The sequence below is a fragment of the Quercus lobata genome, chromosome 9 (genome assembly GCF_001633185.2).
Source record: "Quercus lobata isolate SW786 chromosome 9, ValleyOak3.0 Primary Assembly, whole genome shotgun sequence".
NCBI classification, from domain to species: Eukaryota; Viridiplantae; Streptophyta; class Magnoliopsida; order Fagales; family Fagaceae; genus Quercus; species Quercus lobata.
Genome location: NC_044912.1, coordinates 35,757,151 through 35,901,329, shown reverse-complemented (window position 1 = coordinate 35,901,329; position 144,179 = coordinate 35,757,151). Strand labels below are relative to the sequence as shown.

General features: G+C 37.5%; 4 protein-coding genes across 7 annotated transcripts; 3 read left to right on the top strand and 1 right to left on the bottom strand.

Annotated features, from left to right (window-relative positions):
* The first annotated feature begins 4,697 nt into the window (after positions 1-4,697).
* On the top strand, positions 4,698-18,239 carry LOC115960411 (biotin--protein ligase 2-like). Its single transcript, XM_031079297.1, has 10 exons — positions 4,698-4,819; positions 4,936-5,191; positions 5,343-5,404; positions 6,898-7,046; positions 7,514-7,634; positions 7,790-7,945; positions 10,972-11,017; positions 14,235-14,301; positions 15,566-15,642; positions 17,626-18,239. Exons 1-10 carry the CDS (start codon positions 4,705-4,707, stop codon positions 17,666-17,668), a joined length of 1,092 nt encoding a protein of 363 aa, XP_030935157.1. The 5' UTR covers positions 4,698-4,704; the 3' UTR covers positions 17,669-18,239.
* A 63,708-nt stretch (positions 18,240-81,947) lies between these two features.
* LOC115959650 (oxysterol-binding protein-related protein 1C-like) lies at positions 81,948-93,505 on the top strand. Of its 4 annotated transcripts, none has more exons than XM_031078128.1 (11): positions 81,948-82,856; positions 83,590-83,946; positions 86,588-86,690; positions 87,626-88,071; positions 88,884-89,039; positions 89,995-90,162; positions 90,236-90,376; positions 91,206-91,436; positions 91,727-91,840; positions 92,723-92,886; positions 93,077-93,505. In XM_031078128.1, the coding sequence occupies exons 1-11, from the start codon at positions 82,356-82,358 to the stop codon at positions 93,123-93,125; spliced, it is 2,430 nt and encodes an 809-aa protein (XP_030933988.1). In that variant the 5' UTR covers positions 81,948-82,355; the 3' UTR covers positions 93,126-93,505. The 4 variants fall into 4 exon arrangements, with proteins under 4 accessions (XP_030933988.1, XP_030933990.1, XP_030933987.1 ...); XM_031078127.1 differs by having other exon boundaries at positions 81,950-82,856; positions 87,623-88,071; positions 93,077-93,502; XM_031078130.1 differs by lacking the exon at positions 93,077-93,505 and having other exon boundaries at positions 81,949-82,856; positions 92,723-93,057.
* Positions 93,506-106,478: 12,973 nt separating this feature from the next.
* On the top strand, positions 106,479-110,045 carry LOC115960068 (methionine aminotransferase). The gene is made up of 2 exons (XM_031078764.1): positions 106,479-106,769; positions 108,666-110,045. The coding sequence occupies exons 1-2, from the start codon at positions 106,563-106,565 to the stop codon at positions 109,815-109,817; spliced, it is 1,359 nt and encodes a 452-aa protein (XP_030934624.1). The 5' UTR covers positions 106,479-106,562; the 3' UTR covers positions 109,818-110,045.
* Positions 110,046-124,371: 14,326 nt separating this feature from the next.
* On the bottom strand, positions 124,372-124,893 carry LOC115961661 (uncharacterized mitochondrial protein AtMg00310-like). The gene has a single exon (XM_031080598.1). It carries the CDS (start codon positions 124,891-124,893, stop codon positions 124,372-124,374), a length of 522 nt encoding a protein of 173 aa, XP_030936458.1.
* Positions 124,894-144,179: the final 19,286 nt, after the last annotated feature.

Genomic DNA, 144,179 nt, shown 5'->3' with positions numbered 1-144,179 from the left:
AAACCAACTACTTATCAATATCTATCTAGTTTTGGACAGAACTAAGGTATTGTATGGTCCTCGGACTCAAACCTATCGGGAAACCAACTACTTGTCAATATCTATCAAGTTTTGGACATAACCAAGGTATTGTATGGTCCTCGGACTCAAACCTATGGGGAAACCAACTACTTATCAATATCTATCAGGTTTTGGACAGAACCAAGGTATTGCATGGTCCTCGGACTCAAACCTATGGGGAAACCAACTACTTATCAAAATCAAGTTTTAGACAGAACCAAGGTATTGCATGGTCCTCGGACTCAAGCCTATGGGGAAACCAACTACTTTAAAGAAACCTGGGCACTAAGCAGGACTTAGCGGCTACACGTGACATCTAAAATGATGCCTATATCTTCGTTGAATGAGGGTTAGAAATGAGTCTAAGGCTCTGCGGATGCAGGTAAGTTAGGGTTTTGAAACATGATGTTAAATGTATCGCATGCACAAATATTCATACATGTTAAGATGAATTAGTGCATAATTCATAAACAATAGTAAGTATCAACAAGGGCAACTAACAAGTAACCAAAAGGAAAAAGGAAGAAAAAGATTTCATATATACATGTTCAACAGGTTCAAACTACTAACAGATCACAAAGTTTTCAAAATGAAAAGAAACAAGTTAATCGTTAAACTAAAAACAAATACAAAGCCTAGCCAGGATTTCTACTTTTTTAGTTTTGCGTCGGCCACGTCCTGGGAAGAAGGAACGGGATCAGTTTCGACGCCCTGGAGGATAGTCCCTTCTGGGGGAGGCAGAACAGGGTCAGTATCAGTACTCTTGGGGACCGTAGTAAGGGGAATTGCCTGTAGGGGCTGGGCAAGTATGGCTCGCTTCTTAGCATTAGGCATCTGAGTGCCAACCACGAGCTCAGTAACCTCTTTGGGTACCTCAGGATCCATATGCTGAGATATTTCTGTCACATCCTGAGGTTCTCCCTCTTTAAGTGTCTTGCTAGGAGAGCCGCCGACCTGGAAGTTTTCCGACTGGGTGACCCCTTCCTCGGGTTGGTCGCTCATAGCCACGGAGCTGGAGGAGGTGGCCTCACGGATGGCTGTAGGGTAAAATATGTTCTCCGCTTTCCACAAGTCGGATGAAGCATTCACCCTAGCTCGCTTCAATGCCTCTTCCCAAACCTGGGAGCAAAAAAGCTTGCATACCCTTGGAATCTGGGCTTTAAGGATGGCTTGGGTTTCAGTTACCCCCGCATTATAACCATCATCCTCAGCCGTTTCCTTGGCAACCTCAGCCTCATTTCTGGCAAACTCGGCCTCCCGCTTGGCCCTTACGGCTTATTCACGGGCATACTCCGCCACACATTTGTCGTGCTCTGCTGCGGCCAGTTTTTTACTTAAATCCTTGATCTGCTCTTTAGCTATTTGCAACTGATCCTCGGCTTCAAGTAGACGTTTGGTTTGGTCATCGACCTGTTTTTGGGCACTAGCTAGGCCCGCCGAGGCGCTATCCCTTTCACGGATAGCAACTATTAGGTCAGCCTTGGCCTTGGTGAGTTCATCCTCAGAGGCTTGGAGAGTCTTCGCGGCCGTTATGCGCTTGGTGCGTTCATTCTCGGCCGCCTTACTCTTATTATTCACCTCTTCCTCCATCCTATAGGTGGCCTGGAGAGCCTGGCAAGGGAGATAAATGCATAGTTAATGACAAACCAAGAGCGAGAGTTAATAAAGTTTTAGGTTTCAAGAAACCTTACCATGCCCAAGTACCTCTTAGTACTGAGGAAGACCTCCTGCATCCTCATTTTCCTCAGACCATCCATGTCATTGGGAAGTAGCATGGTTCTCCTTAGTGCGTCTGCTATGTAGCCACCCTCACCATCTCTAGGGTCCCTCATGGATGCAGTTTCCAACAGTGGACCCCCGTGAAGCATTCGGGCAGGAAGCCAGGCGCTCGGCGAGGACTAGGCCTCGATCTCCTTCCCCTTGCCTTGAGAGGATTGGACTTCAGTCTCTTTACCCTTGCTTTGGTGCCCAATCTTCAGTTGTTTTGTGCGCGGAGCCTCCTCCTTCTCCTTCGAAGGTTGGGATTTTCCCCCGTCCATGGTTTCCTTGCCCTTGGGGCTCCTCTTTCTCTTTGAATCAGTGTCTTCCGGCCGAGGAGGCAGAGCTGGTTGGGAGGAAGCAGGAAGTTTGGGGCGGGGGGATTGTGGCTGTGACTTGGTGGAAGATGACCTAGTCTAGACAATCTGGGGCTGAGGTGGTGGGGAAGGAGCATTGAGTTGTGGCGTTCCCTGCGTATCCTTCCCAGGTTGACCCTCGAGGAGTTCGAGTAGGGGGGTCGGGGGCTTTCTCTTGAGTCCCATCTCGGCTTGAGAAGAAGTGTCTATTGACGTCAATTCCGCCTCGGACAAGGCTGGGTCACCTATATCACCAGGGGGGTCCTCGGATTGGTGGGCTAGGTCAAATACCCCAAAACCTTCCTCGGGCCGATCTAGCTCGCCTTCGTCCTCTGCTACTTGATGAGATGAGGAGGGGCCCACCGGTGGGATGTTTTCGGGGACAGATGGTTCCTGGGAGATTAAAAATCCTGTCTAGACCACGGTAATTTTTGGAAACCAAGGACGGCTGGCGCTGATCACGTGCCTTGCGTCCGCAAATAACTTCTGAACAGGAGGGTACCCTAGTATTTTGTGAGCTGCTCGGACTTGATCATCTTTGTCGTTTACAAAAACTGCCGCTTGTAAGACAATCTCCAAGTCCGCCCGGTTGACTAAGTGAAAATGCCGTTGGTAGGCGTGTGGATCTACAAAAAGAAAAACACGTATGCATGGTTAGTTACCAAACAACATCAGATTAGAATGGTGCAAAGGTTCATCGCCCTTCCATTCCCAGTACCCCACCTGGTTGTCCTTCTACTATGGGGCATGGATCGCCATCGTGCCATTCACCAGAGACGATGAGAAAATCCTTGTTTAATCCCTTGTTAGAGTTAGTGAGGCACTGGATTAATCGAACCCTTTCGTCCCTCGTCTTCATGTAGAAGGTTTTCCCCTTCAATTTTTGGAGATTATAGCACCAGTTCACATCATGGTGGGTCAGTCTTAACCCCATCTTCTCGTTTAAAGCATCCACGCAACCCAGAATCCTAAAAACGTTGCCGGCGCATTGGGTAAGGGCTAATCGGAAGTGCCTGAGATAACCCCTCGATACCGGCCCCATAGGGATTCTCATAGTGCCATTCCCCCATCTTACAATGCCTCATACTTACGTTGGGAGGAATCCTATAATCGACGATGAACTTATTCATCGCCTTTTCAGTATCGACTAATTTCCTCAGTCTCAATTTAGCCATCTCTATGATTTACTAAACAAACCTAACCCGCGACGGGAGAAGAAAGGGAACCAAAGAAAAATAAACCCAGAAAAGAAAAAACACGAGTTAATGGAGGTAGGGAACTTACATAAAAGAGGAAATGCGCTTCGGATAGGCTTTTTGTGCTGGAGATAAACTTGAATTTGGACGAAAATTCAGATGAATCCAGAATATACGCATTAGAACTCTCAAGTGCAAAACTGAAGAGACAGATCCGTTCCAAAAAATCTCTTATACTTTCTAGGGTAACTGCACAAATTTTCCCGCCCATAAAGACCAAGGGATCACCACCGTTCGATCTTCATCATGCCATAGAACGTGGGAAACACAAAACCGCCCGTATTTAATGAGGCCACGTTTCGCCTTCCAAGGGCTCTAGGAACGTGTCTCGGGCAGATAAAAAGTCTCGGGAACTGATAGGTGACAAGGATGGACAGACATTGGCAGATATCTGATGTCATCAAAACCCTCCTATCCGTCCGAGGAGTCGGATAGCAGGATTTTGAGGGGTTATTGTAGGGCCGGGGAGCTTATGATCCGGCTCACGCTCTATCCGGGCTTAGGGCCCGTGCCGAGGAGGTAGTGTGCCGAGGACGAGTAATTAAAGGCCAAGGTGTTAAGGGGAACAACTGAGGACGATCCTATTCTCGGCACTCCTGGACTTCGATGAGAAGAGTAACGTCTTAGTGAAAACTATCCCCCAAACCGCCCCCTGAAGGGGATGTGAGTGGAATAGGGCCCACATGGAGGTACGGTGGAAAGTTGGTTCAAGGAAAATACGTCCCCTCCGCATTAAATGCACCCGCCAGCGTCCTGATCATGTTAATGAGAAAAGACACTTGGGCGGTGTAACTTCGATCATTGCAACTAACAGAAAGTAAGAGGGGACGGTTGATGGGATGGGTACAGAAGTAAGCACCTGCCAGACCAACAAGTGGAGGGCTAAGATCGACCAAGAAGGATTATATAATGTAAAGGTTAGTGCACTAAAAGGGGGGCTGAGAAAAATGACCAAAAACCAGAGCCTCCCAGCCTGCCTCCAGGAGAAAGACTCCCAAGACGAACACGATTTAAACTATGTATGAACACCACGAAAGACCCGCCGTCTGGTGACTAAGACCTAGCCTTTCAAACTCACGCTTTACAAATAATATTATTTGGACCTTTTTACGTGTGAACCCAACACTGTTACGGTTCGTTACAAATCGAGTCCTTACACACATATTTTGATACATTTTTCTACCTACAGATACTTCCAAAATAATTTTAAGCAATAATTTTCAGTTTTTAAACGTATATACCAAACTGCCTTGTCTCCTATTTTTTTTACTTACATGTCCTTGAAGGACTCACTGCGATTTCTTACTCTACGAAACTCCATCCACTCTCTGATTCTCTCTCCGCGCAAGCTCACTTTCCCATACAAACTCTCTTTCTCTCCTCTTTCAGGTTTCAATGATTTATCAAAACTTCCTGTTTGGTCACTGAGAAAAAAAACCATACTACTTTTACTTAGAATTGTTTATTTTTATTTTTCTTTTGTTGTTGTTGTTGTTGATGTGCAGCTATGGATTCCAATTCATCTTCTACCCTGGTTTTATGTGGAAAATCGACGGCTGAGAATGAAATCGCAGTCTCTCTAAAGAGCAATAAGACTCTGAAGCTCCCAGGTGATAGCGAAGTTTCTGTTCTTTTGAAATCGGAGCTCGAAGAAAACTCTTTTCGCATCGATTCCTACATGGCTTCTCTTTCAACCAGTCAGTTTGGTAGGTTTCTCATTTGGTCTCCGAGGTTGCCTTCCACGCACGACGTCGTTTCTCAGTAAGTTTCTTATAAACTATCTTTTTTTCGTATATAAATTTTAGTTTAGGGACGGAAATATTTTCGCTAAACTTTTATTTTCCGCTATGTTGGAAATTTATTTTGATATATAATTTTGGGTTAGTAATTGTGTGTTTTTTGGTTTCATCAGCAATTTTGGTGAGCTTCCAATTGGAACGGTTTGTGTTGCCGATGTTCAGTTTAAAGGACGAGGTGTGAAACACTACTTGATTAACTTTTTGTGCTTGTTGCTTGCTTACAATTTGGAAATTATTATTATTATTATTATTATTATTATTATTGAGCAAACACCACATTTATTTCTTAAAGTTTGCCCAATATTCTAATTTCACTCCTGAAATTTGAAAAATGGTGGTTTGGTCATTAAAGAATGTAAGATGATCCCAATTGCTCTGTATGCTAACATGAATGAATCATAAGGTGTGATCTGATCAGCTAATTTATAACAAAACAATAATAATAATAAGGTAAAATACAAAAGCTACCTCTAAGACTTGGGCTGGTGTTTGATACTACCAAAACTTTTCAAAATTAACCAATTTACTCCCTAATCACAAATATCACTTAACACCGTTTGAAAATTCCCTTTCTCCTCCTGCTTCATTTTCCATCCTTGGTTGCTGTTTATCTGCCATGGGCTATACAGACCTCCCTCACACATTAATTGCCATAATGCAGTCACTGTGAGACCTGTGCAATCAAGACAAGGTGTTGGAAGTAAGTAGAGGACTTATAGAGGAGCAGGAACTTTCAAAATGGTGTTAAGTGTTTTTTGTGCTTAGGGAGAAAATTGGATATTTTTTAAAAATCTTTGTTATATCTTTTATTAGCCCAAACCTCAAGGGTGGTATTTTGTATTTTACCCTAATAATTATCTAGGTAGCTTATCCTTGATTCCTTACAATTTACACGGTGTTTGGAAAAAACTAGCGGAGAGAAAAGAAAGAAAAGGGGAGAGGGAAGAGGGAAGAGAAAAGGGGAGCTCAAATTGGTTACCTTAAATAATGCTCATGAGAATTAGTTTAGGGGTAAAAGAGAAAAAGAGTTGTTGTCAAGAGATACTTCCAGAGAGAGAGTGAAAAAAAAAGAAAAAAAGCTTTCATTTTTAGTGACATTGACCACTTTTCCAAACAAAAAAAGTCAATGCATATCATATATATTCTACTTTAAGTTACTTTAAGTATGGTATTATAATAGGTCCAAATGTTTTTTGATAGATCTATTATAGGACCAAAATTATGGTGTCTCCTTTCACTTGGGTAAATAGCATAATGGTTGAGCTGGCTTCAAGGTGGCTTAAAAAGTATATGCGAGCAGTCCAAGTGTCCAAGTGGAATAAAACTGCCACATGGATAGCATCAATTTTTGCCAACATTAATGTGGCAATAGTGAACCTTCATGGTAGCTACAAGCCACTTTTAGTCCATTGGACTCTCGCATGTAATTTTTAAGCCACCTGTACTTCTTTTTTATTACTTCTTTATTTTTTGTAAATGTGCCCAATCAAATGATACACACCATTCAAATTAGCATATGGGCCAAATTGGATCATTTTAAATTATTTGAGGATTAAACTGCAACCTCTGAAACTCTAGGGACGATTCTGGAAAATTGTGGAAACTTTAAGGACTAAATGTAATATTGCCGTTATGTTTTATAATTACTTATGATAAGGAATTTTGCAGGTCGTTCAAAGAATGTGTGGGAATCTCCAATGGGTTGCCTTATGTTTTCTTTTACAACGCAAATGGAGGATGGGCGAGTCGTGCCTCTGGTGCAATACGTCGTGTCTCTTGCTATTACTGAGGCAATAAAGGATGTTTGTGACAAAAATGTGAGTTGCCAGTTTGTGTATATTGTGTTGTTACACTGACCATTTTTCCAATTGAATTAAGCTGAGCATTTATTCTTCTGATTATTGTCATCTCTAGTATGGATCTGGTAAATATTATGAATTAAAAAAAAAAAAAATTAGCATTGGAGAAAAATTAATAAAATTGGAAGCCTTAAATTTAAGGACTTTTAGATTGACTTGATTTGGCGTTTGAAGTGTCACAGCGTTAAAGATTAATTTCACTCTTACTTTCTTACATGATATACAGATTGTAGTATACATAAGAGTGATCATTGATGTTGTCAACTTTTTGACGTATGCAATAGTTCAGACCGTCTATATTTTTTTATCTTTGGCTCAGTTGGACTATGCACAGCAGCCACGATTGCAATCTAGCAAACTGAGCAATGAGCAGCGTGGAAGGGTACATAGGGTATGCTAATTTTTGGTTGCATTGTTCTCTTCAGGGCTTACCATGTATTGATGTTAAGATAAAGTGGCCAAATGATCTTTACTTAAATGGCCTTAAAGTTGGAGGCATTTTGTGCACCTCAACATATAGATCGAAGAAGTTCAATGTCAGTGCCGGTAATGGAATTGTCCTTGGGCTAAATATGAATGTATTGCAGCCAACCATGCTTCTGTTATGTAACTGAATGAGCTGTTTTCTTTCAAAGCTAAAATAATGGCATATTAAATGTTTGTGCATGATCTATATATTAAATCATTCCATGTTCTTGCAGGTATAGGTTTGAATGTTGATAATGAGAAACCAACAACATGCTTGAATGCAGCTCTCAAAGAACTTTCTGTTGTGGCTTACCAATTAAGTAGAGAAGAAATACTTGCGGCCTTCTTTGAAAAATTTGAGAAATTTAATGATCTTTTCATAAATCAAGGTAAATCTATGATCTAATCATTTTTATACCATTTTCATTCTAAATAGTATGACCTTGCAATGATCAATTTGACGTTTCCTTTGTCATGTTGAATTTGATCTTTTCTGTTAAATGTCAGCTTAACTATGCACTTTGCTGCTTTCTTTGACTTTCATATCTCTCAGGCTATAAGAATTCCCATTTACTTTTAGCAAGTCAACTTAATTTATAGAGAAAGGATAAAACGTGAATTATAGGTACAGATCATCAACCAGTTAAATGAAAAGGGGAGTTTGGAATTGGAATGCACTTTTTTGCCTCAATATCTACTGAAACCTATAAAAACACATCAAATCCATTACATGTATATTTTAGAAATAGAGAACACTGGACTAAGAATACTGTTTCCAAACAAATCTTTTATATTGGTGAATATACATTGCTGTCACCCACTTTTCATATATGATCAGTTGGATTTAGCTACAGTAAGCTACTGGTATGTCACTGCACAAAAGCCTAATATGTTTTTCATGTGATTTTGAAACCTTTTTCATGATTTGTTGATGATGACACCAATCTACCAATTTTTGGGCAAGTACTTGTTGTGCATCAAGGTTTTGTTAGTTTGACAATAAGAAAAGATTTTGTTATGCTTTTAGCAGTGCTTAATAAGCTAGCCTTTAATACTACCCTAATAGAGAGGGTTGACAGTGAGGTAATCGTTCAATCCTGCATGAGTATGTGAGTTATATGTGAAGCACAGACACGCCATAATGGGCACTGGGTCAGTGTCGGACATGGGAAAGTCACCGACAAGGCTGCCTGCATGTCCCACCATGTCAGTGAAGAAATAAAAAAATTATGTGGCTCGGATAGGACATGGCCAGGACACGATCGCAACATGGGCATGCAAAAAATAAAAAATAAAAAGATAGATCTGCTTACACATGGCACAATCTCCATTGCTTATCTAGTGTTTTCGCCCTTATACTCTTCAGTCTTCAAGCCCTAGAGTTGAGTTCTCTTTCTCTTTCTCTCTATCTCTCTCTCTCTCTCTCTCTCGTGACTCACAGCTGCCAGGAAGTGCCAGATCAGTGGCCGGCAATGCTAGTTCATCCATCGCCACCCATTGATATTGGAGATCACACCACCCACTGATTTTTTTTTACTCTCTCTCTCTCTCTCTCTCTCTCTAAAAAAATGATGGCTCCCGGTTGGTAGTGGAACTATTTGAGTTGTTTGTTTTGGTTTGGTTAAGTGTTAGTTTTATTATTATTATTATTTTAATAACGACTAGTTATCTTTACTTATCAAAAAAAAAAAATTATTAGGCTAATTACACTTTACCCCCTATGATTTGGGTCACTTTAACATTGCAGTGTTTTGAAAAGTGTCACTTTATCCACCCAAAGTCGCCTCCGTTAACCTTCGTTACTGATCACCATTAAAAAAGGGGTAAATATGTCCTTTTGATCCTCTTTTATGCCTCTCTCCTCAAACTAGGCCAAAAGACCCCTAATCCCCAATCTCCACCACCAACCTTCATCCACACTGCCAACCAAATCAACCACCGAGATGCTTAGCTACCTCCACAAAAATGACCATTATAGAGAGGCCAACACAGCACAAACTGTGTCTAGCCAATCCCCTAGAGCACACAGCAGTGGGAGGAAAAGGCCTCTAAACATTGAAGGGAGATCACTCCTTATAAGCACATCTCCATGTGCTTCCCCAGGCGATGGGGGACTCCAAGATTGCTTCTCCCTTTGGTCCTTCACACTTTGCATCTATGCTATTCCATCATCTCTCTCTTTAGCTCTTTTGAAAATATATGAATCTTCATTCCAAATCCTAGCAATCAGATCGGATATTTGGGGGAACAATTAGAAGAAACAAATCTGCAAAGAGGTTAAACAGTCGGATCAAATCTCCCTGTCCACTGCATTCTTCTCTGCCATGTGTTTTGCTCTAAAGAGGTACACGTTGATGGCCACTCCAAGAGGTTAAACAAACTTGCTCTGCAGAAGTTCTGGTTTGACCGGCCTTAGCACAAGCTTCTAATTTGAGAATGCTAATTCAAGGTTCGGATACAAATCCACCACCATCTGATGTTGATAATTAGTTGTGCAAGCTATCCACCACTATCTGATGATGATAATTAGTTGTGTCTTCGGATGGGTAATCCTTTAACTAGTTTATGATTTCTCATCAGCTCTATTATTTTTTCCCATATCTCTTGGAGTTTCGCCTAACTTTTAATGGATTTGCTACGATTTCAAGTTTAAGGTTTGTTGCTCAGCTTATGACTAGTGGTATCACTTCATAAAAAAATCAAGATCTAAAAGTAATATTTGTTTTTTTTCGTGTTCTTAGCCAAAGTATAAAAACTTCCACAATTTTTATAAAACGCTTACTTTTATATCTTGATTTCTATGTTTGTTTTATGTTTTTCTTGTTTTTGACGGTGAAAATGATGAGGTGGGTAATGGCTGCTTAATGGAGGCAGCCTCGGGTGGGTAAAATGACTTTTTTCAAAACACAGGTAAGCAACATTAAAATGGTGCAAACCATAGGTGGGCAAAGTATAATTATCTCTTATTATTAAATTTGGGGGGCATGACCAGGGTTAGTATTTGTATGTAAGCTCAGCTCATTTGGTTTGTTTGTTTATTATTTTTATCCATTATTGTTTTTTTTTTTTAATTTGATTTTAGATACATTTTCAAATATTTTATATGTGTTACATATTTTTAAAACCTAAAATAAGCATAAATTATACCTAAAAATATATAAAATATACCTAAAAATTATTTTTAATTAAATTATTAATTGCCATATCACCCACATGTTGTGTCCTCATTTTCAAAAAATGCTAGTGTCCCATGTAGTGCCGTTTCCTGTGTTGTGTCTGTATCATTGCTTCCTAAAAAAGGTATGTTTGATGAAATGCTGTGTCATTCAGTGACTGCCATAGTTTATGTAATAAACTAGATATAATATGTAGAATCATGCCAAATTATTAAATTATTCTTCTGTGCATTTTGCAGGATTTCAGACTCTTGAGGAGCTATATTATAAGACATGGCTGCACAGGTGACGTGTCAATCTTAATTCTGTCTTTCAGTGGTTGACAATGGCAGCCTTTTTTGTACAAGTTTTCAGTTATATTCTTGCAAATAATGCATATTCTTCTGCTTGTATGCATTAGTGGCTATTCGTGAAAGAATTAAAGGTTCAGCATTATGGATTGTGTGACCATGCATCTGTAAGGCAGAGAAAATGTCTACTCCCATGTCCAAATTATTCCTTTCTCCTCACTTTATTCTTGTAATAAAAAACCATTGAAGTCAATTTTTGTAATAAAAAAAAAAAAATTGTCCTTACTCACAATTCAGAGGTTAAATAAAAGAATAGTAATTACATCAGCTGTCCAACTTGACTCAGTACTAAACCCTCCTCCTGGCGTTTTTTGTTGTCTTCCTGTGACACTAAAGTCAAAGAGATCAAGGGCTAATAGAGACAGTCGAATTGACTCAAGTTAAAATCCCTTTACCAACTATTGGGATGGCAAAGTGAATTTCATTTACAAATTTTACATCCTATGATGTCTTATTAATTGTTGAAATCATAGGCGATCAATATTTTCCCACAGCCAAAATCCCCTCCCCTCCCCCATTTTTTTCCTTCTTGGAATTGGCCTCACTATTGCTTCAATGTAAACCTTGCTACTCATTAACTAATCCTTATGAATGCAACAATTGGTCTTGAATGCACATGACTGAAGCATTTTGGCTTTCTCTCTCATCATATCCCCTATTGGTGCTACCTCCATCTTCTTAAGAGTGTCACGATTTCTTTTCCCTTTATTTTTGTGTGTTTATAATTATCACCATTCATCCATCCGAACTTCATTATTCCCTCATTCCATCACTTTAGGATATTGGGTTTGTTGAAGGGCTATGAATAACATATATTATTTCAAATCTATGGTGTCCACTCTATAATGATTGCTCTTTATTATTAGGCCGAGATACCAATTGGTTTTTGATGTAGACGTGGATTGAACTACAAATGTCTTATTTGACTATAAATAACATATTATCTCAGAATTCTTTTGTTGGAGGGAGGCAAATTCATGATTCCATTCACATTGCTAATGAATGCTTGGATAGTAGAATGAAGAGTAGAATTCCAGGTGTGATTGTCAAATTGGATATTGAGAAAATTTATGACCATGTGAATTGGGATGCCTTGTTTTATCTCATGGGGAGGATGGGTTTTGGAGAGAAGTGGAGGAGGTGGATGAAGTTTTGTGTTTCTACTGTCCGTTTTTTAGTTCTTGTTAATGGCGCTCTCCAGTGGGATTTTTTGGTAGTACTTGAGGCCTTCGCCAAGGGGACTCCTTGTCTCCTCTTCTCTTCCTGTTGGTGATGGAAGTTTTGAGCAGGTTGTTGAACAAAGAACAGAAGAGGGAGGCTTTCTTAGGGGTTTCCAAGCAAATTCCCATTCTCAAGGAGGTTTGTGTATTTCTCATCTTCTTTTTGTTGATGACACTATCATTTTTTGTGATGCAACCGGGGAACAACTCTTATATATTCGGATGGTGATGATTTTCTTTAAGGTTATCACAGGCTTGAAAGTTAATATTGGTAAGAGTGAGATTGTTCCAATGGGGGTGATAGGGAGTTTGAATACATTATCTAGTGTCTTAAGTTGCAATGTTGGTAAGCTAACCATGACGTAACCATGACGTACTTGGAAATGCCTGTTGGAGCTCATTTTAAGGATCCATCAATTTGGAATCCTATTATAGAAAAAATGGAGAAGAAGCTTTCTAGTTGGAAACGTTTATATTTGTCAAAAGGGGAAGATTAACTTTACTGAAAAGTAACCTTTCAAGCCTTCCCACCTATTTCTTATCCTTGTTTTCTATCCCTCAAGTTGTGGTGGATAGATTAGGAAGGATCTAGAGAAATTTCCTACGGGGGAGTTCTGAGGAAGCTTTCAAATATCCACTTGTTGCTTGGAATAAGGTGTGTTGGCCAATGGAGAATGAAGGTTTGGGGATTCGGAGGATTGGTTTGTTTAATCAAGCCCTGCTTGGAAAATGGTTATGGTGGTTTGGAAGTGAAACCAATCATTTATGGCATCCAGTAATAGCTACCAAGTATGGAATGTCTAGTGGAGGTTGGTGCACTAGAGTTAGTAGAGGTGCTCAGGGATGTGGAATGTGGAAGAATATTAGGAAAGGTGTTGAGAGTTTCTTTGGTCATGTGTTACAATGTGGTGGGAGAGGGTTTTCATATTCGATTCTGGTATGATCTTTGGTGTGGGCAAATTCCTTTAAAGGATCTTTACCCTGATCTTTTCTCTCGTGCTATGGGAAAAGAAGCTTCAATTTTTGAGTTGATTACTATTTCATCAAATGGTGGTAGTAGGAGTTGGAATATTCAATTCCACAAGGGTCTTGATGATTGGGAGGAGGAGAGAGTGTTTTCTTTTTACGAGCATGTTTATTCCAAAATGCCTAGGGGTGAGGGAATTGATAGTTTGTTTTGGAAGTCAACCCCGAATGGTGTTTTTGATGTGCACTCTTTCTATAATTCCTTATCTACTCCTCCTACCTTTCCTTTCCCTTGGAAGTGTATTTGGAGTATTATGGTACCTAGAAAAGTGTCTTTCTTTTTATGGACCTCAACTCGGGATGGTATTCTTACTATTGACAACCTTATAAAAAGAAACCTGTCTTTGGTTAATTGGTGTTGCTTGTGCCATTGTGATGAAGAAACAGTGGATCATCTTTTAATTCATTATAAGTTTGCACATGCCTTATGGAGTGAAGTGTTTTTGATGTTTAGTTTGCAGTGGGTGATGTGATGCAAAGGACGGCTGTTTCTCTTCTTTTTGCATGGGAGAATTTTCCGGGGTTATACTATTCTTCGATCTAGAATATGGTGCCATCCTGTTTGATGTGGTTGATTTGGAAGGAACATAATACCCGCATTTTGAGGATGTTGAGAAATCTACTGATTTTTTGAAGTCTTTGCTAGTTGGGACTTTTTTTGAGTGGTCTCGTATTTGGGGTTTTACACAATGTATTTCCGTTTTTGATTTCGTGCAATCTGTTTGTGTTTTTGTTTGATTTGTTTGTATTTGTTCCTAGTACTCTGTTCATCATCGTGAACATGTACTTTTTTTAATGAAAATATCTATTACCGATCAAAAATAATAAAAAATCTTGTGCATGTATATTTGCCTTAATGTTTCAGTTACAAATGCATGATTTTTCTCTTTTGTTATGTGCATGCAGTGGGCAAAGAGTAATTGTACAGGAAAAGAACGAGGACCAAATGGTTGAAAATGTAGTAACTATTCAGGTAGGATGAAATTTAAAGGCTTCCTACTTGCTAGATAAGTTGCCGAATGAATGTATATGGATGAAATTATGTATTTCTTTAAAAAAAAAAAAAAAAAAATGTATTCACTTGCTTATTTTGTATAGCTAGGGGAACATCTTCATACTTGGGACTTCATGGTTAAGATTTTGATTTAAGTGAAAAACTAATCCAATTCATTGCAATTTACTAATAGTGATCAGAATCTTTAGCATGGTTCTTAAGATCTAGATTTAAATCATAAATTATACAATTTCACAATTCCAACTCTATCAAACAATCTAGATTGCTTTAAAAAATGTGAACTTGTAAGACCATAATTGGATCTAATGTAAAATCAGTAAAACCTAGATTTTTAGTTAAGATTTTACCGATTCTATAACTTTGTGGAAATTGGGATGTTTAGTAAAATTGGAATTCTAGATTTTATTGATTCTACAATCTGTTGGAAATTGGGATATTTTATACAATCAGCCAATCAAATTACATACAGGCACCAGGCCAAAAATAGAAAAAATATAAAAGAATGACTGAACGCAACATACAGCAAAATGCTTTTTAACAAAAACATTTAATTACATATAAAATTGGTGTGACTTGCAATATTGTCTGTAAGTTGTGATGTATGTGCTTATGGAAAATATAGATATTTTTATTAAGAAGTTTCTTTTTCCATATTACTTTAGCTTGGATTTTAACAAATTTAAAATGCTAATTACACTTTAAACAGAATGCAAGGATTTAAATCTTGATCTTTTCAGTTACTGTAAATGCAAACTCTACTTTTTGAGCTACATTGCAAACTTGTATACTTTTGCTTGTAGAATTTCGTAATGTATGCCTGTACTTTTTATAGTTATTTTTCATTTTGTTAAATCACACAATTTTTTTATCCAATCTTGGACACCCTTCTATAATTCTATATAGGATCTTGACTTTAACAACCTTGATCTTCAGCTATATCCTATTAAAGAACACATGGAGATGTAAATGGGGGTGCCAATGATCTGGCTAAAAATTAGATAGCAGTATCAATTTTTTTTTTTTAATAATTCAATAGTTACAGTCGGGGAGGGGGGATTCAAACCCTAGGCATCTCCATTGGAAACACTAATTTTCAAGCATAATCAATGCCAAACTTTGTGCGATTTCATTTCAATGGGGATTGTTCAATTGTTCAGAGTATGACATATGAGTTGCTGATCCTAGAAAATTGTATTTTTTATATTTAATTCTATCTTTGTAGGGTTTGACATCCTCAGGATATTTGCTAGCTATTGGTGAGGACAATCAAATGTATGAGCTTCATCCTGATGGCAATAGGTAAATTTTTTAGATGGTATTTTCATGTTGGATAAAATAATATTGTAAAAAGTTGTCGAGATTTTTCATAATTATGGAAATATGCTACAAAGTATATGTAGGTCAGTACGGTATATTATCTTATATGGTTAATTGCAAATTACACTAAGAAAACCATTAACTGTCAATAAAAGAATGTGATAAACAAACATGCCTGAGGTCTGTTATGGTTTGACAATGTGGACTCCTCTAAGTTGGGTAGACAGAAACACTATGAAGACACCAGGGTAGTGTCCCAGCAAAAGAGACCAAATGCATAAAGGTTTCCTTTTCAATTAAAACCAATGCCCTGTCAAAATTATCATAAACTGTTTCTTCCTTTTTCTTTTTCTTTTTTTCTTTTTTTGATAGAATAAACCATTTCTTCCTTAAAGCAACCATTCCTTTTGAATCCCATTTTAAGCATGAAAAGGCTTAAATGTGTTTGCTCATCATAGTTCCTTTCATGTCACAATGCATAAAGTTTGTCCTCATAATACTCTCATAGAGCCTAACCTAACTAACGTACTACAGATGTTTTGGGGATCTTAATTCTTAAATTTTGCTCCGACTTTTTCTTGTCTTTCCCTTCCAGTTTTGCTTGATCATTGTAATTTGGTCTCTTGTTGATGATGCCCTTCTAGTACATTTCTTGTGTACTTGTGCTGTTTTATTTTCTTAATATAAGTTTTTATATTACTTACCCAAAAAAAAAAAAATCTTAAATTTTGCTATTGGCCTCTCATAGCCTTCCATTGTTGTATAACTTTTTTTTAAAATTTTTTTTTATAGTTAATAATAATTTTACTAAAATGAGACTACTTCGTGTAAAAATACCCGAAGTAGCTAAAGAATTACAATTGAAAAAATATTTACAAATATTAGGTCCCCTACACTGCCACCCACATAATAAATCAAGAACCTTCTCCGATAATACCCACTAAATCCCAAACATCCTGAATGTAAAAACTCCACAGCTCAAATGCTGCACTACAATGGATCAAAAGGAGGTCCATAGATGTAGGCAGCCGTGTCAAAACAGTCAAAACATCCTACCTTTCTTCTTCTGAAAGGTGCTGCAGGAGCAAAATATAGGTCCCCAATTACGCAGACCTATGGATGTAGATGCAAGAAGATAGCATAACCACTGACCTGGTGAATGGAGCCTGCCACCGGTTCGGTCTAAGGCATATTCAATTAATGTGTAGGATTTTTTTTATTTACATTATGTAATTGGTTAAACCTTTGGTTTTTTCCTGCTTGGTTTAGGATTTTATTCCTTTTCCTATGTTAGTAGAATTACTTTCATTGGTTAGAATCATTTCCCAACCTTACTAGGATAATTAGTTTGGAACTCTATTTAAAGAACCTAGAGTTCACCATTATAGTACAGTTTGAAGTTTTACCTTCAATAGTTTGGTGTTGATTCCAGATGACCTTAGGTGCTGATTCCAATCAAGAGTAAGTACTAATTTCTAGGTTTATTATTAGTTTTTCTGCTCTTGTTGATTTTTAATCCCTTTGAGAATTTATGCTGCATCAAAAAGCCCTCTGAGCGTGGTGTTGAGTAAGTCCTTTAACAACTTGTTAATACACTTTTTGCCATTTTTCGAATAAGTGTAGGAATGTCGAATAAATTGTGCTTCTATTCCCTCTAATATCATGTTTAAAATATAAACATTACTGGAATTACATGTGACTTTTTTTTTTGTTTTTTGGGGATAGGTAATGAAAGATATATTAAATAAGAGAAGGAAAAAAAAAAAAAAAAAAGTCACCTAAGTATACAGGAAGTGTACATCAGGGACAAAGAACAATCAAGCGCTAAAATTACAGTAGTCCATTAAAACATGAACTGAAAAAAAAAGTATGTTAGAGATGTTATTGTTCTAGAAGTATGTTACATAAAAATCTAATTATGATAGAAATATAAGTAATCATGATTTTTTTACATTGTGGCTGCAGTTTGGACTTCTTCAAAGGGCTGATTAGAAGAAAACTTGACTGAAGATTCCTATGCACCTTTAACCAGCGGCAACTATCACGTTGCATCATGTGCATACCGATGATGATCATTGTCCCTACTTTTCTTTATGTCTACTCACTTGTTCAATTCACTTATTACTATGGTACTGTCTTCTTTTCTTTTTTTATGAGACCTCGTCCAACTTAGTTTTTATTATAATTTTGGTAAGTTACACATGCACCTTCTAGTTCTTGAACCCACAACCTCACATCTATCGTACTCTTATAAAGAGATGAAGTGCCATTTAAGTTAGAGCTCAATGGGTAGGACAAATTTCATAAATTACAACCATTTTAGTGTTTTATACGGTTTTGATGTCATATGATAAGTGGTTGGGTCATGGTTATTTCAGATGATCATTCATTTGTAGGAATTTTTGTCTCTGTTGTCAGCTATGAAAGAAATTCTTTGAATAAATTGTCCAATGATTGGTTAGGTGCTATAGCAATTAGGTTATACTTATATTTCAAGAGGTACTCAAATAGATGCCTAATTTTGTTGTGCTGACTATGATTGAGATCTATGACCTAGGCGTCATAATAATTTGTTTCTAGGGTTTTGTCATTATGTTGCAAACAGAAGTTGTATTATTTTTATCACTGTTGAATGATTAAAACATGCAAATATAAAGATTCCTTTTCTGATGAGCTGACGAACATTTGGAGTGTCTTGGCACTAGTATGTCCCAACATACAAACCCCTATATGCCCTATGGATGTGGGGTACTTCTTGTGTCTGTGTCTGTGAGAATGTGTAATCTGTTGGGAGAGAAAGTGACTCCCCCACCTCTCCATATGCACAGCCTTCTATTGTTGTAGCTAGACAATATAGGGGTCCATGTCTCGATCATTGTCTCGTCATGTGGAATCATATTGAGGTTGATGTCATTCTCAAAAGGCTGCAAAAGGGTGAGTGGAAGTTTGTAAGTTATCTCTCTGCCATTGATGAAATCTTATAGTTTTCAATTTCTATGTCCTGGGAATTCACCAAACACATCAAGTTCCAGTATTCAACAGTCTTGCGCCTTTTCTTTTTGATAGTTCTTTAGTTAGGGGAGGAAGGGAGAATTTGAACACTAGACGTCTTTTTTGAAAATGCTTTCGGCACACATCTTGCACTTGATTGTACAACATTAGCTCATAGATACGACACTTTTATTGATCAAAAGTGGAGTAAAAATATAATTTCGATGTTATGTTCGGGGCTTGTGGGGATAGAATCAAATATGTTTTGTTCTGGTGGTAGTGGTTGATGCTGCTATGATGGTGAAACAATTTAGTTACAGACAACCTTCTGAAATACTCAAAAAGGGTCCTTTCTAAAATGTGCAGATCACACAATTTCATTGTGAGTAGAATGATGGGAAGAAATGAAGATTAGTCAGAGATTGATTTGGAGGATCACTTGCAAGCAAGAATGGTGGACCAAGTTGTCTCAGTGTGTGAGTTGTGGGAGGGGGTGCAGAGAGAGAGAGGGAATCAAATAAGGGTTGGTAACTGGGGCCTGGAGAAAGGTGATGAAAAGAGATGCTTCAAGTTGAGGACAATTGAAATCTAACAAATTCCTTTCACATTCGCAAGGTCCTAGAAAAATTGCAATTACGTGGCCCAGAAGCTTCCTTTTTCTTTTCTTTTTTTTCTTTCTTTTTTCTATCAATGACCCAAAAAATAGATAAAATAACAGCCCCCCATTCCTATTCACATGCTAAGAAAACTACTATTTTTTTAAACAATTGCAGAGTTGGAAGTGTTAATTTTTGGCACCGCTTCTCTCAAAACATAAATAAATAAATTTGGTATCACTCTATTAGACATTGGTTGGTAAAGTCTTTGAAGGTATGATGTACACTTTTTACTTCTCTAATATTTGACCAATTACCAATAAAGTAGAGTAGAAATTAATTAATTAATTAAAATAATCTCTCTCAAAAAAAAAAAAAATTAAAACAATCAAAATATAATAAAAATCTTTACACAAGCACATTGCATGCCATGCTTCCTGGAACAATGTACTTGAAACAATTGCAATTATGTGGCCCAAGAGCTTCCTTTTTCTTATGTTTTACTATCAATCACCCAAAAAATAAATAAAATAATGAGAGAGACATGGGTTGAATGGACCCAATAAGATGTTGACATGTGGTAATTTTGAACACATGGCAGCAACCTATTAGGTCTAGAAAAAGGGAGTGACCCTCAAAAATAATACTCTCTCCGTCTCACTTTGTTTGTCCTCTATTCCATTTTGGGATGTCCCAAAATATTGTCCTGTTTCAAAAAATAAAAGTCATTAATTTACTAATGTTCCTATTATACCCCTATTTTAAAAGTCATCAATTTTTTGATAAATTTATTTAAGGGTAGTTTTGGAAACTTATGCATTTTTAAAAGGTAGACAAGACAATAAATGATGTTCCCTTAAAAAGTTTGACTTTGCAAACAGGACAAACAAAGTGGGACGGAGGAAGTAATATATAGCCATAGTTGTGATTCCAAAATAATAATAATAATAAAAAATCACTCAATCCTGCCCATCATCACAAAAACTTAGCTCATTTGAAATTAAACATGGAGAGATAGAGATCTAATTCTAAGAAATTCATATTAAACCAAAAATGGCAAGAGAAACATACAAGCAAATGAATCCAATCTTTAAAATGTTGGGGTGGGGGGGGGGGGGGGGAAGAAAAAAATAAATGTGTGCTTTGACTTTGGTGGAACTCCATCGAAAATTTTCTACCAACAACATCTATTTTTCTAAAGTTTCAATCATTAAAAACCAAATCATAACCACCAAATCAATATAAAAATGATATTTAAATAAAAGAAACAAAAAATTTAGAGTTTAAAAAAAATGTTATATCTTCCTTGTTTCATTGTTATCATTACCTTTTCATTCCTTCAAATTGAATTAACTCATTCTTTTTCATAGGTGTTTTAATAGCTTTCCTATCACTTGACCAAACAATCTCAAAAAGTGTAAAAAATGTTTTTATGTTGTTAGAACATTAACAGCTTCATCAATCCCAAGATTTAGAATAACCATGAATTTCACATGTACATAAAACATAATTAAATAACTATAAAACTTACTCGAACCCATTGTAGCAATTTTCTTAAGACCACATCTTAGATCAAAAGACATTCTCTATAGGATAGCTTTCTCTTTTTGACCATCTTTGCTCATAACGGTAAATTCCATCAATTAGATGGAAAAATCTAAATGTATTTTTATGGGTAGAGAGAGAATTGCATTCATTGTTGAATTAATCTCCACTTGTCCATCAAAGTCAGAGTTACTTAGAATTTTTTTTTTTTTTTTTTTAAATTTTTACTTCTCTAGTAACCAACACTAAGAGATATATAATTAATCAAAATTAAACCTCTAACTTATCAAATGTATATTATCATGTGGGACATAACTAAATTAATTTAATCTTATATTCTTTTCACTTGGCTCGTATGATCACTTACGTAAATATTTAATAAAATTAACATTAGGCATATATTAATATAGTCTAGTCATATATTAAAATTTCACAATTATTCATTTAATTTTATTTCCAACACAAGTTTCTCTTATGAAATGATATGTTTAAGTTTTGTTAAAATGTAAAACAAGCTCAAATTTGTCTAAAACTGTTCATCATAAAATAGTATTTGATTTTTTTTTCCTGGTAGAAAAGGTCCTTCTGGGTTGAGCAGTCAAAAAGACACTGTGTGTTCCGACAAAACGTTGGCATAGATAGAAGCAATAATTGGGTTCACCAACAGGTCACGACTCACGAGGACGGTTCCAAAATACGATGATGAAAAAGAGTAGCAGTAAAGCTCAGCTCAGCTCAGCTTCTGCATACTTTGACTCAGTTTTTTTGGTCAAAGTGTTTCCACCAGCAAAAATAAACGGTATCTCCGTGATCCTCTGCATTGTGGTACACTTTAACATGCAGTGCTGTCCTCACTTCACACTTTCACACTGCTCTTTTTATCTCTTTATTGTCTGTGACCCACCCGAAACTGACCTCTCAACACGCCTTCGAAAAATACAATCCTTCTTTAGCACTCAAAGCGCAATTTTGCTTTTTAAATAGTTTTATTATATATTTTTTTTTCTAAAAACTTTAGTGTGTTTTTAAACCCATGAACTAAAATTTGAAAACATGATTTTTTGCCTCATTTTGGGTTTGTTTGGAATTTATATATTTTGCTGAAACTAAAAACTTTTTGTTGAAAGTATTGTAAATAAAGGTAAAAGATAGCTGAAATAGTACAGTAGAACTCATGAATAATACCAAAAAGTGCAGTGAAACCCATAAATTGTAACAAAAATAAGCAAAATAGTAAAATAAACTAACTTTTTAATTTGAGTCAAATGCATACTTTATCATTTAAAATTGTCCATTTTCCCACAAAATCGCAAGACCCTCTGACCTAGGGCGACACCTTGTGAAACCCTAGCCACTAGGAGAAAAACGTGCCTACTCTTTGGAGTGAGGCGGTTAGTGTTTTGATATTTCACAAGTCGTTTCAACGTTGAGACGTAAGATGGAGGCTCTGTTTGGCTTGTGGGAGAAGCTCTCTTTAACGGAATCAGAAGGAAAGAGGTTTCTTATGGAGGATATTGAAGATGAACGTGAGTTTTTCTTTGCTGCACGGTTTTACACAGGTAGGGTATTGAGCATGGAGGCGATTGCAAAAACGCTTGAAGTTATTATGGCGAACAAGAAAAGGTTTCAAAGTCAGGGACATGGGCAATCATATGGTCTTGTTTATCTTTCAGGATGAAAGGGATGTGGAGCAGATTCTAAAAGGGGAACCGTGGTCTTTTGACAGGCATCTTGTGGCTTTGAAAAGAGTTTAGAAACACACTGATATGGACAAACTTCTGTTTGAGACTACTTGTATGTGGGTTCAAATACACAACTTGCCTATCGAAGTATCACTCAGTATTGTAAAGAGTATTGTCTCTGAGGTTGGTTTGGTGATTGAGTGCACATCTGGGGATGAAGTGTATGAAGGCAGCAACTTTATACAATTACGGGTTGAAGTAGATGTGATAAAGCCGTTGTGCCGAGGAAGAAAGATTGCTTTTAGGGGTGGGCAAGAACGTTGGGTGAGTTTCAAGTACGAGCGACTACCCAATATATGTCACTGGTGCGGTAAACTCACGCATTTGGATAGGGATTGTCCCATTGGGAGAAAGGTAAGCATATTTCGAAGGAGGCTGGGCAGCAATATGGGGCATGGATGAGGGCTACGACACCTAACTTGGCTAGGAAATCAGTGGTTAGGGTGGCTGGTTTGGAGGACTATGACAGTGATTCAGTATGTAGCGAGAAGTTCGACAAAGGATTGGAACATGACAATCCAGATCGTGGGGAAGTGATGGTTCCGTCCACTGAAGTGGTTAACCTGATTCAGAATGGGTTGGAGGTGCTGAGGAGTGGGGTAGAGGTAAATGAGATTGGTTCACGGGCAGTTCAGACCGAGCAAGGTATAATGGATGATGGGAATATTTCTCTGGGTCATAATGTGAGTTTGGAAGCTTTGCAAAATGATAATGCTATAAGTAGGGATAGGATGGCTTTGGTTTCAGAGTTTCAGGTCCAACTGGAGGAAATTGATAGAGAGATAACACACTTTGATAAGTCCGAAGGGGGTTTGGAGGAGAATGTTGTGGGCTTCTCTTCAGAGGCTCGGCAAACACCTCTGCCCAGAGATGTTCAGGATGGAGTAAAAAATAATGGAAAAGGCAAGCCAAAATCAGGTTATACCCAATCTATTATTCGGAATCAAGCTAAGGGCAAGGGAGACTTTAATGTGGGCAGTCCAAAAGAAGGCACCTCTTCAGGTCCATTAAAGAGATCCTTTGGAGAAATGGATGGGGTCAGCAAGAATTTAGAAAGCAGCAAGAAGCAAAGAGGGGTGGACTCTAATGATTTAATGGTGGAGGCTGGGTCCTAGCCCCGCCGACAGCAATGAATATGTTAGCATGGAACTATCGGGGGCTTGGGAATCGCCGTGCAGTTGATGAGCTTGGGGATATTATCCAAGCAAAAGATCTCGGGATTGTGTTTTTGTCAGAAAACGTATTAAAATTAAGTTGGATTTTGCTGGGTTGTTCACTGTCAATAATGAAGAGAGGGGTGGGGGTTTGGCCCTTTTGTGGAAGAATAGTAGTGTTGTTTGGGTCGATAGTTTTTCTAGCTATCATATAGATGCCATTATTAATGGTGGAACAGAGGATGCATGGAGACTGACAGGTTTTTATGGTGAGCCAGATACGAATATTCGTGGTGAGGGTTGGAATATGTTACGGATGCTGAGTTCAAAGCCGAAGCTCCCATGGTGTTGTTTTGGGGACTTTAATGAGCTTCTTTAAGTGGAAGATAAAAAAGGGGGTGCGCTGCGAGCTCATAATATTATGCAGGCCTTTAGGGATGTTCTTGATCATTGTGGTTTTGTGGATTTAGGTTACTCAGGTTTGGATTTTACTTGGCATGGGCGTCGTAGAGGTGAGTTGATATGGGAGAGATTGGATCGTGGAGTAGCTAATTATGAATGGCTTGCTCGATTTCCTATAGGAAGGATTAGACACTTACACTGTTTTACTTCTGATCATCGCCCGATTCTTTTGTCCCTTGACTCAAATGGGGAGCATCAACAATGGAGACATAAGCCTTTTAGGTTTGAGGCTATGTGGTTAACTAGTCTGGATTGCAATGGTGTTGTTTCTAGACCTTGGGCGATAAATCATGATGGTACTCCGATGCATGTGGTATCGAAAAAATTGAAAACTTGCAAGAAGATGTTAACTGCTTGGAACCAGGACCATTTTGGAAGTGTGTTGAAAAAAACAAAAAAAAAAAAAACTTAAGGAGTAACTGTGGAAGGCAAAAGTTGATTCAATCCAATCAGGGAAGGTTAAGGAGGTGAACCGGTTGAAAATGGAGCTTAATAAATTATGTGAACATGATGAAAAAATGTGGCAGCAAAGGTCTAGAGTTCAGTGGTTACAAAGTGGCGATAGAAATACAAAATTCTTCCATGGGGTGTCAACTCAAAGGAAGAGAAGGAATTTTATAAAGGGGTTGAGAGATGAGAATGGCACTTGGCAGGAAAATGAGGAGGTGGTTTCAGGCATGTTGATAGAATTCTATGCAAACTTATTTACTTCTTCCACTCCAGGTAATTTAGAGCGGATTTTGGAGGGGATTTAGCCAGTAGTGACCGAAGAGATGCGGATTAATTTGGCAAAGCCTTTTGTGGTGGAGGAGGTTGAGTGTGTAATTAAGGATATGGCTCCTTTGAAGGCCTCGGGTCCGGAAGGGATGCCCCCTTTGTTCTACCAGACCTATTGGACTGATGTAGGTATGGACATTTCTTAGGCTGTTTTATCATGCTTAAATTCTAGATCCATCCTGAAATCTATTAATTACACTTTTATCACTCTAATACCTAAGGTCCAAAATCCAGAAAGGGTGTCTGATTATAGACCTATTAGCCTTTGTAATGTGATTTATAAGATTGTTAGTAAGGTTATAGCCAATCGTCTAAAACCTTTACTTAACTCTATTATATCTGAAACTCAAAGTGCCTTCATTGCTAATAGGCTTATCATGGATAATATTTTAATTGCTGTTGAGTCTTTGCATCATATGAAGAATAATTGTACAGGCAAGCAGGGTTTTATGACTCTTAAACTTGATATGAGCAAAGCCTATGATAGAGTGGAGTGGTCTTTTCTTGAACAAATCCTGTTGAAATTGGGTTTTCATGAAGATTGGGTGGCTCTGTTGATGGAGTGTATTACGATTGTGTCCTATTCCATTCTAGTTAATGGTGAGCCCAAAGGATTGTTTAGACCTTCTAGGGGTTTGAGACAAGGGGATCCCTTATCGCCTTATTTATTTCTCTTTTATGCTGAAGGTTTAAATGCTTTACTACAAGGGGTAGCTTTGAGAGTAGAGATCCATGGCTTTTCAATTTGTAGGACTGGCCCAAAACTCACCCATCTCTTTTTTGCAGACAATTGTCTACTGTTTTGCAGAGCATCACTACTTGAGTGTGAAAAGATCAAGGAATTGCTGGGATTTTATGAAGAAGCTTCGGGACAAATGGTGAATAGGCATAAAACTACTCTATTTTTTAGCAAAAATACAGATGCCCAAACCATGGAGGATATTAAATTGTCTTTGAATGTTCTAGTCATCTAGCATTTTGAGAAATATTTGGGGTTGCCTTCTTTTGTTGGTCGAGGGAAAAAAGCTTGTTTTACTCAGATTAAAGAAAGGATTTGGGCAAAAATGCAAGGGTGGAAAGAAAAGCTTCTGTCTTAGGTTGGCAAGGAAGTCATGATAAAAGCGGTGGTACAATCTATTCCCACCTATTCTATGAGTGTGTTTAAGTTACCTATTGGTTTGTGTAAAGACATTGAAGTGTAAAGACATTGAAGCAATGATCCGTAAGTTTTGGTGGGGGTAAGGGGAGTAAAACAAAATACATTGGGTTAAATAGAGTATCTTTGTTCCTCGAAATCGGTGGGTGGGATAGGGTTTCGAGGCATTCAGAACTTCAATGATGCTCTTCTTGCAAAACAGGTTTGGTGTCTCTTGCATCACAAAGATACTTTATTCTATAAGGTCTTTAGTGCCAAATATTTTTCCACTGGGAATATTATGGAGACCCCGGTTCATCCTAGAAGCTCCTTTGCTTGGCGGAGTATTCTTCAGGCAAGGAAGGTTATTCAACATGGCGTTGTTTGGAGAGTAGGGGATGGAGAATCTATTAAAATCTGGGAGCATAGTTGGTTGCTGAATCTGTCCAACAGTCGAGTTATTTCTCCACAGAATTCCACTGATGCAGAGTACGTGAAGGATCTGTTTTTTGAGGGTAGAAGGGTTTGGGATCCAGGTTTGGTGGAGCGTATTTTTTTGTCATGGGAGGCAGAAACAATTTTAAGGATTCCGGTTTGTGAAGGGTCTATAACGGATAAGCTAATATGGCCTCTTACTTCAGCTGGGGATTTTAGCGTTCGGAGTGCTTACCGAATGTTGGAGTCCACGGCAAGGTCATCAAATCCATGTTCATCATCGTCAGATGAAGTGAGTAAGGTGTGGAAGGGGATTTGGAAAATCAAGACACCGAATAAAATTCGCCACTTTATTTGGTGAGCTGCTTATGATTCACTGCCTACCACCCAGAATCTTTGACTACGACATGTTCCTGTTGATGCTTCTTGTCCTTTGTGTGCTAAGCAGACCGAATCATTGATGCACTGTTTGTGGCTATGTGATCATGCCCAAGATGTATGGAAATTTGACATTTGCTTTGCCAGGTATTACAAGAAGCAGCATCGGGACTTTACTGAGTTATTGGGCGAGGTGATGCGATCGGGGTCGATGTTTCACATTGCTCTGTTTTCTACCATTTCCTGGTGTCTGTGGCAGAGGCGTAATCGTCTGAGAGTTAATCAGCCAACCTGGCCGTTGAAGGAAATTGGAGATCGAGCTCGAGCTTTGGTACAGGAGTATTTTGATGCCTGCCAATTTGCTTCAGGTCCAAGTGTTCCTGTAGCCCCTGTGCGTTGGACTTGTCCTCCGGATGGCCTGTATAAGGTGAATTTTGACGCTACTTTGTTTGAAGGTTCGGGCTGTGTAGGTATTAGGGTGGCTATACGAGACTCAAGTGGAGTGATTATTGGCGCTTTATCTCAGAAGATCCCTCTCCCTTACTTGGTGGACTTGGCTGAGGCTTTAGCTGCCTGTCGAGCTGTTGTTTTTGCGCAGGAATTGTGTCTAGCTAACATTTTGGTTGAGGGAGATTGTCTAAGGGTGGTCTTGGCTTTGAGGGATCCAGCTGGCTGTCACACTTTGTATGGGCATATTGTTGAGGATACTCACAGTCACCGTTTGGCGAGTCATTTTCAGTCTTATAGTTTTAGTCATGTGCGAAGGCGTGGGAATTTGTTAGCTCACGCCCTTGCAAGAAAAGCAATTTCATCTGCAGATTTCAATGTTTGGGTAAATGAACTACTTGTGGAGTTGGAAAGTGTATTCCAAATTGATTTAATTTAATATTATGATCTTACCTTTTTCTCAAAAAAAAAAAAAAAAAAAAAAAGAGATCTTATTTAATTTTAGGAGCTAGGGGAAAGAAAAAAAAAAGATATATGTTTAAATAATTTTTGAAAGCGTAAGCAAAAAGATAATTTTTTTTTTTTAATAATCTAAAAAAATGTTCATTTGTAGACATAAATAATAAATTGATTCAAGATCAAGAAAGTAATTTTTACTATCTAAATTCTAAAGCCCCACTGGATTTCTTAATTTTTCCAAGTCATTATATATTTTTACTTTTTGTTAACCATAAAATAAAAGGTTTGAAGTTTAATTTACATATTGTATGATATCAAAGAATATGAACAATTTTTTTGATTTTGTGCGTATCAGTTATTATCACCCATATATAGGATGATGGCATGACGCTGCTCTATTATATAATATTTCAATCTGTAATCGACTCCTAAAGCACTTGAATTATTTATAATAAATTATATTATACTGGACATAGTATCGATTGTCCTCAGAATAGTTTTTTTTTTTTTTTTTCTTTTTTTCTTTTTTGTGTGTGTTATCAAATATGCCTTATTTTACATAAAAATTCTCTATTTTTACCAAAATAAAAGAGGGAAAAAAATATATCTAAATTTTTTCTTTGAGTCTTTGAGATTAAAACTTTTGAAATAAGTAATAAATTTTCATATTATCAAAATAAATGGTTCGAGTTACATCCTATCTCCATAATTAAAAAATGAAAAAACCACAAATAATAATTATCAAAATGAGTTCAAAATTCAAAATTTCAAATAAACATGGAGAACAGTAACATTATAAACGGTTGCTGAAGTTTTGTTTTTGTTTTTATTTATTTATTTTAATAGGAGGTTGCTGAAGTTGAAATATCAAATATGTGCGGATCATGTGTAATGAAGATTCCAAATTCTCTATTGCCACCCCCCAACACACACACACACACACACACACAAAATTTAATTTAATAAATAAAGACATGACTGGCCCTGATTTGAGCACCCCGGCCCAAATGGATACAAAGAAAAGATTGAATATTAAAATAATCTCATACGCCAGCTAAGCTGGCACATCTCTGGGAGAAAGTTAATAATAAGGAATAACTGAAAATGAGTGCGTACCAAATTAGTTCCGATGTAGTACTGTTCGGATATCCAAGGAGAGATTCCAAATTCCTTCCCGTCGTTTAACCAGCTACTCATTAAAGTCTTTTTTTTTTTTTTTTTGAGAATCATATTAATGAATAATCTTAAAACAATTGTTAATAAACTACTAGTTAATAAGAAATTTTTAACATCACTTTCATAGAAAATATAAATAATTATCAATAACATTTATCGTTCTATCATTCTCTCAATAACATGTTTCTAAAAATAGTTTCTAAACCAAATGTATTAGTTAACATTTCTCATGTTTCATTTAGAAAATCATTTAAAAAAAACTTTTTATAGGAAAATGAAAAACTGATTAACATTTTTGTCAGTTTTTTCAGATCCTTTCAAACCCTTTGTGTATGTGTTTATAATATATATAATTTTTTTTGGGATAGATAGTCTTTTTAGTTTATAGTTTATTTTGTTTATGTATAACAAGTTAAAGTACAAATATATACTATATATCTACTATAAGATTTTTTTTTTTTTTTTTTTTTCATGGATTAACTATAAGATTCATTTGTTTGAATGGTACCTTCTTTTCATGGAGCGCGACATGGGGACCTGGTTTGAGTCACATGGGGTGCAAATGAGGTACGACATACTAGTATAATCAAGAATTTTTTATTTTATTTTTTCTTTCAAATAAGTTGATATCAAATGGATATTAGCACTTGTGTATTCTTTTCTTTTTTTGGCTACCAACATGATAATTTAATGTAGGATTAAGAAAATTTTAGAGTTTTTAGAATAACTCTATCATGAAATTCTTGAAATCTTCTAATAGGTAGATATTTTTAATAATTTATTTCATAACTTGCTAAAATGTCAAGTTGTAAGTAACAAGACTTGTACATGGTCTCATTACTTACATATTTTTATCGTTCATCAATCATAACATGCTCCCATATCAACCATATCAAGATATGTTGGTAATTGTGAAGACTTTTTTTTTCTCTAAACTTGTTTGAAAATCTATCATCTTCAATCGTTTTCATTTTTATAAACATATAATTCGAAGAAGGGGGAAAATGTTTGAGGAGTGATTACCCTCTATTTTTGTTTGTTTTTTAATAAAAAATTGAAAATAAAATAAACTATAAAACGGATGGAATAATCCCTATAAATATCAAGATACTTAATTTGTATGTCATAATCATACCATTGAGTCTTAACATTGGTGACTAAGCTAATTAGAGTATTCATTATAAGCTGATCTTGGGACATTCTTTTGAGACACCAAAATGGTGGAGTTCAATGGATTTGAAGGATGTGCTGTGAATTTAGTAGTGTAAAATTTCATCCACTACACTATCTATCATGGGGTTTCTAGATATCTCATGGATAAAAAGTGGTATAGTTTGGCCAAAGGAGTGTGACACTACTTCCTTTTATATGTAAATAGATTAAAAAAGAAGAAGAAAAAGTTGATATGGGAACTTGCACAAATAAGTTTCGTTCACTTTTCTTCTTCTTTTGCTCAATTTTCTCTTTTTCTTTTTCTTTCCTTGGTTGCTGAATTGGTACAGTCCCCACCCACACCCTCTGACTCTACTTCTCACAAATTAGCAGCCTGGGCTGCTTCGTGTAATTTTGCAAGAAATGTCGCCGTCTCTTCTCTTCTTTTCCTCTCTCAATTTTTTAGGGTGAAAAGAGCAAGAAAGGATTCCTCCTCATTTCAATAATAAATAAATAAAAACTATTAAGTGGCAGCAACCTGCCCACGTCATTTCCGTCAAAATCAGGAATCATTTGTTCATTACCATCCTAAGTTTATCTGCGCAAATAACATATAGAAAATACTTCAGATTTGAAAGTTTGAATCCCTCAAAATAAAAACAAAAAATCTTAAAATTTAATGAATTTACAAATATGGTACAAACATTTTTTTTTTTTTTGAGAAACTATGGTACAAACTATGGTGCAAACATTTTATTCCAAGGAATTGAAGGATCGTGGATCTTATCATTATTTTATACCATGAAGTTTCAACGACAGGCCTAGCGGCAGAGGCAGAGTGGGGCACCTGCCCCCTCTAACTCTACCTAAAAAACCGTTTATATATATACTTCTTATTAGTGTAGTTTTTTTTTTGCCCCTCTTGACATTAAAATAGTAAAAGTGTAATTTTTTTTTTCCCTATTTCTACTATACACAAACTATACCAAGATATAAAAAAATAATAATATAAAAAAAAAAAAAACACACATCTCCCACTTAGGCTTCGTTTGAGAGTTAATAAGGAAATGAAATGGAATGGAATAGAATGATCATAAAAGAATGGAATAGAATGTATTTAAGCAATGAGAAAAGAATAGAATGAAATGGAATTAAGTAACCTTAATTAGATATTTTAAAATAAATGAATAGAAATGAATGAAAATGAATGGAATGTAAATAATGTTGTTTGGGAGTAACATAGAGAAAATGGAATAAAATCATTTTATGACAATATTACTATTAGACCCATATTTTAAAATAAATGGTTGAATATATAGGGGTATTTTGGGAGTTTTAGTAAAAAATTCATTAAATCTAATTTCATTCCCTCCTATTCCTTCCAATTTTGGAGGGAATGAAAATTTGAGATTTTAAAGGAATAGAGAGGAACGAGTGTTCCCTCTTACCCATTTCATTCCCTCCCACTTAAACTCCCAAATAAGGAAATGAACTTTCCATTCCCTTCATTAAAACTCCTAAACAAGGGAAGGGAAGAATAATTTAAAATTATTATTTTCATTCCTTTCCATTCCATTCTCACCTCCCAAACGAGGGATTAAGTAAATCTAGAAACACAACAAAATTTTACAATATTTTCACAACACTCATGCTTTGGAATGGATCTTAGAATAATTTATTTTATTTTATTTTTGACCTATAATGTACTAACATCTCAATTTATTGTAAAAAATATTGTGAGATTTTGTAATGTCACTATTTTATGACAATATTACTATTAGACCCATATTTTAAAATAAATGGTTGAATATATAGGGGTATTTTAGGAGTTTTAGTAAAAAATTCATTAAATCTAATTTCATTCCCTTCTATGCCTCCCAATTTCGGAGGAAATGAAAATTTGAAGTTTTAAAGGAATAGAAAGGAACGAGTGTTCCCTCTTACCTATTTCATTCCCTCCCACTTAAATTCCCAAACAAGGGAATGGACTTTCCATTCCCTCCATTAAAACTCCTAAACAAGGGAAGGAAAGAATATTTTAAAATTATTTTTTTCATTCATTTTCATTTCATTGCATTCCCTCCTCCCAAACGAGGGCTTAAGTAAGTCTACAAACACAACAAAATTTTACAATATTTTCACAACACTCATGCTTTGGAATGGATCTTAGAATAATTTATTTTATTTTATTTTTGACCAATAATGTACTAACATCTCAATTTATTGTAAAAATATTGTGAGATTTTGTAATGTTACTAAAAGAACTACTCCCACTTTTATCAATTAGCTTGACACCGAAATAAATGGCCACCACCTATCACATTTTATTTTAATTTAAGAGCTTAGGTACAATACTTAGGTGTTATTTCTTAGATTCATTTTTTAATATTTTACCATGTGGATTTTTTCTCATAAGATGAAAATGTATTTTTTAGTTAAATAATTGCATGGTTGAATTTTAAGAGGAAAACTTAAGGAATAACACTTAAGGTAATATACCTAAGTTTTGTCCTTGAGTTAAAGCCTGTGTACACTTTGACCATCATTAAAGGTTTTTTTTTTTTTTTTTTTTTTCACTTATCCAAATTCCTCGCTTTCATTTCAGGTACCACCCGTGGAACACATTTTACACAAAATAATAATGTCTTGTATGGTACTAAAGCAATAAAGCATCCATTATCTTTTTCACCTCCATCTCTTATTTTTTTTCATAGTCTCAAAATATGAGCTTTTACCATAAATCTGAATTTTAAATAATTAGAAGTATAAAGAAAGAAAGTTGAAAATTTATTTTCTCAAATTATTATGAGTCAAATTAGATGTCTAAAATTTGTGTATATAGATTAATCTCTTACTTTAATTGTTAGTAAGTATGAATGGGTTGTTTTACTATTGTTTAATTATTTTACAGTTATTTAAATTTTAATATATTTTTTATGATGATTACTATTGTTTATAATTTTATTAGTAATATTGATTAATATTTTTAAGATTTTTTTTAAACTATTGTCTTTTAATCTAACCTCCCTAAACTGTAATTCTGGCTCCGTTACTGCCTAACAGTTGCACTATAACAATAATTCGAAAGCATCAACGAAGCATTATATATATATATATATATATATTTCTTCGATCTAAACAATAAACCAAACAAGTTGATCGAGAGAAGTCGCAAAGAAATTCCTTAATGAAAAGTAAACGTAGCTTCGATTCCTGAATTCTGAAATTCATTTTCACTGCACCCACGAACCTTTGACCTTTGAGTAATAAATAAATAAAATTTTAGCTTTGGGATTTGTAAAAACGAATATAAGATCGATGCTTCATCAACAACTTCCCTCCCAACTCCAACTATATTGCTTAACCTTTTATTTTTTTTAATTTCTAGCTAGTTAACGTACGTTGTGGACGTCGACAATGGGATCCTAGCTCGTTTCACACACCCATAACCATAGGCCATACCTCTAAATATTCAAATTTCACTGTCAATACGCGCATCATCGCAACACATGCGATGACTGAGACAGATTCCAAAATGGAGGGCCAGCTTTTAATTTTTCTTGTGCAAACAAATATGTTATAATATGCACATGTTTTGTACGACTTAACCTATCGATCTTTTATATTTTACTTGTACGTGCATATCAATTATCAATTATTCAAACAGAAATAATGATCTTATAGGTCAACTATTGTGTGTTTGTAATTGGATACTCTGTATTGGCCTCTTGTAATATGCATTTCAACATGAGAAAAATGTAGCCATCCTAGATTTTTGTCGTAGGCATAGTTTATAGACTATAAATTGGAACCATATAAACGTTTTTTTTTAGAGATAATTTCAACTTTTAAATTATAAAGTTGGCTCTTGAAAATTGATTTTTATCGTTATATCAAAACATCAATTAATTTATTGTTAACGTGTATTAGGATTTGTGGGCTTTAGGCCCACTTTGTTTACTTGTATCGCACACTTACTTGTACTGCACACTCTGCCTTCTATATAAAGGCACTCATGTATATTATATTACTAGAGAAATACAATACAATCATTCAGTGTTTCTAACATAGTATCAAAGTCATTGCTCTAACTTTCTTGTGTCTTACAGTCTTGTCTTTGTTGGTATTTTCCGCTGCTTCAACTTCTTCGATCAGTAAACCTTTTCCGTGCCCTCTCCTGACTACTCCACCGTCGTCAGAGGTGCCCAAGGTTGAATCTTCACCGCCAGAAACTTGATCACTGCCACCAAGATCACTGCCTTCGTCGGATCTTCCACATCAGACCTCCGATTAAGACACAAGACTTATCACTGTGTAAATTTTCAACCGATTTACACAAAGTCGCCAGAATCATCATCATCTAACCCTCCATGTGCCGATCAAAGATTCGGCAGTTTTTCCCATGCGCCTCACGCGCCTTTAGTATTGCTCTGATCATCTTACCGCCGCCATCATCGGAATAGTCTTTCTTCGATCTACATCGTCGGAAAAGAATTGACCTCATCAGAATCCCCACGCGCCCTCACACGTCGTCCAAAGCTTCGGTGAAGATTGAACCACGCGCCCCACGTGCCGCTGGGTCACCCGCTGACATCATCACTGCCACATCAGCATCCACGTAAGCCCTAGCTGACATCATCAGCTTACGTCATCTTGTTGACGTCATCACAGGGAGTTGACTATTGACTTTGACTTTGACCGTTAACTTTTTCTCAGAGTTGACTTTTTGTAGTCCAGATGCTCATTACCTAGTTTTTCGCGTAGATTTCATTTTTGCAGTCCGTTTTTGTATATTTTGCTTCTAAATGAAGAATAAGGACAAGTCTTCTTCCTTTTGCAACAATCGTTGCCGACAATCCAACAAACGTTTTTGCAATTTTTGCAAACGCTTTGGCCATAATATTGAGACTTGCTATCAACGCAACAAATCAACTGTTTCCATTTTTGCTACAGTTGCTAACACTGAGAGTGTCCAACCTATGGCTCCCGTCTCTGCATAGTCTCAGTCTTCTAGATTCACTTTCACCATTTCTAGAGATGACCTTATAAACATTATTGCTAATGTCATTCGTATGGTTGGTAATGCATCTTATCCCTCCTCTCTCAGCTTTATCTGGTATGTTTCTACCTCTTGGCTTATGGATTCTGCTTGTTGCAATCACATGACACCTCACTCGTCCTTATTTTATGAATTTAAACCTGTACCAAACCCTCTTAATATTTGCACAGCAAATGGTTCCACAAAGTTTGGTCATAACATAGGTTCCGTTTTGACCTCTAACCTCTCAGTTCCTAGGGTCTTTAATGTTCCTAACCTTTCTTACAATTTATTCTCTATGGGACAATTAGTTGAGTTGGGTTATCACTATATCTTTGATTATTCTGGGTGTATTGTACAGGATCCAAGGACAAGACATGAGCTTAGGACTGGTCCCATAGTTGGGCATATGTTTCCCATGGACAACCTTCATCTTCCACTTGTTGCTCCTGTTTTTGTTGCTGTAGCTACTGCAGTGTCTTCTATTCCTTCCCTTGCACTTTGGCATGCTCGACTTGGTCATGCATCTTCATCTCGGGTACAACAATTAGCTTCTAGAGGTTTGTTAGGTTCAGTGTCTACAGAAAATTTTGATTGTGTCTCATGTCAGTTAGGAAAACAACCAGCTTTGCCTTTCAATTCTAGTGAATTAATATCCACTGATATCTTTGACCTTATTCATTTTGATGTTTGGGGGCCTTTCCCTGTCTCTAGTATTGGTGGATTTCGATATTTTATTGTCTTTGTTGATGATTATTCTCACTATAGCTGGATTTTTCATATGAAACATCGTTTTGAATTATTGCAAGTATATTTTAATTTTGCAAAAATGGTTGAAACTCAATTTTCCAAACGTATCAAAATTTTTCGATCTGATAATATTCTTGAGTACACTCAATATGCTTTCCAAGCTGCTTTGCTTTCCTATGGCACTGTTCATCAACTAACTCATCCAGGTACCTCTCAGTAAAATGGTAGAGCCGAATGAAAACTTCGTCATATTCATGACACTGTTCGTACTCTCCTTCTCTCTGCCAAAGTTCCTACTCCTTTTTGGGGCGAAACTGCTTTTCATGCTATTAATTGCATTCCAAGTCTTGTTATCCAAAATCAAACTCCATATGAGCACCTTTTTAAGTCACCTCCAGACTATCATCACCTTTGCTCCTTCGATTCTGCTTGTTTCGTTCTTCTTTAGCCACATGAGTAAAACAAACTTGAGCCTTGGTCAAGGCTTTGTTGTTTTCTTGGCTATGGCGAAACTTAAAAGGGGTATCGGTGGTATGATCTTGTCTCTCATCGTCTTCGTGTCTCCTGCAATGTTGTCTTTTGAGAACATCGCTCCTTTGTCGAGCTCTCTCACTTTCGTGCCTCCCTATCTTCCTCCTCTGTCTTAGATCTTTTTTCAAATGAGGCACATATTCCTTCTGTAGTTGCTCCCGATCCTTCTGTAGTTGCTCCTGATTCTCCTGTAGACTTTTCTGTCTAACCATAAAATATCCTTGATCCCTTTCCTAGTTCACCCTTTAATGAACAGGTGGAAGAGAAACAGGTCGAAGACGAGCTACCCAACCCTGAGCTTGGGTCCCCTGCTCCTGCTCCGCCTGAAGATCATGCACAAGACATTCCACCTCATCACTCAACTCGGGTAAGATCCATTCCTGCACATTTACTTGACTATCATTGTTATACTACCCTTGCTACACTGCACGAGCCTCATACCTATCGTGAGGTTTCCACTGACCCTTTATGGCAGATTACAATGAAAGAGGAACTTGATGCATTATCTAAAAACCATACTTGGGACTTGGTGACTCTCCCCCTTGGAAAATCTGTGGTTGGTTGTAAGTGGATCTACAAGATTAAGATTCGCTCTGATGGGTCCATTGAGCACTATAAAGCTCGTCTTATTGCAAAAGGTTTTACACAGGAGTATGAGATTGATTATGAAGAAAGGTTGCTTGTATCTCATCTGTTTGTGCCCTCTTAGCTGTTGCTGCTGCCAGTAAATGGGACATTTTTTAGATGGATGTCAAAAATGCATTTCTTAATAGGGATTTAAGTGAAGAAGTTTATATGCAACCTCCTCTTGGTCTCTCTGTTGAATCAAACAAAGTTTGTCACATTTGACGTGCACTTTATGGCCTTAAACAAGCTCCACGAGCTTGGTTTGCCAAATACAACTCTACCATCTCTCGCTTGGGTTACATGACCAGTCATTATGATTCTGCCTTATTTCTTTGTCGCACTGACAAAGACACTATTTTACTTCTCCTATATGTGGATGATATGATCATAACTGGTGATAACCTTAGTGGCATTCAAGAACTCAAGGATTTTCTCAGTCAGTAGTTTGAGATGAAAGATCTTGGACATCTCAGTTGCTTCTTGGGTCTTGAAATCACTCATTCTATAGATGGACTTTATATTACTTAAGCCAAGTATGCCTTTGAACTTTTGTCTCGAGCTGGACTCATTGATAGCAAGAATGTTGACACTCCAGTTGAGCTTAATGCGCATCTGACTCCTACAGGAGGGAAACCATTGTCTAATCCCTTTCTTTACAGATGCTTGGTTGGCAGCCTAGTTTATCTCACTGTCATTCGTCCAGACATTTCCTATACTGTTCACCAGGTGAGCCAGTATCTGTCTGCTCCACGATCAACTCACTATGCTGCTGTTCTGCGCATTATTCGATACCTAAAGGGCACTCTCTTCAATGGCCTTTTCTACTCTGCTCAGTCTCCTCTTGTTCTCCATGCATTTTCTGATGCTGATTAGGTAGGAGATCCCACTGATCACAGGTCCACCACTGGTTATTGCTTTCTTCTTGGTTCTTCTTTGATTTTTTGGCGAAGTAAGAAACAAACTCATGTGACCCACTCCAGTACTGAAGCAGAATATCGTGCCCCTGCTGATACCACATCTAAGCTCCTTTGGCTACAATAACTTCTCAAAAACTTAAATGTGTCCACATCTTCTGCCACTCCTCTTTATTGTGACAATCAGAGTGCCATTCATATTGCTTACAATGATGTCTTCCATGAACAGACTAAACACATCGAGATCAATTGTCATTTTATCCGTTATCATCTTGTCCATGGTGCTCTCAAGCTGATCTCAGTCTCCTTTAAAGATCAACTTGCAGATATCTTCACCAAGTTACATCCTAACGGACGTCTTCGTACTTTGGTTGACGTCCTCAAGTTAGTCTCACATCCATCTTGAGTTTGAGGGGGGCTATTAACGTGTATTAGGGTATGTGGGCTTTAGGCCCACCTTGTTTACTTGTATAGCACACTTACTTGTATTACACACTCTGCCTTCTATATAAAGGCACTCATGTATATTCTATTACTAGAGAAATACAATACAATCATTCAGTATTTCTAACATTTATAAACATAGACAAAAATTGAACTCTAAATTTTTTATTCAAATAAAAAAATATTTTATCTTTTGAGTTAATTAGAAACGACATAAACTTTTGCTCTCATCTCTCTCTCATATTCTCTCCAAATCTTTTATTATCTTCCATTATTTTAACAAAATGGTATGACGAGAGGGGTTGGTAAAGACTCTAGGTTGACATGAAATGATCATATTCATACTTGCACGTACCCATTGAAAATCAATAGTTGACAGGCCCAGAGGCCAGAGGAATAGCTTTTTTTTTTTTTTCTTTTTTTTTTGAGAGAAATAATTACAACATGCTGCTAACACCGCAGTTCGAACCCTTAACCCCTAGACCCCTAGGCACTTTGTGTATAGGGGGGGTGTCAATTTAGCTACAAGACCTTTGGCAGAGGAATAGCTAATTAAGTTGTTTTATTTTTCTCAAAAAAAAAAAAAAAATCGAAGTTATTTATTTTGTCATGGAGGGGTTAGTTAAGGTTAAAATGTTGTGTATTTTCCATTGTATCGACAAAGACAATTATGGGACACGGGACATTGTGAGGGCAAAAGGAGGAACACAGAGAAGGTCCAGGTTGTTGCGTATATATGACAACAAGCGTAAGACCAAGACTAAAACCGTTCATATTAAGATTGTGTTGGAAAATTATCGAGATTATTTTTTATCCTTTTGCTCTATCTCCCATATATTATTTATAGATAGTATCTATAATTTCAAGCCAATTGTATTTGCAACCTATTATTAAAAATGCAATTCCATCATTAATTATCCATCCATAGCTTTTACCACAAACTACTTGTAAAAATGTTGAGTAAAAATTGAAATAAAGTATTATTAGTGTAGGGTCCATTAATGTGAAAGTAATTATTCTGATTCATAACCTGCAGCTTTAACAAGTTGTTAAAAGATTTTTATCCCCAATTAAGTTGTTAATTATCAATTTATAATTTTTGCAAGAAAAAGTTCCCCCCTTCACCCCTCCACCTTTTTTACAAAAGAAAAACTCCCCCGTTGTTACTTGGTGAATATATATATAGAGAGAGAATTGGGTTGAAGTTAAATCTTTATTTATTTATTATAGATAAGTAGGTAGTTGAAAAGAGAGAAGTGAGATTTCAAACTATAGATATACATCACAAGATGTCATTACCATTTGATTGAGTTCAAGTTATATTTAGTTACACTTTTTGGCACTATTTACATTACTTATAAATAAAAAGTCATATATATCTATATATATATAATTTGGTAATAAGTTGTATCATGACATTAGAGGTGACAATATTTGATACCACCTCTAAGGACGAGCATAACACCTTTTTTTTTTTTTTTGGTGGGTAGGGGGTTCGATGTTTAGTATAAAGGATTTCATGTCAAAGCATATCAAACCCACTTTAATCCATTTTGGCATGATTAATAAATAATTCAATTCTATGTTGATTTATTTGATCACTCACTAATGAAGCAAAATTTCACCTCATCAGTATGTTCCTCATCAGTACGATGGATGACCTGAAACTCGTTAGTATGTTCCTCGTATGTACTATGGATGATCTGGAGGTCCTGTACCAAAGAAAGCACTAAGCAGATAATGACATCGGTTTGGGGCCTGCCAAGGACCCTCCGATGCTTAAATTAGCTTAAACTCTTTAGAAACATGTAATCTGTAGAGTAATTTGTGTGTGTATTCAACATGCCCCACTTACTTGTCTCTCTTGGCTTTATATAGCCTTTGTATGAGTAAATGCTCAATTTACTGGCATTTCTAACGTTGTACCACAGCTGGAGGATTTATGGCATAATAATGACCATTTATCCTCCACCCTTTAACGTCTATAACGGCCATTAAATGCACATAATTGGACGGCAGTAACGACTCTGTGCTCATTTATCATTTGGACATTAAATGCTATTTGAAACTAATGCGTTTACGCTCATCCATACTTTTACTCGTCATTAACATAGACGGTTTGCATTATTGACGAGCTTTTTATCGCTATCCATTAGTTATGGTTAAGCTGGAGGCTTAAATGCTCATTTAATAGCCATTTAACTTCCCCATTCAATGTTCTGTAATAGTTGTGTAATGAACAGCTTGAGGTAGTTGTAACAGCTGTGAGCTGGTGGTTGGAAAGGTTGTACATCCGTTACACTTGCACCATTTAAGTGAGGAATTTATATCTGAGCATTAATGTGTGTAACGGTCGTCAGTGTTACTAACGACCTATTTTACTGACGGTCTGCAATCTTATAGACGACCAAATTCACTGAAGGTCTATTGATCAAATGTTACTCTTTAGTTGGCCCCTTATTCCTTAGTCATCACTTCATAGAGATGAGTAGAGGAATAATTCTGGTAGCTTTGATTGCTTTTCCTCTTTGTGTCCCGAGATTCTCGTCCCATCACATTTAATGCGAGGCAACTTTCTCGTCAAGTGATTGACACGTGCCTTCTCTTCATTGGTTATGTGTGCGAAGTTTTCTTGAGCTTTCCACATGACTTGATTTTTGTTTTCCTTTTTAGAAAAACTACTCGTCAGTTTTTAACTATGCAAATTTAATCATATGACTTACTCTTGCTTTGAGAATTCGATCGTCATTATGATCATGTTTGTCGATTTTTAACCTTGTGAATTTAATCATATGACTTACTCTCGCTTTGAGAATTTGATCGTCATTATGATTGTACTCGTTGGTTTTTAACCATGTGAATTTAATCATATGACTTACTCTCGCTTTGAGAATTTGATTGTCATTATGATTGTACTCATCCAAATTGAACCTTATGTGACTGATGAAGTAGAAAATTGCAGCTCGTCATAGGTATGGACGATTGTCAGTACCTGTTTCGAAGAAACAATGTAAGAGGGCACTTGAAGTCTCGGGGGAGTCTTCAATGCTTAAGTCAGTTTATCTTCTTGAGAAATAGAGTAATGTAAGAGACAGTCTGAGTATAGTGTGTAAGTGTATGCATAGCTCCATATACCATGTTTGTGAATAAATGCTCAGGGCATTTATTGTGCCAGACATTAGAGGCTTTGAATAGCCTATTAAATGCCATTATATCCTTTTTTAAAGTCAAGTTTTACAATGGTCAGCTTAGCTATTTGAGGCTGTCTACTGAAGTCCGTAACGTTCAGACCTTGTTAAGGAAAGGATTTAAGACCGAATCTTTAATGTGTGTAACGGTCGTCAGTGTTACTGACGACTTGTTTTACTAACGGTCTGCAATCTTACGGACGACCAAATTTACCGAAGGTCTACTGATCAAATGTTACTCTTTAGTGACGATTTTACTCTTATCGAGATTTTTATCATGTACTTGGTTTTACACGTTGGACTTTCAATGACGGGCTTTCTTTTCAAAAAAAATTTTGTATGATAAATAATACTTTCAAATCTTTCAAGAGAACGGAATTTATTCATGTGGGGAAAAATGGCCCCCTTATTCATTCCTGCTTAGAAAACAGTTTAATGAAAGAAAATTGAAAATGTCATCTACGAGGTAACTGTTTGCCGTTGAGTGATTCAAGGTAACAAGTTCCTCTTCTGGAATGCTTGTCAATCTTGTATGAGCCTGCGTATTTTCGTTGTCATTCTTTTGACTGGGGGAACGATCCTTCTTCTCCTTCTTTTTGTGTTGGTGCTCGTCGATTTCTTCCATCCTTCACTTGCCATCTACTCCATTTGCTATTAATGCATCTTCTCCATTCATGTACTTCTGGGCTTTGAACAGAAGGTCTGTCATTGTAGTTGGCGGAGTCTTCAAGATGGTTCAACCCTGCTTGGAAGGTTGTCATTATCACCTGATCATTTGCTTCATCAATTTCTAACAATGCTTTGTTGAAGCATTTTACATACTCTCTTAGGGTTTCCCCTTCCTTTTGCTTCACAGTTAGCAAGTATGAGGTGGACCTCTTATGGCGTCTGCCCCCAATGAAATGGTGGACAAAAGAGTCGTTCATTTCCTCAAAGTTCGCGATAGATGTCACGGGCAGCATGCTAAACCACACCCTTGCTACTCCTTTAAGGGTTGTTGGGAATGATCTGCAAATTACCTCGTTTGGGGGTCTGCTGGAGGTTTAATATTGTCTTAAATGACCCTATGTGATCTAAGGGATCCTTAGTGCCATCATAAACCCCTAGCTGTGGGAGACAAAATTTGGGAGGTAAGGGGCACTCCAAAATGTTGGCAGTGAAGGGTGAGTTTGTCCTCTTGATCATGCCATCAAGATTTATCATTGTCTTTCTCTTCATGGCATTCTTGACTTCGTCTAACTCCTTCCTTATGTTTTTCATCATCTGAGTGTTGCCGTGAGTTGATTATGTAGTGTGCTTAGAAGTTTCTCTTCCACTATTTCCTGGACTATGGGCTTCGTTGTCATTGTCATTGCGATTACACCGTGACTGTGATGTATTTGTTTCCTTTGAATGCACTCTTCACTTTAAGTCTTCATTTTATTTCTTTAATTCTTGCGTATTGGCTATTAGTGCTTGGATTTGTTGAGCCATCACCACCAAGTTCGGCGGCGCAGTTGTGGTAGAGTCCATCGGTTCTAAGGAACTTAGTCAGTAGAGAATTCAATGGCCTATTGATTGATAGTCTGTCATCCCCACAGGTGACGCCAAACTGATGAAGTAGAATTTCACCTCGTCAGTACGATGGACGACTTGGAGCTTGTCAGTATGTTCCTCATTAGTACTATGGATGACCTAGAGTTCCTGTACCAAAGAAAGCACTAAGCAGATAATGACATCGGTTTGGTGCTTGCTAAGGACCCTCCGATACGTAAATTAGCTTAAACTCTTTAGAAATCTATAATCTGTAAAGTAATTTGTGTGTGTGTTCAACATGCCCCACTTACTTGTCTCTCTTGGCTTTATATAGCCTTTGTATGAGTAAATGCAAAATTTACTGGCCTTTCTAATGTTGTACCACAACTGGAGGATTTATGGCCTAATAATGACCATTTTTCCTCAGCCCTTTAATGTCTATAACGGCCATTAAATGTGCATAATTGGACGACAGTAACGGTTCTGTGCTCATTTATCATTTAGACATTAAATGCTATCTGGAACTAATGCGTTTACACCCGTCCACACTTTTACTTGTCATTAACATGGACGGTTTGCAATATGGATGAGGTTTTTATCACTATCCATTAGTTATGGTTGAGCTGGAGGCTTAAATGCTCACTTAATAGGTTGAGCTGGAGGCTTAAATGCTCACTTAATAGCCATTTAACTTCCCCATTCAATGTTCTGTAATAGCGGTGTAATGATTAGCTTGAGGTAGTTGTAACAGCTGTGAGCTGGTGGCTGGAAAGGCTATATGTCTGTTACACTTGCACCATTTAAGTGAGGAATTTATATCTGAGCATTAATATGTGTAACGGTCGTCAGTGTTACTGATGACCAAATTCAACGAAGGTCTGCTGATCAAATGTTACTTTTCACTCAGAATCTACTTAAAATGACACTATTCATTATTAATGTCAATGTGAGTTTACCCGTTTTGACACAACCTAGCTTTATTCATAAATAAATGTAATTTTTATCCAACGTGAATTTTAATTTGAATTATAGATTGATTAATTAAAAGAATATTCATAAATTCTCCATTAAAATCCTAACATCTCTAACCCTTTTACTAAAAAAAAAAAAAAACTCTCATTTTATATTGTCTTTCTTAGACAGTATATTTTTAAATTGAGTCAATTTAGGTAGAATTTGTTGAAAAAAGAAATTGTATATTATTAGTACTTTAATTGATATTATTATGAAATAAATTGTGTAGAATTTATTTGTTATTTATAATTATTATAATTAAGGTGCTTATAAATATAAATAAATATGTTAATAGTTTTGGCTCACATTTGTTTTAGTGGGTTGTGTTGAAATAGGTTGTACTTGTGTCAACTTAATATAATGCTTTAAGCAAGGCTTTTGATAGGGTAGAATGGAGTTTCTTGGAAAATATTATGCATAAAATGGGCTTCAATAGTAGATGGGTTAACCTCATGATACAGTGTGTTACATATGTTACCTACTCTATAAAGATTAATGGCAAACCTCGAGGCCACATCACCCCTACCCGAGGATTGAGGCAAGGGGACCCCATATCCCCCTTCTTGTTTTTGTTTTGTGCAGAGGGACTTTCGGCTCTAGTTCACAAAGCCACAAGTGCTAGTGCTCTTCGAGGCGTTGTTGCCTACCCACAAGGCCCATATATCTCACACCTCTTCTTCGCCGATGATAGTATCATCTTTTGCCAAGCAAACTTAGAAGAATGCAGCCACCTTGCACATATCCTAGAAACCTATGAACTTGCTTTAGGACAGCAACTAAATAGGGAGAAAACTTCTCTTTTTCTTAGTCAAAACACACCACATGCACTACAAGAAGACATCAAAACTATGTTTGGGGTAGAGGTAATCTAGCAGCATGAGACTTATCTAGGCCTCCCATCTCTTGTTGGCCACTCTAAGGTGAACACTTTCCATGCACTAAAGGAAAAGCTTGACAAGAAACTATTAGGTTGGAAGGAAAAAATGCTCTCTCAAGTGGGGAAGGAAATTCTTATTAAAGAAGTGGCACAGGCTATACCTACTTACATCATGAGTGTCTTCAAACTCCCTGACACAATCTGTGATGACTTAACTGGCATGGTTTGTCAATTTTGGTGGGGACAATCAAATGGAAAGAACAAGATAGCATGGCTTAGTTGGAACAAATTATGCACTCCAAAACAAGATGGTGGACTCGGATTTTGTGATCTACCAGCCTTTAACTTAGCACTTTTGGCAAAATAAGGCTGGCGATTGCAAACAAACATGCACTCCCTGGTGCATCACATCCTCTAAGCACGCTATTTTCCAAACAGTGACTTCCTCCATGCTGAACTAGGACCAAAGCCATCGTATGCATGGCGTAGCATTATGGCGGCTCAAAATATTGTCAAGGCAGGTTGTCGATGGCAAGTCAAAGATGGAGCATCCATCAACATTTGGAAGGATGAGTGGCTGCCTCAACCATCCACCTTAATGATCACCTCTCCACCATGCGGCGTCCTACCCGAAAGCTCCATTATCAGCACTCTTATAGATAACATGGTGGGTGAATGGAAACATAACTTGATCAATGCAGCCTTCCTCCCCTATGATGCCAACAAAATTATAAACATCCCCATCAACAAAAATCGGAACCGAGATCGACAAGTCTAGGCTTACACACCTAAAGGAACCTTCACTTTGAATAGTGCCTACAAGCTCACCCTTTCTCTGAATTCACAAAGCACCACCAGGTCCCCCTCCACTGGCTGTGATCTAAGCCCGTTTTGGAAAAAGATTTGGAGTTTGCATGCTCCAAACAAAATCAAGACCTTCACTTGGTGAGCATGCCGTAATATCCTCCCCACCAAGGAGAATCTTTGTCATAGAAAGGTGCTTGATGAGCCCCTCTATGAAGCTTGTGGGTTAGCAACGGAGACTACGACTCACTTGTTCTGGGAGTGCACAAAAGCCGTCGAACTATGGGCTATCTCGGGCATCCCTTTTGACATGTGTGGAATCCGTTTCCATGATTTTGTAGATTGGCTTTGGTACCTCATCTACATGCAGCACGTTGGAAATGATATTCTTGAACTCATTACCACCATCACTTGGTGCATGTGGTTTAATAGAAACAAAGTACGTGTAGGACAGCCAAGACAAATGAGTAATGAAATTCTCCACAAAGCTCGTGGCTTGCTTTGCGAATTCTAGCTCGTGCATCATCGCCCATCGTAACACAGGGATGCCATGGACCCACGCTAGATTCCATCATCTCCACCGTGGTACAAGGTCAACTTGGACGCTGCTGTCTTCGACTAGCTCAACTTTGTGGGAGTAGGGGTCTTAATTTAGGACCACGAAGGATCGATGGATGCTGCCATGAGTAAACACCTTCCCTTACTGCTAGGTCCGTTGGAAGCAGAAGGGAAAGCAATGGATGAAGCTGTCACCTTTGCATGGGATATTGGAGTTAGAGATGTTGTCTTTGAGACTGACTCACAGATGGTTTTTGACGTCCTCAGTAGAACGATCACTCCCCCAATAGCCATCATAAACCTTATTGATGTTATTCACCACTGTTAACAATATAAAATGTGAGAAAGATTGAATAGTTTGTATATTGATGTGTGTATAATAATGTACAATAGAGAGCTTTATATAGGCTAGGTAAGTGTGCAGTACAAGTAAAAGGAGTAAACTACAAGTACAGTATACTGGGCTAAGCCCAATGGGCTAAACTAGTCTAAGTTATACACTAACATCCCCCCTCAAACTCGAGGTGACAAGGAGGAAGCCAACTGGAGTTTGGATATAAGATCTCGAAGACGACCAGGTGGGTGAGTCTTGGTAAAGATATCAGTAGGCTGGTCAGCAGAAGAGATGGAGAACAACTTGAGATTTCCTTTCTTGAGATGCTGGCGAGTGATGTAGCAGTCGATCTCAATATGCTTGGTGCATTCGTGGAAGACATCATTATGAGCAATGTAGATAGCACTACGATTGTCACAATAAAGAGGAGTGGCAGTGGGCTGTGGAGCATCCATGTCAGTCAAGAGCCAGCGAAGCCAAACAAGCTTACAAGTGGTGTTGGCAAGGGCACGATACTCAGCCTCAGTACTGGAACGGGAAACCACATCCTGCTTCTTGCTGCGCCACGAGACAAGAGAAGTACCTAACAGGAAACAGAAACCTGTGATAGAGCATCGATCAGTCGGATCACCTGCCCAGTCAGCATCTGAATAAGCATGAAACTCGAGAAAAGATCGAGAGGAGTAATGCAAACCATGATAAAGTGTGCCTTTGACATATCGGAGAATCCAAAGAACAGCAGCATAGTGGACAGAACGAGGTGCATCCATGAACTTACTAACCATACCCACGGCATGTGAAATATCCGGACGAGTAACAGTGAGATAGATCAAACTGCCAACCAACTCACGATAGCGAATAGCATCGGATATAGGTTCACCATCCAAGGGTGTGAGCTTTGCATTGTATTCTAAAGGAGTGGAAACCGTTTTGTTATCAGTGATACCGGCTTTGGAGAGAAGATCAGAAGCATATTTAGCCTAGGAAAGATAGTATCCATCAGAGGATGAGGTAACCTCAAGCCCAAGAAAATAGCTGAGAGTGCCCAGATCTTTCATCTCAAAATGCTGACTAAGGAAGTGCTGAAGAGAGCGGATACCTACAGAGAACAGCAGCATAGTGGACAGAACGAGGTGGATCCATGAACTTACTAACCATACCCACGGCATGTGAAATATCCAGACGAGTAACAGTGAGATAGATCAAACTGCCAACCAACTGACGATAGTGAGTAGCATCGGATATAGGTTCACCGTCCAAGGGTGTGAGCTTTGCATTGTATTCTAAAGGAGTGGAAACCGTTTTGTTATTAATGATACCGGCTTTGGAGAGAAGATCAGAAGCATATTTAGCCTGGGAAAGATAGTATCCATCAGACGATGAGATAACCTCAAGCCCAAGAAAATAGCTGAGAGTGCCCAGATCTTTCATCTCAAAATGCTGACTAAGGAAGTGCTGAAGAGAGCGTATACCTACAGAATCATCTTCAGTAATAATCATATTATCAACATAAAGAAGAATAAGAGTGATACCAGTAAAGGATCTTCGAACAAAGAGAGCAGTGTCATGAGGACTCGAAGAGAAACCCTGCTGAGCAACAACTGAGCTAAATTTTTCAAACCAAGCTCGAGGAGCCTGCTTGAGGCCATAAAGAGCACGGCGAAGGCGGCAAACTTGACTGCCTGAGTGTGGATAGCCAGGGGGTGGTTGCATGTACACTTCTTCATGGAAGTCTCCATTGAGGAAAGCATTCTTCACATCCATTTGATAAAGAGACCAACGACGAACAGCAGCCACAACAATGAGACATCTAACAGATGTAAGGCAAGCAACAAGAGCAAATGTTTCCTCATAGTCAATACCATACTCCTGAGTAAAGCCCTTGGCAATTAGGCGAGCCTTGTATCATTCAACAGATCCATCAGCCTTGGTCTTGATCTTGTAAACCCACCTACAACCTACTACAGACTGACCAGGAGGCAAATCAACCATATCCCAAGTGTGATTCTTATGAAGGGTATCTAGTTCTTCGTTCATAGCTTGCTGCCAAAGAGGGTCAGTATGGGCCTCATGAAAGGTGTGAGGTTCATAGAGGGTGGCAAGAGCAAAAGAGCAATGATAATGAATGAGATAAGGGTGAGGAATGCTTACCTGAGTGGAACGATGAAGTTCAGGACCAACAGGAGACTTAGGAGAGGGTGGTGCCACAGGATCCAAGACAGGCGAGTCATATGCCGGAGACAAAACCGGAGATGAGTTGTCTGGAGAGGCAGCCGATGTTGAAGAATCCTCCACAAGTTCAGGATAGAGAGGGAGGAAAAGATCAGTAAAAAATAGGAGACTCTGAGGAAGAAGTTGCAGGAAACTGCTGAAGACTCGTGAAAGGACGATGTTCCCAAAACTCAACATGACGGGAGACACGAAGACGATAAGAAATGGGATCATAGCAACGAAACCCCTTTTGAGACACACCATAACCAAGGAAACAACAGAGACGAGTACGAGGTTGGAGCTTTGTTCGTTCATGAGGAGGAAGAGAGACAAAGCAAGCACAACCAAAAACCCGAAGAGAGGAGTAGTCAGGAGTTTGACCATAGAGAAGCTCAAATAGAGATTTGTCGTGTGTAGTTGGTGAAGGAATACGATTAATGGTGTGCACAGCAGTGAGTGCTGCCTCACCCTAAAAGCGCTCAAGAAGAGAGGCAGAAATGAGAAGGGTGCGGACAACATCAAGAATGTGACGATGTTTTCGTTCTGCACGACCATTTTGTTGAGAGGTGTAAGGACAAGACCGCTGAGGAAGAGTACTATGACTATCTAAAAAGGATAGGAAAGCTTTATCATTATATTCTTGAGCATTATCTGATCGAAAGACTTTAACGGTGCAATTGAACTGTGTTTCAATCATTTTATGAAATGTTTGGTAAATAGACACAAGTTCAGACCTATGGTGAAGCAGATAAATCCAAGTTTATCGAGAAAAATCATCCACAAATATGACAAAATATTTAGATCCCCCCTCAGTGGGAACAGGTGCAGGATCTTAAATATCAGAATGTATAAGATCAAAAGGGGCAGACGAAAATGAGTCACTTTTATTAAAGGGCAATTTTGTTTGTTTGCCAAAATGACAAGAAGTACAATCAAATTTTTGAAACTGAACCGAACCTAAATGACCTTGAGAAGCTAACAACTGAAGACGAGATAAGGATGGATGACCAAGATGAGCATGCCATAGATCAGGTGAGGAGGTGGCAATGGTAGCAGCTGCGGAAACAACTTGTGAAGGAATCTTCAAGTCATGAACCTTAAACATGCGACCAACCTTACGGCCTGTCCCAAGCACTTGACCCGTCCGGGGATCCTACACATCCACACCATGATTAGTAAATAGAAGATCTATGCCTAATTCGCAAAGTTGACAAACAAAAAGCAAATTGAGGGATAACTTTGGAATATGAAAAGTGTCACTAAGGGATAAATAAGGAGAAGAGATTGTTCCTTTATGACTAACAAGTATAGGAGTTCCATCAGCAGTGTAAATAGTGATTGGATGTTCTAAGAGTGCCTTATCAGATTATTGGGATTCATCAGGAGTCATATGGTTACAACATGTAGTATCAAAAAACCAAAGTTGTTTACCTGAGGTGACAGAAAGGGCAGTGGAAGTGCGGGATAAAACCTGTTGAACAACTGCCTCAATATCAGCCGTAGTAAATAAGGAAGCCAAAGATGGATCTGTAAGAACCGATGGATCTGTAGGACATACAGCAGCTGCCTGAGGAGGAGAAGCTTTATTCTGCTCTTGCACAAATTTTTGTAGTTTGCGACAAACAGAGATGTCATGACCTTTGGCACGGCAAAACTTGCAGTGAGTACCTTTGGAAGACTGAGAGGTGGGACACCCGGAGTTTATTCATGGAGGAGCAGTGAATGCAACAATGAGAGGCTGTGGTGAGGGTGTAGCCAATACATGATCAGATGATGTCATGTGATAAGTAGGCCGATGATTCTCCTCAGAAATGAGCTCCTTTACTGCAGCATCAAGAGAAGGAGTAGGAGACTGGCTAAGTAGAGAAGCCCTAGTAGGCTCAAAATCCTCACGTAAACCCATCATGAAGTGCATAAATTTACGGCGATCCCGATATTTGACAAAGAGCTCAATGTCCTTAGAACACACCAGTAGAGGATCTGCAGCAAAGAGTTGTTCCCACGTAGTAGAAGTCTGAGAATAAAAATCAGAAATAGACTGACTTGTCTCTTGGCGCATTTGATAAAGTTTTGATTCAATGTGAAACTCCAAGCTTGAATCATTAGTGCAATTATAGCGATCGGCCAAAAATTTCCAAGCAGCCTCAGCAGTTTCAAGACGAGGAAGAAGATTATGAATGGAGGGAATAGAGGTATTGATAAATCAAGACAAGATCTTACTCTGAATACTCTCCCATTCCTCTAGGCGTTCTTCATAATCATCTGTTGTAACAGCAGTCTTGGAAGACTCTTCAGCAGCTGTGGCTTTGGACTTAGGGTTTGGTACTGGCTTGGGAATTGAACCAGTCACATATCTCCACAGTTTACGACCCTTGAGAAAGACAGTCATATTCTGCGACCATGCATGATAGCTAGTAGGACTATCCAACATAATGGTGATAGGACATATGATATCTTGTTCACTTTGTTGAAGCCATAATGAAGAAAATGACCAAAAAGTGAGATTTAGAGACCTCAAATGCAGAAACAAAGCCTAAAATCAAAATCTACGTGAAAAACTGAGCAAGATAGGTCCGGTTGAAAATTTTTGACTTGGTCAAAGTCAACGGTCAACGGATGACGTGTGCTGACGTGGCAGTGTGACGTCACTCTAGGGTTGACGTGGCAATTCATGAAACGGGGTAGGCGCGTGGGGCGCGTGGTGGCCGTGCGGCGCGTGAGGGATACTGACGGCGCGTGGAGCGCGTGCTCGTGAGGGTAGAAACTTCAGATGACGCGTGGAGGCGCGTGTGAGGTTTTTTCCGACCGTTCTTGGTTGGGTTTTTCTCGGGATTTTCTGTTCTGTCACTCTATGTCTTTGCTTTGACAGTTGGATGAGCAGAACAATGAGATCCGAGAGTTGCTGGGACTGTGGGCGTGACGGCGGTGACTCGCTTCTGACAGTGACTATTGGATGAAGGCGAGGGCAGCGGAAGCACGCCGGAGATGTCCACAGGAACTAGAAAATCAGAGGAATGGCTCTGATACCATGTTAACAATATAAAATGTGAGAAAGACTGAATAGTCTATATATTGATGTGTGTATAATAATGTACAATAGAGAGCCTTATATAGGTTAGATAAGTGTGTAGTACAAGTAAAATGAGTAAATTACAAGTACAGTATACTGGGCTAAGCCCAATGGGCTAAACTAGTCTAAGCTATACACTAACAGCCACAAGCTGCACTCCTTTAGAGCCACTTGATTTCTCCAGGTACTGAGACACAGCAACAAACCAGCTCATACTCTGGCAAGACATGCCAAAGGAATTAACAATTTTGTAAGTTGGATTGAGGAAAACCCATCCATTATTGAGTCCCTTGTGATTCAAGATGTTATGTATTTATCTTCATCTTAATAAAATTATCATATTTCTCATCCAAAAAAAAAAAAAAAAAACTTAATATAATGTTTTTATTAAACAGATTGAAATGAGTTGTGCATGTGTCAATCCAAAATTAAATGTTCATTAAGCATGTTGTACGCGTTGTGTTATGTCACAACCCATTTAATAAAAGACCTCATGTTAAAGTTGAGTTCTTCTGACACAAATATTAAATCCACGTAGTGTCCCTCTCTCAACATCAGTCTTAGTCTTCCCATCAAAAAAAAAAAAAAACATCAGTCTTAGTCTTAACTATGCTATTTCTTAGTTCCATGTAACTGATGTAAGGGAATGAAGCATAAGAATGATGTTACAATTCAAAAGAAATGATATCACAGTTCAAAGAAAATTTGTCACATTTGAATGACTTAAAGACATATTCAGTATGGGATTAACACATGCCAATACAGGCCAATCAAATGCAATCCACACAAAATTTTTGTATATATCACAAATGCAACATGGAGAAAAGGCCAGTATACTTATTTTATTTTCCTATCAATACAGATAGACAGTAACTCTTTTTTTTTCCCCTCACATCAACTGGAAATCATTACTATGGTATCAAATAGCTCAATTGAAAAAGTTCTTAGGATCTATTTGGATACCGCTTATTACAGAAAATTGAAAATTAAAAATACTGTAGCAAAATAATTTTGAAATGTGTAAGTAGTACAGTGAGATCCATTTTTAATGAAAATTTTGCTGAAAAAAGAGGTTTATGGGTCCCGTGAACAATGCATGGGACCCACGTGCAAAACGATGGACGTGCAAAAGCTGGATGTTTGCCGCTATCTAAATGTTCACTTTTATTGTTTTAAAAAAAAAAAAAAAAAAAAACTTTGGTAATACGAAATATATCAAGAAGTTTCTAAAATCTTTTTTTTTTTTTTTTTTTTTGTTGCCATGTCATAAATTGTTGGAAATAATTGTATTGTTGCCTTTACAACAAAGACCAATTCGAGACTTTGGCTTAAAGAACAAAGACCCGAATTTTTTTAGTTCAATTCTCACTACAGATTGTCAATGCAGGAGTTTGTGAGTAATTGCAGACGTAGTAATTTTAGTTTTATACTTATATTTTATTACTAGCTTTATCGTCTAATAATATTGTTAAAAAAATTATTTTCCCCTTAAAAATAATCCCTTGTGTGCGTGAAGTATGCCTACAAAGTACAAACCCAGTTTCTACTAAACAAAAAAACAAAAAAAGTACAAACCCAGTTATTATTTATTAAAATGTAAGATGACCTGGTGCGTGGAAAAGCAGCTGTCATCATGCTAATTGAGGCATGATTGAGTCAATGCGTATAAATATTGGACCTGGTAAAATTAGATCTGCCTTTGATTACTTGACCCGAACCCGAAGAAAATGCCCATGTGCAACTTGCACATGGGCTTAACGTTGCTAATGCTTTATTATTATTTTTTTCCTGGAGCTGTAGCTTGGTTTGCCTTTGTTTTTGTCTTTCTTCTTCTCTCTCTCTCTCTCTCTCTCTCTCTCTCTCTCTCTCTCTCTCTCTCTTTATTTAACTACACATGATTTTTTTTTTCTTGGACATAATTTTTATTTTTTAATATAATTTGGGTCATTTTTTTTTTTTTTTTTTTTTTTTTTTTTTTTTTTTTTTTTTTTTTGTTTTAATTGTGCACCATTTTTTAACAAGGGTATATGAGTAAATTTATACAAACTCACTTTTTCTATTTCTCAACTTTTTCACTTTCAACCAAACAAAAATGGCGGAAATTTAAATTTTTTCTATCCTCCCACTTTTCTATCATTTCCCCATTTTTTTTTTCTATTCTCTCACTTTTTCACCCCTCCAACCAACTGGATCCTAAGTGTTCGTATGAGCTTCTTCTCTCTCTTTTTTTTTTTTAAAAAAAATTTTATAAAGTAACAATCTCTTAGCTTACGTTAGTATTTTTATTTTTTTGGGATAAACAATTATCCTACACTATCTGTAAGGACTCAATTTGTAACGACCCAAAATGATATTGGGTTTGCACGTAAACAGACCCAAACAATATAATTTGTAGAGCGTGGGTTTGAAAGGCTAGGCCTTAGTCACCGGACGGTGGTTAGTCATGGTATTCATACAGAATTAAACCGTGTTCGCTCGAGGAGTCTTTCTCCTTGAGGCGATCTGGGAGGCTCTGGTTCTTGGCCTTTTTTCCCAGCCCTCTCTCTGGATTGCTTGCTTCTCCTTTTGTATTAGCCTGTACCCTTTATCCTACGTCCACGTGTAGGATCGACTTTCTATGACTGATACTTGTCCCATCAGCCTATACCCAAAGTAGTTGGGGGTAGTTGTAAAAACTGAAGAGCGTGGTTCTGTCAGGTGCAGAGTATTCAATGGTAGTAATGGCAGCTTTCCCTTTATCCTTGGTCGTTATACTATCCAGCGTCCCTTTCTCTATTGACATAGATATTTTAGATTTCTTCCAAAACTGTTCCTATACCGTTCTTGCCCTTTCTTTCAAGAGGACCTTGGGAATGCCGAGGATAGAATCATCCTCGGCTATGTCTCAAGACTACTTAGACTTTTATTATACGTCCTCGGCTATATCCCTCCTCGGCTCCAGCCTTGGGCTCCAATGTAAAAATGGGCCAGGACCACAAATTATTGGGCCCCACAATAGCCCCTCAAAATCCTGCTGTCCGATCTCTTGGTCGGAGAGGAGGGTTTTAGTGATGCCAAGTCTTTATTGCAGTTTGTTTAGCTCTGCCCTTCATTAATGTTGGTGTCTCTTCATCTGCTTAGGAAATGCGCTAGGTTATGAGACATTCTTCTAGATTTATACACAATGCGCCCCTGTCGTTTCAGTGTACGAGGCGCGTCTTTAATAAATTTCCTTTACGAGGCCAATCAAATCTGACAATTATAGATGACATTGGGGAGTTGAACAGACACTATATCGTTTGTAGCTCTTCTTGGAAATCTGTACAGATTAAATGCCACTGAACTTACCTTCCATATAAGAAGCCAGATGAGAGGGTACTTCCTTTGCATAAAAACCCTTTAACGCTTCTAAAGCCTTAAACTTCAAGCTGCGCTCAAAGTTTTCCTTATCCACACATTCAAATCTTATAGTGTGATATGTTTGAGGTAGAAACGGGGGTAAAGAGACCACATCCTTTCCAAAAGCACCGTGTCCCTCCGAAACTTAAGATGGCTCGGTCAGAACAGGGTTGGCAAAGACTCAAGATATTTCTCATCCTCCTTCAGCCAAAATCCGAAGCAGAAGCTAATCGCATCAAGCTTTTGGTGCAATTGAGCTGGGGTTGCTCATCATCAGTACCATCCGCTCTCCTATGAGCATAGCTAATATGGCACCAGCGTGTTAGGAGTCAGGGCTGATGTAGGGACTGAGTATCCCTGCTTCTTCCTCTCTTCCTTCACTGGTGCCTCCTTTTGCCCCTCCCTTCTTCTTCTTTCCTCTCACCAAATCCATCCTAGTGCTTTTCCTTCTTCCTCTTCTTCTCCTTATCCGTCAAAAGAGGTCCTCCTCTCAATATGGTAGCTACTAGAGCAGAACTTAGCGAGATTTCTTATTTTTGTTGTTGTTGTTGTTTTTTTTTTTTTTTTTTTTTTTTTTTTTTTTTCTAGTTCTGGTAATTTGTTTCCCATATAGGCTTGTTTAAGCCCTTCATTGTACGTTGTACTACTTCTTTACATTAATAAAAGTTGCCATTGTTTTATTCTATGTATTCTTTCTTCCCTGTAATAGTTATGCCGTGAATGAACGTACTACTGCATGACTTCTTTTCATTTTTATACTCTGAACGATATTTAGAGCCGAAATCCCTGTTAATAAAAAGACTTTACTTTGCGCTTATTGAAACTATCTAGCATAATAATGCCGATCTGAACAAATGATACTTAGGGCAGAAACCCTTACTAAGAAAAAAGAAAAAGATGTTACTATGAGTTTATTAGAGCTGTCTGGCATAATAATGCCGACCTGAAAAACGATACTTAGGGCCGAAACCCTTATTAAGAAAAAAGATGTTGTTATGAACTTATTGAAACTATCTTACACAATAAGACCGACCTGAAAAAGGGTTGTATACCCCAAACTGAACGAGATAATGGCTGAATGCTCGGCGCTGTGTAGGAAGTAATCATCCGAGGATATGTAACCAAAAATGAACAGCCCCTGTGGGTCGTTGAGTAATAAGGCATTTTGCCATCTTCCTAATGACCTCCATAACCTTAGTCTTTTCTGGTATTTGTTCTGAGGACTGAGCGACTTAGAATTCTTCTTAAATAGCTAATTTTTCCATAGGTTTGAGTCGGAGGACCATGCAATACCTTGGTTCTGTCCAAAACTTGATTTTTAAGTAGTTGGTTTCCCCATAGGTTTGAGTCGGAGGACCATGCAATACCTTGGTTCTGTCCAAAACTTAGCTTTTAAGTAGTTGGTTTCCCCATAGGTTTGAGTCCGAGGACCATGCAATACCTTGATTCTGTCCAAAACTTAGCTTTTAAGTAGTTGGTTTCCCCATAGGTTTAAGTTCGAGGACCATGCAATACCTTGATTTTGTCCAAAACTTGATTTTTAAGTAGTTGGTTTCCCCATAGGTTTGAGTTCGAGGACCATGCAATACCTTGGTTCTGTCCAAAACTTAGCTTTTAAGTAGTTGGTTTCCCCATAGGTTTGAGTCCGAGGACCATGCAATACCTTGGTTCTGTCCAAAACTTGATTCTTAAGTTGGGGGAATTAAACCCTCGGCTATGGCGTGGATCATTGGTTTAGGGGGATTAGCTCTTCGGCCAAGCCCCTAGAACCATCCGCGTTACTGACGCTTCGAAGCGTAGCCCCTAGTGAAGAAACGTAGCCCCTAGTGGAACTTTACGCTAGAACACTACAACCGGCTGTTGGACATGATGGGGGGACTGTCTCAACCCACAGACGGCGCCAATTGTAAGGACTCAATTTGTAACGACCCAAAATGATATTGGATTCGCACGTAAACAGGCCCAAACAATATAATTTGTAGAGCGTGGGTTTGAAATGCTAGGCCTTGGTCACCGGATGGTGGTTAGTCATGGTATTCATACAGAATTAAACCGTGTTCGCTCGAGGAGTCTTTCTCCTTGAGGCGGTCTGTGAGGCCATACCCAAAATGGTTGTGGGTGGTTGTAAAAACTGAAGAGTATGGTTCTGTCAGGTGCAGAGTATTCAATGGCAGTAATGGCAGCTTTCCCTTTATCCTTGGTCGTTATACTATCCAGCGTCCCTTTCTCTATTGACATAGATATTTTAGATTTCTTCCAAAACTGTTCCTATACCGTTCTTGCCTTTTCTTTCAAGAGGACCTTGGGAATGCCGAGGACAAAATCATCCTCGGTTATGTCTCAAGACTACTTAGACTTTTATTATACGTCCTCGGCTATATCCCTCCTCGGCTCGGGCCTTGGGCCCCAATGTAAAAATGGGCCAAGGCCACAAATTATTGGGCCCCACACTATCTATTTCCTACTAATAAATTAACAAATTTAAAAGTATTATTTTTTTCTTCTAGATTTTTTTTGGTTGGATAAAGTAACAAAAAAAAATTAATATGTATTAACTTTAACTTTAACTAAAAAAAAATCTAATAATAATCTAATTACGTTAACTTTTTTTTTAGAAAAAAAAAAAAAAAAAAAAAAAAAACCCTAATATGTAATTAACCTAAACTTCTAGATTAAGTAAACTCCTTTTTTCTTTTTGTTCATATCAAGTTATCAACTTTTGTACAACTTAAAATTATCTAATACAGTATAAAAGTGGGGGTATATATACGGTTTTGGTGTATTTTTCCCTTTTCCCACTATACGGTTTCTTGATGTATTCTTTCCTTCTCATACTTACCTTACCTATGAAACTTACATGTATGTATTTGCCTTCTTCTTTTTGTTTTTTCATAAAATTCCCTTCTTTATTTTTTTCTTCAACAAATTGAATATGTTTTGCATGCGGGTTGCCTTTTGTTTAAGTTATTTTTGTTAACTTTGATTATATTTATATGCTTATTATGGTCTTCAGAATCATTGGTATATCTTCCATGAGAACTAACAAATTAATTTTAACAAAAATCTTATTCGATTTTTGAAAGATTTGTTATTTTATATATATATATATATATATGAAATACTGACAAGAGCATTATGGTACTATCACTAATTTTTCCAATATGCATAGATCCCACATTTATTACGCTTATTGAAGACCAAACGTAACGGACGGAGCTACACAGAATGAACTGTGAACTTCAAACAAAGATTTCATAACGCACTAGCTGTTGAGCATAAATGCAGCACATCATTGCCCATTAATGAGGCACACAACTATAAAAGAGAAGGTAACAGATGTTAAAGGTACATACAAATACTCTACGAAACCACTCTCTACTCATTTTCTCTTTGGAATCCTTCTCCCTTACTGACTTAAGTATCGGGGGTGGTTTGGCTGACGCCACACCGGCGTGTTACTCTTCCACCTAGTTCATTTTGCAGGTTTTCCTCCAACAGAGATGACCCCATCCACAACATCATCCATCAGCTACGACGAGAAGCTCAACTGTTGATTTTTGTATCATCAATTTGGCGTCGTCTGTGGGAACACTGATCATTCAAGCCATATTTCCCAGTGACAAAAGAGTTCCTCAGAGTACGAGATGGAAGCAGAGGCCACACCTCAGCTAGATGCTATGCAACAAAAACAAATCCAAGCCCTTTTGGCCAATGTGGAAGAACTGCGAAAGACAATGGAATCCCAAAACGCAGAATGTCAGCAAACAGGTGAAAACCAAAATGAAGAAGAGTCAAACTCTCAAGCCAACAGAAAAGATAGGACCTCAGGAGAAGACTTCACCAAGGTGAAGAATGAACTTTGCAACATGAGGAAGGAGATGGATGAACTAAATAGTGTTATGAAGGACAAAGGCGGAGAGAATCTGGATGTGATGATTCGAAGGACGGACTCACAATTCACTAATGAAGTACTGAACCGTCCCCTCCCACCAAAGTTCCATCTCTCACAGTTGGAGTCATATGACAGTTCCAAGGATCCCTTGGATCACATCGAATCATTCAAGACGCTGATGCTGTTGCAGATGACCCCAGGTGAGGTGATGTGTAAGGCATTCCCAACAACACTGAAAGGAGTAGCCAAGGTATGGTTCAGTAAGATACCCCAATGAACTATTGCAAATTTTGAACAACTTAGTAAGGGTTTTTTTGGTCATTTCATTGGGGGGGGGGGCAAAGACACAAAAAGCCAACTGGCCATCTTCTCAACATTCAGCAAGCAGAAGGAGAATCACTAAGACAGTACGTCACCCAATTCAATAAGGAGTTGCTGCAGGTAGATGAAGTTGAAGATCAAGTCATCTTAACAACCTTTCAAGCAGGGTTGTTGCCAGGAGATTTCTTCTTCTCAATCACTAAAAGTCCACCAAAAACAGTCGCGGAGTTGCTCTATAAAGCTTAGAAGTACATGAATGCAGAAGATGCAGTGTTTGCAAAAGAAATGAAAGGAAAAAGGAAGAGAGACGAAGGAAAAAATAGCAATCGCGATAAGAAAAAGGAGACACAAAGTGTTGGGCAGACCTCAGGGAAAAAGAAGGAACTTCTAAATAGGAAACCCAAGTTCACTAACTTCACTCCTCTAATAATGCCAATTAAGCAGGTCCTTATGCAGATAAGAGATGATCCCTCCCTACAACGGCCGAAGCCAATTAGCACTCCAGTAGAAAGAAAGACAAAAGCAAGTACTGTAGGTTCCACCAGGATCACGGGCATCGCACCGATGAGTGTAGGAGTTTGAAAGACTAGGTGGAGACTTTAATCCGACAAAGGAAGTTATAGAAGGACGTTAGAAAGACTGAGCCCCACAAATACCAACGGAAGGACGATCAGACAGAACTCAGAGAGCAAGAGATAGCAAACCTCCTGCAGAAGAGATAAAGACGATCTCCGGATGACTAACAACAGGTGAAACACTGAAGTCCTTGAAAAAAGCCTATGGGAAAGAAATAAACAGTGCCCATTCGCAACTCCCTCCAATACAGATGCCAAAGAATGACAAACCTGATATTGTTTTCTTAAAAAGAGACGGTTGCAGCATTAGGCAACCCCATGACAATCCATTGGTAATCATGCTCAGAGTAGAAGAATTCAACATCCACCGAGTGCTCATTGACAACAGAAGCTCAACAGATATCATCTACTTACCTGCGTTTCAACGGATGAAATTGGATAAGAAAAGGATTAGGCCTTTCACCTCTCCTCTGGAAAGCTTCACTGGGGACAAAATCGTCTCTAGGGGCACCGTCACTCTAATCGTAATTGCAGGAACTTATCTAGCACAGGTCACTAAGGAAATTGATTTCCTTATAGTCGATTGCCCTTCAACATACAACATCATCTCGGGAAGATCTGCACTCAACAGACTAAAAGCAGCAACATCAACACATTACTTGAAGGTGAAGTTTCCATCAGCCCATGGGGTAGGAGAAATTAGAGGAGATCAAGTTCTAGCAAGGGAGTCCTACCAAACTGCCCTAGCATCTGGGGAGAACCACACATGGGTGATCAATGAACTAGAACCCATTCTCGAATCGTTAGAAACACCACAAGAAGTTGAGATCGTCTTAGGAGATTCGACGAAGGTATTGAAGATTGGAACAACACTCCTAACTTCAGAGAAAGAGAAGATGATCTTATTCTTAAGAGCAAACCAAGATGTTTTTGCCTGGAAACACAAGGATATGCCCAGGATTGATAGGTTTTATACAGCATTGTCTCAACGTCAACCTAGAATGCAAGCCTGTACAGCAGAAGCGGAGAATTAGAGCGCAATAAAGTTGTAACTAAAGAAGTGGAGAAGTTATTAGAAGCTGATTTCATCAGGGAGGTCTTCTATCCAGATTGGCTAGCAAACGTGGTCATGGTAAAGAAGAGTAATGGCAAGTAGAGAATGTGTGTCGATTTCACAGACTTGAACAAAACTTGCCCAAAAGATAGCTTCCCCTTGCCGAGGATAGATCAGTTGGTAGACTCAACTGCTAGACACAACTTTTAAGTTTCATGAACGCATTTTTTGGATATAACCAGATTCTTATGGATGAAGATGATCAAGAGAAGACCTCGTTTGTTACCAGCCAAGGGTTGTACTCCTACAAAGTTATGCTCTTTGGATTGAAGAATGCAAGAGCCACCTTCCAAAGATTGGTGAACCGCATGTTCTCTTACCAGATTGGAAGGAATGTGGAGGTATACATAGACGATATGCTGGTGAAAAGTAAGGACAAAGCTAAACCACTTGGATGATCTCAAAGAAACCTTCAGCACACTACGTAAGTACAAAAATGAAATTAAACCTTGCAAAGTGTGTTTTTGATATTGCTTTAGGAAAATTCTTGGGATTCATGGTGTCCTAACTAGAAATAGAGGAAAATCCAGACAAAGAAAAAGCGATAATTGAGGTTAAATCACCAAAAACCGTGAAGGGGGTGTATAGCTTGACAGGAAAAGTTGTAGCCCTAAACAGATTCGTCTTTAGGGCAACAGACAAGTGCATGTCATTCTTCAAGGTATTGAAAAAATCCTTTTAGTGGAATGACGAATGTGAGCAAGCCCTTGCCAAGTTAAAGGAGTACTTGACGAAGCTACCTCTATTAAGCCCCTCGGTGATAGGAGAGAAGTTGTTCCTCTGCTTAGCAGTATCTAACACTACAGTAAGTTTGGCACTGATCAAAGAAGAAGGGAACGTCCAAAAGCTAGTTTATTATACCAACCAGGCATTCCAAGGAGCAGAAGCAAGCTATCCAAGGATGGAGAAGATAGCTTTCGCGTTATTGGTCGCTTCTAAAAAGCTCCGTCCTTATTTCCAAGCATACCCCTTTGTCGTCATGATAGACCAGCCCATAAGAAAGATGATGAACAAGATAGATGCAACAGGATGACTAATTCAGTGGGCGATTGAGTTGGGCCAATTTGACATCGAATATTGACCTCGAGTAGCAATCAAAGCCCAAATGCTAGCAGACTTCATTGCCGAATTCACCTACCACTATAAGGAAGAAGAACCTCCTATGGAAACATGAATGGTCCAAATAGATGGGTCTGCCATGAAAAAAGTGGGAGGAGCAAGAGTAGTGCTCATCTCCCCAGAAAAACAAACCTTGAAGTATACAGTTAGATTGCAATTCCCAGCAACGAATAACAAGGTAGAGTACGAAACATTGCTAATAGGGCTAAGTCTAGCAAAAGCTCTAAGAGTAAAAAGCCTTATCGTCCAAGCTAATTCTCAGCTAATGATAGGACAAGTGAAGGGAGATTATGAAGCCAAATAAGAAAGGATGCAGAAGTACTTGAAGATCGTCTAACGACACTCACAACACTTCGACAACCTAGACTTCATGCAAATCCCAAGAGCCAAAAATGCAGAAGCTGACTTCCTAGCAAAATTGGCCTCGTCAAATGACTACAATGCAAAGTTCTGTAGATAAAAGAGCAAGACGAGTGGATGACTCCAATCGTCCGTTATTTGAAAGAAGGATGACTCCCTAAAAAGATGTAGATCAGAGTAGCTCGCTTCGTCCTTATTGATGACGTGCTTTACAGACAAGGATATTCACTACCATATCTAAGATGTGCTAGCTCAGAAGAAGCAGATTATGTGCTCCGCGAGATACACGCTGGAATCTGTGGAAATCACGCTGGAGCAAGATCCTTAGCAAAAAAGGTGCTCAGAACAAGATATTACTGGCCAACACTATAGAAAGATGCATACAACATCGTTAGAGTATGCGATAAGTGTCAAGTTTTCACAAATGTCTAGACGAGACCAGGAGAGATGATGACACCAATATCCTCACCATGGCCCTTCGCCCAATGGGAAATTGACATTATGGGTCCATTCCCTCTAGGGAAAAAGCAACTTGGAATTCCGATCGTCACAATCGATTACTTCACAAAATGGGTAGAAGCAGAACCAGTGATGACGATAACAAAGGCTAAAGTCACAAGCTTTGTGTGGAAAAACATCATCTGTAGGTTTAGAGTCCCACATGTCATAATATCAAACAATGGAAAGTAGTTTGACAATGCCAAGTTTTGAAAATTTTGCCAAGACTTAGGAGTCAAGAATCACTACTCTTCTCTAAGACACCCTCAGGCCAACGACCAGATAGAAGTGACGAACAAAAGCTTGCTCAAAATTATCAAAACTAGGTTGAGGGGGCAAAGGGGGCATGGCCTAAAGAACTACAAAATGTCCTCTGGGCATATAGAGTGACCACAAGGGTTTCAACAAGAGAAACACCATTCAAACTGACATTTGGCATTAAGGCCGTCATACTAGTAGAAGTAAGACTGACGAGCTTTCGAGTTAAAACTTATGAAGACTAGAAAAACCAGCAGGAGCTTAACAGCAATCTGGACCTAATTAATGAAGTTAGAGAAGAAGCTATGAAGCGAATGACCAAACACAAGGAAGCAATGGTCAGATATTATAACAGAAAGGTTAAGGTAAGAAGGTTCAACATGGGAGACCTTGTCCTTAGAAAAGTATCACAAGCAACAAAGGACCCATCCTAAAGAGAACTAGGACCAATCTGGGAAGGCCTCTACAAAGTAATCCGTCATTCCAAGGAAGGCTTCTACTACCTAAAATCTCTAGACAGCCAGGAACTGCCTCGACCATGGAACATAGAACACTTGAAGAAATACTACCAGTAAGGAACGCTTTACATTTCAAGTTGCCTAATCTTCATATCAGTACGTACGACAGTTATTACTTTTGCCATTCATAGATCAATAATACATGAAAGCATGATCCATGCGTATTTATCAATGATTATTCATGAGTTATTTGTCAATGAAAATATGTGTAACACTTAGGAGCCATCCTTGGGAGACGTCTCAAGGACCTCCGCCATTAAAATTCTAAATCAAAAGCTGTTCACACACAGCCATCAGAGTCGACTAAATTAGAATTGTGTAAACATAACCAATGTGATCGTCATTCGAGCATGAATAGACAAAAAATGGTTAACCTAAAAACGCTCCAATACCACGGCTCTAAGTCACAAGTACGACACAAAATCGTCATTTAAACATGACTCAATAAAAAACTGTTCAAACACAGCTAAAAAATACTAAGTTGTTCATACACAACTAATATTGTCATTCAAAAATGACTCAATAAAAAGCTGTTCAAACACAACAAAAAAATACTAAGTTGTTCAAACACAACTAATATCGTCATTCAAACATAACTTAATAGAAAGCTGTTCAAACACAGCCAAAAAATACTAAGTTGTTCAAACACAACTAAAATCGTCATTTAAACATGACTTAATAAAAAGTTGTTCAAAAACAGCTAAAAAATACTAAGTTATTTAAATACAACTAATATCATCATTCAAACATAACTCAATAAAAAACTGTTCAAACATAGCTAAAAAATACTAAGTTGTTCAAACACAACTAATATCATCATTCAAACATGACTCAATAGAAAGCTATTCAAACACAGCTAAAAAATACTAAGTTGTTCAAATACAACTAATATTGTAACACCCTAAATGTTTCTCTAAATATATGTGTATATTTTTTAGTGAGGGCATTTTTGTAAAAATGTCAACAAGATATTTCTTATGTGTGGTCCATAATCTCCCCATCCATCACCACATGTGAACCCCCCCCCCCCCTCTTTTCATTCTCATGGCTACTCTCTCCCTTCTTTCTCTTATTCTTCTTCTCCCTCCCTCAAGACCGAATCTTCAAGCCTCATGTATCCTTCATCAGTTTTCCTTTCTCAAATCAAGACCTCCAAGAAAGTAAGGAGTTCTCTCCACTAGTCCTAGTAACCAAAGTCCATGAGATTTTGAAGTGGATCAAACTCAAGGTTCCAAGGTACTTGATGATGGACCTAGTGATGAGATTGGTTGATTTCATGGTGCCCGGTTGAGGTAAAATTGGTTGGCATCTTGAGATAAGTAGCTTTTAATGGAATTTTTGAAAAATAACCATATTGCATAAATGTTGTTTTTGGGTTAGACACGTTTTTGGAAACTACCTATGGAAACTATATTTTCCTAAAAACTATTGTGTCGTAACCTTAATTAATATATATATATATATATGATTATATATATGAAAATGCATCATATTTGGTATTGCATTTGAGGAAATGCATGGATTGTTGACATGGAAAATATGAGCATCTTTGAATTAATCCTATGATAAGGAATTCATGGACTTTATGGTATATTGGAACTTAAAAGTGCTTATTTATCTTGTCTTGTATTATTTGGGAAACATTGATGCAAAACATTAATGTAACACCCCAAATGTTTCTCTAAATATATGTGTATATTTTTTAGTGAGGGCATTTTTGTAAAATTGTCAACAAGATATTTCTTATGTGTGGTCCATAATCTCCCTATCTATCACCACACATGAAACCCCCCCCCTTCCTCTCTTTTCATTCTCACAGCTACTCTCTCCCTCCTTTCTCTTATTCCCTCTTCTTCTCCCTCCCTCAAGACCGATCTTCAAGCCCCATGTCTCCTTCATCATTTTTCCTTTCTCAAATCAAGACCTCCAAGAAAGTGAGGGGTTCTCTCCATTAGTCCTCCTAGTAACCAAACTCCATGAGATTTTGAAATGGATCAAACCCAAGGTTCCAAGGTACTTGATGATGGACCTAGTGATGAGATTGGTTGATTTCATGGTGTGCGGTTGGGGTAAAATTGGTTGGCATCCCGAGGTAAGTAGCTTTTAATGGGATTTTTGAAAAATAACCATATTGCATAAATGTTGTTTTTGGATTAGACACGCTTTTGGAAACTACCTATGGAAATTATATTTTCCTTAAAAAAACTATTGTGTCGTAACTTTAATATATATATATATATATATATATGATTATATATGAAAATGCATCATATTTGATATTGCATTTGGGGAAATGCATGGATTGTTGACATGGAAAATATGAACATCTTTGACTTAATCCTATGATAAGGAATTCATGGACTTTATGGTATATTGGAAACTTAAAGGTGCTTATTTGTCTTGTCTTGTATTATATGGAAAATATTGATGCAAAACATTTTTGACAAGAAATACTTTTGAGAATATTGTGGATATTTGGTTGTTGTAATACCTTATGAAACTACTTGGAAGTAAACTATGTATTTTGAATACATTGAACTTGTGAGCTTTTGATGGGGCTTTGCCCTTGTGCTATGATGTTGGTGATTACCCCGTCTTGGTGACAACAAGCCAAGTTGGAGACTCACACTTTGCATGACACGGGTAAATCCTTGAGTGTGTGGGTGAGGTCGCTGCCTATAGTGCCAAAAGACCACATGCAAAAGGGGTACTGTGCAACACGTCATTCCCTGCTGCCCATGGGGGGAAGAGGTAAATCCTTGAGTGTGTGGGTGAGGCTAGGTAGGGCCAAGAGACCACATGCAAAAGAGGTACTACATGATGTGTTATCCCCTGCTGCCCATGGAGGGGATAGGTAAATCCTTGAGGGTGTAGGTGAGGCTTGGCAGGACCAATAGACCACATGCCAAACGAGGTACATATCATGCTAGTGTGTTTTGGCTCTAACTTGTTTGTGGCGGTATGATGTCTGGGCGATATCTCCATCCTTATTGGTCCTTGTTGCATCTTGGGTGAGGTTTTCTAATTTTGAAATGGTATTGGATATTTTTATGGCTCACAATGAATGGAATGTAGTTTCATATTTATTTTTGGAAGCTTGATACTAAATTATTCCTATTGTTCTTGTCATGTGCTTAATGAAATTGTTTTTGCATAAATTAATTGGAAATTTCCAAATTATAACATGTTTTGTAAAATGTTCATTATCATGAGACTTGCATTTCCCCCACCCCCATTAATTATGCTACTTACTGGGCTCTGTCTCATTCCATTATTTTATAAACTTTTCAGAGTAGGCAACAATCTTTCAAGACAGCTTTTTGGTGGCTAAGCTGAACTTTTGTAATGGAGACATTAGATGATGTACACCTTAGAATAGACTTGACTTATTCTTTTGTATGTTATAGTGGTTGTGACTTTATTTCCCACCGATGGGACGAGCTGTTGATATGTAATTATATATTCAGACCTCTATTCTTTTGTGGCCAATGGTCCTTGTAATTAATGCTTAGAGCTCTAACTTACTTTAGGAGTATATTCAATGGAATTGTTATGATAATTCTTGATGTTGGTACTTGATATGATTTATGTGGACTGAATTGTCAAAAAGGAAAAATCTATAGGTACTTTGAGACGTCTTTCTCATGCTTTGGACCCTTTGGGGTTTAGGGCGTGACAAATATCGTCATTTAAACATGACTCAATAGAAAGCTATTCAAACACAGCTAAAAAATACTAAGTTGTTCAAACACAACTAATATTGTCATTCACAACTCAATGAAAACTGTTCAAACACTGCTAAGGAGTACTAAGTTCGTCAACCAGACATGGCTGGTCAAAATGCAACTTAAGTACTAAGGTGTTCAAACATGATCAGAATCATCATTCACACATAATTGTTCCGACATAGCCAAAAACAAAGAGCTATTCAAATGTGAGCTAAGTATAAAAAGTTGCTTTAGCACATCATCATAAAAGGTCATCTAAGCATAACCAAACGTAAAAAGAGTTGTCTACTGCAAACCTATCATTGTTAAAATGATTTTTTAATTGCCCAAAACAACAGGCCCAAAGAAAGATATTGTTCTTGCCTTGCAATAAAAAAAAGGGGGAAAGAAAAAAGGAAAGGAAAAAACATAAAAACTACTGTTTGTCAGGGATAGGGTCTACAGGGATTATAATCATGGCCTCCTCCATTACTTCAGCAACGTCTGTGGCTCCTTCCGTCACATTCTCCACTGTAACCTTAGATGGATGATCAGACATAAGTTCCTTCTCAACATTATCCATGGCCAAGTCAGAAAGGTTTAAGCCAGGGTGATGCTTTTGCCATCCACTTCACGAGAAGATCAAAGCTCTCCATGTAGTACTTGCACAACTCATCGGAATACTCGTCAGAGTCTTTGAAGTCCTGTACTGTCGTGGCCCCAACTGTTTACAGTTTCAGCTCCAACTCACCAATCTGCTTGTCCATCAGCTTGTAGAAGTCTTTCTCCACCTATAGGCTTTTCTCCAAGGTTGCCACGCGCTTCTTGTCATTTTCAGCTTTGACAATGAGAATAGCAACCTTGTTCTTCAGCGTCTCATTCTCAACGGATAAAAACTTGTCCAAAGGCTCAGACATGGCCATCTTCTTTTCTAAGTCCAAGAGCCTTTCCGAGACGACCAGAGACTCCCCCAAAGCCTACAAAAAAACTCCCTTAGCATAAATAAAGCAAAGGAAAAGAAGAAGTAAATATGACCTACAACACTTACTTGCACAAGCTTCTGAATATGAAAAGACATCACCTCATTGGACGACTTCACCATTAGAGGGCTTAGGTCATTCACGGAGAGCACTTCATGAGCCTTTAGAGCAGCCGTGTCAGCATCATCCCAGAAGGTAGGAAGAAAAGATTTACCACCAACCTTCTTCTTCTTCCTAGCCTCCTCTCCAGCAGAGGCAATTACCTTTAGAGACAAAGTGGGAGAGGCAGGGCACTTGGCAGGCAAATGGGTAGGAGAAGGAGTGATCACATGTTCTTTCTTAGAAATGTCACCCGTTTTTTTCTTGGACCTAAGACCACTGACGATGCCACCCTTGGCCTTCTTCTCTTGGGCCTCAGTTAATTTCTGCTTACTAAACCTATTCGTCATTCCTGGAAGAAAGAAGATAATATATATATATATATATCTATATATATATATATATATATATATAAAAGAAACAGAAGCTCAAGATTTCAGGAAAGGGAAGGAAGTGCTTAATCTTCTTTACAACTTCCAAATTCTTCCAAACCTTAGTAGATGGTTCTGAACCCAAAAAGTGAAGAAATAGAGATTGAGGGGAAACGAGCTCGTCAAAATCTTTGACGAACTCCAAGTACTCCTTCACTCTTTCAGCTTGATGCTGATACCTTTTCTTCAGACGAGGATGCTAGGAAACTGCAAATAGAAACACAAGTTCTTTGCTTCAAACGAGCTCCAAGTACGTCAATGTCATGGATGATGCCTTAATAGAACTTGCCCAGGATGTCGCCAAGCTAGCCAAGGACGACCTAAAGTCTGGGGGCAATGCCCCCAGTGGCTTATCCCTATTAAATTTATTTCTTTTTAAGAAAAATTTATTTATTTTAGTTTGTTAGGAATGCTCGTTGTTTTGGGCTTTAAAATTTATTTAAGTACAATCTTTTCGTTCAAGTTCATGGATGTGCAACAGATACGATAGCCTTCATTGGCTTTGAATAACATGAGGGTTTTTGGACGATGGTCGTCTACCCTTCTTTAAGTTTTTATGAATGAATGTCTATTTCCACCTTCATTCTTTATTTACTGTTGAACATGTTACTTTTTGTGTATGAACGAATTTTCTTTATTTACATTGTCCATATTATATTCTATGGTTTTATGTGTGGTCCGTCCACTTATGAAGGCATTTAGCTCGTCCATGTTAGGATAATTTCCTCATGGTCAACATTTTACCATTCTTTATATTTTACAAGTATAACTCGTCTATGAATGGAATTTATTTTGCTAGCTTTCTTTGTCCATAGATTTGACTTATAGCTTGCATTATTTTGCGTTTATAGGCTGGACGACTCTTTACTTGTCTTTGAACAAGACGATTCTAGCATTCACTTGTCCAAAGATTGGATTGTTTAGTTGGTCATGTTTATCCATGGATTTTAAATATTCTTGCATGCACGCTTTACCTCGTCCATTAGTTAGACAAATATACCTTAGGTTTATTTTACTTTGCATTTACCTTATTTAAGGAAAGCTTATAGACGTTACATTCCTGCATCTGAAGATTTTTCTCGTCTTAAGCCTTTAGCCTTCTTGTGGATTAGTTTTAATGAGAATTTCAACAACATGAAAATTAGAAATTCACATAAAATTATATACACTGGAAATCCAAACTGTATATACACAACATAAACATCGTCCACAAGCATGGCACATGCTTAGAATCTGGTGCCTTTAGGGAATTGAAAATACTTATGTACAAACCGACTAAGTTCATGACTTTGTCCATCACAAATACATCCATAGACAATGCACAAGTTGGAAGCTAATGCACTTTTAGGGAATTAAAATACAAAGAAACATATAGTACCAGCAACAAACACAAATAAACATAAGGAAAGTAACACATAACTTAAACTTCGTCCATGATGATGTTCATCCAGGATGATGCTCGTCCATGCTGATGCTTTTACTGATAATATCTTCTTAAATGCTCAACATTCTAGGGGTGCTCCAATTTCCGTCCATCCAGGGCTTCCAAGTAGTATGATCCATTCCTTTTGCAATTGATAACCCTGTAGGGTCCTTCCCAATTAGGCCCCAGTTTTCCATGGTTCGGGTTTCTGGTTGCTAATGAGACCCTTTTTAGGACAAGGTCCACAATGTTGAAGCGCCTGGGTTGCATCATATTGTCTAACCATGAGGTTTTTATAGCTCACTGTTCTCTGTTCTGCATCCATCCTCACCTCGTCTATTAGACCAAGGTTAAGACGAAGTTGTTCTTTTTATTATTCGTGTGCTCCAACTTTATTCTCTAGTGGATCGATTTACCGCTTGGAGGGCAGTGGAGAGGTTTTTCGTCGAGTTCTTCGATTTCCTCTTCGATAACACATCGCAATGCTATCTTGTGTTTGCATCCTTCTTCCCTACTCTTTTAGCATTCATTTTATTGTTGATATTTGATGAATATGACTAAGAGTAGTTATATTGTTTGTTTGCTCGCATTTACTCTATTCCGTACTTAGTTTAAGTTAAAGTAAAATCAACTAAGTCTTAATTTTAATTTAGGGGTCTAAACAGCTCTTGTGTTTTCACACAAATTCGAGCTTTCAAAACCAAATATAAACCAAATACAAGAAAGCAACTGAATGGCAACTTATAAAAGCAAATGTAATTTGCTATAATACAGAGAACCCAACATGTATGAGGCATCTAAATAGAGGTCAACAAAGATATTTACATTTTTGTCGTTGACTACACTTCAAGTCCAAAGTCCAAAAAGCCTGTTGGAGTTGGAGGACAGAGCACATGAAAATCTTGAAGATCCACACCCCAGTACACATTCCTTGAAGTTAATGTTAGGACATATGTGTTTCACATGTTAGGAACATATGCCACTATTTTATGTAATTGGCTAATCTTTTGACAAAACGCATTTTACTTGTAATTGGGTAGATTTAGGATGTATTTTATACTTTAAGGAATAAGAGTTCAAGTCTAGTATTGAAGCCATGTAAATCTGTCCAAGAAACAAGGGAAGAAGTGTTGATTTTTTAAAACTCGATAACTGCTCGACACCTCTCGACAACTAGGCTATCTATCAAGCTCTTCAGCTTCTTTTTATCGCAATCTCGATACCTCTCGTTAGCTAGGTCGATCGATCGAGCAACTTTCTGTCTCTCCTCAATAGCTTTCGATAGCTCACAACAGATAGGCTCGATAGCTTCTTGACACCTCTTGATCGATCGAGCTATACAAAATTCAGATTTCCAAATCTGATTTTTGGCCCATGCTTATGTATTTGTGTAGGGTTTCTTTTTTCGCAACCCTAGACATATATAAGGCTTATTTTAGAGGTTGTCACATAAGAGAATACAAGGAGTACACATGCAAAAGGTGATCGAGACCTTATTCTCTTTGAAATAAGCTGCTGCATCTTTGCGCCTTTGGGTTTTGTAACCAAGTACTTCTTGATCTTCATTGTTGATGAAGTGAAGAACTTTGTAGCCAAAAATTTTCTTCAAGTTGGTGTGTTAGTCACGTACTGGGAGTCGTGCATCATTGGTTAGTCACGTATTGGGATCCGTGCAAAAAGGGTGGCGTTCATATATTGAAGAGTTTAGAGGTTCTGAAGCGGTAGAAGGTTTCTACTGTGAGTTCATCTACGGGGATTGTAGAGTCTAGGGACAAAGGTTTTGTACTAGATCTGAAACTTCTCTTTACTATAGTGGATTGCTTTTCGGGAAGGTTTCCCCCCAGGTTTTTTACTGTGAAACTAGTTTGTTTCATTGGTTTTCTAGGGTCATCATATCTTGTCTTATTTACTTTTCCGCTATGCATTATATTGACATGATTTGATGCTTGTTTGTTTTAATAAGGTTTATTCATAATAAATCTAATTAACAACTTGTTTTTAAAACTTGTTAATTATATCAACCGGGGTCTAAATTTCCCAACAAGTGATATCAGAGCGGGTACACTCTGATTGGATTAATTTCCTGAGTGTGATCCTTGACTCCCGTTGTCATGGATCGTGGACAATCTCTTTTGATTCCTCCTTTATTTGATGGCACTAATTATGCATACTGGAAAGTTTGTATGAAAGTTTTTTTGCAGGCTCTAGGTGAACAAGTATGGCAAGCTGTTGAAGTTGGTTGGATTAAGCCAAAGGAAGCGCCGGTGGATTGGGATGATGCAATAATCATAGCAGCAAATTTCAACAATAAGGCCTTGAATGCTCTGTTTTGTGGGGTGACCAATGAGGAATTCAAGAAAATATCATCCACAGAAGTTGCCAGGGAAGCATGGACCATTCTTAAGACCACCTATGAAGGTACCAATGCAGTAAAGACTGTGAAACTTCAAAGACTCACTAGTAGTTTTGAAGAAATAAGGATGGAGGAGGATGAGACATTTGATGAATTCTATGCTAAACTCAAGGATATTGTGAATTCTGCCTTCAATCTTGGAGAATCTATTACGGAATCCAAAATTGTTAGGAAAATCCTTAGGTCCTTACCTGAAAGATTCCATCCTTTGATTAAGCTTGTAGGGAACCTTCAAACCTATGAGATAAGATTAGGTTTAATGGGAAAATGTGGAAAGAGTAGAAACTTGTCTCTTAAGGGTATAGAGGAAGAGATTGAGGACTCTGAAGATGAAGATGATGATGAGGATGAGGATTTAACCTTTATAACTAATGAGATTATCAAGCTTCTTCAATTTAGGAAAAAGGATAAAGGCAAACCTCCTAGGAAATCTAAATCCTTAAGGAAGGGCAAGAATGAGAAACCCCTTATCCAATGCCATAAGTGCAAAGGTCTTGGTCACATGAGGATAGAGTGCCTAAACTACCTTATGAAGGAAAAGCCCAAGGAGTCAAAAGATAAAGGGTTGGTTGCTACTTGGAGTGATACTGAGAAAGACTCTTTTGATGAGTATGTGGATGAATGTAGTCACGTTATGGCCTTTGCTGCCACAACTGATAAGGTGATTGTGGAGCGCGCTAGTGACAGTGAGGATTCTTCTAATGATGAAGTACCCCCAGAAGTTGACCCTTCAAGAAGCCTATGATAAGCTATGCATTGAATCTATAAAATCTTAAAAGACTTCTCATCTTTGTAGAAAAGAGCTTAATGAGGTAAAAACTGAAAAAGCTGATATGTTAGTTAAACTAGATGAGACTACAAGGTTAGTTGAGACTCTTGTTGTGGAGAACACCTCATTAGAAGAGAAATTCAAGAATCTTGAGATTGAGCTTAGTCAAGGTAGAACTCAAATAGAGAGGATGTCTAGTGTAAAGCTTAATGATGTCTTGAGTGCTCAAAATCCTAATTCTGATAAGACTAGTTTAGGATATGTTGTTTCCTTCGGCCCTCTCTTCCATGGCTTCTGGATCAAGGACTGTCTTTGTTAAGACTGTCCACCCAACCCATATACCCAACCAACCTGAGCAACCCTCCTGAGCCCGAACCAAAAACTACTTGAACCGACACTCTGACGGTCGGTGGTGGGTCACCGCCCACAGAACCCAATGCCTTCGAGTTGGCTGGCAGGTTTCCTCTCCCAAAAACTGAGCAACCCTACTCGATCTTAAACCCAGAAACTTTTGATGATATTCGAAGGTTCTTCGATGAAAACATACAAAATCCGGTGATATTTGAAGTTATCTGGCGAAAATTTACTTGAAACCCATCAGATCGAATGAGATCCGGCGAGATCTCGTCGAGATCTAGTCCAAATCCGACGAGATCCGGTGAGATCTCGATGAGATCTAACGAGATCTTGTCGTGATCTATCCAGATCTCAATGAATTCGGCCAAATATCGGCTAGATCTTGACGGATCCGGCCAAAATAACAGCACCAGAGATAAAAACCGAAACCGACTGATTAACTCAAAAACCTGACGCGACCCGAATTGGTTGATCCGACTAGCATTCCGGGTCGGTTTCGGGCTCTGTTTTCACCCACTCGAAAGTTTCGGGTTGGGTTCGAGTTGGACATAAACCCGACCCGGCTCGACTAGTGGACACCCCTAGTCTTTGTGCCCTAATCTGAGAAAAGTAATAAAGGTATGAAATCCAAAATTGATCTGGCTATTTCTAAATCCTTTGTTAGACCTCATGTTTGTTACCATTGTGGTGTTTCTGGACATATTCGTCCTAATTGCTTTAAGTTGTATCCTTAAAAGTAAGTGTCCAAACGGTCACAGATTTCCTCTCAAGGACCTATACCTTTGTTTGGAGAGTTATTAAAAGTTTTGAGCTTTTTAATTCAATTTCAGGAGAATTCTAATTCTTTTATGTCCTTTAGTAGACATACTAGGACACGTGCCTTTTCATCTTCATGGCCAAAAACTCATGTTGTGTGGGTGAGAAAGGAGCCTAAGACTTAATTGTCTCTTTGTCTGTCCTATGCTTTAATTCTCTCTATCTAAAGAAGGACTCTCTTTGCTTGATTTCTTATTTGCTTTTGGAATCATGCTTTCATGCATCTGCACCTCTCTATCATGCCTTCATGCATATGCATCTTTCTTTCATGCCTTCATGTTGTTTGTCTGTTTTTGTTTGATTGTTTAGTCTTTATTTTATTTTTCTTTCTTTTTTTCAAAATAAAAGGAGAAAAATCAAAATTAGAAAAATACAAAAACAGTGTGTGTTTTGTGTACACTGGTACTTGTGTACCTTGGATGGCCATTGAAATAAAGTTTTCTAAACTTTGTATCTTTTGTAGTTTAGATGAGCATCTTTATGCACAACTAAGCAAGTGAGCTTTGTGGCTCGTGTTTGTGATGAGTAAGATTAAGTAATCTCTTATACTTAACACTCATATCACTCTTTTTGACGGGAAGGACTAGAAAATCCTAAGAGAAAGGTATAAATAACCATCTCACCACTGTTGCCCGCTAATCATGAAATGACATTTGTATGCTTCGGCCTAGCAAAAGTGGAATGTCAAATGCTTAAAATAATTGGGTATTTCTTTTTTATCTCTTATATGCCCATGCATGATTTGCTTAAAAGAAAAATATGCAAAGAAAAAAAAAAGCAAAAAAATCAAAATACTTTTAAATATGATAGCAAGCGTGTATTCTAGGAGATGTGGGAGTTATAGGTTGTACCTCAAAAGTGACCCCATCAAACAATTATGATTGTGTGTAAGTTAAAGTGATTTTCTCATATCTCAAATCGTCATAACATGTATACACTTATGTAATCTTGCGATGTTTTTCATGCACAATACACAATATTCTTTGCTACTTTTGATACATGTACAAGTACAATATGATTTGGCCATCACAAGGAATACATGTGTTAATGTATGCTTACTAAACTGTCTTAATTTGTTTTTGAAATATAAAATTGGTTAGACTTATTTTGTGTGTGTGTGTGTGTGTGTGTGTGTGTGTTTTGAATCTATGAGCATGACATTTTTTTCTTGTTGAGAGATTTGTTTTTCACATGTTTTGCATTTTTCTATTATCTTATCATCTGTAGCATCTTATTTCATTACATTCATGCATTTATATGGATTTCTTGTGCCCCTTTATCATCCTTGATCATCTTTATGTTTCTCGAGTGAAGTTTTCTAGTTTCTTGTACCCTTTGTCAATCATGACAAAAAGAGGGAGAAATTGTGGAAAATATGTTGTTTCTTTTTAAAGATTCTATATGTTAGGGGGAGAAATACATGCCTCTGTTAAAGGGGAGATGTGTTTCATCTTGTTAGGGGGAGTACTTACCTCCTTCTTCTTGTACACCAGTCTTGTGACCATTTTTACATACATTGTGCTTATTTTTGATATATATATATGATGTATGTCTTCTTTACCTATCTCTACATGTGTTGTTTCTTTTCTCTCTTTATACACATGTTTCTTTATTGTATGCAATCTATTATTTCTGTTTCACACTAAGATGCCGTGATGAATTTTGTTTGAAGTGTTTCAGAAATACATGTTGTCAAAGTTGTCAAAGTCTACTTGCCGTAAATTCTTTTCTTGTAAAGTTTTTCAAGAGTTTGTGTTAGCATAGATTTTATTGTATTCAACAATTGATTATGAGTTGAGTAATTTATGACTTCTCTCATACTTCATTTGTTTGTTGTGGTTTTGTCACGAATTGCCAAATGGGGAGATTGTTAGGACATATGTGTTTCACATGTTAGGAACATATGTCACTATTTTATGTAATTGGCTAATCTTTTGACAAAACACACTTTATTTGTAATTGGGTAAATCTAGGATGTGTTTAATACTTCAAGGAACAAGAGTTCAAGTCTAGTATTGAAGCTATGCAAATCTGTCCAAGAAACAAGTGAAGAAGTGTTGATTTTTTAAAGCTCGGTAGCTGCTTAACACCTCTCGACAGCTAGGCTATCTATCGAGCTCTTCAGCTTCTTTTTATTGTAATCTCAATACCTCTCGTTAACTAGGTCGATCGATCGAGCAACTTTTTTTCCACTCGATAGCTCACAACAGATAGGCTCGATAGCTTCTCAACACCTCTCGATCGATTGAGTTTTACGAAATTCAGATTTCCAGATCTGATTTTCAGTCCATGCTTATGTATTTGTGTAGGGTTTCCTTTTTCACAACCCTAGACATATATAAGGCTTATTTTAGAGGCCGTCACATAAGAGAATACAAGGAGTACACATGCAAAAGGTGACCAAGACCTTATTCTCTCTGAAAGAAGCTAATGTGTCTTTGCACCTTAGGGTTTTGTAACCAAGTGCTTCTTAATTTTCATTGTTGATGAAGTGAAGAACTTTGTAGCCAACAATCTTCTTCAAGTTGGTGTGTTAGTCACGTACTGGGAGCTATGCATCATTGGTTAGTCACGTACTGGGATCCGTGCAAAAAGGGTGGCATTCATATATTGAAGAGTTCAGAAGTTCTGAAGTGGTAGAATGTTTCTGTTGTGAGTTCATCTACGAGGATTGTAGAGTCTAAGGACAAAAGTTTTGTACTAGATCTGAAACTTCTCTTTACTATAGTAGATTGCTTTTCGGGAAGGTTTCCCCCTAGGTTTTTTATTATAAAACTAGTTTGTATCATTGGTTTTTTTGGGTCATCATATTTTATCTTATTTACTTTTCCACTGTATGTGATATTGACATGGTATTGATGTTTGTTTGTTTTAATAAGGTTTATTCATAATAAATCTAATTAACAACTTGGGTTTAAAACTTGTTAATTATATCAACTGGGGTCTAAATTTCCCAATAGTTAAGATACGAAAATCTTGAAGATAGACACCTCAATGTGCTTTCTTTGAAGAAATATGTGAAAGAAATTATCCAATGCGTGTTCCTTAAAGAAATATATAAAAGAAATTAAAGGTGAAGTTGAAATAGAAGGGATATTTTACACAAATATATGATTTGTTTCTAGAATATAAGAGAAGTTGTTCATAAATTAGAAAACCAAAATAGAAATGACCAATGTACATTGACATACATATACCATTGAGTAGGATCAAATTTAAGCAGAACAAATAGAAAGAAAAAATGATGATAATGGTGAAAGGAAAATTAACACAGAATTGAGAGAGTTGGCAAAACGTGAAAGTTAAAGAAGTATTTTTACCAAAATTTGTCCTTACTTAAACGTAGGTTGTAGAGGGTATTTTGGAATTAAAAAAAAAAAGTCAAGTTCAAACAAGGGAAGCCCCTAGTATAGATGTCTCGACCATATTTTCTTATGGAAAATAGTACTATAATGAGAATTTTTTTTTTGAGAATATTTTTATGAGAAAATTAAATTCAATAAAATAAGAATTTTTTTTTTAGAATAATAAAATAAGAAATTGATTTGTCAAATTTATGGCTCGTTTGGTACATAAATTTAAACACATGTTTTCAGTTTTTAAACAATATATATATTTTCACACACTTTTTTATTCACATATTTTCAAAAAAATTGAAAATTATTGTTTAAACACACCGTACCAAACAAGCCTTTAAAATTTTAAAAAGGCCAGGCAAATAATGCATATGATTGGAACATCCATACAAAATTTAAAAGCTGTGTTAATAACTCGGGGATACGTGCGCCGTACTATCAAACTTTCCATACCTCTACAAATGCGAAAATCCAACGCAATATATACCCGTTCCAACGGAAAACAGAATCTGCGTTCTGCCACAGAAATTAAAAAAAAAAAAAATCAAAATGGTAATTCGAAATCACGTGGATGAGGATGGCACGACGACACACCGTAAAAAACTGAGGCACAATCACGAGGATTACGCTCTTTTTGACCGATTGATTTTTCATTGACGACGACAATACATTGCGCTCTTTCACGGCGTACTGCTCTTTTTTTTTAGTTCCCAATTCAGTAAAAAATCGCTTCCGCAAGTTCCGGTTTTGGCTCTCATCCTGCCACGTCAGCTTCTGGTCATTGGTTTAGGTGGGGTCACGACTAATGACTTGGTCCCACTTAAGCCAGCAAACGAAATGTGAATTTTGATGACATTTGTGTTTTGACCCTTTTTGTTCCTTTTTCATTCAAAGGATTTGCATTAGATTCCTTCCCGAAACTTTTTTTTTTTTTTCAAATTTTTGGATTTGTCCTTGATTTGCTTAATCATGAATAGCTTAAAAATCCAAAGTGTGATTTTTTTCTCTTTTCAAAAGAACAAGTTGGCTTGACTTAAAAGCAAGGGTGTGAGTGACCTTATTAAAGGGTGAAGATCAAAGCGTGACCAATAATAGTGGAACCCTATTTGGTTAATCATGATGGCTTAAAATCCAAAGTTGATTTTTATCTTATCAAAATAGATCCAAGCATGACCTATAATAGTGGAACCCTATTGACAATAAAATATTCTTTTATGGGTCGGTTAACAAATTTTAGTTAGAGAAGTATCTGTTTATTAACTCTTTTTTTTTTTTTTGGCTACTTTTCAATGTAGTGAGATATGCTCGACTCCTCATTAGTAAGTTTACTTTGATACCGATTAACAAAAGCCTATTGTTTAGTGAAAAAATCATGACCATGGTCTACTAGTTAATGAGAGAAGTAATTAGTTAAAAAAATTATATAATTTTGTGACGTCATGCATTTTCTCTGAGAAATTATGGTTCAAATATCTTTTTTTCACTATTGTAACAATCAAATTATGAATAATAAAAAAATAATTGATAGACTAATTGTTGATTAATCTGCCTTAATTTTAAAGTTGTTTTTGGTGTACTGCTTAAATTAGTAACTATAATGTTAAATGGTGACAGGTAGTTTGATAGAATATCTCCTCCCCCCCCTCGAAAAAAGGTGAGTAAGTTTGAATTGTTTGAATGGTATATCTTAGGAAAAAGTATTTTGTATCAAATGATACTACATCATCTATATCAAAATCCAATAAATGATACCACATGTCTTTTATTTGTTAGTGAGGTAGTTATTTTTTACTGACAAGTCACACAGTTATTGGATTTTGATATTGTTGATACTGTACCATTTGATACCAAATACCTTCTTATATCTTAGGGCTGGCAATTGTTGACTTGAAATGCATTATCTTAAGCAATATTAGTAAGTTTAGGAATAAAGTGAAGGTAAATTTGGATTGATTCTTTTTCTAGCAAAAAAAAAAAAAAAAAAAGTAAATTAAACTTGTTAAGTTCGGTCAATTGTTATTTTAGTCCTTTATCTTTCATTTTTGCCCTTTAAATTTGCACTCATTGTCTCAATTAATCTTTCTAACCATAACTTCCAAAATTTTTAAGACAAAAAAAAAAAAAAAAACACTAATAAAATTACTTAGGAAAAAATGTAAATTAAATCCTTTAAGTTTGGTCAATTGTTATGTTGGTCAAATAAATTTTTTTTATTATTTTATTTTGGTCCTATAATTTTACATTTGTTGTTATAATAAGTCCTTCTTAATGGCAATTTTTTTAATGAAATGAAAGAAAGACTAAAGGTGATAGCAAATATGAACTCACTACCAAAATGACAAAAATAAAACTTACAAGAAAAAAAAATGACAATTGACCAAACCTTAGTGTAATTTACATTTTTGACTTATTATGTTTTTCACTAAGAAAAAAAAATTATTTGCTTACGCACACTCACTGTTTACAAGTATAGCTGTCTTTTACCAATTTTCCACAAATAAAATTTAAGTAATAAATTCTAAACACGCATGTATTACTAGTATTAAATTGAGTTTTTAATTATAATTTGTCAATTTAATTTTCTTAAAAGTTTATTCACGGTTTCATAAAAGATTGTAGTGCATCATTCATTATCATATATATATATATATATATATATATATTTTGAGAAAGTCATTCATTATTATATCTATAAGAGAAATGCTATGTCCATAATATTTTCACAATACTTTCACAATAAATCCTAAGTGGTAATTCTTATTAGTTGTTATGGGTGTGCAAAAAAGTAATTTAAGTTGTGAATTCAAATTAGAGCCAATAATGACTTATCATATATAATTTGTCGTGAAAATGTTATAGATATAACATTTCTCTATCTATAAACAAAAATGCTATTAGATTCAAATGTCATTGGTAACTTCATTTTTTATAAATTGTTATAAGTGAAAATTTTGAAATTTCAAATCTTCAACTCTAATTCTCCTTATATCACTTTTGACAAATATCACTAGTTATGGAGTATTTGTTATTAATGCTTAACTAAAGTTGGAAACTTGGAACAGTTTTCTAATTTAGCTTTGGTATAAAATTAGTGGATTTGAATAAGCCTTCAGAGCTGATTCTTTAAAAAACAAAAAGGACTAGAGCAAGAGGATGAAATCTTTTGATTCTTTTCCAGAAGCAAAGGACCAAATCGGTCTGATAAGGCTGTACATGTCAAAGTTGAGCTTGAGCGGCGAGTGCTACTGGGCCATATCTCTCACCTTTGAGTTTGAGTCCCTCTTTTTGGTCCTTTTTTTTTAATCTTTGGACCAAGTCCTTTCTTATTCTTTCTTGTGCAAGAGAGAGATGGAGGGGGGGCCACTCATTCACCACTCCTCCAAATTCTCCGCGTGTCCTCCAATATACCCGTCCACCTGTCACTCTCACACTCACACGGCGGCGATTTCCACACTCTCTCTCCCTGCACCCTCACCGCACCCAAACAAACCTAGAGAGAAAAGACAGACAGACACGCACGACATAAATAAAAAATAAAAAATCACAGAACTCACAAAAACCACGCAATCATAACTCTTTCAAAACCAACCGCCTCATATATATACCTCGATGCCTGCCATATCATACCACCACTACTCCCTTCAAATCAATATTTGCGTCTTGACTCTTGACCGCTGCTCTCTGTTTTTCTTTAATATTTTAAATTCACAATTTTCTGATAAAGTCTGCCAACTCATCTCACCGGACCCCTCCTTCTCCAGTCACCACCTTCTTATTCTTTCTCTCTCCGATCACTCCTCTTCACAATTCAAAAACATTTCTCTCTCTTTCTTTTAAAAACCGAATCAAAATAATCCTTCCTTTCTTATCAATGAAAATAACCGCTACCGTGAAACCGTTTCTTCTCCGCCACGATCTCAACGGTCTGTCATTTTAATACTAATATATATATATTTATATAATTGTGATTGTAATTGATATTCTCATATGCATCCATTCTGTTGCGTGTCCACCGTGTCGGACCACTCGACGACGAAACCCTCACCACCGCCGCCTTATTTGGAAGTCCACCACATGGCGCATCTTCCGGCTGCCGCGGCAGCCAGATCCGATCACAATAATAACAACAACAACAACAACAATAACAACAACAACTTCAACGGCGAGTGTGGGGGACGGCTGAGTCAGGCGCGTGAGCCGGTGGAAATGAAGATAAACGACATAGTAGGGAACGGGATCTCCGGAATACTGTACAAGTGGGTGAATTACGGTAAAGGATGGAGGCCGCGGTGGTTTGTTTTGCAGGACGGCGTTTTGTCTTACTACAAGATTCATGGACCCGATAAGATCGTCGTTAACCAAGAAACAGAGAAAGGATCCAAAGTCATCGGCGAAGAGTCCTTGCGAAGAATTTCCAGGCACAGAAATGGAGCCTCGCTGCCTCAACAAAATCTTCCTCGCAAGCCTTTCGGTGAAATTCATCTCAAGGTCCTTTTTTCTCAACCACACTGTTACTATTTTTTTGGTTGCTATTTTGTTTTCATTTCTTTTCTTTTCTTTTTTTGAATTTGCTGGCTAAAATATATGTATATTTTAGGAATTTTTCGGTTTCAATAATTCTTATTCAGTTTCTGTATGAATTTCTTTCATTTTTTTTTTTACTTGCTAATTTAAGTTTGTTTGATTTGATTCTCTTACAATTCTTCCTTTGTGATAGCTTCAATGTGATTGTGTATATTTTAGGAATTCTTCGGTTTCAATATTCTGATTCAGTTTCTGTTTCCATATATATATGAATTTTATCCATTTAGTGGTCAATACTGATTGTGAGAAATTTCTTCTTTTCCTTTTATAAATCGTAGTCTATATTAAATTTTTTTATTTTTTTATTTTTTTTACTTTCTTATTTAAATTTGTCCAATTATCTTCTCTTATAATTTTTCCTTTGTGATAGTCTCAAGGTTGTTGTTTATTTTAATTTTAAGAAATAAGATTTAATGTGATTGATCTAATTCCTAATGGTTTCGAATATTTAAGCCCTAATTAATATAATATTAAATTTAATCCAGTCTTTTTTTTTTTTTTTTCAACTACAAATTTAATCCAGTCTTTGTATTTGTGTAAAGAGGTTTTTTTTTTTTTTTTTTCCACATGTTTTTATTTATTTATTTATTTATTTTTAAAATTTTGTTTTTAAATTTTCCAATTTGTTAAATTTCAGGTTTCCTCAATTCGTGAGAGCAAATCAGATGACAAAAGATTCTCGATTTTCACTGGCACAAAGAGGCTCCACCTGAGGGCTGAGACGCGTGAAGATCGAATTACATGGATGGAGGCATTGCAAGCTGTGAAGGACATGTTCCCGCGGATGTCCAACAGCGAGCTAATGGCTCCCATCAACAATGTCACTGTGTCGACTGAGAAGCTGAGACAACGGCTTTTGGAAGAGGGTGTCAGCGAGGCAGCCATCCAAGACAGTGAGCAGATTATGAGGAGCGAGTTTTCGGCACTGCAGACCCAACTTGTGCTGCTCAAGCAGAAGCAGTGGCTCCTCACCGACACCCTGCGGCTGTTAGAGGTACATGTAATGAAATATTGAAAACTTCATGCCAGTCGAATTCAGAATTCTTCTTCATTTTTTTTTCCCTACTAGTACTACCACTAATGCATAGAAATCTGTGCCCTAAGCCTCTCAAATAAGTTGCTTGGAGGCTGGGAGTTTATCATTGCTTTGTTCTTTTGTAATTAATTCTTTTGTATAGAGTAGCAGATGGGGCTGGTTGTTTGAACACTTGTGTAACTATTTTGAATCAAGGATAATTATCATTAATGATTCTTTTAATTATTAAATTGATATATTACAATTTGATGTTAGCCAATACGCATACCTTTTTATTGTGGGGTCATTTGATTGTTGGATTACATAGCAAACTCCATTTCATTGTGGAAATGTTATTCTTAATGAGTTGAGGCCTTTGTGTTTAGTTCCTTTGTTATACCATAGCATACGCAGTGGATGTATATGACTTCCTTTTTTTTTTTTTGGGAGAGGTTCATGTGGTGAGTTGTAGATTGTCAATTTTCTCTTGAGGTACTTCTAACAGGGTAGTGTTCTTTTATTCTAGACTGCTGAGATGCTGTTGAAACAGGTTAACAGTACAGTCATTCCTCATTGATGCCCCGAATAAAGTGTTCATATGTTTTCTTGGAAATAATTTTATTTTTTTATTTTTCCTTTTTTCTGAAATAGGAAGCAAAATATAGCTAATAGAGACTTTCGTATGGATGCCTTTATGTAGCATGTTTTTATTTTTAGATCCAGTCGGTGCATTTAAGCATATGGATAGAAACTGTCAATAGTAAAGTAGTCTTTTAGTGTCTCGGTGTTTTGAGGGAAATAATAGAATTTAATGGAAGTGTACTTGCTTTGGTAGCAACAGCTGTAGTTGCTGGTTGTTGTGATAGATTTTGTGGCTGTGGTGACTGGTACATGCTGGTTGTTGTGGCAAAGTAGCACCAACAATTTTGGCACTGGTGTCTTTGGTTTTGGTGAGGGGAGCAGTTGTGATTTTGTGGCTTTATGGGGGTGAGAATCGAGATACTTGACCTATGTGTGGGTGTTTTTAGTTTTCTCTTCAAAGAATAAGTTTTGTGAGTCACTCTGCTGATATATAATTCCCAAAAGTAGGCTATTTGATTGGTTTGGGGATTTTTGAGATCATTATATATTTGAGTTGTTACTTTTCCATGCTTGCCTTCTCTGTATGTTAATTCCCATAATATGTTGTTTATTTATCCAAAAAAAAAAAAAAAAAAATTCCCGTAGTATGTTGTTTTATTCCAAAACAGATATTCTCTAAACATAAGCTCTCAATATTCACCATATGATATCACGTGGTGCATAGTAGGTTAAGTAATGTGTTGTAGTGCTTGTCAGTCTCCTACCTGTCTCACATTAAGCTTTGACTTGCTGATAATTGCCTTTTTGCTGTTATGGAATTATTTGAAACTAGAGGGATTTTTTACATTTGGTTTTTCCTTCATTTACTTCATCTCTTTGATGGAGTAGCTTCTTTTTAATACAGATTTTTCTTACCTATCAAAAAAAAAAAAAAAAAAAAAAAAAAAAAAAAAAAAAAAGAAACTAGAGGGATTTCATGAAGTCTCTGTAAATGTTTACCTTCCTATTTTAAAATCAGCTTGTGCATCCAGCAATACCACTCCTTTTTTGCCAATCCTATTTAGTGTCTGTCAATCAAATACTCTCACATTAAGATAGATCTTCCTATTATTTGCCATTTTTCTGTAATGGAAGTATTTTAACAGAGAATTTTCACTGCAAGTCCTTAAGCTTATCTTTGCAGTGCTAGTGCATCCGGCAATATCACTCCTTATTTTGCTAATTTCTATCTTGCTAATTTTTTTTTAATTTTTACATTTGTTAATTGAAAAGAGAATTACTGACTTTATTGCATTCTGGGGGAAAGAATGAAACTGTAATGCAACATATTTTTCTGTTCAGATGCAATAACTGTGCATTGTAGTGAGTGATAATTAAGGGAAATCTTAAGACTACAGAGGACACCATTGGAGGGCATTTCATTTTGTTATGAGACTGACTCTAGTGCAGAAATAGTTAGATAGATATACGTCTGATATATATATATATATATATATATTAAAATTTGGGTGTGATATGCGAAACCTTCCTTCATGGAGAGTGTATTTACCAGCATCTCCATGGGAGTTTGTTTAACTTTGGTTGTTCTCATAGTCTTGCTTATTTCAAATGTAGCTGGGCTAGAAGTACTTGAATTTAATGTGGCAGATCAAGGATAGAGGATATTCTAGCATTTACAGTTTATGCTTTAAGCTAAGGGTGAAGTTGAGGATTTTATACTAGGATGCTCTACTTGATGCTTTGAGTTACAATCAGATTTTTGGTTAGTGGCATGTTGACAATTACTTTTCCACTAAAAGGTTCAAATATCCTGTCTATCTAGAAATTGTTTCATAGACTGTAGTCTCCTAGTATTAAATGCTCTAAATTAGTTATGATTTTTTGAAATTTTATTTGAAGGAGCATATTTTATGTCCGTTTGAATGTCTTTACTGGATCTGATTGTTCTTAACAGAATGAATATTTTCCTTCTCATACAAGGTTTAAATTTTTAATGTTTTTTTCCTGCTAAGAAACTGTGTTATATTGTATTATGTAGACAGAGAAGGTTGATCTGGAGAATACGGTGGTTGATGAGAGCCAAAGACAGTTCCAAGATCAAGGGGGTTGCTCTTCTAGATTAAGACAAGACAAATTCAGTGGTATGTTTAAATGCAATAATCTGTTGATTAGCAAGTTTTTTAGCTTTGTAAGCTATTATGACCTGGACCATCTGGTAATTGTACGATTAAATATTGCTGCCTTTTGGTTGATGTGTGGAATTAACATTTAGAGTTTGGTCTAATTATCCTCTCCTTTGATCAGAAATGGATGAGGCATTTCTGGGTTATTTTAAAAAGTAATGAACTGTGTCACAATGTTGTAATGCTATGTTATTGAAGGTCAGAAGACATGAGATTGCCTGCCTTTTTCAGTATTAGCTAATATGTGCTGAACGTCATTACAAAACCTTCCTTTTTTTGGACAGTCCATGATTTTTTACTTGGATTTTTGTAGTCCTCCAATGGGAACAAGATTTGACAGTAAAACTTATGGCATCTAGTCTTCTAATGGGAAAAAGATTTTACAGTAAACTTATGGCATCTGATGTGGTTGCCATGTTCAACTCATAACCAAATGATTGCCAATCTTGTGTTGGGAAAAGTATGGCTCATAAACTATCTTGCCTATCCTAACATGCCCTTGCTTGTGGTGGTTGGATACCTAAAACTTTAGTTACTTTACACACTTCATATTTGTGCATTAGATTCTTTACTTTTAACACTTTTTTATTTTATTATATTTTTTTGGGGGCTGGGGTTGCCTAAGATATTTTTATTAAGTTTCTAGATTTGCGATTGTTTATCTGCTGTAATAAGTTCTGTATGTTATTCTCAACAAATTAGATATTTTGTCCTCTATTCTTCCTTGAATTTTTATGTCATGACAAATATTGTTCTTCGCTAGTTCTGTTGTTATATTCTTGAAAATGGTTAGAAGTACCCATTGTTTTGCGATTTTTTTTCTTATTATCTTTTCTAGTTTTGTCTTCTATGCTATGATATAGTAATTTACTCAATTTCCTTATTTTTAGAAGCAAGTGTTAGTGAATCTGAAGATGATAATGAAAGAGTAGATGCTGCGGAGGAAGAAACAGATGATGAAGACAATACATTTTTTGACACTCGTGACTTTCTGTCGTCCAGCTCTTTCAAAAGTAATGGATCAGATTTTCGGCTATCGTCTTTCTCTTCAGATGATGACGGTCTTTATGTGGTTGAATCTGATGATGATATTGACCCTTCCATGAGAGCTGTTGGAACTAACTATACTCATGTTAAGCGTCGTAAGAAATTGCCTGACCCTGTTGAAAAAGAGAAGGGTGTTAGCCTTTGGTCAATGATTAAAGATAACATTGGAAAGGATCTCACAAAAATATGTCTTCCTGTTTACTTTAATGAGCCTCTCTCTTCTCTGCAAAAATGTTTCGAAGATTTGGAATATTCTTATCTCATTGATCGAGCATATGAGTGGGGAAAAAGGGTAAGTATGTGAGCAAGATTTTGATGGGTTTCTTTTGATTTTTTTTTCTTTAAGTTTCTTTTGCTATATATGTCTTCATATTACTCCATCACTTGCTCTCATGCTTTTTAAGGTACTCTCACAAATCATGATTTAGGTTTTCACATTTTTATACACTAAATGTACATCTGTTTAGTCTGTTGCAACATATAATTTGAAATGAGTTTCTCTCTTTCAACTTTTGGAGTCTACCAGTGTGTTTCTTAAAGTGGTTATATTCTGGAATTTATTATTTTGGTGATTGTGGTGATTTGACTTAATTCTCCATAATACACTTTAATTTTGCATGGTCAAATTGTATGTAAGACACCTAATACTAGTGGCATCTCTTGCTAGTAGTCTCTGGAAAAGATTTAATAATACCACTCATTTTGAATTTTGGGACACCTGGTGGCCACTTAAGCTGTATTTTAAAAATGCTTAGGAGGATGTGATAAATTTGTGAACAGTCTTTGTTTGTTTGAATTTGTAGAGCATAGAAGGCTATTTTGTTTAATTTTATTGCTAATGGGTTTAGTCCCATATTTTGGGTATCTAATTAATTTTTTTCTTTTATTTATTTTGTTGCCTTCTGTGGTGCTCTCTCCATCTGTCTTAGTACAATGATATATTTGGTGTTAAATCAAGTTGAGAATTATTTGGTGGAACTCTATAAATTGTTTAGACAATGCTGTCAGTGTGTTCCTAGGTGGTTTTGTTTAATTTTGATACGTATGAAAAAGACTTTCAAACTGTAATTAGAGATTGATGCTTTACTCCTTGATATTTTGCAGGGTAATAGCCTCATGAGGATTCTTAATGTGGCTGCTTTTGCTGTGTCTGGATATTCTTCGACTGAAGGAAGAATGTGCAAACCGTTTAATCCTTTATTAGGGGAAACCTATGAGGCTGATTATCCAGATAAAGGCCTCCGCTTTTTCTCAGAAAAGGTATAATTTTTCACTCCTGACACTTCAAATACATTATTGATATGGTCTCTCCATTTTGTAATTTATTCATTCCTTTACTTTAAACAATAATGATTGCTTTCAGTACCTTGAGGGTCTGATTGTGATGGAGGGGGATGGAGGGAGAGGAGCCACCTCCCCTCTACTCTCCCTCCTTCCAAACATTGGGTAAGAGTTAAGATGGTAAATCTAATCCAAACCCTAGCTTAAAGTGGGATGGTTCGATTTGGTGATCCCTTCTCTTCAACCCAAGTATTCTTTCTAAATTATGGTGTCACCTAAACACAATCATAGAGATTTTTCAGAGTTAATAAATAATATAGCAAAATTTGGATTTTCCCATGTATTTTTAAATTTACTGTCAACTGTTGTCAATCCAGTATATTGGTTTTACAAATTTTTAAAATTATTTTGGTTCTTTTTTTTTATTGGTTGGGGTGGGGGGCCAAAATGTGTTCGTAAAAGAAGAAAAGGTTAATTTACTGTATAATAAAATTTAATTAAAATGATTACTGATACAATTCAAAGCTGTTGAACAATCTTACCCTAACATGAATTCTATGAATCTATATGGTCTAACTCTAATATGATGTAAATAGAAAAGAGGATGCAAAACAAAAATGAAGAACCTCATTTCAGGAAAAGGAAAAAAAGAGAATTGAAAAAAGAGAGAGAACTCAGCACAATTACGACAAAACTGGAACAAATGGGGCAAAAGTCTGAAATAAGAACTTAAATGATGGCCCTTTGTGGTGGAGAAATTGGCCTTACCGTAATTATACTAGATGGGTGAGAGAAAATGACACTGATATATGAGTCACTGCATTTCATAGACAATATTCTGTAACAAATGACCTTTATGCAGTCAAACCTTTTAAATGTGTATAATTGCTATTGGGAATGGAAATTGCTAAGTTGCTTTCACTTTTGGTGTCAGGTTAGTCATCACCCTATGATTGTAGCATGTCACTGTGAGGGTACAGGATGGAAATTCTGGGCAGATAGCAATCTAAAGAGCAAATTTTGGGGTCGATCGATTCAGCTTGATCCCGTTGGTGTTTTGACATTGGAATTTGATGATGGGGAAGTTTTTCAATGGAGTAAGGTATTTCTCCAACTGTTCAAGTGATATTTATTCTATCCTGGGTTCCCGTTTGAAATGGGCTTTCTTCTGCCAGGTCACAACATCAATATACAATCTCATATTGGGAAAGCTGTATTGCGATCATTATGGTACAATGCGTATACAGGGAAATCGTGAGTATTCATGCAAGCTCAAATTCAAGGAACAGTCTATCATTGACCGAAATCCTCATCAGGTGCACCCTTTAGTCTCAGATTTTCATGGGTGATATAAACTTGTAGGTCTCTTACAAAAGAATGTACAATATCTCTTTATTCCTTTGTGATTGTTGCAAAATATTCCTTTGCTAAGTCAAGTCTTAATAAATATCTGGTCATTTGAAGTCAAGTCACACTCCTTACAGGATGCAATGGGATTCACTATTAACAATCTAGTACATCTTATTCCAAGTATCTTCTGTATTTATTACATCCTTGGTGGAAGTTCCTTTGAAGCAAAGTAGCTAGCATGCACCATGGCCAAAGGCTTAGTCCTCTAAATTATAAATAAATGTTAATATTGTTGCTTCTTGCTTTGAGCAATCCGGTCGACTAAGGTGGAGAATGTACCCTGTATGCATTGTATCTACTCTGATACTTGTGTTTTATACACTCCTTTTCCTTTGCTGGTTTATGTTGCTATATGTTGTAAAATGTTTAAGTTGGAAAAATGAGGATTGTTATCCAGGGGTATGTTGTTTGAAGATACAGCAGAGAGTATGAAGACATGGAGAAATAATAACTATTCGTGGTATTTTTCTCCCTGCTGGGAAATAACTAACGATTTGTGGCCATTCCTCATGGTCTTTCTTTAGGATGTTGATGACCATTGTGTATGATCAATTGGATTCCAACTCACTATTGGACTTTGTATTTAAGCAAGCGATCATCGCCAATTTCATGGAATTTTAGGATGTTATTGGATGATTCAATTTCAAGTTCATTGCTGTGGTCGTGGTGTTTGTACCCACTAGAACTGTTGTCAGTAGCATTATCGGCTAATACAAAAAATGATTGTTCTTTCAGGTACATGGTATAGTTCAAGATAGGAATGGAAAAACAGAGGCAACTCTTCATGGAAAATGGGATGAAAGCATGTATTATGTGAATGGAGACTCTTCTGGTAAGGGGAAAGGATTTGAGTCTTTGTCAGATGCGCATCTGATCTGGAAGCGAAGCAGACTTCCCCAATTTCCCACTAGATATAACTTAACTCGCTTTGGCATCACATTGAATGAGCTCACTCCTGGACTGAAGGTATTTTTTTCATTATTTCCTGAAGTTTCCAATTTAATGTAAATCTTCTTCATTTAATTGGTGGTATGGAAAAAGGAAAGTCAATTGATTTAGTTTCCATTGCTTTTTTTCTTTTGGGGGTGCACATGCTAAAGCGATTCCTAGAAAAGCTTATAATTGATTCCCTGGAATCCTAAAATTGTTAAATGTAAATGGTATAATTTCAGTGTGCTTTCAAGATACCCTCCAACTTTTTTTGTAATTTGTTGCGATATTTTTAACTCTTAAGTGTACATGACATGCATATTCAGGAAAAATTGCCACCAACAGATTCAAGGCTAAGACCTGACCAAAGGTATTTGGAGAATGGAGAGTATGAAATGGCAAATTCAGAGAAGTTGCGGCTAGAGCAGCGACAACGGCAGGTAAACTTAATGTCTCATTTTATTAACTCCACTTGTAGATAGTAGTATTTGTCAAATTATCTAATTTAATAATAGCAACTGAGCCTTGGTATTAGTCAGGAAACCATAAAATCTCACAATAGCACAAGACAATTCATTCTTTAAGGTTCTCAGGCCTGAAAAAAGGCCTTACAGACAAGTCAGATATTTATTGGTCACCCAGTAACATTCTCATTCAGTTGGCTAAATTGACAAAAAAAGGTTTTGCTCATCACGGAGACTTTTAGATACTCAAAACCATTTTCATACAATGACAAATTGAAGAATGTCCTTACTCATCAGTTGCAAAGTGCAGAGAATTTGGAAGCTGATAAAAGATAGTTTGTTGGAATCCATCATGTGAACAGTGTTGGTAAAAGTATCAAACGTATTTAAGTGCACAAGCTTCTTGAAGCCTTAAGCCCAAAATTCAAGCGTGTGCCTGATTGAAACCGCACATTTTTCAAATAGTATATTAAATTTTTAAAAAATTCATAAAATATCAATCGAAATAACTTAATACACTCAAAATAGTATTATATTTTGCCTATTAGCTCCAATGGACAATTCAATTGCACAAAGTTTGTAAGTTCAGACTTGCCTACACGCACGCGCACACACATATATTTATTTTAATGTTTCCTTTACACATGAAGTTTCTATAAAATTTTTGATTAATGCAAAGCTTTGTATTGCATGTATATGTGACAAACTTGGCCACTGCTCAGGCACCTAGGCAATGACCAAGTCTGTTACACCCTAGGCTTTTAGATTAGTATCTCATGTTCATTATCTTAAATGCTTTAGAATAAGTCTTTTGGCCTTGATTGTCATTGAAGGGACATTGTATCAATTGTGATTCAGGCTCGAAAGATGCAAGAGCAGGGTTGGAAACCACGGTGGTTTGCGAAAGATAAAGGAAGTGATACATACCGCTATAGTGGTGGGTATTGGGAAGCCAGAGAACAGGGAAAATGGGTATCGTGTCCTGATATCTTTGGCCAAATCCCATCCGATCAGTTATCTGAGTAAGTTCAAATTGTTGTTCTCTTTGTTTCTCTATTCTTTCTCATTTTTCGGATGGGTGGCATATTACTGCCTTAGCAGCAGTTGAGGTGTCCCATGACATGCATGTAAAGTAAATTAGATGAAATATGGTTAAAGGCAATAATAGAAATTTTTTCCCATCTGTGTCCTTCCTTCCATTGTGTACTGAAGAAATTGGCGTGATCTTGGTGTAAGAGGAATATCACAACAGTTGGGTTGATTTAGCAAATCACGACTTAGAATGAGAATTCATATAACTGTTGATACAATTCATAGGCAGCATTTCCAGGACTCCAGTTGGAGATTGAATTTGTGGAAGTAATCTAGAATGGCGCAGCACCTATCATGTGTGGTGTAGCATCCTAACTGTGTTGATGTTCCTTTTGACAACCAGTACAATATGGGGAAATTGTTTTATCTTGGAAATGGTATTATTCATTCTACTCAAACTCCAGTCCCTGTAATGTTTTCACTTCATGCGTTTGGAGCTTTTGTGACGTAACTTGAAACACCGAACCTTGTAAGAAGAATGCTTAGGAATTCTTTAGGTTTTATTTTCATGGCGATGTTTCGAGTGTTATTTGGTTCGTATGCTTTTGATTTCAAAGTAATGTAGAGGAAAAATTGTGATGGTGACTCTGCTTCGAACGCTCCAACGATTCCCTCCAAAATTTGGCTAAAAATGGAAAACATAAATCCCTCCACAGCAGTACTAAAAAGCCATTGTTATTCAGGTGTTTACCAAACCGTATAAACTGCAAAAACCGCACCAAAATCGCCTGCAAAATGGCATAACCGCATCGCAAGTAATAGTACACCACATCGCACCACACCTCATGGTGCAGTGCGGTTTGCAGTTTTATAATAAGAAAACCGCACAAATCGCACCGCACTGCATCCTTTCTATATATTAATATATATTTTTTTAATATTAAATATATTATTAATAGTTTAATAACCCTAGTTTTCAAAAAAAAAAAAAAAAAAAAGTTCAATAACCCTAGCAAGTGTTGACTAGAAAAGCCAACCCAAAATAAAGAAAAATTAGCTCAATAATTAAAAACTTGGCTCAAAAAAAGGGGAAAATTTAGTTTTTGACTGAGTAGGAAAAATCCAAAAGTTGAAAAATATACCGATTTCAAACCGCACCTTATACATAGTATCGCACATGTGACTGTAAAAAGGAGATGCAGTGCGATTTTGGTTTTGGTTTTGGTTTTGGTTTTGGTTTTGGTTAACTCTAAACCACACAATACCGCACATGTGACCGTAAAAATAAGGTGCGGTGCAGTTATGGTTTTAGCTAAACCACACTGCAAAGTGCGGTGCTAAAAATGACCTAAAACCACGCTGCACCGCACCGCGAACACAGTTCTTATTAGCTCTTTCTGTTTTAATAGCTGGTCCAATGGTTAAAAATGATATGCCAGTATCCAATACCAAAATCAAATTCCAGATATTAGATCAGTTTGAAATGAATACATAAGCCACATGTAGGAATTCCTACTTTTCACTTTCCAAAAACTCGACAACAAAAGTAAATGAATTCCCGAATAAAATATTTTCAGAGCCCTTGTCCACATCACCAAATGGTTAAAAACAACAAAACATCTTTTTTTTTTTATCTTCGAGTGTCGTGATGTCATGCATGTTGTGGATAATGGGGACTTATGCTGTGTGGATTTATTTGGAGGTGGTTGGGCATCATGACCAGACCTTAGGCCCCGATGTTATGTGGCCATTATCAATTTACAGCTCTAATTTTTTAGCCCATGAGTAAACTAGGCCTATTCCATTACAAAGATAAGATACATATTTTAGTACTACAGGAACCGAAACCTTGACTATAAGTCAATCCTTAACCTAGCCGGGCCATAGACCTTGACTATAAGTTTTAACAAATGAAACAAACACAAAATCCCCCTTAAGTCCATAACCACGTTAAGCCATATACATCTATTTGTTCTTAAAGCAACTGCCACGGCTTTCGTTTATCACAAAGTTTTTCCCATTCGAATGGCATGGAGATACAAAAGTCACCCAGAGAGTTTCCCTTTCAATTCCTCATCGAAAAAACCGGGTACCCACAACTCTTCATAACTTTGTGTCTCTTAAACCACCTGCCTTAACATAACGGACATCCACCATCAATTGGAAACAACCAGAGCTTTTGTTAGGGAAAGAAAGAATTAAATTTAAAAAAGAGAAAATTTTGTGTTAGTTAAACTGATTAAACAAAAATACAAAGATTATCAAAGAAACATTTCTAATGAGATGTATCTCGTTCAGAACGCTCCCCTCCAATATATACATGTATCTCTCATCACACATTTGTACACATGGTAAAGCAGAGAATTTACATTAGACAACTAAGAATCTAAGAAACTACATGCATAAAAAATTAATTTGAAGCAGACACATCCCTTTAAATCAATCTTCACAAGAAACAGGGTTTTGGTCAAAAAATATGTACTCAAGAAAAGAGGGAACATCCATCCTACAGGGTGTTGGCTTTAATTCCATGCCAAATTTGATTGTAATTTTATTCAATATGTTGTCCCTTGTATTTTATATGGGATTTCATTGTAAAGGTCGTGTGTGAGAGAGAGTGTGAAGACTCAAGGCAAATTGAAGACCAAAGAATTTTTCGCGGGTAGCTCGCGAGAAGCCTTCCCGCGAAGTGAAGCATGTGCTTAGCACATGACTGGAATGCGAAGAGTCATGACAGTTAGTTTTCGTGAGTGTCTCATGGGTAAAGCCTTCCCACAAGATACCCGTGGCACATTCTGTTTTGCCAATTTATTATATATGATACACTAAGTCTCTACCCACACTATATATACCCACATTACCCACATATGTTAAGGAGTGTTTTCTAGAAAGAAAACCCTAACCATTACCCTTGAGAGTGAGAGATTGTCATACCCACAATTCTCTACACAATCCATTGTGGTTTTCCTCAACTCCTACCTCTCCATTTCCAAATCCTTAAGAGGTTGATAGCCCAAACACTTACCACACCCATCCTGAGTATAAAGTGAGGTTTAGGTGCTACTGGGAAGCATTGGAAGAAGCCATTTGTTTGGTGGATGCAATCAGGATGAATTACGTGATCCGGAGAGCTAAAAAAGACAAGGCTTCATTATGTCAGTTGGTAGCAAGAGCTTGGAAGGCTCGAGTACATGGGGTAGACTAGGTTGTGAGGGTCTTTTGTTATTCATGTACTCCAACTTATTCTCTAATGGATCGATTTACCGCTTGGAGGGTGACGGAGAGGTTTTTCGCCGAGTTCTTCAATTTCCTCTTTGATAACACATCAACGTGTTATCTTGTGTTTGCATTCTTCTTCCCTACTCTTTTAACTTTTATTTAACTGCTGTGATTTGATGAATATGGCTTAGAGTAGTTATATTGTTTATTCACTTGCATTTACTCTATTCCACACTTAGTTTAAGTCAGAGTAAAATCAACCGAGCCATAATTTTTATTTGGGGTCTAAACAGCTCTTGTGTTTTCACACAAATTCGAGTTTTCAATTGGTATCAAAGCGGGTACACTTGCTTTGGTTTCATTACCAAAGTGTGATCATAGACCCCTTGGCTTGCTATGGCAAACGCCAACATGAAGCATAACTCATATGTTTGTGATAATGATTCTATGAGCATTTTTGGAGATTGTCCTAGCAATGAGCTTTTAGAGTTATTCAAATCAAAGAAACATGCTAGAATTTTTGTACACATGTTGAAATCCTTAGAATATAGGAATCATGATATTCATAATAGCTTGTGTGAGTCGAATTCCTTAATTGCTAAATATAAGAGAAGGAATAGACAAATTGTGATAAGCTTGATTGTTTGAAAAGAAAGCTTCACTCATCTATGAATGAAGTAAAGGAAGATGAATCCTGCTTTAATGGTCAAGAATGCCTATCTTATGCTTGTCTTTTTGTACATACCACATTGAAAGTGTTTAATTCATGTCTATGGTATCTTGACAGTGGATGTTCAAGGCATATGACAGGAGATAAATCACTATTCAAAACTCTTAAGGAAAAGGAAGATGGCTATGTGACATTTGGAGATGGTAGTCACTCACAAGTTATTGGAAAGGGAACCATTGATATTCCGGGAATTCCCTTATTGACTGATGTCTTGTACATCAAAGGATTAAAAGTGAACCTGCTAAGTATCACTCAAATATGCGATGAAGACTTCCTCATTCAATTTTCAAAAAAAGGTTGTCTAATCCTCAATGAAGAAGGGGTTCAAGTATTGAAAGGACTTAAGACCACAGACAATTGCTATGGTGTTATTCCCAAACCAAGCATATCATGTTAGAGTGCTCAAGTGAATCTCTTGGAGTTATGGCATCAACAATTTGGGCATGCAAATTACAAACAAGTGGAAAAGTCTCAAAGCTTGAAGCAGTGGTTGGTTTGCCAAAGTTTGGAAAAATTGAGAAGAATGTTTGCGGTTCATGTCAATTGGGAAAACAAACAAAGTCAACCCATCCTAAAGTAAATGTAGTTGCTACTTCTCGTCCTTTAGTGTTACTTCATGTAGGTCTAATGGGTCCAACGAGGATGGAAAGCATGGGTGGAAAACATTACATCATGGTGGTAGTTGACGATTTCTCCAGGTACTCTTGGGTTGAATTTCTTAGAGAGAAGTTGGAGGCATACGACAAGATGGAAAGGCTATGCAAGAGGCTCCAAAATGAAAAGGGAGTTCCCATAGTCAAAATACCGTGCGTTTTGCAATGAGCATAGTATCAAAAAGGAATTCTCAGCCCCAAAGACTCCACAACAGAATGGAGTGGTTGAAAGAAAGAACTGAGTGATCCAAGAGATGGTGAGAGTAATGCTTCTCAACAAAAACCTTCCATAGAAGCTTTGGGCTGAAACAGTGAATACTTCGTGTCACATTGGGAATAGGATTTTCTTCTGAGCAGGAACAAAGAAGGCATCATATGAAATTTGGAGGGAAAAGAAGCCGAAGGTGAAATACTTCAAAGTATTTGGAAGCAAATGCTACATTCTCAATGATAGGGAGAATCTTGAGAAATTTGATGCTAAGCGTGATGAAGGAATCTTCCTAGGATACTCCACAAACAATCAAGCATATAGAGTGTACAATAAGCGCACTAAGACGGTGATGGAATTGATAAATGTGGTCATAGATAACACCATCTCAGAAAAGGATATTGATGAGGATGGCGAAGGACCAAACCTTAAGAAGAATGAGGGTAATGACAACATGTCTCAAGGTGATGATGGTGAGAGAGAATCACCAAAAAAGGAATCTACACCTCCTACATCAAGAAAGGAGACTAGATTGACTCAAGGATCTCTAAGCCCTCTCACCCCTCTGGAAGTTCAACCTCTAATCTCTCGTGATAGGGAACCCTCAACTTCCAAGAAACCGTCATCAAGAGTAACTCTTAATCATCCCACAAGTAAAATCATTGGTGATTTAGATGAGGGACTTCGTTTGAGAAAAGGATCGGGCTATAGTGTGAATCATGTGACATACAACTGTTATCTTACTCAATTTGAACCCAAGAAAGTGGAAGAAGCTTTGAAAGATGAGAATTAGGTAGAGTCCATGCATCAAGAGTTGCACCAATTTGTTAGAAATGATGTATGAGAGTTGGTACCAAGGCCCAAGGATACACATGTAATTGGCACCAAGTGGATCTTCAAGAACAAGACCGATGAAGGTGGTGAAGTTGTCCGAAACAAGTCTAGAATGGTGGCTCAAAGATATACTCAAGTTGAAGGCTTTGACTTTGATGAGTCATTTACTCCAGTGGCAAGACTAGAGTCAATCCGAATTCTTCTCTCCATAGAGTGTATCATGAAGTTCAAGTTATACCAAATGGATGTGAAAAGTGCCTTCTTGAACAGATTTTTGAACGAAGAAGTGTTCGTTGATCAACCAAAGGGGTTTCAAGACCCTTACTTTCCGGACCATGTGCTAAGACTGAAGAATGCATTATATGGGCTAAAGCAAGCACTAAGAGCTTGGTATGATCAACTCACCACATACCTTTTGGATCATGGTTTCAAGAGAGGTCAAGCCGATCGAACCCTTTTTGTTAAAAGAGATAAGAAGTCTCTCTTTGTTACTCAAGTATACGTGGATGATATTGTCTTTGGATCCATAATCGATCACCTTGCTCAAGAATTTTCGAAAAAGATGAAAAAGGAGTTTGAGATGAGCATAGTGGGGGAGCTGAGCTACTTCCTAGGGTTTCAAGTGAAACAACGGAAAGATGGGATATTTATATCTCAATAGAAATATGCCAAAAATCTTGTCCAAAGATTCGGGCTAGACTCCAAGAAACATACTTCCATTCCTATGAGTTCCTCAGTAAAACTAAGCCTTGATGCAGCCGGTGTGAAAGTAGTCGAAGCATGATCGGCAGTCTTATTTACCTTACTGTGAGTAGACCAAACATCGCCTTTAGTGTAGGGGTATGCGCCAGATTTCAGGCAGCACCCAAAAAATCCCACTTGATAGCAGTCAAATGAATTATCCGTTATATCAATGGTACATCTGACTATGGAATTTGGTATTCAAGAGACTTGAATGAGTGCTTAGTTGGATATTCGGATGCTAAATAGGCTGGATGTGTTGATGATAGGAAGAGCACCTCAGGTGGTTGTTTTTACCTTGGAAATAACTTGGTGTCGTGGATGAGCAAAAAGTAAAATTTGGTTTTTCTATCAACGGCTGAAGCTGAATACATTGCAGTAGGGAGTTGTTGTGCACAACTATTATGGATGAAGAAGCTCTTACATGATTATGGAATCACTCAAGACACTATGTGTGTGTTTTGTGATAACACGAGCACCATAAACCTGTCAAAAAATCCAATTCAACACTTGAAATCGAAACATATTGAGATACGGTACCACTTTATTCGAGACCTGGTGGAGGAGAAGATTGTATGCTTAGAGTTTATAAACATCGACAACTAGAAGGCAGACATATTTACCAAACCTCTTGATGGTCCACGGTTTGAGTCTCTGCGTAAAAATATTGGTGTCGGTATCATCCCTTGACTTCTATTTCTTGTGTGACCTTACTCTGCTCACTGTTGTATACTTGCTTTATAGGTCTCACTTGTTTAGTTAGATCATGTTTCTGTTCAAGTTTGTTTTGTACTTGTTGTTTTTGTTGATCTTACTTTACATGTTTTATTTTTGAGTGTGTTGAAAAAATTCAAAAACCCATAAAAATTGAAAAATCTCTAAAAAGTTTGATCGCTTTTGTTGTGTATATATCACATGTGAGTTTGGTCTAGTACCTTCGTACTAATGGCGTAGTGCATTTACGAGCTTAGCTTGTTATGTATACACATCTATTTTTGTGGAAAAAATCTTGAAATCTATGTGTTGTCATGAATGATTAGTCAATAGTCTTGATAGTTTTGATACATGCATAGACTTGTGTCTATATATCTTCCTACACTTTTTATGTTTTTGCTGTATAGCTCAACAAATGTCAAATCTTGAAAAGAGAAAATGAGCTGCAAAAGCCATCACACATACTAGTATTTGACTAGGAAAAAGGAAAAGTGACTTGTATTGAAATGTATGGTGCTCAAAAAGCCAAAGGCTTATTTTCAATATTGAAATATCAAAAATTTTAGGCACCGATCTCAAAATGAGATGTATTGTTCAAATAAGATCAAATGTTATGAATTGCAATGAAGCCAAATGAAAAGCTTCAAAGATGTGTAATAATTTTCTTGTAGGAGGTCATATATGTTCATTTCTATAATTGTGATAGACCACTTGACTTAGTACCAGTTGTGTATGACTTGATTGAATTGATCATTGAAGCTTTACTCTGGACTAAGGACTATTCCACATTTGATGCTCACACACAACACACAAGACTCTTGTTCAACGAATACTTATTTCATTTGTGTGATTGTACATGTTTAAATGTGATGTGTATACTCAATTGCTTGTCGATCAAACCCAAAAAGATTTTTGAGTATTTTACATGTTTTTGAAAGTGTTTTTATGCTTTCGTGTTTTGAGTTTTTGTTTAAATTGCATTTTTCATGTTTTTCATCAAAAACTCCTTCAGAGGCATTTTCACAAGAAGCTTGCGACTAAACTCTTCCCACAAAAATGGGTTAAGGCAAAACATGAAAACACAAAATTCAGACAGAAACTTTCGTGATTGTCTTGCTACTGTTTCGCAAGTAAAGTCTTCCCGCGAAAAGTTTTGTGCTTCAGAGGCATTTTTTGTGAGTAACTTCGTGAGAAGCCAACCCGCGAAAAATGCTCATTTTTAGTTTTAAAAGGCTGATGTAGATAGTTTTTCAAACTTACTTATTTTCCCTCACTTCGTCTCCCTCAAGCCTCAAACAACCAAAAACTTAATTTCTCTAAAAAACCCAACAAATTTCAAGTGCAAATTGTTTCAAAATCATTTCTAAGGTACGTTTATACAATCTCTTCTCTTTATTTCCTTAATTTATGTAGAAAATTTTCGATTTTACTTGAAGTGGGGTATTTTTTGAAAAAGGGTTGGGAACTTTCAATTTTGTGATAATTCTTTCAATTTCTTGATTGGGCTATGTCCCATTTGATCTGTGTGTGTTTGTGTTGGCCAATTTTGGCAATTTTAACATGTATTTAGGCAAGTTTTACTCATGTTCTTGCATTGCCCACATGTTAGTTATATAGGTGCATACCAAGTGTTTGATAAAATGCCCAAATGACATTTTGGTGTTGTTTTGGATTCCAATGAGTTCCAAACTTTGGGGATTACCATGATTAGACTTGTATATCATAATTTGATCATTGGATGTGTGTTTTACACACTTTGACCAAAATGTGCTTTGTCATAGCTTGCACATGCATCGCACATGCACACCACATGCACACACTTACACAATTGTCAATTGTTTTGCATTTCATTGATATTACATGCTTTAGAACCATTGAGGTAGACATGGCCTACAATGACTACTATAAAAGGGTAACAATAATCATGGAAAGGGTTGTGCAAATGGAGACCCTTGAAAACACTTCCATCCCTAAAGTGTTCAAGGAGAGAAATTGGACAAAGTTGTTGAATCCAAGTGGAAATGTATATGTTGAACTCATAAGGGATTTCTTCGCCAATGCCACTGTGGAAGGAGTCCACATCAATTGTTGGGTGCGACAAAAGGAATTCATTATCACAAGTGATTCCTTTCAAGAGTTTTTAGAAGTTCATCCACCATCTCAGCCAATCTCTATACAATATGATGACAGATTGGACTCTCTTGAGCCAATGGCGAAGCTCCTTGGTGGCTCTCTCAAGAAGAAGTCATTGAACACCATCCCTTTCAATGTGGAGATGAGGACATTGGCCTATGTTATGATTCATAACCTCTACCCAGTGACGAACTCGACAACATTGTCCTGACCAAGAACCATTTTCCTATATGATCTCTTCACACATAAGGAAATCGACATATGCGGTCATATATACCACCTCCTGACCAAGAGCATCACCAAGAGGAACTCAAGGACAATATTGCCATTCCCATGCCTCATTATGAGTCTCATAGCAAAGACAAAGCTAAAGATTCCAAGCGGTCTTACCATTGTGCAAAGAGATTATCCCATTGGTGCTCATATTGTGACCCGAAGCAAAGCCCACATCACCGGATCAAGAACCGGTGTTTCTCAAATCCTAAGGGATGATGTTGAGGAAGAAGGTGGGGATACGGAGGAAGAAATTGATAGGTTCACCTCAGCCTCGGAGGGCTTTGCACAACCATCTTCCCAAGCATAAGCACGGGGACCCGATCGTTTTGATTGCCTAATGGCAAGGGTAGAGCAGATGTATGGCATGCTCGAATCCCATGTGCAGCACACCTTGGATCAATTTGCTTATATCCAAGGCCAGATTACTACACTATCATCACATATTGAAGACATGACGATGGAGCGGGGATTAGACTCAAAATTTGAGCAGTTTTAGCCTCTTTTGCCATTTCGGTCAAAAAGGGGGAGAAAAATTTTGAGGGAGAGATGCATAGTTTGAAGGGGAGCAGAGCATATCATAGATATTGGTTTATTTTGGTGGTTTAGTGGTTTAATATTGTTTTTACCTTTATAGTTTTTATAACTCTTGGATATTTACATTGCTTTCTTTTAAAGCTTTAAGCACCTTGGTTTAAAACTTTTAGTTTATATTCAATACTTTGTTTTTATATCCTTGCTCTGTAGCATTCTTTTCAAGTACTTTTAGATTTTATTACATTATCTTGAGTACTACACACTTATGCTCTTGTTGGATCTTGTATCCTTGATGCAAATACTTCTTTTATTTCACATTGGTTATGTATTGGACATGCAATTGATTTTTGCATTGCATGTCCGGGTGATCATTTATTAGCTAAATGTTCATTGCGGTCATTCTTTAATGACTGTTCTTGTCTGATCAAGATATGCTTAACTGTTTATATAGTGTTTATTACATTGATCGCACTTTACTTGCTCATATACGTACCGTGTATTCAACTTGTCATAAGCTTAATGAAAGTTTTGTTTATGTGCGAGTATTTTAGGTTACAGGTATATACATGCAAGTGCTTCACAGCTTCTAGATTAGTTGTGAGTGAGTTTTACCACTATTCCTAAATTCACGTTTAAGTCTAGAGTCTGTTTTAGGGGTTTTGTCACAGAATAGCCAAAGGGGGAGATTGTAAAGTTGTGATTTACAACTATTTTGTGTTGACTTTAATTTCGTACCAAAGTTGAATGTAATTTTGTTCAATCTGTTGTACCTTATATTTTATATGGGATTTCATTGTAAGGGTTGTGTGTGAGAGAGAGTGTGAAAACTCAAGACAAATTAAAGACCAAAGAAGTTTTCGCAGGTAGCTCGCAAGAAGCCTTCCTGCAAAGTGAAGCATGTGCTTAGCACATGATTGGAATGCGAAGAGTCATGACAGATGGTGACAGCTGGTTTTAATGAGTGTCTCGCGGGTAAGGCCTTCCCCTGAGATACTTGCAAAATATTCTATTTTGCCAATTTGTCATATTTGATACACCAGGTCTTTACCCACACTATATATACCCACATTACCCATATATGTTAAAGAGTGTTTTTCAGAGAGAAAACCTTAGCCATTACCCTTCAGAGTGAGAGATTGTCATACCCACAATTCTCTATACAATCTATTGTGATTTTCCTCAACTCCTACCTCTCCATTTCCAAATCCTTGAGAGGTTGATAGTCCAAACACTTACCACACCCATCCTGAGTATAAAGTGAGGTTTTAGTGCTGTTGGGAAGCATTGGAAGAAACCATTTGTTTGGTGGATGCAATCGGGCTGAATTGCGTAATCCGGAGAGCTAGAGAAGACAAGGCTTCATTAAGTCAGTTGGTAGCAAGAGCTTGGAGGGCTTGAGTACATGGGGTAGACTAGGCTTGAAGGGTTTATTGTACTCTAACTTATTCTCTAGTGGATCGATTTACCGCTTGGAGGGCGGTGGAGAGGTTTTTCACCGAGTTCTTCGGTTTCCTCTTTTATAACATATCAGCATGTTATCTTGTGTTTATATTCTTCTTCCCTACTCTTTTAACTTTCATTTTACTACTGTGATTTGATGAATATGGCTTAGAGTAGTTATATTGTTTATCCACTCGCATTTACTCAATTCCGCACTTAGTTTAAGTTAAGTAAAATCAACCGAGCCGTAATTTTTATTTGGGGTCTAAACAACTCTTGTGTTTTCACACAAATTCGAGCTTTCAAATATAAACAAGAAGGGGCTGAAAAGCAAGCCCGATGCAATTAATTTATTGAGATGGGTTATCAAGGCCAATCTTTCAAATCTTAATAGCTTTACTTAGTGATTTCAAAGAAAGGAGAAACTTCCAAGGCAACAGTTTAAGAAGAAAATGGTAGAGTGAAAGGTAAGGATTCTTATTCAAGATCTTCCTTGGTTTGGCCGAGAAGAGGTGATTCTTTGGATTACACACTTCTTGGTAGTACAACTATATGTTCTTCTCTCTCTTTTCCTTTTTCCCTCCTTTTTTCAGATTCCCTTTCTTGGAGGAGCTTCATCCACTTGGATTGCTATTGATCCTTACTTGGATAGTTGTCCCATCTTTGTCTTGCTAGTGGTGGTAAAGTAGGTTACAATTTGTAAGGACACTATTCAAGTGTCGTTTTGCCATAAATGCTATAGGCTGAGTTAGTACAATTTATTTAATGTGGAGGTGATGGGTACTTTGTCAAGAAACTTCCTCTTTCCCTTGCCTACATGTCTCTACTTTCTTCCTCAACCCCTATCCTGTTGGTTTTAGGAGAGGACCCTAGTCTCCCGAGGGGACTTTGTTCCTTAGCCTTCTCAGACGGAATACTCTCCTTGGTTTTCAATATTTGGTTGTCTCATTTGGGTTGGGCCAATCTAATGAACAATTAGGCCTAATTGCCTCTTTGGGATGTTTTGCCATGCCATGTGCCTCTACTTCTCAAGTTCCTCCCTCCCACATTAACAATTTGAGTTCGATATAAAGAAAAATGTGCTTATGTTCACATATTTAAAAAATGAATCGAGTCCTAAGTTCATGTTTAATTGTTAAACTAGTTGAGCTTATATGTATTAATGCATTCATAAACAAACTTACAAATATTAGACTTGATTAAAATATTATATAAGTTTATGTGTCTAATATGTTTAAAATATTTTAATTAGATTTATCATTGGCTAATGTGAATTTGTAAATAAGTTCACAAAACATTCTCAAAAAAAAAAAAAAAAAAAAGTTCACAAAAGATCAATCGTAATTTATTATATAATTGATTTTTTTATTAACTAAAATAGTATATTTTTAACCATACTTTTATTATTAGTTATTAACATTTATTTTATCTAAAAAGTGTCATGTCATGTGTACTCTAGTTCTAGTGCAACTTTGACATGTCATTTTTTGTCGTTGTTGTTCGGATAGACTGTAGACATGACATGTTTTATCTAAAGAGAAAGATATTTTGCAGACATTTTTGTGTATTCTTAGGATATATATTAATTATTTATTTTTTTTTAAAAAAATTTATGAGAAATTGAAAAAACTGTTAAAATAATAAAATTTATTTTTAATTTTTCTATTAAAAATTTCCTAAAATAGATTACTAATATATGCCATATGGACACACGTTAATAAATCCATAATTAATTATCAAAATTTCCATTAATTATAGATATTTTTCGCAATCAGAGGTTCATCATGTGGAAAAAGATTCTGAGTTAAATAATTAAAAAAAAAAAGAACTTAATCTCATATGTCATAAGTATATTAAAAAATAAAATAAAAACTAATTAAGAAGTCTAAATCAGGTGGACAAAGATTCTCCAAAGTCTACAAAATAATTAAAGAAAAAAAAAAAGTAAAAACTAAACAACATGTCTAGCTCTAATGCCAATCGCCATGGCCTAGTCCATGCCTTTTATATTATAAATAATCAATGATTGACCCATCAAAGTCAGCACATCCAACGGTTGATAATGAATTCTGAGCGGCATGAAACCGCACTTTAAAGTCCCAGCTGATCTGAGCTGACCTCACAATTCTGAGCTCAAAAATCTCTTCCGAGTTTCACAGTTGTAGAATAAATCACACTTTTGTCATGCAGGTCCATTGCACCTGGACATGCCCTTTGCGTTTCACAGTACTTTCTTTTTCTAAGCATCTGGGTCATAATATTCGAGGCTGCAGGAGAGAAAGTTGTAATCTTTACCCATCTCTTGTGGCCACCATGTCCACTGTTTCAACGGAAAACGCCGCCGTCACCACTCAGAACGAGTCTACCCAGAAGACCCATCACCCTGTACAGGTGCGTGTAACTATTACCCACTTTGATTTCTGTTTTATTTTCACAATATTTCTTGAAATGAAATGGGGTTTCCCCATTTTGTCATTTGGCCTCGTTTTTGTTATCTAAAAATTTCTTCTTTGTTTGTTTTTGTGGGTTGGCCCTTTTTGTGTTATTTGGTTTAAGGCTCTCTTTTTTGTTGTTGAAGTATCTGAATTTTTAGTTGGTTGAATTGTTATTTGGATTATAATTTGTTTTGTTGACTAGTATTATTTTGGTTGGTTCTATTTAGAGTTTGTGTTTTCTGGGTGATTAGATTGAAATTTGATGCAAGTAAATTGCATTGACATGCATGGCATACACTGATGCATATGAATAATAGGCTCACTGGGGAATTGGAGTCCTAGCAATGGATGAATTGGATTCCTGCTTGATATTGAATAATATTAATATTTGTTGGCTCTGAGTGTGAGAATAAAGAAGGTTCTGCTGTATGTTGTAGTCTGACTAGACTGTGTGCGCCTTTGTTTGTGTATTTACTTGTAGGCAGTGAGTGATTCTTATTTATTACGCCTTTGAAGCTAATTGCTATGCAGTCTCATCAGAAGATTGCGTGCATCTTCGAATGCCCTCAAGAAAGAGGCAAGCCCCATTCTGATGATTTCCCCCCCTCATATGTATGTTTGTGTGTTATGGATCGTTCTACTTAGTTCATCAAAGGTTCTGGTAGCAAACATCTAAATGCTTATGATTTTGTTCGTACTTAAAAGGCAATAGGGTGCCATTTGTTAGCGAGGCACAGCTTTGATATGGAGGATATATAGAGTGGGACTAATCCCACTATTTAGTTGCCACTTAAGGGGAATTGCGATGCACTGTTTGCTGTAATGCAACATTTAGTTTTAATATCTCTCCCAAACCCCGCAAAAACTGGGAGCGTTGTTCTCTGGGTACAACCCTTTTTTTTTTTCTTTTCACTTAGAAGATCTTAGAAAACAAGAGGTGAATTTCCATTCTGGACTCATTTCAAATGGTAATTAGTTGACCACAATTAACTAATATAATTTAGTTGTTAACTATACAATGTGAAATGTAATTAAATGCTTCTGAAGGTGAAGGACACTGGATTATCAAAATTCAAAATATCAACAATTCAAAATTTTAGTTCCAAATAGTCCAAGATCACTTTCCACTCCTCTTAGGGAATTCAATGCTTGGATTGTCAAATGAGGTGAGTGTGATTAATTGGTGAAAGAAATAAAAGGAAGTCCATGGAATTTCTGCAATTTCTGAAACTATATCTGTGTTAGGTTATGGGGTAATATGTTTTTGCGCAAGTATGTGGTGACTAGTATCTTCTATTCCCTTTTGGGAATGCCCTTTCTATCTTGTTTTCGTTTTTTATATTTATAAGGGCTTAAGTTTGTCATTATTTGAGTTATTTACATTCTGCCTCCCACTATATTACTTCCAGAAGCCTTTGACATCTGTGGTATCAAATTTATGATTGTGGATAGGTGCTAGTCCAGTCCCTGGAGAGTTTTTTTTCCCGCCTTTGGGGGGGGTGTGGCTGGGGGCTTAGATGATGCCATAGTGATTATGATTTCTCTGATCCATATCATGTTCTTCATCAAATGTTCATATCTGATTCTGCTACTCGTGTGTATACATTATACATGCATGGACTTTTATGAATGTAATTGGGACACATACAAAAAACCCCAGATGAGCATCCAACCATTGAAGCATGTTTACAATTTTGGCTTTGAACTTAGGGTCAGAGATCCTGACCCATTGTTGAACTAGCTTTCCTCTGGTTTTCTTTTTCCCCTTTTTTTGTTTTTTGGGGATGGCTTGTCATTATCTATATTGTGTCTACTATTCCTTGCAACAAGTGTTTTGGCATTTGTTTGTCAGGTTGCAAAGCGATTGGAGAAGTTCAAAACCACAATTTTCACACAAATGAGTAGTCTTGCCATTAAGCATGGGGCAATAAACCTCGGCCAAGGCTTTCCCAATTTTGATGGTCCTGAGTTTGTAAAGGAAGCAGCAATTCAAGCCATTAAGGATGGAAAAAATCAATATGCTCGTGGAGTTGGAGTTCCAGAATTAAACAATGCCATTTCCGAACGGTTCAAGAAGGATACTGGACTTTTGGTGGACCCTGACAAGGAAGTTACTGTTACCTCTGGGTGCACAGAAGCAATTGCTGCTACTATCTTAGGATTGATAAATCCTGGTGATGAGGTGATCCTCTTTTCTCCTTTTTATGATTCATATGAAGCCACTCTCTCCATGGCTGGTGCCAATGTCAAGTGCATTACATTGCGTCCTCCGGATTTTGCTGTCCCCATCAATGAACTCAAGCACACTATCTCAAAAAATACACGTGCAATTCTTATAAATACTCCACATAACCCAACAGGAAAAATGTTCACTCGGGAGGAACTCAATGTGATTGCATCCCTCTGCATTGAGAATGATGTGTTGGTTTTCACCGATGAAGTTTATGATAAGTTGGCTTTTGAAATGGATCACATTTCCATGGCATCTCTTCCTGGAATGTACGAACGAACAGTTACAATGAATTCCTTGGGGAAGACATTCTCTTTAACAGGGTGGAAGATTGGATGGGCAATTGCTCCCCCACATTTGACATGGGGAGTGCGGCAGGCACACTCTTTTCTCACTTTTGCTACCTCCACTCCAATGCAGTGGGCAACATCAGTAGCCCTTAGAGCCCCAGACTCTTACTTTGTGGAGCTAAAGAGAGATTACTTGGAAAAGAAGGCAATTTTAGTGGATGGATTGAAGGCTGTTGGTTTCAAGGTATTTCCATCAAGTGGGACATACTTTGTGGTTGTTGATCACACACCTTTTGGGCTAGAAAATGATGTTGCATTTTGTGAGTATCTGATCAAGGAAGTTGGGGTTGTAGCAATTCCGACTAGTGTGTTTTACTTGAACCCTGAAGATGGAAAGAATCTAGTGCGATTTACATTTTGCAAGGATGAGGGAACTCTGAAGGCTGCAGTTGAGAGGATGAAGGAGAAGCTGGTGAGAAAATGATCCAAATGCATAAGTAGATAATCTGAACTTAAAATATTTCATTGTTTAAGTTGTGTTGTAGCATGATGCACTTGATGTTGAAGGGGCTTGAATATTTCATTGGATGGAAATTTTATTGTTGCAATGTTAAGCGCTTGAGGTTGAAGGTTAGGTGTCTTTCCTTTTAACAATTTTAGACAATTTTCTCAACTTAAAATTAATAAATTCAGAAGAAAAGGTTACTAGTGACTTGGCTTGTTCAAGGTGAAATTATGACCATGTGCTGATCATGGTACTTCGAATTTTTTGGAAAATTACTTCGAATTTTTTGCAAAAAGATCCTTTTGCTACTCTGCTAGAAATAGTAAGATTATTATTGTTACCATTATTTTCAGCTGAGATACTTATGGTCATTAGCTGATGTACGTAATCATTACTATCATCAGATCAGCCCACCACAATGCAATAATATCAACATGTATAAGCAGTTACCACTTAAAAAAGAAAAAGAAAAATAGCAGCAGCTCAATAACTGATATCATAAGTTAACTTTTACCATCATAATATGCCAAAATTTGCCCCTATTTTTCATTGCAGACTGTGTTCATAACTGTAAAGTTGAATTTATTCAACTATGTGTTGGTTTTATTTCGTGTCAAATTTGCTTATAATTCAGCATTTAGAAACCTTGTATTTAGTTGGGAATAATGTAAAAGTTGTGTGTGAGAGAGTGTGAAGATCTAATCAAGAGTGTGCAATAAGAAGGTGACTCGCGACTAGACTCTTGACTGACTCGCGAGTGGTAACTTGCCAAAATGAAGCACACGTGTGAAGCATGCAGGAAGATGAAGAGTCAGGCCAGCTAGATCGTTACAGGACAAAAAGTACAGTCTGGCCTAGTTTGGTAATTGGCGGCTGAAACTCACGATTTATCCCAGTCGCGAGTGACTCGCCAGTACACCCTGTTTTGCTGAAAAGTGTCTTTCCACATTCCATCTCATATCCTACTATAAATACCCTCATACTCACGAAATGTAGAGAGCTTCTAGAGAAAATTTTGAAAGAGAAATCCTAGAGAAAAACAAGATTGATTTATCCACAATCTTATACACTTGATTCTCCAAAATTTTCTACTTTTACCCTCTCCATTGTCATACTCATGAGAGGATCATAAACCAAATCCTTACCTCACCAAATTCAGAGTAGTGAGAAGGTTCTTGGTGTTTGGGAAGCAGTTCAAGAGAGAACTAATTCATATTGGTTGATGCAATGGACTAATTGCAGAATCTGGAAAGCTAAAGAAGACACGGTTTGGCATAATCTTATTGGAGTAAGAAGCTTGGAGGGCTTAGGTGCACTGGATAGATTAGGTTTGGAGGGTTTATTGCTATTTACGTATCCCAATTGATTTTCTAGTGGATCATTTACCGCTTAGAGGGCAGTGGAAAGGTTTTTCGCCGAGTTCTTTGATTTCCTCTTCGATAACATGTGTTGGTGTTATCTTGTATTTGTATCTCTCTTTCCCTTACTTTTAGCTTTTAATTTCTACTAGTTGTGATTAATTAATGATTTAGAGTAGTTTGCTAAATTTGGGTATCGCTTATATTTCACATTCCACACATATATTGTTTGAATATAAGTTTGTATTGGAAAATTTGTATTTGGAGGTCTAAACATTCACAAGTGTTTTATATACTAAGTGAACTAAGTGAGTTTTCAGTAACTTTTTTTTTTTTCCCCTTCTTTTGTAAGAAGCTGATTTACAAATATTAATAATTTTTTTTAATGATCTTTTATTACATACTAAACAACAATAAGAAAGTAGCATAAAGATCCAGTGATTTCTCTTCCCACCCACGAATTCCTTCATCTTCATGACTTGGCTTTCATAGCTTGGCCTAGGCAATATCCCACATCAGAACATTTAGGTGAGTCCAGCAACATTTCCAAAAGCCTAACAACCTACGACTCAAAAGGGGATTGTAGCAACAAATTTTAAACACAGCCTACAAGTCAAAAAGAGTATTGAGTATTGACAACAACCAATTGATAAATAATTTGGTTATAATGAATTAACATTAGAAGAACTATGCATATACAAAATGGTCATGCGAATTGTACTCCTGTTATTATTAGAGGCAATTTTCTTGACACTAAGATAACACGGGCTGAAAACCACAACAATCAATCTATAGCTATAATCATGGAATACAGACAGCCAGCCAGTACGGCCCACATATTTGGGCTGAAACAGCAAATGTGGGGATGGCTAAAATAAGCTATACAAGTCAGCCCCAAAGCCTAGTAGCACGGACAGCAAAATCTCTGGGCCAAATTGATGAAATTGACTAAGAGCATTCACATTAGTGGATGCAAAATCTTGTATAATAGAAAAATACACCACTTTTACACATTTTGCTTCAAAAATGCTCAACATCAGTGTTTTTAAAAGTGTGTAAAGATGTGTATATTTATACATTTGCTACAGTAACCGTGTATATTTACACGGTTGCTGTAACTCGTCCATTTATTATTTTATTACTTTCACGTTTGCACCTTTTTTTCTCTCTCTTCTCCGTGCACAACAAACTCAGTAACTTCTTCTCTCCTTATCTTCTTTTTTCTCAGATGCACACAACCACACCCGCACACAACCACATCCACATAGACAAATCAACACAGAGATACACAAACACACTCACACACAAACAAACCCACACGGGCAAACCAACAAAGAGACAAATCGGTGCTTGACTAGAACGATCGATGCTTGACTGAAACAATCGGTGATTGTGGGTCTTGCTTGATCGATGCTTGTGGGTCTTGTTTGATTGGTGCTTGTGGGTCTTGCTTGATCGGAGCTCGTGCGTCTTGCTTGATCGGTACTTGACTGAGTTTGTTTGGAGCTCGTGGGTCTTGCTTGATCAGAGCTCATAGGTCCTGCCTGATCGGAGCTAGGGAGATCTAACCAATAGGGTGTGGATTACACCGAGAGGAAGAGTTGATCTATGTTCAAAAATGGGTATAGAAAGAGAGCAACAAATCAGAAAAAATGGGTAGAGAGAGAGAGAGAGAGCGCGCGCGTATGTAAAAGGGGTAGTTGAGAGAAATAATAAAAAAATTGAGAAAATTGATTATTTAAATAAAATAGATGGTAGAATAGATGGACTAATGTGGAGTATTTTGAGAAGTGGATATGTAAAATAGAAAAAATAGGTTTTTAGTATAAAATAGACGGAAAATTATAGCCGAGCTGATGCGAATGCTCTAACAACCACAAAATCAATATCAAACAGCCAAGATTCAAGGCTGGAACAAAACCAAAATAAATTAAGAGAGCTTTTCCCTATCATGTGAACCAAGCTCACTGAAGAGAGAGGCCGCCAGCAAAGGGAAATAGAAAGAAGCAGTAGATTGGATTTGGAGTGCTAAAATATATGGCCATTCCACATCAATTTAGGTCCACCCAAAGTCTAACAAATGAGCCTGGAAAATATGTGAGACCATTGGACCCGTGCTTATTTTTATTTTTATGTGAGACCCATGCTTGATTCATGTGTAAGGAAGAGAACTCATAAAAACAATGTTACACCTACTGTATAATAAGGTCTCATCCAACATAATCATTTCTTCCATAAATCAATGGACCAGCATCAATGAAGAGCTGCCATTGACTCTTGCTTCCAACAAATTTGAATGGTGATTCTCCCCGTAAACAAGTGGGTTTTGAGGTATTTAGGCGAGCCATCATAGCGTCTCTTTTTCCTTCAACTTATCACTTTCTATTTCCCCTATTTCTTGAAGCTAACATCTATATTTCTCTCCAATAAAAAAAAATTTAAAAAAAAACATCTATTTTTCTCAAGTTGTGTGAGCTATTTTTGCAAGCTTTTATAGTTGTTGCCATTTCACACTTACTAGCATATATCTTTAGGCGTAAGTACCTCACGATTTGTTTTGGTCAAGAGAAGAATATGGGTTGCTTCCAACTAAGATAAGTTCCTATATATCATATTCTCTTTAGATATTTATAGTTTTCTTCATATGATGTTACCTAGAATATTTATTAGAATGAGTTGTAATGTTAAATATATTAACATGGGCATATATGAATATAGTCATTTAATATTGCCAAATTCACTTGCTTGTCCTAAGTCCTAACATATTTCTTCGCATTTCTTTGTATATACCTCATGGTTTAAATTACATACACACGAAAATACTCTTTTCTCATTAATTTGATCTTAATATATTGCTACACATCTTCTATTATGTTGCTTTCCACATCTGTTAGCATAAATTTAATTCCAAGTACATTAACTTGGGCATTGACAAATTTATTTTTATTTAATCTTGTTTAATATTCTTGTTTAGTCTTGCTAAACATATTTTATTATCTCAATTTCATATGTCTCATAGCGTGACATATCTCCTCCCATTTATTTCATAACTTAAATCATTTATATGTGAGAAAATTATTATTCACATTAATTCATTATTTTAGGATTCATCCTGAACTGTTCCAAGACTCCCAAGATCCCTATAATTTGGATTACAGCATAGGCTATAGACATCCATAGACATAGATACTGCAGATCAAGAAAGAAAAGAGTTATTTCACCAACAGACTCAAACAGACAGACATATTCCCATAAATAAGCACGATAGATTGCTATTCATTAGTACGCTCAAACAAGACAGACAAATAGGGAAAAAGAATCTCCACATTTCATCATTGCAAGGTAGACAACTGAAGACAGAAGGAAAAAAAAAAAAAAAAATTCATCTAATTATTGCAAAAAGACAGAATAATAACAGAAAGAAGATAGAAAGAAGAAAGATAGGAAGGAAGCATCGAGGTCAAATTATGACGGTGTGCTAACCATGGTACTTCAAAAGTTCAAATTTCATCCATTCTTGTGACGAAGATCCTTTTGCTACTCTGCTAGAAATAGTAGATTATTATTTTTACTTTTATTTTCAGCTTAGATACTTATGGTCATTAGCTGATGTATGTAATCATTTGATTCATTACTATGATCAGCGTCACCACAATGAAGTGGGTTATATTAATAATATCCACATGTATACAGCGTACAAAATATCAAATCAAAAAATATGAACACAAAACCAGTTACCAATAAAATAAAATAAAATAGCAGCAGCTCAATAACTGATATCATTAAGTTAACTTTTACAATAATAATATGCCAAAATTTTCCCCTATTTTTCAATGCACTGTGTTCATAACTTTTTTTTATTTTCCAGTAAGAAGCTGATTTACAATTACTAGAATTGAAGAACCAGCTAGCGGGACCATGGAAAACGAGCGTTATCCTTAAGCTTATGGGACAGCCACTAGGTTATCGGGCACTCCAAACCAGGTTAGCCGGTATTTGGCGCCCCACATGTACGACGCACTTAATTGACCTTGGTTACAGATTTTTCATTATGCGTTTTGATGTGCTTAAAGATTACCAACATGCTCTCATGGATGGACCATGGTTTGTGGGAGACCTTTACCTGCATGTGCAGGCTTGGGAAGCGGATTTTCATCCGCAAACTGCCAAAATATCAACCACAGCAGTTTGGATCCGTCTAGAACAATTACCCATTGAATATTAGCACCCAGAGTTTCTCAAACACGTGGGCAAAAAACTAGGTAAACTTTTGAAGGTTGATGCCATTACTAGCGCCGCCATTCGTGGGAGATTCGCTAGAGTGTGCGTCCAAATAAACATGGCCAACTTGCTGCCCAAACGTGTGAAAATAGGTTCCTTTTGGCAAGACATCGTTTATGAAAACCTCCCTATGCTTTGCTACAGATGTGGTCGACTCAGCCACCGAGAATCGCAGTGCACAAAAGGCATGTCGTCTCCAACCACCGTGTTACCTCACGAAAATGAACCTTACACCCCAACCGTTTCACCGATTGATCCAACTCACGTGTCAACCCCCTAGAAAATGGTCCAAACACACCGCACCCGGACACGTGGACGCCCATCTGAGACAACTCCACGCGGTAAAAACAATTTAATCGATACTTACCCTTTGAATCAACCACGTGGTCTAGCTTCATCATTGCATACACAGGGGCAACGCACTCACAAAACTGAGTCGGTGATGGGACTAAAACTCAATAGTGCGAAACAGCCAGCTGGTTTTTACTGTGGTGAGGTGGCATCCATGGGTAAAAACATTCATTTACTTCAGCCACGTGAGGAAGAACAGCAGCGCATGCATGACCCAGGAGACGCCGGTTGTTCAAGTCTTCCACTCCAACTGAGTGACATGGCTGTGAACTACATGCGCACTCCTTGCATGGCTAGCTGTCTTGAGGATCACCAATCTCCTCACGCTCAAACCACGCAGCAAGTGCAAGATATAACACCTGCTATTCTAGCCGACCCAATCCCTCTTGATTCAAACCAAACAAATGGCTCCCTTATCGGACCAAGCATCATCCTTACCCACACCAATGGATCCCAACCTGTGTCTCACACCAACACTTCAAGGCAACACACCTCTCTCAACCATACCCCACTTGAACAACCACCCCCCTCCTCTCTAAGCCTACGAGCAGGAGATGGAGAACCTAGAAAAATTTTGGAGCGGAATGTCTCTAGAACAAACTCTCGATGGGACAGTAAGCTATGTCCGCATACCGGTTCATCCGCGGACAGCGATGAACTGGAACCAAGACTCAAACTCCAAGCCTGCCTCTGAGGCTCAACCCACCTCCCTATTCCAACCCTTGCCGCAACCACCGATCCCATGTCCGAGTCAACAGGTCTAGCCATCCTTATCACACCCAAGCAAGGCGGACACAAGCTTCACCGGTGAGCTCCTCCAGTGGAGACTCCCCGGACATACTGCCCGCAGCCATTTTCCGCTTCCTGGATCACGGCGAAATAAACATCGCCATGCGGGAAGACGAGCCCAACCTATAAATTCTCACGTTCTTAAACCGCAGCCTATCATTCGCCGTGTCCGGCACGCACTGGGCCAGACTCGACGATGTGGAAGCATTGTATCGCATCATGACCACCACAGCGAGGCATCAGTGCCTCCCTCTGCCGATAGCGAGGATTCCCTCGACATGGGAAGTCCCGAATGAGTCTCTCACCCCCTTTTCCACATCCATGAAGATGATTGCCTGGAACTGTCAAGGCGCCGGAAATGAGATGTTTCGTGCCCATGCCTATGAGCTCCACCATAGGCATTGCCCTAATATCTTGATCATTATAGAGCCCCGCATTGCTGAAGCTAGGGCTCAAGGGGTGATAGACACGCTCCCGTACTCTCACTCACGACGTGTGGACCCAGCTGGCTTCTCTGGAGGAATCTGGCTGCTTTGGAATAAAGGCCCCTCCTTCAGTGTCGAAATCATCACCTGCAGCGATCACAGTATTCACGCTTTTATGAAGGTACCTTCTCCACCCCTTTCTTTTTTACTTACCGCTGTGTACACCCCTCCCCATTTTAATAAGCGAAAACTGTTTTGGGATTATTTAGAAAATCTTGCTATGAATATCTCTCTTCCGTGGATCCTTCTAGGGGATTTTAATGATATAATTTCGGAGGATGAAAAACTAGGAGGTCTTCCTGTCAATAGAACCCGCATTGCGGCCTTTAGAAACTGCTTGGATAAATGTGGGCTTATAGACCTAGGTTTTCATGGCCCCCGGTTTACGTGGACCAACAAAAGCCCCGTTTGGTAGTCCACCATTAAGGAGAGGTTAGATAGAGGTCTGGGCAATGCCGACTGGACTTTGCTCTTTCCTACTGCTGAAATTCACCATCTCCCTAGGGTCAAGTTTGATCACTGCCCTATTATGCTGAACACTGACCCATCGGAGCCTAAACCCCCTAAACCCTTCCGGTTCGAGCAAATGTGGTTGACCGATCCCACTTTCCCGTCCCTTGTGGAGGACAGCTGGCAAGCCTCGGAACTTATCCTTTCTGCTTCCTCATCCTTATCGAGGTTCCCTTGGCGCCTGGATACGTTGACGGAAAACATCCGCTCCTGGAACAAAACTCATTTTGGAAATGTTTTTCATCGTAAAAACCGCCTGATAGCCAGACTTAGAGGTATCCAAGTGGCCTTACCCAGGAAACCCTCTGCCTATTTGTACTCGCTCGAGAGCCAGCTCACTCAGGAGTACAATATTGTTCTCCACCAAGAATATTTATATTGGCGTCTCAAATCTTGAATCATGTGGTTAAACTATGGAGATGCCAATACTAAATATTTTCACATCAAAACCATCCAACGACGCAGTCACTTACGAGTGATAACTTTAAAGGATGGCACGGGATTATGGCTCATTGGAGAGCCTCTAACCCATCACATTCACATTGCCTTCAAAACTTTGTTCCAGGCCTCATCATCGTATCGCCGCATCACCCCTGGTAATGAGAGGCTCTACTGTCCCAATAGTCCCTTCCGTACCCAAGCTCAGTTTCTAACTAAGATTCCCCAACTTGATGAAATTATTCAGACCCTCCAGGCTCTCCCCCCCTTATAGGCCCCCGGACTGGATGGCTATCATGCTCTTTTTTTCCAAACAAACTGGTCGAGTTTGGGTCCAAGCATTATTCAAGTTATTCAAGACATATTTGAGCATCTCACTATCCCTCCTAACTGGGGGGTCACAAACTTGGTCCTTATTCTGAAAGTTGCCCACCCCGAATTGATCACGTAATTTTGTCCTATCAGTTTCTGCAATACCCTCTACAAATTACTTTCTCGTATTATTGTGCATCGACTCAAACCCTTCATGGCAGAAGCTATCAATCCTTGTTAAGCGGGCTTTGTGCTAGGCCGTCGTACGAGCAATAATATCATAATTGTTCAGGAGGTTATTCAGACTCTTATTTCTCGATGGGGTCGGATGGGGTACGTTGCTCTTAAACTGGATCTCGAAAAAGTTTATGATCGTCTCGAGTGGTCCTTTATCCAGGAAACCCTTGAATTCTTTCAGGTGCCTCCTAATCTCATTGCCCTCATCATGAATATGATCTCATCTACTCGATTCCATATTCTATGGAATGGATCCCCTCTCTCGGAAGTGGTGCCCAGCCGGGGCATCCGACAGGGTGACCCCCTCTCCCCATACCTGTTTATCCTTTGCTTGGAGAGACTGTCCATCAAGTTGAATGAGGCTATCCATGATAAACTTATCCACCCAATAAAATTCAGAACCGGGGTCCGCCTCTCGCACCTATTTTTTGCTGATGACATCTTCTTGTTTGCGAGAGCCACAGCCAGGGATTGTAAAAATCTTAGCAGACTCTTACTTGATTTCTGTGAGTCGTCCGGCCAGCTTATGAGTGCCACCAAATCTAAAACTTAGTTCTCTCCCCGCACCCCTAGGCATATAAAAGATCAAGTGGCAGGTATCCTTGGCTTCCCTACCACGGAAAGCATAGGAACCTATCTTGGAACGCCCATTTTTACCACCCGTCGAACAGCTAGCTCCTATCAATATCTGGTGGATAATATCCGTAAGCAAATAGAAGGATGGCAAGCTAGGTATCTTTCGATGGCTGGCAGAGCCACCCTCATCAAAGCTTCGGTCACCTCTATCCCGCTATATGCCATGCAAACCACACTTCTCCCACAAAAGATTTGCCATCACATAGATAAACTAAGCTGTCACTTCCTCTAGCGGGACACCGATCATCACAAGGGTTGCCACACTGTTAACTGGGAGACTGTCACGCTCCCCAAAGAGGCTGGAGGTTGGGCATATCCTCTATCTGGCATAGAAACAAAGCTATCCTCATGAACTAGGCCTGGCGCCTCTATTCCAATCCCACTTCGCTCTGGGCCAGGGTCCTAAAAGGTAAATATTTTCCTCATGCTACGGTGTTTACCAGTCCCCGAACATCAAGAGGATCACATATTTGGACCGGTATCTCACTAGGGGCCGAGCTACTTCTTGAAGGCATGCGGTGGATTGTAGGAGATGGAAGGACTATTCGAATTTGGAAAGATCATTGGCTTCTTAACGGTTCCCTGTGGAATTATATTGAGGGTCCTCTCTTCCCCCAAGAGGACGACCGCCGGGTCAACTCTCTTTGGTAAAACCAAGCTTGGTCTTTCGACTCTCTTAACCTCCCCCTCTCCACCCAACTCCAAGACCTTTTTCAAGGTATTCCTGTGGCCTGCTTTGCTAGCCTTACTGACTCTTTTCTATGGCCCCACAATAAGGGCACGTGTTCCGTCAAATCCGCGTCAAAATTCCTTTATCAGTGCCAACAGGCCCCTTGGAACAAAGCCCTTTGGCACTGGATCTGGGTTTCCCTTTGCCCCAGAAAGATCCAAATTTTTTTGTGGAAGGCTCTGCGCGTCCGACTCCCCACCAAAACATACCTATCCTTTGGACGTCCATCTGTGGATACCCGATGTCCCAGATGCCACTCACCTGAAATGACTATACACATTCTTCGTGACTGTCCTTGGGCAAAAGAGGTCTGGCACCAATCCCCAGGTATCCTGCCCATGTCCTTCATCCAATTGCCGCTTCAAAACTGGTTGAGATATAATGCTACGGTGTTTAGGGCCTTCTTACCCCACCACCCCCCATGGCAGGTCTATTTCCCCTTCACCTATTGGAAACTTTGGTTAGCACGAAATGAAAGAATATTCAAAAACCAATCCCGCTCCCAACATAGCCTTATCTACTCCTCTGTACAAGCGGCAACAGAATTTCATTTCCTTGTCGGTACCACCACACGACCCTCGGACCTGGTTCCTCAGCTTATCAGCTGGCAAGCCCCCCCTACCCCTTTCTTAAACTCAACACTGATGGTAGTGCCCTTGATAACCCTGGATTGGCCGGAGTAGGGGGGTGTTCTTCAAGATCACCAAGGCTAATGGATCTCAGAATTCTCAGCGCATGTGGGCCTCGCAACAAATAATTTGGCTGAGTTGGCGGCGGTCAGACAGGGACTGGCAATGTCGTGGAATATGGGCGTGAAGCTCCTTCAGCTGGAACTAGATTCTAAAGTGGTCCTAAACTGGCTAACAAATACAAATATGAACTATCCCACTAATATTATGCCTTTGATTTGTGATTGCAGGAACTGGATCAGGAATGGAAAGTACACATGCAACACGTGTACCGTGAGGCAAATGTCTGTGTAGATGCTCTAGCAAAGCGGAGGACCCACCATCGGAATCTGATGACTGTGTATTGCGAATGTCCCACTTTTGTTTATGTATCATATGTGAGGGACTTGACTGGCCTGGGGGAAACTCGGCTTTGTACCCCCAACATAGTTGTTGGTGTTGTATGAACTCAGTTTGATATTAAATAAAACCTCCCACTTTCCACCAAAAAAAAGATTTATTTTTTTTAATCTTTGATTACATGCTTGACACCAATAAGAAAAGTCCAGCAACATTTCCTTCATAGCTTGGGCTTGGCAGTTGGCAACATTTAGGTGAGTCCAGCAACATTTCCAAAAGGGGATTGTAGCAACACAACCTACAAGTCAAAAGGGTATTGAGTATTGACAACAACCAATTGATAAATAATTTGGTTATAATGAATTAAGGTTAGAAGAATTATGCATATACAAAATGGTCATGTGAAAATGTACACCTGTACGATGTAGTATTAAGATGTAAAAACACAAATATTAATGCATGCAATTTTCTTGGGGCCCACAACCAATTGAATCAACCAATAACCCGTAGAGATAAGCTTTAAAATGGATTTAATTAAGCTGTACAGGTCAGCCCCAAAGCCTAATAGCACGGACTGGGCCAAATTGATGAAATTGACTAAAAGACCCACAAAACCAACTTCAAACAGCCAAGCTCACTGAAGAGAGAGGCAGCCAGCAAAGGGAAATAGAAAGTCTAACAAATGAGCCTGCAATATATATATATATATATATATATATATATAGGGTCAGGGTACTCGTAAACAATCTATTTTAAGAAAGTTTTGACATCATTTTTATAGGAAATGAAAAAAATTGTCAAAACATTAATTGTTTTTTTTTTTTCCCCATAAAAACTTTTTTTAACTGGATTCTTAACCAATGTCCTAAGGGCAATCAATAGCATTTTCCATATATATATATATATATATATATATAGATGTGAGACCATTGGGCCCATGCTTCTTAATTCATGTGCAAGTCATAAAAACAATGTTACACTTGCTGTATAATAAGGTCTCATCCAACATAATCATTTCTTCCATAAATAAATGGACCAGCATCAATAAAAAGCTGCCATTGACTCTTGCTTCCAACAAATTTGAATGGGCATTCTCCCCTTAAACAAGTAGGTTTTGAGGCATTTAGGCCAGCCATCGTAGCGTCTCTTTCTCCAACTCATCACTTTCTATTTCCCCTATTTCTTGAAGCTAACATCTATTTTTTTTTCAAGTTGTGTGAACTATTTTTGCAAGCTTTTATAGTTGTTGCAATTTCACGCTTGCTAGCATATATCTTTGGGCTTGACTTACGATACGTACCTCATGATTTGTTTTGGTCAAGAGAAGAATATGAATTGCTTGCAACTAAGATAAGTTCCTATATCTTCTCAAAAAAAAGATAAGTTCCTATATATCTTGCTCTCTTTAAATATTTATAGATTTCTTCATATAATGTTACCTAAAACATTTATTGGAATGAGTTGTAATGTTATATATATTAACTTGGGCATAGATTAATATATTCATTTAATATTGCCAAATTCACTTGCTTGTCCTAAGTTCTAACATATTTTTTCGAATTTATTTATATATACCTCATGGTTTAAATTACATACACATGAAAATACTCTTTTCTCATTGATTTGATCTTAATATATTGCTACACATCTTCTATGATGTTGATTGCCACATTTGTTAACATAAATTTAATTCCGAGTACATTAACTTCGGAATTGACAAATTTATATTCATTTAATAATGTTTAATATTCTTGTTTAGTCTTGCTAAACTAAACGAATTTCATTATCTCAATTTCATATGTCTCATAGCCTGACGTATATCCTCCCATTTATTTTATAACTTAAATTATTTATATGTGAGAAAATTATTATTCACATTAGTCCATTATTTTTATCACTCATTATATACATTGCCTAGAAGAAAACGCAATGGTAACAGCCAATGGGTAACCAATTAGCATGAATATCAAACTCAATTACTCCAAAAAGAACCTGAGTCTAGCTATTAGCTTATCAAAACATGGCGGGTGTTGAGACTATAAAGAAAAAAAAACCCAAACAATATTCAATCACCAAAATGAGAATAAATACATACAAAACATTTTTCTCATGGTCCAAAGCATATTTAACAGTCGCACTCACAATATATAATAAATTATACAAAATCATAAACTTTTTTTTTTTGAGAAGCCAGATCAAAGACCTGGGAACTTTATTCCACAAAACAAAACTTAATGAACATCACATTGTAGCAACGGGGCAATATCAGCTGGCAAATCATTTAGCCAAGCCTGAACCCCCCTAACTGACTTAGCTTTCTTAGCAAGCGCATCAGCCACAACATTACAACTACGATTAACATAAGCAAATTCTACGAAGTGAAAAACATCAGAATGCATCCGAATATCGCCTAAAATATTGCCGAAACTAGCCATATCACCCGCCCTGTGAAGAAGAGCATTAATGATAAACTGTAGAATCCCCTTCAAACACAACACGAGTGAGACCAAGCTCCAGTGCAAACTGAACAGCCTTCAAACAAGCTAAGGCTTCTAAATCCGCCACTGAGCGGGCCAAAGGAATGGACGAAGACAGGGCACCCACAGCCTCCCCACTATTGTTACGAACAATGACACCTAAACCCGCCAAACGTGAGGCACGAAACACCACGGCATCGAAGTTTCCCTTAAAACATTGAGGTTCAGGGGGGCGCCACTGTTGCATAGGAGGAGGACGGGGTGAAGCGGGCTCCTCTGTCTGGGCTTGAAGAAACTCTTGCAGGTAACTCCCTGCTCTACTGCAAACGCTTTGGATAGGAAGGGCTGGACGACCAAAGTGGATTGCATTACGTCTATTCCACAGGAACCACGCAATGGTAACAAAAATCTCAGCTCTGAACTCCTCACGGAAAAACAGGAACCTGGAAAGTAAATCATTGAAGGAGATCGATTCTGCCGGCACGGATTGGTTGAACTAGTCCAACGTATTCCACACACCCGAAATAACTTCACAAGCCCAAAGTGCATGGATGGAGTCTTCAGGATGATCCTTGCACAGTGCACAATTCGCATTTGGAACAATATTACATCGATGAAGGTTCACCATTGTTGGCAAGGCGTTATTGCATATTCGCCACACAAAGTGCTTTATTTTGTTAGGGACCCGTAGCTGCCAAATACCCTTCCAAATTTTTTTCTGAGCTTCTGGGTTTGAGCTACCTGCACTAAAAGATGAATCACAGGAAACTAGCATTTTGTAAGCACTACAAGTAGTGAACATACCAGACGGCGTGAACGCCCATGTAATACGATCATCAGGATGTCGAATGCTCAAAGGAATTCCCAAGATAATCTTGGCTTCATAGGGAAAAAACAGTTGCTACACAACCTCCGCTTTCCATGCTACTGTTTCTTGATCAATTAGAGAGGAAACTTTCACATCAGGAGCCAAAGATGGAAGGGGTAATAGGACTGAACAGTTAGTACTTCCAGGCAGCCATCTATCCTCCTTAATTCGCACAGCCTCCCCTGTACCTATGTGCCAAACCATCCCTTTTCGAATTACATCCCTAGCATTGATAATGCTTTTCCAAGCATAAGACCCCGAACTTGAAGCTTGAGCTTCCAAGATAGAGCAATCCGGGAAGAAACGGGCCTTAAAAACTCTATGGCATAGAGGATCAGGATTATTAATCAATCGCCACACTTGTTTCACCAATAAAGCATCATTGAATTTTTCAATTTCTTTAAACACCATCCCACCACCTTCTTTGGCTTCACATAAGCGCTCCCATTTCACCCAATGGGATTTCCGATGCTCTCCACCATAACCCCACCAAAATTTGTGAATTAATCCTTCCAGATCCTTAACAAGCCCCTTTGGAAGTTTAAAACAACTCATGGTATAAGTTGGTATTGCCTGAATTACTGACTTGATCAGAACTTCCCTACCCGCCTGAGACAAGAGTTTCTCTTTCCACCCTTGAAGTTTTTTCCACACTCTTTCTTTAATATAGATAAAACTCTATTTTTTTTTTTTTTGCCCTACCCACCAAAGCTAGCAAACCCAAATACTTCTCAAATTGGCGAATAGCTGGAACACCCAAGACCTGTTGAATCTGAACCCGAACCTCATGGGGGGTGTTAGAACTAAAAAAGATATTAGTTTTCTCACGATTAATCTTCTAACCTGTACCCCTCTCATAGATAGCTAGAATATCAAGAATTTTCTAACACTCAGCTTCTTTGGCACTGCAAAATAACACACTGTCATCTGCAAAAAATAAGTGTGATATTTTTGGGCCATTTCTACAGATAGCTACACCCCGAATATGCCCCTCAACTTCAGCTTTAGTCAATAAACTTTGCAAACCCATAGCACAGATTAGGAAGAGATAAGGCGACAGAGGATCACCTTGTCGAAGGCCACGACTAGGTGTGATATTACCAACAGGTTGCCCATTGAGCAAAACAGAATAGGATATAGAACTAATGCAAGACATGATGAGACTGACCATTCTTTCCCCAAGCCCGAGATTCCTCATAGCATGCTCCAAAAATTCCCATTCAACCCTATCATAAGCTTTGCTTATGTCCAGCTTAAGCGCCATTTGACCCACTCTCCCATTTGTTTTCCTCTTAAGGTAATGCAGAGTTTCAAAGGCCACAAGCACATTATCCGAAATAAGCCTACCCGACAAGAATGCACTTTGAGATTTCGGGATAGCACTAGCTAGGAATTTTTTCAAACGGTTCACTAGCACTTTGGAAATCAATTTATAGACCACATTACAAAGGCTAATAGGGTGGAGATCAACAGCTTTCTTTGGGTGTTTTACTTTTGGGATCAAGGCAATAAAAGTGGAATTAAGAGACTCTGGCACCACCCCAAAATTGAGAACATTAAGGACCACAGATGTTACATCACCACCCACAATATGCCAAAATCATAAACTTAACTACACAATTTCAACTAGGATTTTTCTTCTCCCCCAATCCAATTCTCAAAAAAGTATATTTACAAAAGAAAATAATAATAATAATAATAATAATAATAATAATAATAATAATAATAATAATAATAATAATAATAATAATAAAGTTGGGTTAAAGTTACACTTGGTGTAACTTTAAGCAATATTACACGACTCAATATTTTTTAATGGGATGTGAATATTGAAAAATTCACTGTTAGATTACATTATCTTCATATATTCTCCATGTTTACAAAATTTTAAGGTGATTAAAGATTAATAGCCATGTCACCAATCAATTGTCAAAATTCAAGTTTTTGTAGTTTCAAATAATGCATAAAGGATGAATTTATGGATCAAATGGTAAATAACATTTGATTGATATGAAAATTGGCATGCATGTTAAGAACATATAGAACATGTAACTCAATAGTTAGATTTTCAAAAGATTAATTCAATAACAAGTTATTGAGTGGTGTAACATTGTTTAGAGTTACACCAGATATAGCTTGAACCTAACTCATAATAATAATATTAATAATAAAAGCATGCTTATTTTGCATAATTCTTCTATCAGCTAGGATATTGCATTGATGAGATTGTTTTTAAACACTTCAAACCCTGAATCATTGAAAGAGTTCCTTAATTCAGCATCTTGTGTACCAATAATATCCTTGTCAAAATTTAACATATAGAGCACCATTGCAAACTTAACAACAAAATGAAAAATTTAGCATAAATGAGAAACATATGCATGTGTTGAATCGTTGTTTAATTCATTATTTTATTTAAATGTGAACGAGATTAGAATGGGTGTTCGGGGGCCTTTTTTTTCGTTGCTTGGCCATGTGTTGTTCATTGGAGGGGTGACCTTGCTAGACCTGAATATGTTTAAGGAGTTGCATCCGGAACTCAACATTAGGCCACGTAGTCCAATGGTTACCGGCATAGTTTTAGGCCTGCAAAATCGGTAAAGCCCAAAGTCTAAAAATCATGATAATGATTGAAATAATAAATAATGTGTGTTTGATATGATAACTTTGATTAATAGTTGTAATAGTAGTTGAAATAAAGTAATATGTATTTAATGGTGAAATAATCATGTATTCAATAATGTAAATTTAGAGATATGGAAGCAAAGTCACTTATCTTTGTATGATTTGTAGCTCTAGCTATATAGCATCAGTGAGTTGATATCATTCCAGTAGAATGACTCCAGCGGTGGAAAGGCAATATGCCATGATAACTTCAAGATTGAAAGGGAAAAAATGGGTGCAACTGGAGGGAGAGAGAGTACATCCAGTTGTGTGGAGAGGTTGGTTAAGTTTGTCCCCTTTATCATGCACTTAAATGAATTTCCCCTTGACAATGCTCTTTTAGTTATTGTGGAGTTATGAATAGTATTGTCTTCCATGGGAAGGGCTTTTGTAAGATAGGTTTGTGCCTTCCATGAGAAGGGCTTTATGTAAGATAGATTTGTACCTTCTATGAGAAGGGCTTTGATATGAGATCTTGGTGCCTTCTAGGAGAAGGGGTTTAGTATTAGAAGTTTATACCTTCCATGAGAAGGGCTTTTATAAGTTAGGTGGAGAAGAGTTTATGCCTTCCATGAGAAGGGTTTTTATAAAAGAGGTGGAGAAGAGTATCTAGATGTGTTTATGGGTAGCAAAACAAGAGATTTCACAGTAAGGGAGTGTGAGAGAGGAGTTTAGAAGTGTTATGGTATGTTATATGTAATGTTGTAGTAAGTGTGTATGAGATTGTGTAAGAGAAATGGAGAAAGAGGTGTTTAGAGATATGGACAACAAGATAGATGTATTTTCTGAATATGGAAAGTGAGAGAATGAGTATGAGAGAGTAATGGTGTTGTAATGTGTTTAGCAATGCTGCTGGGATTTTTCGCTAGAGGATGGATAAGGGCTTATGAAGGGCAGTTATGAGCTAATGGCTAAAGAGTTTAGTTCCTAATTTGGAAACTAAAAACTCAAAAGCTCAGAATTTCATTAAGAGCTTAAGAAGATAATTAGAAGGAGAGAGAATTGTTTATGAAAAAGTTGTTCTTCTCTATTGGTGTGTTTTGGTGTGTTGATGAGGGGTTCTATTTATAGTTGAGATTAGGGGGTATTTAGCAAAGAATCTCAGCCAAAATTTGTCTTAATCAGCAATAAATCTTCAGAAAATCATTCCTAGGATTTGGCCATAAATGGTATATTTAGCTTTAAGGTGTTCTTGCTATTTTGGGTAATAGTTGGTAAAGGAAAGAGTAGCAGAAAGGGAAAGTATTTTAGCAAGAAAAAGAAAGTTTTTTAGCTGGTTTTGGTTTTTAGCCAAAGGAGGAAATTCAGTATTGTTAAGGCTACTAGGTTAGCTATCACAGCATTTTTGAAAAAGTTGTCCCAGCTATCAGGAAAGGCTGTCACAGCTGTCATAAGACAGTTGTTGCTTGGGGCAGAAGTAGATGAGGTCAGCTAGATGATGTCAGCCTGCTGGAGAGAATATTCAGCATTTATTTCATGGGTTTGGCTGAAAATGGTAAAATATCTTTTAAGGGTATCTTGCCATTTTGTGTATAGCAGCTACCTGCAGAGATTTGAGCATTAAATGGCTAATGATGTCAATTTTAGTTAGGTGTCAAGTGCTGAACACATTGCTATTGATATCATATTTTGTCCACCTCGATTTGCGTGTTGGACCCCGAAAAATTGAAAAATATTATTTTCTCTTCATGGGGCCGTGAGAACATCCAGAATGATGTGGTGCAACCTATTCGGACACTAGAGAACCCAAAGTGCCTTTTTCAGCTAAAATGACCAATGCCCCTAGTCAACCCTAGGTTGACCAAAAGTCAAACAAAGTCAAAATTCCCTTTAAAAAACACCTTTCATAGTTTTACATCAAACCCAAGCTTTCAGAGATTTTTGGCAACTTTGACCAAGTTTGACTTGGAGTTAACTCTCAATGAGCTCTAGAAACCCTAATTTTGATCCGGCCATCAAAACGAGTTGAAACTAACGTCATTGTGAAGATTATCAAATTCTCAGTCTAACGACTATTCATGGGTCAAAATCAGAGTTATAATGGCCGGATATCATGAAAACCGGGTTAACGCACCAATCAATGCACCACTAACTTCGGGGAGCCATAACTTTTGATTTGATCGTTAGATTTTCAAGTTCCATACCTTTTTAGAAACTGGAAGTCAAGATCTTTCTAGGGTTTCAAGATCAAAGCCATCCGAGCGGCTTCACAGGTGGTAGCCCTTGAAGGATTGCTGGCGGCCCTACAAGGTGCGCTACCTCGTAAAGCGTGCCGAGGCTATAAAAGGCCCTAGGCACCTCTAGACCAAGAAAAAAAAAAGACTTTCCTGGGTCCTGCTCTCTGCCTGGACGTTTTCTACACATTTCCCCTCTCTTCCAAACACATTTTTACACACAAAAACACACATAAAAACCAAATGAAAGCCTCTTGATTCTTCTCTTCACCAAAAATACAAGGTATTGTCCTTATACCCAATCTTCTTTTCCTTGGTTCTACACCTTGGATTTAGGGTTTAGGGGTGGGGATGTAGCTTTTTAGCTACTATCCACACCCCTAACTTTCGAAATCTTTTCTAGCATTTATCTTGCTCTTTTTTCCTTAATAGCATAATTCTAGCTTTATCTTGCTTTTAGCATGCTTTTTAGCTTATTTCCATATGCTTCCAGGTTTGTTCATGTGTTAGTTGCCTCTTCTACATGTTTTATGCTTTATGCCATGCTTTAGATGCTTAGATCTTTTCTTTCCCATGTACTGATGTTTGGGTCTACATGCCCACATGCTTGATATTATGTCTCCGGCTATGCCTTGCTTAGATCTACCTGTTTGTATGCATGGTCTATGCTCCTACGCCTATGTCCATGTTGGTCACATGCTTGTATGCTTGGGTTTGCGTTCTCCCATGAGTTTATGTTTATATCTACATGCTTAGATGAATATCCACATGCTTACATGTGCATTTCCATGCTTATATGTGTAGATCGGTGTGTTTACATGCTTAGATTGATGTTCTCTACAGGCTTTATGCTATCATCTATGTGCTTGCATGCTTCACACCATGTTTATGTGCTTAGGCCTAGACCTTGTTTGTCATGCCATGTGCTATTATAGCCCACTTGTTCCTTTTATCGCATTTTCTTGTGTTTTGGCCTAATGGTTTGGACCCGATCTAGACTCTATGGTCTTTGTCATTGTCCATACACCAAGGCCCACATCAAAGGGTTTAGATCATCCTATTTGCATGTCTATGCTTGCTTGCTTCTATGCTTTATGCTTGTGCTCTCTTGTTCTAGGCTTTGCCACGCTTGACACCCTCTGTGGGCTTAATCTTGTTTGGTTACATCCGACGCCAATGAGGCCTTGTTTGGATGTGACCATTTTGGAAGCATCTCTAGATGCCGGGTTGCTTCATATACACCCTTCCCTTTTTTCTCCTTGCGATGCTATGCTTACCATATTTGTTCGCGCCACCCATTGGCTTTCTATGCATCTTTGCACGCTTGCTCACATGTCCATACATGAGTCTTGCTTGTTAGTGTGTCGTCCATGCTTTAACACAATGAAATTATGGACATTCGATCCAAACCTACATTTGTCCCTTGCAAACACCACCTTTTGTTTGCTTTCTTGCTTGTTTGCCTTCTCGATTGTTTGCTTGTTTTCTTGTTTCTTTGCTTGCCATGTCTATTTTGCTTATCTGCTTTATGCCTCTTTCATATGCTCTTTAAATCTTTTCCTTCCATTGCTTGTCTATTGGTTTCTTGTCTTTGCCTTTGCATGTATACACATGGAGTAAGGACGTATGGAGCTACTGCATAGTCTCCCAGGCGTAAGCAAAAAGGGCGAGGATGCGAGCATGTGGATATAAGCCAAGCGGTTATGTTCAATAGATTTAAGGGTCTAGCCTCTCCCATTTGGTTATGTACTCTTTTAAACCCCCTTTCTTCCTCCTTCATTTCTTTCTTAGATGGGTTGTATTAGGTATATCATGCCATGTACCATTCATCCTCATCTCTAGGTGTGCTACCTCGTAAAGCATGCCGAGGCTATAAAAGTCCCCAGGCACCTCCAGACCAAGAAAAAAAAGACTTTCTTGGGTCCTGCTCTTTGTCTCGACGTTTTCTACACATTTCCTCTCACTTCCAAACACATTTTTACACACAAAAATACTCACAAAACAAATCAAAGCCTCTTGATTCTTCTCTTCAACAATAAAACAAGGTATTGTCCTTATACCCAATCTTCTTTTCCTTCATTCTACACCTTGGATTTGGGGTTTAGGGGTGTGGATGTAGCTTTTTAGCTACTAGCTACTATCCACACCCCTAACTTTCTAAATCTTTTTCTAGCATTTACCTTGCTCTTTTTTCCTTAATAACATGATTCATTGCTTTATCTAGCATGATTCTTGCTTTATCTTGCTTTGAGCATGCTTTTTAGCTTATTTCCATATGCTTCCATGTTTGTTCATGTGTTAGTTGCCTCTTCTACATGTTTTATGGTTTTTGCCATGCTTTAGATGCTTAGATATTTTCTTTCCCATGTACTGATGTTTGAGTCTACATGCTCACATGCTTGATATTATGTCTCCGACTATGCCTTGCTTAGAGCTACATGTTTGTATGCATGTTCTATGCTTCTACACCTATGTCCATGTCAGTCACATGCTTGTATGCTTGGGTTTGTGTTCTCCCATGCCTTTATGTTTATATCTACATGCTTAGATGTATATCCACATGCTTACATGCACATTTCCATGTTTATATATGTAGATCGATGTGTTTACATGTTGAGATCGATGTTCTCTACATGCTTTATGACATCATCTATGTGCTTGCATGCTTCACGTCATGTTTATGTACTTAGGGCTAGACCTTGTTTGTCATGTCATGTGCTATTGTAGCCCATTTGTTCCTTTTATCACATTTTTTTGTGTTTTGGCCTAATGGTTAGGACCTAATCTAGACCCTATGGTCTTTGTCATCGTCCATACACCAAGGCCCACATCAAAGTGTTTGGATCATCCTATTTGCATATCTATGCTTGCTTGCTTCTATACTTTATACTTATGCTAGCCTCTCTTGTTTTAGGCTTTGCCATGCTTGACGCCTTTCGCGGACTTGATCTTATTTGGTTACATCCGACGCCCACGAGACCTTGTTTGGATGTGACCATTTTGGAAGCATCTCCGGATGCCATGTTGCTTCATATATACCCTTCCCTTTCTGCTCCGTGTGATGCTATGCTTACCATGTTTGTTCAGGCCACTTGTTGGCTTTCTATGCATCTTTGCACACTTGCTCACATGTCCATGCATGAGTCTTGCTTGCAAGTGTGTCGTTCGTGCTTCAACACAATGAAATTATGGACATTCGATCCAAACCTACATTTGTCCTTCATGGACACCACCTTTTGTTTGCTTTCTTGCTTGTTTGCCTTCTCACTTGTTTGATTGTTTTCTTGTTTCTTTGCTTGCCACGTCTATCAGGGTTATCTACTTTATACCTCTTTCATATGCTCGTTGCATCTTTTTCTTCCATTGCTTGTTTGCTAGTTTCTTGTCTTTGCCTTTGCATGTATAGACATGGAGTGAGGACGCATGGTGCTAGGACACAGTCTCCTAGGCTCAAGCAAAAAGGGCAAGGATGCGAGTATGTGGATATAAGCTAAGTGGCTATGTTCAATAGATTTAAAGGTCTAGACTCTCCCATTTGGTTATGTACTCTTTTAAACCTCCTTCCTTCCTCCCTAATTTCTCTCTTAGATGGGTTGTATTAGGTATATCATACCATGTACCATTTGTCCTCATCTCTAGAGTATGGCAACCCCTGTTTACTTTCCTGCACCAATATTTTGGGCCATGCTCTAGGGACGTAGGCATTTACTTTCCTACTTTGTGTGCGTGCATTGTGGATGATGTATGTATATATATACTTGCTCGCCCCTTCTAGTGTGATTGTCACAGTCCATGTCACCTAAGGCAAAGTGATGCCTAATTTCCGCCGCGAAAGTAAGGTAACATGTTACCGGATTTTCACCTTGGAAATCTGGTACTTTGCCCGATGCATTAGGAAAGCATAGATTGGGACCACACCCATTCAAAAGCCAAACCTTAAAGCCCCTTATACATGCAAAGCCCCAAAAGCCAATGTCAAAATCATGTTTTTTATTGCCAATCTTCAAAAATTAAGGTTTTATCAAAACAAAGGACTGTCCTTGGACAAGTATTGTGGGGTGCCTAACACCTTCCCCAAACATAACCAAACTTCCGGACTCAAGAATCAAGATTTTTTGCCATCCACATTATATTAGGAAAAATTCTATTTTTCTTAGCTTAGGATTGGTAATAAAATCAACTAGAAACACGCGACCAATCACACTTTAGAAAAACCTAATGATTGGTGGCGACTTCACTTACCTTTGGTAATCACCTAAAATTTGGCCAAGATTCCTGCCATACCTTCAAAGGTAGACCTACCTTCCTCCCTCAAGAAAGCGGGCACTCGAAGCTCCGCGCGAACCACACCATTATCGAGAAGGGCCTTCAACAAGCCCCGCGCGCGTGGGAGCATCGCCACGGCAGGTGGTCGAACGAAGGCCCAACTGTTTTTTCCGATCAACACCGGGCATCAACAACTGCTGGTGTTTTGCTGGAAATGTTTCCTTTTTTAGTTGTTTGTATTTTTGGTCCAAGATTCTATTTCAACACATTTTTAGTAAGCAATAAAATGATTGATTGATAGTTAATAAAGCTTTAAAGATCTAGTCGAAGTCTCATTGTGTTGTGACTTAATCTTGGTGAGCAAGAAGAGCATTTAATGCTCTGCTCTAGCAGCTGGTAGAAGAATATTTGGTCTGATTGTGGTAGATGATAGCTGGGTATTGGAGATATCATGAATACTTTATATATTTGGAGATTAAAGATAGCCAATTAGATTAGGCCATGTGTTTGAGTTGGATTTTAGCTGAAAGTAGTAATGTAGTTTATGTCAAATAATATGATTGGGTTTCTAAATTCATATAGGAACAGCTGGAGATTGAATGAATGGTTATTTGTTCAGCATATAGATGGCTGGAGTTTTTGAATGTTTGTCATATGATGAATACTAAGTTTTAGGAAAAGAGCAATGGAGAGTTTTATCATCTTAAGTGCTATATGATAAGAGAGGCTTACCATATCTTACTCACTACACACGAACTCGTTAGAGTTCAGGGAGTTGGAGAAGATACGCCAAGCAACATGTTTCTTTTATCAACTTTAAACTGCTGGAACTTTACTAAACATACATCTTGGCCCTCCAAATCACTACTCCCAAAGTTTCCCCAAAGAGACTTATGAGCTTGGATCATAAGCCAAAGATGAGATAATGTACCTTGGGTTTGGTTGTCATTTTTTGTAAATAAGGGCTTTTGTTGGAGAAGCCACTTTCCATGAATATGAGAGAGGTAATATGAGCCGTGAGTTTTGATTCATTGCTTAAGCTTGATCCATATGTTGATGTTGATGATGTCATGGGTTATGATCCCAATTAATGAAGAGGAAATGTGGACCATGAATCTGCCTCTTGAAGTAAGGATCTCCTGGGCCATGTGAGCCCAATCCATGTAGTTGAATGAGATATGAGCTTATTTTGGGCGTTAAAGAGATTTATACAAAAAATCAATAATAGTATTGGAGATATCATGAATACTTTATATATTTGGAGATTAAAGATAGCCAATTAGATTAGGCCATGTGTTTGAGTTGGATTTTAGCTAAAAGTAGTAATGTAGTTTATGTCAAATAATATGATTGGGTTTCTAAATTCATATAGGAACAGTTGGAGATTGAATGAATAGTTATTTGTTCAGCATTTAGATGGTTGGAGTTTTTGAGTGTTTGTCATATGATGAATACTAAGTTTTAGGAAAAGATCAATGGGGAGTTTTATCATCTTAAGTGCTATACGGTAAGAGAGGCTTATCATATCTTACCCGCTACACACGGACTCGTTAGAGTTCAGGGAGTTGGAGAAGATACGTCAAGCAACATGTTTCTTTTATCAACTTTAAACTGTTGGAGCTTTACTAAACATACATCTTGGCCCTCCAGATCACGACTCCCAAAGTTTCCCCAAAGAGACTTATGAGCTTGGATCATAAGCCAAAGATGAGATAATGTACCTTGGGTTTGGTTGTCATTTTGTGTAAATATGGGCTTTTGTTGGAGAAGCCACTTTCCATGAATATGAGAGAGGTAATATGGGCTATGAGTTTTGATTCATTGCTTGAGCTTGATCCATATGTTGATGTTGATGATGTCATGGGTTATGATCCCAATTGATGAAGAGGAAATGTGGACCATGAATCTGCCTCTTGAAGTAAGGATCTCGTGGGCCATGTGAGCCCAATCAGTGTAGTTGAATGAGATATGAGCTTATTTTGGACTTTAAAGAGATTTACCCAAAAAATCAATAATATGTTGATGTGGCATGGGTTGCCAATGAAGTAGTGCCATATGGGGTGAAAAAAGAGTCCTCAACATTTAACCCCCCAAGTGCATAGGCTTGTACAAGGTTTGGTTGAAGACTTTTTTAGATGATCTAGTTTGAGATTGTTGACTACTGGAGATGATGTTGCTAGATTAAGAGCAGCAAGGTAATGTTGCAGTTGGTCATGATTGTAGCTGGATGTGGTGTTACTAAATTAAGGGCAGCAAGGTAATGTTGCAGCTGGTCAGGATTGCAACTAGATATGGTGCTGCTGGATTGAGGGTAGCAAGACGATATTGTAGCTGGTCAAAATTGCAGCTAGATGTGGTGTTGCTAGATTGAGGGCAGTAGGGTAATATTGTAGCTGGTCAGGATTGCAGCTAAATGTTATGCTGCTTTGATTATGATTGAGTTTGTTGAAGTCAATGCATTTGGAGCTAACTTCATTCTTGTAGTTGTGACCGCGATTGGTCCATTCAGAAATAGTATTTGCACAACTTTCAATGTTACGACTAGAGCGAATACCACTCTTGATTCAGCGAATTGAAGTTGTTGCTGCTGAAAGTCTGAATATTGAGCTTACTACTAGAGCAGTCTAGAATGTAGTTTGATATCATAGCAAATGAATATTTTGCTGATATTGCTGATTGTAGTCAATTCTTGAAGAAATTTGATGGAGATGGCCAAGATAATATGAGCTTCCCATTGAGATTTCATCCTTGTTGGAAGAGTTGCTTTAGGAAGCATGGAGATTGAATGGCCACTTGTAGGGTTGGCTGCATGATCATGATTGTATTGATAGAGTCATAAGTGATGATCATGTTGCTAGATTTGACAGCACTGTTGGAGTAATAGAATAGCTGTTGCTAGACATGTAGAGATTCAATGTAGCAGAAAGTTCCATGGCTAGAGCAGTAGCCTTGATTTAATTGGTGGAGTGATTGGTCTTCATGTAGATTTATATGTAGTCCTCTCAAATAGATAGTAAGAGACCAAGCCCCCAAGTGTAAGATCACTGCAACTTTGATGATGACGTTGCAAAGATTCCAGCAGTGTGATGCATAAGACCACTATGATTCCAATAATGTAGTGCGTGGGACTACCACGACTTTGAAAAAGGTGCGTGGGATTGCCACGGCTTGATATAATAGTACTCCAATGGATAGAGCTTCATTTGTCGCGTGTAATTTTGTGAGAGTGTCGAATTTATAAGTAATGTGTTCTTGAAAGGAGTTGGCCACTGCTGGACCAATAGACTCGTATAGTGGAAATGCCTCCATTGATATTGTTGTACTTTGTTGTGATTAATATCCAATTGTAGCCCCTAGAGATGGAACCTTTTGATCAATAAGACCAAGCCCCCAAGTGTAAAGAGGCCTTGGATAAGCATATATTAGCAAGTGAGGAGTACCTTGACAAATTCAGCAGTGAAATTGGCACTTTGCTGCATGAAATAGTGTAGGTACTTGTGGTCATGATCTTGTATGATGATTTCTTGATTGAGCATACTAGATCAATAAGTCTATATGCTGGAGACATTTGTATAGATTGATGGATCTGCTAGAGTTCTGAACATGAGTAGTTGGAGTTTGTCTTGTCTGCCTAGGCAAGCTGATGGGTGTGTGTCAATTTACTGCTGGAGTAATCTTTTGTTGATTTGAATAGTTGATTTATCATTCTAGATGACTTTCTGATTTGCTGAATGTAATGATTGTTGAGTAGATGATAATGATTGAAAATATTTGGTCTTTGTGTCATTGTCTATGAAGGAAACATTATTGGCAGCTTCTAGGAAAGAATGGTTGGCATGAGTTCTAGTGGTAAGATAGGAAATTCCAGATTGATGGCGATGGTCTGGATCCAGCAATAGAATAGTATGGTGGTAGCTTTCCCCTTGTGTTTAGGAAGTAAGTTCAGCGAACCTCTTGTTGCCCTTAAGTAAGAATCAAGGGTGCCACTTGACAATGTTGTTAGAAGTGCTTGATAGTCTTATGTAGCATTGTGTCAATGTTGATGGGAGCAGTAATATTGATGATTCTGGTTGTCTCCTTTGATAGATCCTTTGTTGGATTTGGATAGTTTGGAAACAACTTCATCTTTTCTAGCGGTACGTGGATTCTTGTCAAGTTGTTGGCCATTGGCTTCTTGCATTTTTCTCCATTCATTAGATCATGATCAAAAGTAACAAGGATTGTGGAGTGCTCATCTTCATAAAATTACTTTCTAGCGGTGCAAGACTTTTACTGGTGCAGTAATGTTTTAGGCCTTTACAGCAGCTGGGAAGATTGTGTGATGTGAAAATACAGTAGTAGGTAGTCTGGAATAGTGTAATGGAATTACTGGATGGATTCAAGTAAGACTTGGATCTGATTCTTGCTTATGGAGGGCAGTAAGAGTGATCTTTAATTCTTCATGAGAACATTTTTCAGCAAAGATTCTCCATGTAGCAATAGAAGTTGGTTGAATAGTGATGTAGCAAAAGTTGACATGATCCGTGATGGAATATTGCCAAGAATAGTATTTGGGCTTTTGAGTATTTGTAAAATTTTGCCAAACTAGTATTTGGGCTTTTGATAAATTATTGCCAAGGGTAGTACTTGGGCTTTTAGTAGTATTTGAGTTTTTGTAAATAGTTGCCAAAATAATATTGGGCTTTTTGTAAACAGTTGCCAAAATAAGATTGGGCTATTAGAAATAGTTGCCAAAATAATATTGGGTCTTTAGAAATATTTGCCAAAATAGTATTTGGGCTTTTGTAAATAATTGCCAAAATAATATTGGGCTTTTAGAAATAGTTGCCAAAATAGTATTTGGGCTTTTTTTTTTTTTTTGTAATAGTTTGAGATATTGTAAAAATATTGTCGTGTAGCAACGGACTTAGTAAGAGTGTCGTGTAGCAATGAGATTTGTAAGGGGTGCCGTGTAGCAATGGACTTTAGGGTATCATGTAGCAACGAGCTTTGTAAGGGGTGCTGTGTAGTAACGGGCTTTGTAGAGGGTTTTGTTGGGCTTTTTGGGTTTTGCCCATAAGGTAAATGAGTTTGGACTTTTTATAGAGAATATATAATTTTGTGGCTTAATATGGTAATGGTATGGTAAGTATTTGTGTGGGCCCAAAATAATTTGTGGGGCTTGTATAGAGAGTAGTTATGGGAGCTCAAGTTGGGTAATAATTAGACGTGGCAAAACGGGTGGGTCGGGTTGGATCAATTGGGTTTGCGGGTCAAACGGGTCACGAGTCAAAACGGGTCAATCGAGTTGCGGGTCAAGTCGGGGTTTACCCATATTTTTCAAACAAGTTTTTTTTTTTTTTCAATTACAAAAACAAATCAATGACAACCTTTTTAGAGAGAATGAATAAAATCAGTTAAGTAAATGAATTGCACTTAATGTCACTTGTTAATATCCTTCCAATTCTGACAGTTTTGACTTTTAAGCATGACAAAATTTATTTATAGTCATAAATTCATAATAGAAAAAGTCTTCAATGTTAATAGTTCACTGTCAAAATGCATATAATTACAGGTTTACAACTTCAAAAAGAGATAGATCTTAAAACAAACAAAACAAGTAAGCTAGCAAAGTAGAAAGTTATCGGTCTTCTTAAGTGCACATGTTCTTGTTGCATTTAAAATAATAGTAAAGTTAGATTACTTAGAAAGATAAACTAAACAAAAAAAGATTTAAAAATAAACATAACATATTAAGCAAAGAAGAATAAGTAAATATTTTATAAGAATTATACCTCAATCTCAATCTACTCAACGTTGATAGTAGATTCAGCACTGCAAATATTCATACTTGCAAATTGTAACTCAAGTTGGCCAATTTTATCAGCATCTTCATCTACAATACAATATTTTAATATAACTTAATGTACCATGAAAGCAAATCAATAAAGAATTAAAATTGTATAAATATGACTATAAAAAAATTAAATTACCTTCAAATCCATATAGCCAACTTTTAGTACATAATGTAGCTTTCACATTCTCAAGTAAAAGACATGATTGATACGGAGTAAGAATATTTTTCCCAATGCTAAAACTTGATTCAGAAGCAACAGTGGTTATCAGAATGCTCATGAGATCCCATGCCATTAAAGAGAGCTCTGGAAACCGATTGTAATGCTCTTTCCACCAAGAGAGAACTTCCAACTTTCAATTTTGCTTTTTGTCAAGTCTAGGCTCTCCTAAATACAAGTTCAACTGAGATTTTTTTGTTTTGGTACCATGACCACTTTCATAATGAGCAAATTCCTAATCATTAAAAAAAATTGCGATGAAAAATAATACCACACAACATTACAATCTTTATTATTAAAAAAACATAGCACAACATATACCAAACAAAATGCAATTCACTCACATCATCTTCCTTATCTTCATCATCATTAGGATCATCCATAGCACCGCTAGTATGACTAGAACTCCCAACACAAGATGAAACATTTGTAGTAGCCATAGGCTTGGGGCATTCATATTTTGAAAAAAGCTTATACAATGTAGTCTTAATGCTCTCCACCTTCATTTCAGCAATGTGCTCAATTGGCTCTATTTTCTTGAAAATATAGTCCACATAATCCAACTTATACCTTGGACCAAGAACAATGGCACAAGCTAGCACCACACTATAACAATCCCAATATTTGTCAAATTTAACTTTCATCTGTTCTGCCATATTACTGATAAATGAATCTTGGCTCTCCATTTCTTCAACTAAGAGCAGTTCAATTCGAGACACTCCTTGAAAATATAGATTTGCTGTAGGGTAATTAGTTCCAGAAAATAAAGTTGTAATGTCATTACAAGGTTTCAAAAACCGAGTTATCCTTTCAACTCTATTCCATTCATCCCTTGATGGAAATGCTTGAAATTAGCATCTTTCTCTGCTAAACGGTTCAACACAGAATGATATCTCATAGCACTGTCAATCATGTCATATGTTGCATTCCATCTTGTACACACATCTAAACGAAAACCCTTTGTTCTCTTCATACCAACTATCTTGGCACATTCATCAAATCTGCACATTTTACTCTCTGATCCTTTAAGATGTTTCATAATTTCTCGGATCTTAATCACTGAGTCATCTATTACTTTCAATCCTTCTTGAACAATAAGATTCAATATATGAGCACCACAACGCACATGGAAAAAGATACCATCACATAACAATAAACCCCCCTCATTAAGCTTTTTCTTATTAGATGCATTATCATTATTAGATGCATTATCTAAAGTAATGGAAAATATTTTCTTCTCAATACCCCATTCTTCCAAGAAACTTAAAATTTTCTTCGATAAAAGAGTTCCTGTGTGTGGAGGTGGAATATGACAAAAATTCAAGATAATGTTTTTCAATTCCCAATTCTCATCCACATAATGCGCTGTAAGACAAATATATCCCTTACTTGTAATAGAGGTCCATAAATCCGAAGTCAAACATATTCTACTAGGAATTGATTTCAACTTATTTTTAACGTCATCCTTCTCTTTCTTATAAAATTTTAGAACATCAACTTTTGAAGTATTCCTAGATTTATGTTTAACATCTGAACTTAGATAGCTGAAAACTTTTCTACTACCCTCATACTCAACAAAGCTAAATGGTAAATTATGTTTGATAATAGCCTCCACTAACATCTCATGAAACACTTCTTGAGTTATCTTGTTTTGTAACACCATACCCTCAACTTCACCATCTTCTTTTACTTCATTTCATTTTAAGCTTTTGAGAAGATGGCGATGCAAGTTTGATGTTCCATGATGACTATTCGCCAAAAACAATTTCCCACACCATTGACAAGTAGCCTTACTTAACCCTTTTTCATCAATAGGCAATTTCACAAATTCAGTCCAAACTAAAGAAGTGTGTTGTTTTTCCTTCTTTTTTTTTTTTTTTCCCCTTGAAACTCTTTTTGGTGTCTTAAACTTTGATTTTGAATTAACTCCTAAAGATGGTGAAGGATCAATAGAAGTATCCACAATTATAGTATCATCATCACTTTCCAAATTTACAGTAGGAGAAGCCCCTGTACTCTAATTATCAAAGCAAAATATATAATTAAAATTCTAGTCTATTTAAAACATCTAAAGAAACTGTGAACATAACTACATAAGACATTCATCCAAATGTCAATGACATTTTCAATTTTTTCAACAATCAAACACACAAACAATTAAATATAATGTTACCACAATAGTATATTATATTACTATTGCTAAATCATGATATTAAAAAATTAATCCAAAAACTAAAAAAATTTAGGGATTTAGGAGAATGATGAAAAGGATTTAACTTACCTTCACCATAGTTGATGATTTGTGGTTGTGCAAATGGGTCAACAGGTGGCAAGATCTAGGCTGTGCTGTGTGGCTTGTGGGTGGTGAGAGACAGAGAAGTAAGAAAGCAGAGCAGTGGAGTGTGGAGCATCCAGAGAAAGATTGGTCTGAAGATTTAAGGATTGAATGAACTAAGAAGAGAAGATTAAAAAAAAAAAAAAAAAAGAGTAGAAGCACAACACAATCACAAAGAGAAAAGAGTCTAGGCAGAGGCAGAGAAAAGTTGAAAGTGTAGAGGTAGAGAAGCACAAGCTTGAAACTGAAAAAGTGTGGAAGTGTGAAAAGAAAAGAAGGGCAAAGGAAGCTTTACCGCTTTGTTTGGCCCTTGATCCTTGTGGTCCGTGGATGTGGTTGTGTTGTCACATTTTGTTTCACTCTTTTCATCAGTTTCATGTTTGTGAATCAAAATTTTGGCTTTGGTTGGACTCCAACTAAGCTAGTCAATTGAATGAGAATTTTTTTTTTTAATGGTTGTGTTGTCTAAGTCTTGTCTCATTCTCATGTCATGTCTCTGTGGTCCTGTGGAGGCAGAGCTAAAGTTTTATTGGACTTGTGATTTGTGAAGCCCTCAAAATCAAATTGGCAAATTGCATGTAAAAAATAAAAAGCTATTGTTTTGTCTTCTTATAATTTAATGGTTTATTGACTTATTGCCTATTGGATTGGCTCTACCGTTCAGCCCGTTCTGTTGCTTTGCGCTTTATGCACTTAGTATCAGGACGTAGTTTAAAAATTTTTTTAGTGAATTTTTTTTTAACAGGTTGGGTCACGGGTTATTTGGGTCGGGTTGACCCATAAAAAAATCGAGTCGGGTCACGGGTCAACCCATTTTTGCTTCAGGTCAAAAATCGAGTTTGGGTCAGGTATTTTTCGGGTCGAGTCAGAAAATTCTAACCCGTTTTGCCATGTCTAGTAATAATGTATAGAATATTTAGGTAATATGTGGGAAGTATTTGTGGGGGTTATTTGAGTATTTTGTATTTGGTGAGTGGGTAAATAGGGATTTGAGATGTAATAATTCGTTCAGCTGAAGAAGTGTTTTCTGTTGGAGGCTTTTCTAATTGAATTGCTGGAAAAGAAAATAGATTGTTCAGTAAAATGAGGGTTTTCTGTTGATGATGCCCGTTGCTGTGGAAGTGATGGATAACAATGAATGTGTCTAGCAGCGTGAGGGTTTCCTGCTGATTAGGCCCTTTATTGTTTGACTGCTGGATAATAATAGATCTGTCTAGCTGTATAAGGGTTTGTTGATAAGGACCTCTGATGATGAACTGCTGGATAATAATGCAACCACGAAGGGTAATCTATTGCTGAGTCCCTTTGTTGCTAGAGAGATGAACATGTCCAGCGGTAAAAGGGGTTGCTGTCGATTAGACCCTTTCTTTCTGGACTGCTGAATAATAATAAATCTATCCAGCTGTATGAGGGTTTGCTGATAAGGCCATCTGATGTTGAACTATTGGATAATAGTGCAGCCAAAGAAAGGTAATCTGTTGCTAAGTCCCTTTGTTGTTGGAGAGATGAACATGTTCATCAATAAAAGGGGTTGTTGTTGATTAGACCCTTTCTTTCTGGACTGTTGGATAATAATAGACATGTCTAGCTGAATGAGGGTTTGCTGATAAGGCTCTCTAATGTTGAACTATTGGATAATGCTAAATTGTGTAGCCAAAGAAGGGTAATCTGTCGCTGAGTCCCTTTGTTGTTGGAGAGATGAACATGTCCAACAATAAAAGAGGTTGCTGTCAATTAGACATTTTCTTTCTAGACTGCTAGATAATAATAGATCTGTCTAGATGTATGAGGGTTTCCTGATAAGGCCTTCTAATGTTGAACTGTTGGATAATGACGAATAGTGCAGCCAAAGAAGGGTAATCTGTTGTTGAGCCCCTTTGTTGCTAGAGAGATGAGTATGTCCAGCGGTAAAAGGGTTGTTGTCAATTAGGCTATTTCTTTTTGGACTACTGGATAGTAATAGACCTGAACAACCACACAAGGGTTTGCTATTGATAAGGCCCTTTGATGCTAAACTATTGGATAATGATGAACAGTGCAAACAAAGAAGGGTAATTTATTGCTGGAGAAATTGAGCATGTCCAACTGTAAAAGGGGTTCTTGTCGATTAGACCCTTTCTTTTTGGACTGTTGGATAGTAATTGACAGTGCCAAAGAGGGTAATTTGTTGTTGAGACCCTTTGCTACTAGAGAGATGAACATGTCCAGCGGTAAAAGGGGTTGCTGTTGATTAGACCCTCTCTTGCCTGAAATAATGGATAATGGTAAATTTTTCCAGTGAAATAAGAGTTTCTTTTGCCGATGAGGCTCTCTCTTGCTAAAGAGATGAATATGTCCAGCGATAAGAGG

Coding starts and splice junctions, on each gene's coding strand:
- LOC115960068 (XM_031078764.1), top strand. CDS start 106,563: ATGCAGGTCCATTGCACCTGGACATGCCCTTTGCGTTTCACAGTACTT. Junction 106,770..108,665: donor AGACCCATCACCCTGTACAG/GTGCGTGTAACT, acceptor TTTGTTTGTCAG/GTTGCAAAGCGATTGGAGAA.
- LOC115961661 (XM_031080598.1), bottom strand. CDS start 124,893: ATGAGTTGTTTTAAACTTCCAAAGGGGCTTGTTAAGGATCTGGAAGGA.
- LOC115960411 (XM_031079297.1), top strand. CDS start 4,705: ATGTCCTTGAAGGACTCACTGCGATTTCTTACTCTACGAAACTCCATC. Junction 5,405..6,897: donor TGTTCAGTTTAAAGGACGAG/GTGTGAAACACT, acceptor GGAATTTTGCAG/GTCGTTCAAAGAATGTGTGG. Junction 15,643..17,625: donor CTTCATCCTGATGGCAATAG/GTAAATTTTTTA, acceptor TTGTGGCTGCAG/TTTGGACTTCTTCAAAGGGC.
- LOC115959650 (XM_031078127.1), top strand. CDS start 82,356: ATGCATCCATTCTGTTGCGTGTCCACCGTGTCGGACCACTCGACGACG. Junction 91,437..91,726: donor AGCTCACTCCTGGACTGAAG/GTATTTTTTTCA, acceptor ATGCATATTCAG/GAAAAATTGCCACCAACAGA. Junction 91,841..92,722: donor TAGAGCAGCGACAACGGCAG/GTAAACTTAATG, acceptor ATTGTGATTCAG/GCTCGAAAGATGCAAGAGCA.